A 130000-nucleotide genomic window follows, 5' to 3' on the forward strand; every position below is an offset into this window, starting at 1 on the left:
AACTCACACATACATGCAGACACACATGTGCGTGCACACACAAACTCAAACAGACACACATGTGCGTGCACACACAAACTCACACATACATGCAGACACACATGTGCGTGCACACACAAACTCATACATGCAGGCACACAAGCGCACAACCCCAAACATACTTCCCCCACAACACACACACACAAACACATATACTGTATGTGCAGGCACACACATATTCTATATTATTACATTATATTTTCCTCTCTTATTCATGTTCTGCTGTTCTCATGAGTGCTTTGGCAAAGCAATATGTAATTTGTTCTTCCAATAATGCACACTTGTCCCCTGAAATTGAAAAAGATAGAGAGGAAGTGGAGGGTAGTGAGCGAGGGAGGTATAGGAAAGGGAGAGGGAGAGGAAGAGGGGGATGAAGGGGGGAGGCAGAGAGTCCTCTAATCTTAGCCCTGGTGTTCCTCTGAGCTCCAACAAAGAGTAGGACAACAAAACATGGCTGACGATTAAAGCTCCTGACACGCTCTAATATTAGCCGTGTTCCTGTAGCCGTGGGTCTCTCCCCTCCACTGTCTCTCCCCCGACTCCCTCTCTCTCCCTCTCCCCCCACTTTTTGCTATTCTCTCTCTCTCTCCCATCTCTCTCCAATCTCTCTTACTGTCTCCAACCTCCCCCAATTCTCTATTACTCTCTCTCATTCCCTCTCCTTTCCTTGTTCCGCTCTCAGGGCTGTTGTGAGTGTGTGTGTGTGTGTGTGTGTGTGCCTTGTTGTCTTCTGGCGGCTCCTGTGTCTGTCCCCTCTGACTCTGGTCATTAATCAACCTCCCTGCGGTCACAGAAAGAGAGGGACAGAGATGGAGTGAGAGAGAAAGGGAGAGAGAGGGAGAGGGAGAGAAAAGAGAGAGAAAGAAAAAGAGAGATGGAGAGGGGGAAAGATGAAGACAGACAGAGAAAGAGAGGAAGCAGAGAGAGAGAGAAAGAGAGAGAGAGAGAGAGAGAGAGAGAGAGAGCAGATCTCACAAACCAGACCTGACTGCAGCCTTGGCCAACACAATGCCACCGCTGCCTACAACCACCACTCCCGCCTGCGGCCTGGCACAGAACGGGCAGATGAGGAGGACGAGGAGGAGGAAGAGCTGACAAGGTGCACATTTAAATTCACTCTCATTAGAGGTTAGACCCAATTATATGACTCATTTGTGCAAGCCATCGCAGTTTCTAGGTCGGGGTGGGGGTTGACGGGGGTGGATATGGGTTCAGAAAAGTGTCACGGACCATTGAGGGCACATGGATCCAGGAAGCACAGTCATAAGGTGCCTTGTGACTCACATGCTCTTACAGCCCTGCTGCTTTGGTTTGGGGCTATTTAGCTCCTGCAGAGCCACTTATTGTCTTTTCTTTAAGGGGATTTAAACCCTGAAAAGACCATTAAATGGGACAAGGATAATAGTTGTGCTAATTGCAGATAATTTGACATGAATATCATAATTCTACGCTTAATGTAATCAACCTTCCTGTTGTACCTTCTGATTGAACATGCTGCTAAGGTCAGTTATCTCTATCAAATGATATTTCTTTAATGAGGCATACATCTTAACCAGATACCAATTTTGCCAACAGTAAAGTCTTGAAGCCATAGGGTCTTCTGTTTCAGTTTAGACCACAAGGAAGTTATTCTCAATGTAACTTACGCTCATTAAACTTCATTCACTGCCTAATAAAAGCAAGCTAAAGAGCATAAAATATATATTTAATACCTAACCCTTACACAAGAGCAAAACTGCATTTGAGGATATGAGACATCTCATGAATGCCCCCAAAACTTTACAGAATTTTTTCACGACAAGTGGGAACCCTTGGGGCGTGTGGTCATCGGCATACGTGGAATCCCCTGCCTTGAAACTCCACCTCAGGGAGGAATGGGGCGATGATGGCATGGGGCATTGGAATGGGACACTGCCCCCTGTTGAAAAGACTGGTGTAGGAGGGGGCAGGAAGGGTGGGAAAACCCATCCTTGTGTGGATGCGGGGCCGGCGACTGCATGCCTCTGAGGGTAGGTAATCGCCACACCACATCACACACGTCACATCACTCGGCGTCACGTCACACCGTACCACACAGCCATTTGATCTTATCAAAACCTCAGAGGGCCCATTTAAGATGTGCGGCCCGATAGTCCACAACAGCTGAAAAACAACCTTTTAAAGGCCACAAGAGGCCAACACTGAATGTGTGTGTGTGTTTATGAGAGAAAGAAGTTAGAGAAAATTCCATTTAGCTGATCTTATCCCAAAGAAAAAAGAAACAAAAGATGAACTTGCATGCGTGCATGTATGTGTGTGTGTGTGTGTGTATGTGAAAGGTAAGGGTGAAAATGCTCTTTTATTTATTGTATCACTCAGAGAAAAAATAACAATGTACTTTGTCCATGTGTGTGTTCTTGTGCGTGTGCTTATAGTTGTGTGTATGTTTGTGCACGTGTGTGTGTGTGTGTGTGTGTGTGTGTGTGTGTGTATATGTGTGTTCTAGGAGCTGTACATGCTGGCTGCTGGCAGTGGCACATCAGCAGTGGTGGCGAGTGAATGAATGGTACCAGGCTTACAGTGGTCACCTCTACCCATCTCAACGCAGCTCTATACGCAGCCCCCACTGAGACGTCACCACTCAGCACGACTGAGGAGAGACGGGAGGCGCGGTCGTCTCCTTTGTGAGGGCCGCGTCCTTGTGTCCAGACTGAATAGGGCCTTGACAAGGGCCGGCTCAGAGAGGCGAGAATGCAGAGATAGTGCAGTAGGTCAGAGCCAGCAACTGGCTCACTTTCTGTAATCATTTAGTTGGGTTTGGTTTTGTACATTACATTTATTTGTATTAAAATGATTGATTTTCTGTTGAATGCCACAGTCATGCTGTAATCCTACATACACACACACACACGCACACACATCTGCATGCAAATACGTGCATGCATATTTCTTCAAACACACATTTTTGGTCAAAACCATCATGCACATGGACACACACACACTCACACACACATGTATAATATACTTAACTACACGCGCACACACGCACACACACACACACACACGCACACAGAGCCCCAGTGGAGAAAGCTTGTGTGCTGTGGCCCCTGGCAGTGATAGGCAGAGCGTTTTGAAGCCTGTGGGACAGTGCAGGCTGTCAGGCTCGTCTGGCTCTCTCTGTCTAATCCCATCACAGGACAAATCCCCTTTAGCCGAATATGCACACAAACACCCAAAAGACCATTAGCACAGATACAACACACACAGCAAACAGGAGAAACCCAAAGTTGCCCCAACTGCCCCAGACAGACATGCTTTAAATCCCCTGCTACATAAACAACAGAGGCACCAATGGACTACATGTATTTTTAATGGTCTAGTGTTTATAAACACTGGAGTATATAGTTATTACAACTCTCTCATACTGTACACAAACACACACGCACACAAACTCTAACTAACTAACTTTTTCTATACACACTTATACTCTCTCTCACACACACACACAGACACACAACACACACACATTTCTTCCCATTTTCTGACCAATGACAGCAGTTCTGTTTGTCTTTCTGTCTCTTTAAAGCAGCACTGTGAGGCCCAGGGGCCCAACAGGAGGCCCTGTCACCTTTCCATCCACCCCCCCCTTCCTCCTCCTCCTCATTAATCCCCTCCTCCTCTCTTTCACTAATCTCCACTCCTCTTTCCTCCTCCTCCTTCAACCCCTCCTCCTGCTCTCCAGTCTCCACCTCTATTCCTCCTGTTTCTCGTCCTCCACAACTCTCCCTACACACTCCTCCTATTCCATTCCCTCTGTCCTCTCCTCCCTCACTTCTCTTCCCCTCTCTCCCATCCCATCCCCTCTCCTCCTCCTCCTCCTCCTCCTCTCCTTCTTCGGACTCCTTCTCTCCCCCATGGCGCCACCCCAGCAAGGGTCACCCAGGGTTCTGCCTGGAGAGGAATGTGCAGTGAAAACAATCGTACATTTTTCCACAGGAGAGCATGAATGAAAGCACACACACACACATATACACACACACCCGTCCCATCACCACTAAGTGAATCTCTCACAAACATATAGCCTTATACAACATGCAGTACATGTCTCTTTAACCTTTTGCCAACAAGGCCCCATGTCTCTTAACTTAATTTATTTATTCCACCCCCCCCCCACACACACACACACACACACACACACACCCTCCCCCCACTCTCTGCCTGGGAAAAAATGCTGATGCTGGTTGGCCATGTTGTGAGGGGTCTCTCTTGTTGTTAGGCTGGAAAGGTAACACTGTAGTCAGTCTGTGGGAAGTCAAAGGCAGTCTCCAGTCGTTTATGTTTGTGTGTGTGAGAGAGAGAGAGAGAGATAGAGAGAGAGTGAGAGAGAAAGAGGGAAATGGTAGTCTTGCTGGAACGCCACACTCATGCTGCTGGGAACAGAGTGAAGCACGTTGCCTCTCAGCTGTGCTCGCCTCCTCTACTGACAGTGGTGAAGGGAGGGAGGGATGAAGGGAGGGATGGATGGATGGAGGGAGGGAGGGGGGGCATGAGTACATTCTGTGCACTCTGGCCGGAAACCTGATATTCCTGTTTGGAACAGAGGAGGACACTGAGGCTGAGGAGATGAGGTGGGGTGGTAGTGTGTGTGTTGGGGGGGGGGGGGGGGGGGGGGGGTGTGATCGACTTGTCCGGCACCAAAACCAAAACAACACTGAACACCAAGTTCCAGTTTTTGAGACTTGGGATCTGACCACAGTGACCTAGTTGTGCACCCTGCACACATAAACACAACTCTATCACACACACACACAAACACACACACACACACACTTTCCTTTCACCTTTCACACACATACACATACACACACTATACACTCTCCTTTCACATGCTTACACAAATTCAGAAACACATTCACTCACTCACACACGTCATTCACAGTCTTGAAACGGACCCAGTGGAAGGCGTTATGAACTGACTAGCGCCATGCTTGCTCGTGCTGAAAGTGCAGAAAGCAGGACGTTGTAAACGCTCGCTTATCTCACTCCACTGCCTACCGCAGAGGCTTGCTCACTGGCCATAAAGTCCAGAACTAACATAAAATGTCCTGCCATTTTCCTCAATGCTCAGCAAGCAGGAGGTGATGTACTCACAAACCATAACATCCCACACCACATTCTGCCAGGAAGACAGGGCACCATAATGTATGTTTTTATTTAAATGAAGTGGACGACTGCTGTATAAGTTACACGTTTGCATAGCAATCACACAGGATGTTGCACTTGGTCAGATTACATGGTGTACACATGCAGTGGGGAAGGAAGGATTATTTCCTCTTTAATGTTTTGCATTTGCCTCACAAATAAGATAGTTTGCTTAATCTGCATTATTCAATTTTCTTTTACAGCCCAAACAACTAATCTTTACATAGAGGCATTCCTATTTACAGTGGCTAGGTCACTGACACGTTACTAAAAGGCCTGCTATGGTATCTGAGCTTGATGGACACGTTGTTGTGGTTGGAGTGTGAAGCTGTCATGTAAAACCATGTGAACTGCACCTCTCTATTGTGGAGCCAGACAACAAACGCCTCCAAGTATCCAGGAAACGGCCGGCTTGCCTAAGCCAGTGAAAAGCAGCTTACAGCCAGGCTGGGTCCAAGGCAGCCACACGTGTTAAACGTGCAGTCTCTCTCCCACCCCACCCCCCTCTCTCTCTTTCTCTCCATGTTGCTCTCTTTATCGCTCTCTCACACTGCCTCCGTCTCTGCTTCAATGTCTTTCTCTCTGTCTCCCCCTCTCTCTCTCTTGCTCACTTACTCTCTCTGTCTTTTTCTCTCTCTCACACACACACACACACACATAAACTATCTATGTCACTGCCTCAAACTCTCTCTCTCTCTCCCCCTTGTGCTCTGCTTCAGTCTTTCTCTCTCTCAGACACACACACACACACACTGCCTCCTTCTGCTCACACACCCCCACCACGACACACACACACACGCACGGGTCCAGCTCAGGCGCACACAGCGCGGCATGCAGAGCCACAGCGAGAGAGGGCGGAGCGAGGGGCCGGCTTCGCCCCGCGCACACACACTGAGAGGGTGTGTGTGCACTCACGAGTCCTCCCTCTCAGCTGTACCGGAGCACGTGGCTGCAACACTGCACCTGAGACGGCCGAGCGCAATGAGAGGAAAAAAAAACAACCACACACACGCACAGAAACACATGGACACACGGTGTTCCTGTGCCACTGACAGATGACACATTGTACCCATTGTAAACTAAACAGACTGCTGCAAAAACTCCTGGAAAGGCATGTTGGCTCTGTAACCCTGTTGGCTTAAAATCCCTCAAATATGCAACTTCTAGTTAAATGAGAAAAACAGTACTGCGGGTTGTTTAAACAACTAAAAAACGTGCAAGTAGTGTACTTTTAACATCCTCGTTAGAGCGAGGCGTCTACCACTGCCTATGGCACGTGACTTTGACACACTTTGAGCTGATTTTTCATATGAAGGAGGGGTGTGTGTGTGTGTGTGTGTGTGTGTGCGTGTGTATATGTGTGGAGCAGGGGTGGGGTGGGGGTCGGGCCGGTCATATGTGCCCAGCACCACTGCCGCAGGGCGACTCTTCCTCTGGCGAGTGAGCGAGCGAACTAATGACATCGCTGCTGACACATCTGCTCCAGATTAGGTTACACAAGATGCCTTTCATCCTGGCCAACGGGCTTGCATTCCTGTGCCAGCGTTCCCCTGACGCTCACCTACAACACACACACACACACACATGCACACACACAACATGGCCATTGGGCCACACTCACTTTCAAATTCCGCCTCTGCCTCAGGTTCCACATATGGGTGCTGCTTAAGCTTATGCTCATCTTTATGTATATCTCAGGGTTGATTTGAGGTTAAGTGTGTGTCGTTTTATTGCTGTCAGTGTTTATGTTTACCTATGGTTTGGGGTTGATTTGAGTTTGTTTGTGTGTCGTTCGGGTGCTATCGCTGTTTATGTTTACACATAGTTTGGGGTTGATTTGAGTTTGCTTGCGTGTGCATGTACGGTACTGTATGTGTTTATGTTTATGTGTATTTTTGGATTGGTTTATTTATTTAACCATTATAGTTGCTGAGTGGGTAAGTACTGGGTTATGGTTATATGGTGAGATTAAGAGTGAACTAGATTTGAGAATTTACCCAGTTGTCACCTTTGTCTTTACAAGAGAAATCTTCTACCTGGGTCTTTTACCTTGCATCATCTAATGTTATATGATGTCAATGATCATCAGGGCTGTACTTCTGATATAGGCTCTTTTTTTGGGAAAAAATGCATTTTTTGAATGCATGCAACATAACCCCTTCCATATATTGAAGAATAGAGGCCAAACCATAATAACATGATTAATCATCAGGTATAACTAAACCAGGACCGCCTATCGCTCGTTTCAATTTGGGATGACATGATACAGGTATGTGCCCTGATTCAGTGCTGTCAACATCTCTGCTTACCCTCTGTCTCTGGTCCTGCACTGTGCTGTGTGAGAGGGGGAGCAGCTACAGTAGAGCGGAGAAAGCCAATGTGTGCTTCCTTTTACCTATATATTTAACAATATATTTTGCATAACTTATCCAAACAACGTCAAACTTTTCACTGCACGTACTCATGCCCCTTACAAGACACTAGCCTGGCTCCACCCGTCTATGTACTTCCGCTCAATTTCATTTTCCTTCAGTGCTGCAGTCAGAGAGTCTGGAATTACCAGGCTAACAAGACAACTGGCAAGTTTGAAATAAATCGGACAAGAGAAATAACAGACAGACAGACAGACAGACGTTCGTGTCACTTATAGATAAATATAAATATGTAATGTGTGTTATATGAATACCTATTATCAGCTGTTTATGCATTTGAAATAATATTTTTGTTCTGACTGGTTGTGACCCTGATAGACATTCTGTACTTGAAACCTGGTTGAGGGGATGAGGACACAACTCAGTCTGCCAGCCTTCCTCTCTGCTTCACACACACACACACACACACACACACACACACACACACAGTACCAGCCCTGATCTCTGCTTACACAGACTCTCTCTCTCTCTCACACACTGACTTGACACATAGTACCGACCCTGGCCAAAACCCAGAAGTTGGTTCTGGCTGGGTTCTGGCTGGGTTCCGGCCCAGCCTCGTTTCTCCCCAGGGTCAGGTGGTGCGCGGGTCCCGTCTGTTCTGTTCAATCAGCCCAGACCGCATCAGAGCCAGGGGCGGCGTGAATCACCGGTGACTCACCCGACCCAAGCGCTGAATCCCAGTCACGACGCCCCAAATCTCAGAGCTACAGCAGCATCTCACTCACTCGCGGGTGTCACTGACCTCCCCATGGTGTGACAGCAGCCGTGTCCACCGACACTATCACTGTACTGACGCCATCGCTGGCACCTGCTAGCATGCTGCTAGCTCACAGCAGGACGTGCATGTGAGAGACACTTATGGAACGGGTGGTGGTGGTGGGAAGCTGGAGGAGTTAATGTGGAGGGTACACTAGAATTTTTTTTTTGGGGGGGGGGGCTAGTATGGAGAGCTGTGTTTTGTGAGTGTGTGTGGGGGCGGGGGGGGGGGGGGTGGTGTTACAGGGAAAAGACACATTAGGAGAAGACATTCCACAAATACCACATGAAAAACATTTGGGTTGAAAGACTACAATGGGAAGCCTAACAGACGGAGGGAGACAGAGAGGAGCAGGAGACAGCCTGTGATGACAGCCTCAGTGCTGGACTATGGCCGGACCTCGTCCACATTCTGCTTCTGCTATCTGGTCTGACATTAAAACACACTGTTGGGATTGGTTGTCTGGGATGGGCTTAATTTTAGACTGCGTTTGGTAAAAGACTATAAACTATGGTAGTAGGCTGTAATTTGGACTGTAATTTGACCTGAGCTGAAGACACAGAAACACACAGTGGTAAAAAAAGAAGAAATTCAATTAAAATGATGACAATAGATCTGTTTAAATAGGGTGAGTCATATCAAGACTGCACACCACTCCGACGCCATTCTGTCGTCCTCTAAGCTTGTGTGTAGGTGTGTGTGAGTATATGCATGTGTGTGTGTACCATTGTGTGTGTGTTTGTGTATCAGTCTGCATTGCGTATGTTTCATGGGTGCATGTGTGTTTGTGTGGTGAGTGTGCATGCATGTCTATATATGGTGTGTGTGTGTATATGTGTGTGTTTATTTGTGACTTTCTCTCTCTATCTGTGTGTGTGTGTGTGTGTGTGGGGTTTGTGAGAGTCACACAGATCGATCCACTGTGGCAAGGGCATTACTCATTCCAGTCCTGGACAGACACAGCTGGGAGTGCTCTGAGAATACAGCCTGTGTTGTCGCGGCAACCTAATGCAACGTGCAGGCAGGCACTCTTGGGAGTCTTGCCAGACGTGTATGCCGTGTGTATGTGTGTGTGGATTGGTGGTGGCTATTGGTTGGCACAGTCTGACGGTCCTCCCAGCTGGCACTGTAAGAGCCCTATGTGGCAAAGCCAGCTCTACCCATTCAGGTGCCAGTACACACTTATCTTCTCATATTAACATCAGGGGAAACACTGCACTCCGATACTTATCCTGCCATTAACAGCATTAGATAGTGCTAATAGTAATAACAAATGCATTTTAATAACATTTACAACCATATTATTTAATTAATTTGAAGTCTAACTCCTGTAGTCCAATTTTATAATTACTTGATAGGCTTATATGCTTGATATTTACTTTTGTGCATTAATTTACTGAATGTCATTTTATTTGGTGTTAAACATTAACAGCTGGTTATTTTGATGTGCAACTGGCTCAGATCTGATCCTGTGATGGTTATATGGTGGACACGGACTTGGAAATGTGTTTACTCAGTTCTTGTAGTCTGTTTGATTTTAGCCAACACTGTGTTTCTAAAGTCATTCACTTCACTGCCAGTTGATATGATTGTGAAGTGGGGGAAAATGGACTTGGAACAGAAATGTTTTGGTCCTTAACATGTAAGTACAAACACATGTTTTGTTTTGCAGCCAGACTTGCAGAACAGTAAGTCAGTAAGAACAGACAGTCCTTATCTGACTCTTCTCTCGCTGCAAGTAGAACATTTCTTTGTCCTTGTGCTGGTACAGGAGAACTATGCTCTGTCAATATTGCAGCAAGTACACAAGCACATGGATATGGTTTGCTTCCTCCCCCTAGTGGTCAATCTCTACTATTACATTTGACTCAGTGAGTTCAGACAAAGCCATAACATGGCCTAATTTTGATAACATACATCACATGGTCGCTTTTATAACAAAGAAGCACAGAATACTGCCATGTGGAGAATCTAGGCTGTGACTGACTGCCCAAGCATTCCGTGCTCAAGGGTTTATTACGATTAAGAGTAAAAAAAGGAATCATAATATTTCTTTAAATAGCAAAAATATATTATTATGATTTATGAGAGCTAAGGTGTGAGATAAAAGAAAAACTAAGATGATAGCACTTCACAGCAAACCGCTAATCTCACCAATCAAGAGATAATCATAAACAATTCAAATCAGTGAAATAACTTTCCTACCATGAACAGTGAAACATTGATGTTTATTACAATCCTGGATAACTAGGCTATTGTATTGAGTTGGTGATAAAAATGTGGAAGTCCTCACTCCTATCCCTGGCTTAAAACCATAAGACCTTACACAAAGCTATTGCTAAATTGAATATGAAAATCAGTAGTGGAGCACCGTGAAAAAAACAACAACAATGTGTATCTATCTATGAAGAGGAAGTCAACGTGCCCTACCAAAACAGATAATAAAAAGTTCCAGATGGAAAAAAACAAAGGAAAGCTTGTATAATTAATTAATAGGAGGACCAACAAGCAAAACAAAAATATTTTTACACAGTATTTTTAAGTCTTAGGCAAATACAGTTGGCTTCATAACTGCACAGTGAGCAGTGAGTTACCACAGTGACAACTGCTACTAGTTTCTGTTTACAGGAGAGAGTCTGACAACATCCTGTCTCCCAGGTTTTTATTTTTGTCCTTACTTTCTTCCATGCCACACATTAGCAGCTCTGCTCTTCACGTTTTTTTTTTAAATTGGTGTGGTGTACCCTTACTGGTGCATCTTCAAGGATATGACCAGATATGGCACACTGAACATAAAGCTTATGTGCTTGAGAGAGAGAGAGAGAGAGAGAGAGAGAGAGAGAGAGAGAGAGAGAGAAAGAGAGAGAGAGAGAGAGAGAGCGAGAGAGAGCGAGAGAGAGAAAGCATTTATATTTGAAAAGCTGTCAGCACATGCTTTTCTGAGAGGCAGGGGAGACCGGGGCTGGTTGGTACACTTTTCACTCTCGGCTATATTTCTCCGTCTTACAATGCGTTGAAATTGTCAAATTGTGATTAACTGAAAGCTTGGGATCTCAGCTACAAAATGTATACATTCAATGTCAACAAATTATCCCTTGTTTTGAGTTATATATTATTAAAGTGGTGTTGTGCACGTGTGCCAACCTGCCCCATGCATGGGGTTGGTTGGCACATGTAGTCGGGGTTGGTTGGAACACCTATGTTATAGTCCTTTGCAGTACCCCTTTTGCTTTTGTTTGAAGTGCTCATCTATATCACTGCCTGTAGGGCTTTGCTGATGTCTTTCCTGTGTGTTTTTCTTCAGTAGGGCCCACCGTCAAGACCAATTTGGTCCCTACCGATTTGTTTTTACTTCAAATGTTTAAAAATGTCTGAAATGCTTCCAAATGTAAAACTATGTTCAGTAATTACAATAACAATGCTAAAATAAAGATTGATGATGTTTTTATGTGTAAAATACAAAGTTTATAGATTTGTCAATAAATAGCCATGAATGTGCCAACCAACCCCAAAATCAGAGTTCCAACCTGCCCCGGCCACATTAGGTCAAACTTTTTTGCACAAATGCTGTTAGCCTGCTAATATCAGTCACCTCAGGTTTTCAAACTTCATTTTAAAATATAGATGAGTCCCCTATCAATTATAATGAATATTTTTTTTATATCCCTAACTATTACCCTTCTAGGATGTATTTAGGTGCATATTCTAAGTTTTGACACTACAAAATTAAAATGTTGTTCTCACCTAAAGGGTTAATGACCTGGAGACCAGTTACATACGTGAGTTTACTCTACTCAATAAGGCCGTCAGTTTAGTGTTGGAATTTTGTTGCAGCTCCCTCTAGTAGCCTGGATATTAAGAGTGTTCCAACCTGCCCCTGTTCCAACCAGCCCCGGTCTCCCCTACCGCCTGCCATACCACCTGCCACAAATAAGTTTGCATTTAAGTCTCTACAAATGCACAAATGTTATCTAATGTGTGCGTCAGGTTCACTGTATCCTATGTTGGTCCAAATCTAACATGAAGATAGGCTTATACTCAGAAGGGCGCATACAAAAGTCAAGCTACTCGTTATGTCGAGCATACACTTTGAAAGCGACATAGACTGGAAGATTTGTGTTACTCAAAGTAGCTCATTCGCAGGCGAGTTGAAAATATCAAACAGCTGCAAGCGACCGCCACTGCCTGTACTTCCTTTCCTGACACAACGAACCCTTCTACATTTCCTTTGATCTTCCCTGACATTAGCAGGCCTTCCTTTAAACCACGCAGAATGGTCTTCACAGAGAGAAAAAAAGAGGCTTCGCATGACTTCCCCTGACACACAGCCATGGCGCTCGCACACCGAGAGGCAAATTATCGTTTATTCTCTTTAATCTAGGAGCAGTCTTGGAAACACATTGCGAGGGTGGTTTCAAAGGGGACTGACTGGGAGACACTCAAACAACACATTTTACCCCGCGTCTCTTTCCCTCTTTAAAATTCAGCGGCGGAGTTGCTCACCAGTAAAACGGCAAGTTCAAAGGCAGCAAAGGCGGGAGGCACTTCTCTAGGCCTCCTTTTTACAGCACCGGTAGACTCTTGGTTGGTATACCACATGTTATAATTAAATTATAAATAAGTCAGTCACGCATGCATGCTGTATAATACTACTAGTGGCTATCACTCGCGCTGACTCTTACCTCAAAATGTCTGTGACTCCTCTACAGAGGTGAGTAGGTCACACATGTTCAAGTGGAGATCCACAAGAGGGTGACATTGTCAAGTTTCTGGATTCCTCTTTGATTCCTGAGAGAGTAGCTGCATGGATTGATTTTAGGAACTCTTTTTTTTAAAGAAACAAAAACTCTTGGACTTGACAAAGAATGGTTAAGTGCACTCCTTAGTGTCAAAATAGCATCTCCATACTGTACCAATACAATATTCCATTTAAACACCAGAAAAAATATCTAAAAACCCTTAGGACTGTATTATTAACAAAATAAGTGGCTCTGTAAATCAACTTTATCTGTGTTCTTATCACACACGAAATCATTACAATAGAAGAGTTTTTGTGAAATTACGTAAAAACATATGGCATTGAGTATGTGATGTGGCATTTGGCCAAGGAAAACGAAAGTGGGGGTGGGAGTGGTAGCACGTACGTACACCCCCTCTAGCCTCTGTGTTCCTGGGGGGAGGTAAGGAATTCCTGAGTGGAGACACACTTCCGGAGCTGGTCCTGAGTTGGCTGCTGCCAAGGGCTGAATGACACAAACATAAAATTAACAGTCTTTACAATCTATACCTCTGAGCAGCTGTGAGCATGTAATGTCAAGTTAATTTGGTGGAGCAGTTTTCTATATGCTTTTTGCATACCACCCTGTATTCTTTTTACATTTGTAAAATTGGGGACTTTGATGAGATCTATTTTAGTTTGTTTCAGTGTTTTGCTATTGCATTCATTTAAATTACAATAAGCTATAAAATGTGACACTGTAGCCTTAGGTCATATAAAAGTACCAAATAATTTATAGCAATAATATATTGACATTGGCACAATTGAGTTTATTGCTATTTTTTAATTAATTTGAAAGGTTGCTTGTTATGTTTTTGGCTTGTGACCTTATCTGCCAGAGGCACTTGACTGTGGCCTGTGAGGAAGCACTAGGCACATACAGATCGTAAAACAGGAGCAAAGGGTGTTTACAATAAGATTCATGTAGTCATTATATGCTGAATATCCTTTTTTTAACTCAATCTGTGAAGCATTATAACTATGAAGTAAAGTCATCGTTGGGCGCAAGCACTGTGCCAGTTGTTGGTGTATTTTTCCAAAGGTGCATAAAAAAATGGGTAAAATAGGGGAATGATGTAGACGGTTTTGGTAAGTCCATATCTCGCTGTTAATCATTGATGAAAGGAAGTTGAAAAACGCAAGACCTCACAAATGGGCCTTGCCCTCTCTTGTTTTTTCTGCTGCCTTAAGTGCTGTGTGTCCACGTACCACAGTCATGTGTGTGACATGCTGGGGTTGCTGACGCTATACAAATGCCAAAGAATGCTGGGTAAGCAAGTTCAGCACAAGTAGAGTAATTTAATCAGTTTAATCTAACTAAAAGTTAAAAGAAAAACCACACTCACTATTTTCACATGAGTTACAGTATGATCAGTCACAGGAGCAGGGATCCAGATCAAGCATATTAACAATTATATTCCCTCTGTTCTGACATGCACAATCATGTAATTACATAGCAGCACTTGAAGCATTCAAACATAAACCTGTGTATATAACATTTTGTGTTCTCCTATTTAATACAATGTTATATACGTACATGTTGAAAATGTATAGATATTGTATCACTATGGCACCTAACTGCATCCTATCCTATGCTATCCTATATTACTCCAATTTACAATGACAGGGGTAGCATTCTGAAAAGCAGTGTTGTTCATGTCTGTTGCAGACGCAACAGACCCCTCCCCCACCACCTGTCTGCGGATGTGTCATGTCGGACACTTCACACTGCTTCTGAGTTCACGTGACGTTCAGCTCCAACCCTAGTAACCCCGACACCCCAGCTGTGGTCCCGTCACCCCCCGTGAGGTTAAATGTGTCCAGGGAGTCCACACTGACAAGGGGGGGCCAAAGTGACATGAACCCCGGACCCTACTAAAACACTAAAACACTGGGGCCAACCATCAGAGAATGAGGGGGAGAAATCCACTTAGGCTTAACCTCAAGTTAAAAAAGAATGTGTACATACAGTAGCATGCTGAATGCACTAAAATGACAGGGGTCATAGAAAAATCAAAGACAAAGACAGTTTTGAAAATGTATCATTCATTCAGTTTCATTCTCAAAAGTAGACATAGCCTACCCTACATTGCAGTCGTTTTTGGCTGTTGGTTCAGTATAGATGATGAAATAACTGTGTGCTATACTGAAAATTGTATTGCAAAGTTTTCTGAAGAACCAGTACAAATTGGCATCGTAATGATGTCTACTTAAGGCAATATTAAAGATGACCATCTTATCATGTTTCTTTATGACATTGAGATGCTTAATTGCTTAATAATGCAGATTGTATCTAATCAATGTCTTAATATTGGTAACTGTAGCTCAATTTCAATCATTTATATGTAGAAAATCAATGTATACAAATTGGTTTTGTAAGTCATACCATTCTGAAGTAGAATACATACAGTACTAAAGTAAAATTATTAAATTGTGATAAAGGGCATGAATGTCTTTTGCAGTTTCTGTAGAGACCAATAAAGCTAAAGGACTTTGCACATGGAAGTTTCACAGTGTGTGAGTGTCTTGTGATGCAGCTAGAAAAAGCACACGGAAGCATACTTACGGAGGACAGCTTGAATGTAAAGGTAATACTCTCATTCATTTTCAATATGTATTGGTAATTGACTTAAGATAAATGAAAATACAGAACTTTTACATGTATTAATATCAGCTTTCCACTACATTGATATAATTTTGTCAGATAAAGATCATCTGACAAATGACCATATTCTGTGTTTTTACTGTTGCAGCGTAATGCATATAACAATTCTTGCTGACTGTTGGAGCTTTATATTTATATATCTATACAGCTTTATATCTATAAAGCTATACATCTAAACTTTAACTAGTAAATGTGGTTGTATTTGCTCTCAAGTTCTCACGCACTGTCTGTTCCACTACCCTGGATCTTATACAGTATGTGTGTTTTGTCTTCTAATGTGTGTGTGTGTGTGTGTGTGTGTGTGTGTGTGTGTGTGTGTGTGTGTGACTGAGGGATGGAAGTGAAGAGTATTCTGAGGAGGACACAGTCCCTGAGGAGTGTTCACACCGAGAGGACACTGTCAGTGACTGAGGTGGGACTCCGGGACAGAAAGAAGTCTGTCTCTGAGCTGGTGGCAGAGTGAGTCAATCCCTCTTCTCACATACTGTACATACTGTACACACAGATGCAGATATAAAACACACACACACACACACACACACACACACACACACACACACACACTTTATTGGATATTGGACTCAGTGCTCCATGCATGCACCTGTACTATTATCAAATACAACTATTGGTACTGTCTGATCTCTGTGCTTAATTTATGATTGGATTGGATAGATATCGGTTCACTTCTAAAGGAAAGACACCTATATCAGAACATGAAAAACAAGAGGTGAGTTTTTTTAATCAGCAATAAGATGCTACATTTTTGCAAAAAAAATATATACTGTATAATATATTTTAAATATATTATTTAAAGCACATTATTTTAAAATATATTTATATTTAATTAACTGAAATGATCAATATTTTGTTTGTATAAAGAACACTCCAGCATTTGTGCCTCCTGTGCTTGCCCCTGCTCCTGTCCTTGAGCCAACGGTGGACCCCGAACTGGAGACCCCTGTTGCCAAGGTGCGGAACAGCATTGTGAGGGAGCGCTCCAGGTCCCTGAGTGAGAGGCAGCCACAGCCTCTCTCCCGTGCCAAGTCCATGGACAGCCTGCCTCGTGGCACGGGGGCACCGGGGGGCACCAATGCGCTCAAGGCCCTCTTTGAATCTAAGGTCATGACCCCGAGAGAGCTGAAGCGCGGGGGCAAGTCCCCCCTCAACAGCCCGCGGGTGAGCAGGGACGCACAGGTTAAGGCTGAGGCTGAGGAAGTGGTTGAGCAAGTAAATGAAGTGAAGAAGAACAATTCCCATGATCCCCCTTCACTCATGAGTCAGGCAGAGGAGGCAACCCCAAAGGTGAGGTTCAGGTGTCAGACTGTTTGTAGGTGAATCGATTAGTTTTCATGACACTTGAATGATTCCTGTATTGTATATTATTGTGTGCCTTTGCGTTCCTTTGGTATGCCATGAAAAGCATACCAATAATCAGAAAGAGTGTGCAATCAGACTACAGCACATGTGCTCATTAATAATGTATTACAGTGCTATTTAAGTATATTTACTTTGACACAAAACATTGGGATATCATTCTTCAATTAACTGTCTTAGGTATAATTCTATGTAGATTTTTATAAAGACATTTTTTTCCTTAAAGGTTGTGAGAAGGAGCCGTCCAGAAAGACGCCAGACTGTGTCTGGTGTATACCTTGACAGGACTTCACAAACATCAGATGATAGTAAGTACTGGCCCTCAACCAGAGAGAAATGAGATGCTAGTGTATCTTTTCCTTCAGTTAGAGTGAAGGGGCCTTGCTTTATCCCAATAGCACAGTCCTTAAACGGTCTTCCAAAAGGCCTAAGATGACGACTTCTTACAGCACTTTTGGTTGACTGTTCTGTTGACTGTAAAACTTTATTTACCAGGAAACCATCTCTCTAGAGCTCTCATGTTGTTTACAGAACCTTTGGGTATTTACACACAGAGAACTTTCTGGGAACAAAACAGGGTTCATTTGCTCAACATTTAAAGTTCCTAAAATAGAGGATTGCTAAATTAAACCTTTTTCTAAGGGTAAAATGTTCTGTCAAAATGAAAGCATACATTCACAACTAGTAAGTTCATAATACTGTATCATACTCTAAACCTACCACAGTTAAGCATAGCACTAAATCACATTGACCCACAGTAGACGGGGGGAGGGGGGTGGGAGATATAATATCGGGGCCACCACGACTAGGCTACACAATAACCTCCACCACCACTAGTGATTGACTCAGCCTAGTGCCAGAATAGAAAAAGCCACAGGCCTCGTCTGAAAATAGCCGTTTGGTATAGCCGTCCCTTGAAGGTGGCTGGGATGACAGGGTCAGCTGTTGCCTGAAAGGGGGCAATCGGAGGCCTAGTGACACAGAGAGAGAGAGAGAGAGAGAGAGAGAGAGAGAGAGAGAGAGAGAGAGAAAGAGAGAGAGAGACAGTGAAAGAGTGAGGGAGACAGAGAGAGAAAGAGAGAGAAGACACATTTAGCCTCCCCACACTGCTGTGCGGGAACAGGACAGGGGATTGCCAATGATAGCAACAGTATCCAGTTGAGTTCAACCATGTGCAGGAACGGTTAGCAGGCGTCTCTTTGCTCTGGTGAGTGACTGTTTGGTTTTTACAATTGAGCAAACATTAATGATTATTAGGGTCACAGTCATACAGTGTGGGAGCACATCTGAACTCTGAAAGTGATAGCATGGCGGATGCTGTTCCATGGTTTAATTAGCATGCATAAGAGGTCCCTACAGAGATCTGGACCTGAGATGGTCCTATGTACTGGGTGATCACTTGGCTCGGTGAGATTGTTTTTGTTTTTTAGCAATCATAGTACTTTACTATAAGAATGACAACAAGCTAATCACTTTATATGAAAAAATAATCAGTATTTTGTCACAGATATACTGTTATGGTGACACACAACTCATAAACACTTATTCTGATGATTCAGAGTCACTCAGCACAAGAGAGACATACAGTGACACCCAGAAGTGCCCTTGCCTACTGCAGTCAACAGAGGCAAGACATGGACTATCCAGCAAATCCTAGAGTCTGTTGTGTGTCGACTGAGATCACTTTACCTCCATGCTCCAGAGGGAGTTGTCTGGGCCACAGCATTTCCAGACAGTGTGTGCATAAAAAGACTGAGACTTACTTTAGCCTCTCTTATGTATTATATATGTGAGGACCTAGGAATCAACAGGACTTTAGTAAGTTAACTAATGCTCTAATATTTAAGTAGCTGAAGTTCTGTATGAAGTTGAATTTAGGTTTGGCTATAGTCCCTACCTGGAAGTCCATGCTAGCAGTAATATGGTGCATCTGGCCTACATATCATAGTCATCAGAATAATGACCTACTTCTGGCTGATAATCCTCTATTTCTAGTATCTGATCGTATTTGCTTGCACTCATAATAGATTATAATTTATTGTTCGTGTTTGTAGGCCTACAATATGCATAACAGTTTTGTATACAGTAATATAACATAATAATACAATATAATACAAACATAGTCAGTTGTACATAATGTCAAAATATGATTTACTTCCGAACATACCATAAGTTTATAATCAGTAAATCCTCCATGGAATTTGAGTCACAAGGGTATAAATATGAGCCCAACCCAATACTCTATCATGGGACTGCTCTGTTCATAACTTGCATCTACTGTACGTGTAAACACGATTAAAAGGAAGTCCTCCATGTAAATCTACATAACAATTACAGAGTTGCTTAGTCATTGTTGCACAGTCACAAAACATGAGTTACACTGCCTGGCATCTCTGTGTGTTCTGCTTGTTAGTATTGAATGCCATCAAGAGTTTGGCAACATTGTGCTGTATTTATATTACCTTGCACCTTTAAGTGGACAGAAATAGCATTATTGAGACACTTCTAATGTGTCCTTTGAATATTCTAGCTGGTAGTGAAGGATGCAGCTGTTGTAGCGTCTGATATAATACACACAACACTTGCAGAGAGATAGATAGTTAAGGATACCCTGTCGCTGAGTAGGTTAAAGGTTAAGATAGCAAAACCCTATAAGCAACATTGACCTAATGCTTACCATGCACTATGTCATCTTCCACTGACATTTGGATCACTATACACTACTTTATTCAGAGCAATAACATGAAGCATGAATTTGGATCAGCCTGTAATGTCTCTGTCGACAGGCACATTTGTGGTTTGAACAAGTAATGTATTGCTACTTGTAGGTACAGTATGTCTGTATCCATGAGTGTATGTGTGTTCTACTCTCATATAATTGGTGAGATTTACCAGGTAGGGGGTCACCAATGCTCCAATCCTCCATTCAGCTGGATATGGATGCTGGTTTCAATTTGTTTTCACTTTCTTTAACATTGTAAGATAGAGGGGTGACGGTCTGTAGTTTTCTGTCTGCTCTTGTTCATCCCTGTGTTTTATGCCTGATTGCAGAAGAGAAGAGGAGATCTCTTGCCGACTTTGGATGGGAGAAATCATCCATTTCTGTCAAAGCCATATCTGCACTCTTTCAGTCAAAAGCGGCAGCTGTGGAAACCTCAGGAAATCAAGTTGGTTGACAAACAATTGTGCACAGATATGATAACATAGCCATATGCTAGACAGTGTATAGTGGGTAAAGCAAGGTCCCTGACAGACTTAACATTTTGAATGTAAAGCGTATTCATTGGCCTTGAAGATAAGCATATACAGTACCAACCAACCATATACCCTCATTTTGTAGAGAAGCATGCAAATGTCTGGGCACCCCTGGTCAAAATTTCAGTTGCTGTGAAAAGCAGGCAACAATTTTGAATTTTGAAAGCAGCCCTGTCGACAGTACAATTAATAAAGATTTGCAGAAAATAAGGACAAGATTGGGATTCAGATGCTAACAGGAAATGTGCAACACATCTCTCTCTAGCTGATTGCACGGTTTATCAGATTTGGCAGGCATAATGATGTTGGCAGTATGTGCAGCACACAACAGCATAACACCTCAATTATTTTTCCAGGGAATGGATTCATTCAGCCCGTCTGGAAAGAGACCTAAAGGAATTAAGGTAAGACAAATTATGAGCGGGACACTGTATAATGAACTAAACAAATGAACTAAACTGCAGGTTTTTGTGAGTTTTTATTAAAATGTAATACATAGGTCTTTCTCAAGAAAGCATGGAAGTACTAAGCATGCAAAAAAGCCTTTCTTTGTGGATACCAATAATATAATGTCATTACTGCATGTGTATATGTGTAATGAGAAGGACAATTCACTTTTTTTCTCAAACTATCAACCAGCCAGGTTAATTGCATAGGTACTATATACCTACCTGTCAATAGGACATGTTGTTAGGCAACAAAGATGGAGGTTTGCGCACTGCATAGCTCTGAACCAGCTGGCTTCCATTACACATGGCTTACTACCGAAGAGGAATTCTGTTATGTTATTAGTTTAACGCTTTAATCCAGAGACACTACGGCAGGATCCATATCATGGCTTGAGGTTAAACAGAGAAAGAAGAATAGACATGGCTCCAAGTCAAATTCATGCCTACAGTTTTTTCTATAATTAATGTTAAATATCATGGTAACACTTTATTTTAAGGGGTCCTTGTTCCAGTGTATCTACATAATAAGTATAGTATTATATATACTCTTTTGATCCTGTCATCTGAAATTTGGTCTCTGCATTTATCCCAATCCGTGAATTAGTGAAACACACAGTGAACACACAGTGAGGTGAAGCACACACTAATCCCGGCGCAGTGAGCTGCCTGCTACAACAGCGGCGCTCGGGGAGCAGTGAGGGGTTAGGTGCCTTGCTCAAGGGCACTTCAGCCGTTTCTACTGGTCGGGGTTCGAACCGGCAACCCTCCGGTTACAAGTCCGGAGCCCTAGTAGGCCACGACTGACCCCCAAATGAATGTACTTTAATGAAGTACAGTGTGTAACAACCTATGCAACAATATGATATCACATACTTATGTTGTCCATACATAATGTATTTGTGTGTACACAGATCATTAGTACACATGTAATAAGAAGTGCTTGTTACAATGCTTTGCCAAAGTGGCCTCTCTCTTTGGGGAAGGAAAGCAAATGACTATGGGGTAAAGTTTGGGACTCTTGACACCCTAACATTACAGCGTAACATAAGTATGTGATATTACATATTGTTACATAGGTTGTTACACTGTACTTTATTACACTGGAACCCTTAAAATAAAGTGTTACCAAAATCATTTCCATGTGCATCTCCAAATAATTTGAAAACACGTTATTTTTGTCATGACAATGACAAAAGGTGGAAAATGAGAAATAGCCATTATTTTTTTGCACACTTGGTAAACCTTTATGATTATATCCATGACCTATTGTCTCTGGGTGACACACAAGTGGATATTTGGCTGAAGCTGAGTGACAGATTTGATGCGTCAAATCAAAAACTCTCCTTGGACAGATTTGGACAACTTTGCTTTAAGCCAGACACAGAGAGACATTCAAGCACCATACAATTACTAATGGGCTGGTTTGGCTTGGTTTGGCTAACCTACTACTTACAGCATGAAGCATGTGGTTTCTCAGGTATGAAGCATTGCACGTCCACCAAGAATTTCACAGATGTCACTGACAAAAAACAAACATAACAAGTGTTTACTTTGAAATTTTCCCTTCAAGATGACAGAAGATTCCCAAGCTTCTAAAAGTGACCTTTCAGAGACACACCTGACAGACGATCCTTTACAGTTTGCTGCCAAAAGACCTCAGGCTCACAGTGCAAACATGACCCAAAACCCTATGCGCCCATGCCTCTCACCCACCCCTCCTTCCAAAGAGGCATTCTCCGCATTATACCAGCAGCGTCAGAAATGCGAGCTCAAACGTCTCCTCAAGCACACTTGCCCTGAGCTGAAGAGCTTGGATGGGGTGGTGGACGAGGAGCTTGCTGATGTCTTGAGGTCTGAGAGCACAGCTGAGGACACTGGATACCAGGGAGAGGTTCTGTCAAGGCGCTGGATATTTGAGAACTGTGCTTTCGAGAATGTAGGGGACCCCAATGACTCAAAAACACACTTAGAGGGAGAGGGGCGGGTCGCCTGGGAAGAGCAGAAAAGGGTGCCACCTAGAGTTGTGCAATCTATGGCAAGACCTATGAGTTCTGGAACAACCTTGTCCCCAGTGGAATGTCCTCTGAACCAATCACAGTCACATCCTCTGTTGGCCTCAGAAATAATTTCAAGAGATCAAACAGATAGCAATGTTGAGGAAGAAAAAATGGCTGATGTTCGCTCCACACGAATGATGTTTGAGTCTCAGAAAATCCCCAAACACATGGATAGCCTTGAGAATGCCTCAACAATGAAAGTAGTTGTCTCACAAGACGAAAAAGGAGCAGTTAAAAAACAAGTGAAAGTTTTTACCTCAAACAATCAAAAGGATTGTAATAAGACAAAAACAGTAATGGAAAAACAAATTACTGACCACGTTGCTGACAGTTCTGCAGATGCACAGCAAGATGGTACTGATGTGTACATGGGCATCTCAAAAGTTAAAGATGTCTTTGAGAGAAAATCATCTGGTCAAACAGTCTCCTGTGTTATGGGCAAAGAAAACACTGGATTTGTTTTTGGAAAATACTTAGAAAACACATATCTCAAAGAGGGAGGGAAAAGACAAAGTGGAGACATCTCTTTGCAGAATAGCTTGGCCACTCTGGAGAATATCAGTGCTCAAGAGGAAATACAAAAGGCAAATGTAAAGGACAGGGCCCACCTATTTGAATCCACACCATTTCACAAAATTAACTGTCGAGATGGAGTAGATATAACAGATGTGAGTATGAATGAAAGGCTAAAATCTCTTTACAACTTTAGTGTCATTCATTCGAATGGCACCATAGTTGAATCTTTTGAGGCTGGCACTGCTAAAAAAGCCACATACAACTTTACCACTGGGCACTGTCCACAAATTCAGACAGAGGAGATCATTACTGGTAACATAAAGAATATTCTACTTCAGATTTTACCCAGGGCAAACCTCACGGCATGTGTAAACTTTATCAAGGAAGACGAACAGGGAAATGTGGAGATTAAGAATATAGATGTGCCCATCAACCAGCTCCCATTTACAGCGCACCAAGACAGAGAATACAGAACAGTCAATTTGGTTCAAGTTATTGAGGATCTTCTCAACATAGATAACTCATTGAAAAAGGGCGTTATTATCCAAGAGGCTTCCCACGAAGGCACTCAAGTCTCTGTTTACTCACTCTTCAGTCATGAGGAACTAGAAATTAAGGGATTTTTTCCACTGCAGGAAACCACAGAGGAACAAATGGAGATAAGCAGCCTTGAGGAGGCTGATGAAGAAGTTAAAGGAGATGTTAAAGGAACCATTAAAAGCCTCCTGGCAAATGCCCAGGATAAAATGGGACCTGGCCCACGCAAAGTTGAGGCAAGTGAGCGTGGGAATGTGAAACTGTTCAGAAAGTGCATTGAGAAAGGAGATTTGGAATACCTTAAGAGCCTCCAGAAAACACCATCTGAAGAGGAACTGAACTCCACTGAGGAAGCAAAGAGTCCCATAATGGAGGACAATGCCACAGAGAGCATTTCAGGCAATGTGAAGAACATCAAAAATATTTTCTCCTGTCAAGGTGATGTGCCCAACCCAAAGACCAAGACATTCCACAAAGGAAACATTTCAGTATCAAACACTACAATAACATCTCCACCAGATGAAACCACAAACAAGAAAACTACAGATGAAGACAGTTACTCAATGCAAAGTGGGAAGATACCTGATGTTTCTTTGCAGGACTCATCAGTTATCAAAGCAAGTAGACCTACTACACAAGATGAAATCCAGGATGAAGGTAAAATACTGCAAGCAGAGTTGATGGTGGAGGCAGTAGAGGATGACCTTAGCCATCTTCAGGCAGCCATTTTAAGTCTTCAACAAGCCACAATGGAGGCAAAAGCACTTCAGCATAGCATTCAAGAGAAACAAGAGGCAAGAGTAAAACAAGAAAAGACTCACATCACAGACAGGGACAGTTTCATTGACCAGGAAGGTTTCTTGCCTTCTGAGTCACAGCAGTTAGACAACAGCATTCCAGTTAGCCAAACTAGCATCCCAGTTCAAGACAAACATACATCTTCATCAGATTCTGAAATGGTGGGTATCACTGTAGAGAAGAAAGGAATGCCACAGGAATTGAAGTCTTTGGAACACCAAACTGAAGGTCAATGGGAGACGTGTGAGACTACAGAGGACAGTAATGTGATGGTGATTAAGAAAGGCCATCTTCAGGAAACTATCAGTTCCTTACAGAGCAGTGCAAGTGAGCTCCCCCATGAGGAGGAAAAGGAGGAAATCGTAAAAGGCAACATCAAGGCAGCACTCAAGTCCTTGGGCCAGTCTAGTTTAAATGTTACCCAAGGTGATTTCAGAGCTGCAATGATTTACAAGAAAGCTGGAAAGTCATATGAGCAAAGAAAAAAGACAGTGAACACAGAGAGTGCAGTTAAAAAAAGTGATGAGTTAGTGACCTCATCTGATGACAGCAACACAATTCCCACTGCATCAGCCCCAGTCGATGAACAGGTGGCTATCTTCGCATCTAATGAAGCTTCTGCAGCAGTCGCCCATTCAACTCAGTGTAAAATGGAACCACCTGAGTGCATAAACGCCAAAGGACAAAATACTGCTACTTCAAAAAAGTCCAAGCGAAAGGGTAAGAAGAATCCAGGCCCAAAGCCGGCAATTCCTCCTAAGCCGGATCACCTGAAAGCAAAATCCGCTGCTGATAAAGAAAGCATGTTATTGTCGTCACAAAGTATTGGACAGCATGAGGAAAGAAAAGAAGTGCCAGAAACTCTTAAAGAACTTGAAATTGAGAAAAAGCTCCTACCTCAGTCAGGACCACCTCAGTCACCTCAGTCAGGACCACCTCAGTCAGGACCAATGTCTTACAAAGACGCCCTTTGCAAGGGTATGATGAAATGCCCAGATGGCAGGGATACTGCACACCATGAAAGCACAGGAACACCACAGACCCTTCCATGTGACACTACTGAAATAAAGACATCTGACAGTTTGGAGAGGGATGAAGTTGTAAAACAGGCAGACCTTGAGAAAAGAAAAGAAGTTAATGTCATCAGCAATAACCCAGAGGAAGAGACTGTTTCCCAACAAGAAACACAGACAGCCAATAGTTCTCATAAGGGATTACAGGGTTCTTCTGCTGCTTCACAAGTCATCAATGAGTTTGTGTCAGGATTTCAAGCAGAGCTGCACACATTTGGTCCATCTGATCAAAATGTGAACAAAACCAAACCTGTCAAGCCAAAACGGATGAAAATGGCCAAAGACAACATTTTTGATCCGAAACAGTTGTCTACACCACAGCAATGCAACAGCACTATTTCAGCATGCTGTGTTGAATCCTATCCAGCTACAACTGATGGACAGAAATCTGAAGAATGTAAAGTAGTAATGAGGGAAAAGAAAGTGAAGAAAGAGAGTGAGGAAGAAAGAATGCAGAGGCTGTCAGTTCACAGGGATGAGATCATGCGAGGGAATGTGACGACAGCAATGGAGATTTTCGATAACCTGCGCAAACAAGAGGAGCTGAAAATCCTCCTATCGAAGGTTGAAGAGATTGAGGAAGACACTAGTCAAGTTGATGTGAAGGCAATGAGGAGAATCTTTGAGAATGTTCCGGACTGGGTTAGAATAACACCGAAGAAACTAAAACCAAAACAGGCAAAGACTGCGGCAAAATGTAAATCTCCAACTAAAGGACCAGAGATTTCTTCCATGGAGCTGGCATTTGGTGACCTTGAGAAAGCAGGCGCTGAGATTTTGAATTTGAAAGAGCAAACCCTGGCGAAACTTATGGATATAGAAGAAGCTATAAGAAAAGCTCTCCTCTCAGTATCCACATTGAAGTCAGAGTCAGACATTGCTGGGCTGTCCGGCTTGTTCAAGGAATCTATGGTGTCGGCCCCGGTCTCTCAGTCCTGCAGCAACATCCGTACAATCAGCATTGGCTCCAGTAAATCCCAAAAGGCCCTCAGGCAAAAGAAGCAAGCAGCTCACGTGAACCAAATCTCCAGCTCTCCTGGCACGACTGAGGTGAGACAGATACCAAAACTTGAGATCCCAGCCGCCAAACACAGAGCTGGTTCGCCATCCTCTCCCTCTTTCATCTCAATACAGTCAGGTGTGAGGAGGGAGTCAGACCCTTCTAGTCCCACTCAGTCGCCAACAAATTGTCCGCAACAGCATAGTGCAAAATCAGAGAGATTCCAGTCTACAAAGGATCTCGTCATCAATAGTGGCAGAGCAGAAGAGAGCATCATGGGTAAAAATAATGAATGCCCATACATTACTAAGTCTCTTAGTCTCATGGACAACCCTTTTAATCTACATCAAGTCAATGTGCTCGAGGTACAAACATTGCCCAAGGGAGAAAGAGTCACTGGGAAGAAAACAATCAAAGAAGATTACGAGAAAACAGACTGCTTCGGAAACAAATATTGCTCCTCAAAGACCTCTACAGTGGTGACCACTAAGCCAGAGAGTAACACGACATCCAGCTGCCAGACAGTTACCAGCTTGGCAAGATCAGAGGTTGTGAAATACCCCAAAGTAAACTTGCCAACCTTCAGAGAGGATAGGCCTCCATTGTAAAAAGCTCCATTGTAAAGCTGTTAGGGAGAGAGGAAATGGAAGCCCAAGGGAAGAACACTCACAAGACAGTGGAGTTTTGTTACAGTACGTTGTCTCCAGACTTATACTCTAGTGTAATGATTGCATTTGTTCAGTATCTCTTTTTTTACATTTATACCATTTCATATTTCATCGTTTCGTTTTTCATCTCTCCTTCAGATTTTGGCTTGTGTATTTTTTCTCAAATAATAAAAAATGATTGTGAAAAACATGATGTTATTTGTATCTGTTGACTCTTCATACAAATTATTTATTATAGGAATGGGCAATAGACTTTCAAAAAAGCTGGTGTTGAATATTAGATTAATTATACTGGTAATGTTTGCTTTGAGAAGGAAATTACAGGACACATTTAAGTTAATAAAGCCTCTATTGTGGCAGCCTGTTATAAGTATACGGTAGAAACACTGTACTAAAGAAAGACTCATATTTGCATATAGGGATGTAACGATTACCGGTATAATGGTAAACCGCGATAAAAATGTTGACGATAACAATTATCGTTTTCATTTCAAATATCATGATTATCACTGATGATTACCACGGTGTGGAAACCGTGTGTTTAATCCTTCCCAGCTTCATCCAAGCCTGCTTTTGACATACAGTAGGCCTGGTGCAATGAAACAAAACTGGTACCCTACTGATTCTGTTATCTACTTGATAGATTTAATTGTGGCACAAAGCCAATTATACATGACCAAGGAAAAAGTGAACGGGAACACACAATGTCACTGTAACGTTATGCTATGAATTAAGAATGCTCAGCTCAGCCAGGTTTGTTTGTGAAGTCAGGATGTAGGCCTATGAATGTGAATGAAAATATGCCCTTCTCCAGTAGCAATAGGCCACCTTAAAATGTTTTACGCACCCACAGCACCCCCTCTATGAGCACCCCCAGATGAAAATGAGTTCCAGCGTCCCTGGTTAAATGTTGCACTTTTGATAAGGTTTTGCCTATATTTTGTAATAGTAGGCCTAAATGCTGTCACACTTTTTGAAACTATTTCAGCCTATTAGTCCTTTCTGAACATATTGAACACATGTTTAAAAATATCGCGATAATACCGAAAACCGTGATAATTTTGGTCACTATAACCATGAGGTTAAATTTTCATATTGTTACATCCCTATTTGCATACATGGTGCAATCAGCTTCTTTGTCACCACAACACTAACACTTAACAAAGAAACACTGTCACTACAGTTTCAACCCGCCGCACAGGACTTGTGCACTGTGTGTCTTAAGCCTGTCTACCCCATGGAGAGGACAGTGACAGACAAGTTCATATTTCACAAGAACTGTTTCTGTTGCAAACACTGCAAAAAGAAGCTGAGGTGAGCAAATGTCATGGTCTGAAAGCTACAGGATATGCATGTGTGTCGAATCACCCATACAAGCACCATAAACTGCAATGATGTTTCACTGAAAATGAGCCACATGTTTTTGCACAACAAATTCCCATCAAATGACCCTGAGATTCAGAAAAGAAGGAGAGATTTTTGTGTAATCGGTTTGTCTGAAAATTGTTTAAATATTTACACCACGGAATGTTGCCAAAGCTCTGAGATCCTCAATTTACCAGCACTGTTTTGATTACATGTGCTAATTTTTGTGTTAATGACAGTTAATGATTGAAGATGATAACGCAGTCAGCACTGGTGTAATGGTGCAAATCACAAAAATTCACATGGCTGTGTATCAAGTGCTTCAAACAATTTGTTGGCAGTATTACAACTTCAATGTAATAACATTTTTATAAACTGCACATTTGTTTATCTTTTATCTTAGCATTGGCAACTATGCACCCCTTTCTGGAGAGTTTTACTGCGTATTTCACTACCAGCAGTTATTCAGGAGGAAAGGCAACTATGACGAGGGTTTTGGCCGTCCACAACATAAGGACCGCTGGCTACAACACACTGTGAATGGTACTGATGATATATAGGCCCACACAGGTTTTGGTTTAACTGTGATTTTTATGTTTTGAATGTACATGTACTTTTGAAAGATTGATCAACACAAATTGCAGTATCACAGCATTAGTTCAGCTACATTTCAATTGAAATGAATAAAGAGGGACTGTCTATTTTATGTATTTGTGTCACTCTGTGAGAATTAAATCATAATTCAAACATTAAAATGTAAATGTTTTGAACAATAATTAGATGCATAGATATACTGTATCTATTCCATCCAAAAGATGAGATGATGCAGACAACCAAAACCAACACTGCTGTGACATCACACAGACAAAGAGTGAAAATCCTCATTTATAAAATAAACAAATTAATGTTTATTATAAAGTTTATTAAAATATGTTAAATATGTTAGATATTTTAAAATCATAGTGAATATTAAAACATCAAATAAGTCTTGAATAACATTAATATCAATTTCATATTTAAGTGACATTTTAAATCAATAATATACATTTTAAGTACATTATTACTTAATTGTCCATTAAAACAAGATCTGATGTCTTCACATTTTGGTAGTTTGAAGTGTTTTCTCCTCTTCACCACTGCAAGGTAGGCCTACACTTTCATGTTTTCTACAAAAACAGAACAGAGTGTGTTAACCTTAAACCTCTAAACACTATGCCAGTCAACTGTGCAAAATAGTACTGTGGTACCCACAGTACACACCTTGCAGTCTTAATAGTAGCCTACACCTGCAGGCTCAAATACTCTATCATTACAAATAGTAGAGTATTACCATACACATTATTATACATATACAGATGGGGAGGTAAAAGTGGGCACTGGGTCAACTCACTGCTGGTCATGTTCTGGGTCGGCGTGGTCTGCCAGCTCTGTGTTGAGGGTCTCAGGGAGCATGAAACAGAGCGCCCCTCCCAAGAACGGGAGGGAGCCATAGATGATCATGGGGATGGCTTTGTGGTACACCCCCAGCAGCCCGATCAGGGGCGCAAGGATGCCGGCCACGCGCGCACACATGGAGTTCAGCCCCACACCACTCTGCCTGTGTGGGAGGCGAGTCAAGTCAAAGTCACTTTTCTAGTCATGCAGAAAATAAAACAACTCCTGTTTAAAAACACTGAAATGAATATGAGTGAAAAGGCAAAACACACTAGACCAAAATAATTAAAAAGATAAGATAAGATAAGCAGACAAAATAATAATAATAAAAAAAATGGACAGATTTTCTAAAATTGTTTCACCTGGTTAGGTCAACTGAGGACAAACTTTGTTGTAGCTGTGATAATTTGAAGACAAAAGAGGGGCAGATAAAAGGGCTTCTACTCTGTCGTTTTGGGTCAAATGTCATTGCTACGAGGGCCCATGAGAGGCAGTTTTCTTGTACAGGCTTTTACCAGGGATACAGTATAGTGGAGGCTAAACGCAAGAAAACAAAGTTTATCCACCTCATCACCTTATTAGAGTTTATCCACTTTATCAAAAGACTCTGGTTGACTCTGAGGAAGATACAATAATGTCAAAACGTTAGTAAGTCAAGTGTTTGCACTGAAATAAAAGACTCAAGCGATCAGTGTGCTCCAGCTCCCACTCTGTTTCTTAAAGTCTGCTGTCCTACTGAGAAGCACCTGACTGCACAGTTTCCTAAGGATGATGTGTGGAATGCCCTACTTACATTAAATTCCTTTTTTTTGCACTTTCTGGGCTGAAGCACCTATCATAGCATCACCCACAGAAATGAATGGTAGTTTTAACCTGTCACCATCTCCAAGTCTATACAATACCTCCTTGGACAACACGTCAGAAATCAGTTAATACACACTCACCTCATCACCGTAGGGTAGAGTTCAGCTGTGTACACATACACAATGGTGAAGGAGGCAGCCAGGCAAAACTTTCCCAACACAGCAATCACCGTCACCACGATGGGAAGGTCTAGGAGACACAGCATTTATCTTTAGTAGACATTGTAGAGATATGAAAATGTGCCTTCTAAATACGTTATTCTATAACTATAACTCTGAGTGGCAATTTGTTTAGCATATTACTGCGCTATATGAGTGACTTGCTATCAAGTCAAGTCAAGTCAAGTCAAGTTTATTTATATAGCGCATTTCATACACAGAGGTCATTCAATGTGCTTTACATAAACAAAAGCAAACAGTAATAGCAAATAAAAGCATAGAAGGGCAATTGTCAAAGAATAGTTTAAAAGGGTAAGATTATAATAAAAAAGAAAGAATAAGAATGCCAAGGTAAAATGATTTAAAAATAAAGAATAATTAAAAAGAAAATAAAAGACATAAGGTACAATAATTTTCAAAGCAGAGTCAGAATTTGCAACTCAGTGCAGTTAGGAGAAAGCAGGTTTTACTAACAGGTTTTTCTCCTGAGACCTGAGAGGACGAGAAAATGTGTACTGCTAAAGCATGTCTGATAGGTATTTAGGTCCTGCTCCATTTACTGATTTATAAACAAGCAGTATAAGTAAGTATATAAGTATAATGTATACTCTATTGATCCACGTGAGGGAAATTTGGTCTCTGTATTTAATCCAATTCTTGAATTAGTGAAACACACTCAGCACACAGTGAGGTGAAGCACACACTAATCCCGACGCAGTGAGCTGCCTGCTACAGCGGCGCAGTGAGGGGTTAGGTGCCTTGCCCCTCACTGCCTTATCATTTATCATTGTCTGTATGTGTGTGTGTGTGTTGGTGTGCGTGTGTGTGCTTGGAGAGAAATGGGGTAAAGGGTAATATTGTCACAGGGGAATGCTGTTCTAATAACACTGACGACAGTCCTGAACTAAAAGTGCTACAAAAGGACTTTTTCTGACCTCAAAGATGTTTGACATTTTGTGGACTGCAGTAGATTGGGAAGGCATTTTTGATGTACAAAATGACTAAAAAGTAAATGCTGGCACTTACACATTTGTAATGGCCACAGAATAACATTCCTACATAATTTCCCCACTATGTTATCCAAAATATTTATTGAGCATCTCCAAATGCTCTTAATTCACATGGAGCTACAGTTGCCAGATGCCAGTTAGCTGTGGGCAAATACCTTCTGGGATGGCAGGAATCATCAGGCATGCCGTCCCTCCAATAAAGAGAGCTATGCTCTGGCAGATCCTTCTCCCAAAGCGCTCGATGAGGGGGAAGCAGCCCAGGCGGGCCGGAAGTTCTGCGATGCCAAATATGAGCTGCGTGAGGTATATATCCATGCCAAAGTTGCCCACATTTAGGCTCACCCCATAGTAGACCAGGCTGGTTACAAACCTGCAAAGCAAGGACAAGAGAAGAGATTAAGGAAGTCTACACAGGCAAGCACAAAATCCCCTAACAGGGGTTGGAATTAGTGCCTTTTCTAGTCTTTGAATGATTTTGAATTGCGTCCATTGGTTTGGGCAGCCAAGTCAGCGCTAAGTACTAACCAGATGTAGCTCATGATGAGAGCTCTTTTTCTCAAGTAGGCTATTCTGAAGAGATCCAACATGTTGCCAGTTTTGGCCGTGTTCTCAGCCTCCAGCTAATGAGAGAGAGAAATCGTACATCAACTTGTGTGTACTATAGCTGAGCATAAACACACCAACACAAAATACATGCACCATCCATAACTAAGAGCTATGGAACTATAGAACATACCTTATCTAGCAGAGATTCTGGGACATTTCTTCCATTCACCCGAGCAACGTTCTGAATTTCTTTCCGTGCTTGCTCTTGTCTGCCTTGTGTAAGGAGCCAACGAGCTGATTCTGGAAGGATCCTTCACAGTAGCAAAGATGCATGATTGGTTAAGTGGGCAAGATGAGACAACTGTACAGTTACTGTGGGATTATAACCATAATGCTTTTACCACTGTTCATATTTAAACTGCAGATATACATTGAACTCATACAGTACAACATTTAAAGGGATCACTCCACAAATCTGTTAATCTCATCCTAGTAGTTGCCACAAGTTTACTCATCAGTCTGATGTCAGTACACCTCTGTATGTTGCACTGCGTATAGTCAGTGACCATACAGATCTGACTGCAATCTACCTTTACAGAGCAGAAAAAGCCCAACGATGCATTGCTTACATTTCCCTCTGCTTCCATGTACTGTATGTATCATCAATACCCTTCTGTGAAGCTCTACTGGCATATGAGGATGAGTAACAGGTAACAAATAACAACAGTTTTCATTTCAGGATAAACTAGGGTGGCCAGATGTCCGGCTTTAGGGAGGACAGTCCTGATTTATTCATTATTATCCATTATTTATAATGTCCTCCTTTTTGGTGTTATGGAAATGGTCACCCTAGGATAAACTCCATTCCATCGCTAAAATACCGGAAAGGTAGCTGAACACTCCTCTCTGGTCTGGTACGGGCCAAAAACTATTCCCCATGCGGCCAGGTCTTACCAATAATACACACCCAGTAGAACGACAGGGGCGGAAAGCACCAGCTGCAGGAGCCTCCAGTTTCTGACGCCGTAGGAGATGCCGGACATCAGCATGAGGCCGAGTGCGTAGCAGCAGTGCGACAGGATGGTGAAGAGGGCACGCTTGGAGTTGCCACACCACTCAGCCCCTACAAGAGACCAAAGAGGGATGTGTTTGAGCTTGTTTTGTGTATTTGTATGACTTTGTTGACTTTTAGTTGCCAGGCTTAGCCAGACTGAAATGATTATGGGCGGGGTAAATTCGGGCGGGCTTCCAGGCTGATGTTTTGCACGTTTTCTGTATCTTTTGCTTGGTGAGGTTTGCGGAACCTCTGGTTGCCTATTAAACAAAGATGCACTGTGCACACATAAGTTACCACTTAAAAACCCCAATGGCACATTATTTAAAATGCTTAGTCAGATCAGCAGATCAGCAGTTGTTTTTTTTTAAATGATAATAGCTGCCTTACAAATGACAACATAGAGATCACAGCAGCATCAAAGGACACATTTCCCTTACATTTAAAAACTTCAATACAAATTATACTACAGTGAGAGTGAAAACAAATAGTGGATATAGCAGATGTAAGATTTCAGGGGAATGAGCCTACCTAGGACAAATGCATTAATGGCAATCCCTGATATTGTGACACCCACAACAAATCGCAGGCCGATATAGACGTATATGTTTGGAGAGAAGGCTGCACCAACACCAAAGAAGAACTGCAGGAGCAGGGACAACAAAACGACAAACCGCCGGCCATATCTGCAAGACAAGACTCATACCTTAACAGTGCAATAGTTCTGTGGTAACTGTGCAAAACGTAATATACTTCGTACGTATCTCTACATGCTGTGATTGTTTTTTTTTCTTCCTTTATTTAAATGCAAATTGACCAATCAACGGCCAATTGAGACATACTTGTCTGCCATCGGCCCCAGCACCAGGGCTCCGACCAGGAGTCCAGCCATGTAAATGGATTGTGAGGCCTCGTTCAGTCCACCATTTTCACACACCAAACTGAACTGAGGATGTTTAGTTTGGGAGGGAGTGAGAAAAAGGAGATGTGTGTGTGAGAAAGAGAGAAAAAAGTCACTCTGCAGTAGTGCTTGCCAGCCATTAACCTATGCTGCTCTAATATCTATACAAGACACAAAGACGTGAATCTGCCCAATTGCACCAAACAGAACACAGAGAGCCTATACTTTACCTAAAACAGAGCTGCATTGTCCCTAATCTGACTATGGCACCCTGACCTGTAGGCTACACTATAATTCTGCATCTTGCTGCAACTTTGCCCATGCATTCTATGGTGTCAGTCTGACTGCATGCATAGTCTGAATTAGAGTCTAACCCCCTTGTGTAGGCCACAGTAAGGGACATCTGAATTCAAAACTAGCTGGGATTCATTTATCATTGAGTTGGAGACACAGAGAGAAGGCTATAAATCAGTGTTTTTCAACCTTTTTTGTGCCACGGCACACTTTTAACACTTACAATGTCCCACGGCACACTAACATCCTGTGTGAAGAAAAAATAAACATACCATAGCCTAAAATTTCATGCATTGGACCACGAATATGCCACCCAAAAAAACAAACACCTAAATAGCATAACTTAACTCCACGTGGGTATCGAACCACAAATAAAATGATCTGTCTACATGGTAATAACGTCTATCCACTTGCGCCACGAACCAGCTGACGGTTTACATAGAAATTGACTTTAGTTGTATGATTAAAAGAAGTCAGCTAACGTTATTATAATTGTAATACGTTAACATAGCTGTTCATGTTATCTGGCTACCATGTTATCATGCTACCGTTGCCCAAGCCATTTAGTAGGCCTTCGAAGTATCATGGTTAAGTTTTACAAACGTTTCACTGAGGTTAGGCTGTGGCTGCCCCTACCTGAAGTGTCTGTAGAGCCACATGAACGTCAGCAAATAAATCAAATAAAAATGTGTTGCCTAATTGTGTATCCTTTTGACCAGCCTATTCTTTTAAGAATTCAGTTCATGATACACAGGCATTGAAACGCACACTGCACTGCAATGGGCAGGAGAAGTCTATGACGTGTCCATATTTTACACAAACTTTGCGCACAGGGAGAGTCAAAACTCTTAGGCTTATAGGCTATTAACGTTAATGTTGCTGACATGTAAACATGGGTTTGATGTTTTTTTCTTACTTTATTTCCCAGTTCACAAGTTAGTGCTTCTCCTGTGGCGCAACAGGTTAATGCCTATTCGTTGCTTTCTCACGCAGTCGACATGGGTTCAATCCTTCTCATCACACGTGTTTTTTTATTATTATTTATTTATTTTTAGACCAGCAACGCTTCCTCAATTTAGGCTACAGATACTAGGTGGCAACAGAGAGCCTGACCAGCAGTCAGAGTGAAATGTTTGAAAACTTAACCATGATACTTTGAAGACCTACTGGCTTGGGCAACTGCTGTAGCAAGACAACACCATCAGCCGTGTTAACTTGCTACAATCATCAGCTGACTTCTTCTAATTGTATAGACTAAGTCAAGTAAATTTCATTATGACTTATCAACTGATTCGTGGCGCAAGTACGTAGATGAATGGTTATCATGTAGGATGTTTCATGCAGGAAGCAGGTTCGATACCCAAGTGGAGATATTATTTGAGTATTTATTTTGTTGGTGGCATATTCATGGTCCAGTGTATGTAGCGTACTACAGACAATTTTGACATTGTTCGTCTCCAGTTTCAATCAGAAAGTGACAAATCTGCAAGCGGCCACATCTGTCAATGAAACGTCATCACTCGTGAAACGTCATCAACGCAGCCAGTTAACATGGGTGCCAGTCCCAGTTGCCATGTAACACCTGGCACAGTGGTTAAAAAACACTGCTATAAATGATGACCTAAAATAAACTGTTAACATGAATCCACTGTAACTTTGAAATGTGGAATGAATCTTGTAAGCATGCCAGTATGCTGGTCAATGCTCTGTTCTTTATCGATATCTCATGAGGTATTAAGAATAGGTGAGCATGGAGGCCCACCTGTAGCCAAAGTGTCCCCTTTAACATCTATATATTAATTCTATAAAGATATGATATACCTCAGTTAATATAGAGGTGGTTCCTTCAGGTGCGTTAAATCTCCATCTGTAGATACAATTGGTCGTGCTGTTGAGCCCGTACTTTTCAATAGTGTCCAAGTCTTGGTCCACAGGTGTAAACATTTTGCAGCTGTCATATTCTCCATCATCGTCCAAAGGGACAGTCAGGTTTAATACTTTTTCATAAGTCAGATTAGGGCCAACGTTCAAGATCCAGTCCGTGTTGCAGTGATGGGAGAAAGAAAGACCGGTGAAAACCTGACAGAACATGTGAAAAGCAGAGAAGATGTTGGGTATGCATATCGCCACAAGCAACCGCTTCTGAAAAGTCCCGAACTCTCCGATTTCCGTCAATATCTGCCCGAAGCCAATCATCTTCCTCCAGGGAGTATATTCCTTTCTTTAACAATCCAAGAGTCCTCGTGTCAGTTAAATCACTAAATTGCAAAGACACGTTTAAATTCGAGTTTTATTTTACTGGCGTGCAATTGTGTCTTTCATGGCATAAATAGCCAGAGGTAACCGATTAATACAACTATTGAAAATATAAAAATCACAGCTCCGCACGCAGTTAGGATAGGCTAATAAGCGGAGCCGTATTGGATCCAGTCAATTTGTCGCACGGCGCATTCTTGCTGAGATCTAGGGAACTTTGAAAGGCAAAGACGCACGTGCCTATCAGACTTTGTAACTCTGCAGCCAAATCAGCCAATCTCACAGCAGGGGCGTTTGACTTTTTGTAACTGCTATTCTCGATGGAAAACGTCTTTATGTAAAATTCTTAGAAAAGCACATAGGTATTTCCCTTCCCAGTCTGATGTAGGCTATTGGTAAAATATCAAAGATCAACTTTTCGCAGTAGTTTATTCTTTGTCCTGTAAAGAAACGAAAAAATAGCAAAACAAACAAACAAAACCCCGGAAGATGTAGGCTATTAGGCCTACTCTATGTAGAGGTATTTGGTCTCAGCTGATGTTTCCCCAATCACGGACATTCCCGTCACAAGCCACCCCGTTAAAGTTCAGAACCAGCAGTGACGACCTTTTCTCATTTTGTTTTGGGAAAGCCAAGAGAAAGCGGGAGGTAAAGTCAATTTAAGACAAGGTGCTCATGTAACAGCTGATATGTTCATTCTTTATTGATTAAAAATAATCAGAAACATGCTTGGAAGTTCAAAACCAACAAAAAGGAGCAGATTTAAGAATGAATGAAAATAAAAATAAATGAAATTTCAATATTTTACAGTTCTGAGTTATTGCCTACAACAAATGAATGTGTGAAGGGAGTCTGTCCCCAATACTACAGTACAGATAGTACTGGTTATGCACTTAAGATACAATTCAGCACAAGTGACAAGCTGACAGATATGTGAAGACACAGCAAAACAAACATAAAAAAACTTAATTGTTGAATACAATGTTCAATGCACTTTTGTCAACCTGTGGCAACACAGAAAAAAAATCAATGGCACTGAAGTGATGACATACTTTGTATCGCTGTCCTAAATTTGGAGTTTGGTCAAACTGGCTTCCAGTTCCAGTCAAAATTAAACAAAACCCTATACATGTTTGGCTCTGTTGAAGTGCTCACTCCTACGCAAATATGTCAAGCAAAGCACATTCTCTGAAGATAATCTTGTTCTGGAAGCTGATGATGTTACATCAGGGTAGTAAGTTGGTATATGATTTCCCAACAGGCCGAGCTGGCATCACTGGATACTCATGTGACACAAAGAAACAGGTTTGAGCGTGGGGATAGGTGAGGTTTGGTGTGTTGTTACCAGAACAGGACCTTTCTTCAGGGAGGGCCAAGGAGGCATAGCAAGCACTCGTATTGGAGCGTATTTGAGAATCATTTTGGGTGTGTGTGTTGTGACTGGCACCTTTGGGGAACCTGTGTAGCAAAGAAATCAAAACTGACAAAAACCCAGCCCCTCCTACTCTAAGAGGATGGGTGGGCAGAACAAAATGTACTGTGCATAATATGGGGCATTTTAACAGAGAGCCCCTCACACACACATACATGTTGCTTGACTCAGTACATTAAGAGAGAGAGAAGCCCTTCTTCAATCCAGCAAGTTCTACAACTGAAAATGCTGTTATTGGCTGAAAAAGGCAGACAGACTCCTAAATGCTGATCATTTTGATTTAGATTAGACCTGCTTATGATGACAAATCTTATCAAAGGCAAAATTGAAGAAAAAAAAAAGACAGAACCTCAAACTTGCATGGTGTCCTTTTAAAGGCACCTTCAAACAAACACTACCATCCTCTTCCTCTCTAAAGGACACGAAGGCCAAGAGTGAAACACGCAGTATAAAAACAAATCAAAACAGAAGTCTCATTATGTACATACTAAAGAGGTTAAATCAAATCTGCTTCACCCATTTGAGCAAATGCACTCACAATTTTTTTTCTTCCTAACGCATATGAAAGAAAAAAAATGATTCCAAAAGACACAGCTGACACCAACATACAAACACACAATTGTTTTCATCATACAACAACACCTGTGGCTTCAGTTACTTAGCTGAAAAACTTTTTTTTGTTTGATTTACATAGCTTTAAATAGATCACTAGGGAGAGAACTAAGGAAATCCACTGACGGCGTCGCAAGAGCACTAAAAAAACGAACCCCAAAAAGCTACTTACGGAGATCAAGCTGCGAGTATAGTTACGACTACGGAAATGTTTTTTGAGAAAGTGTGTGGAAAAGTATCTGATCCGGCTGTGTGTATCTGTGTGTGTGTGAGTCCATTTAGCTAAACTACGTGCAGGCTACGCTATGACACTTGACATGAAGCTATAACTCAATCTGCTGTAAATCATCACCCACTGAACTATTTGTAGTTGATAAAAAAAAAAAAAAAAAAAAAAAAAAAAAAAAAAAAAAAAAAAAAAAAAAAAATCACCCAGTTGAGATATTCTGCTTTTGTAAATCACTAAACTTCTGGATTCATTAGTTTACCATCCAGTCAAGTTACTGAGTCCTTCAAGATATAAACTAATGTTACCGCTAACAATCGGTTCCTAATATTGCAAAAAACAAAACAAAAAAAAGCATAGCCTACTGTAATCTACACACTAAGTCCAGCTAACAGCTAACCGTTCACCGAGCTCAGGCAGCGCAAGGGCTAAGACCATGTCCATACTGTGCTACATTAGCAGTTGAGTGAGCTACAGCAGTGATAACCCACAAGACAGCCGACTCCTAAACAGATCTGGCCCAGATCTGACCCTCGTCTGATGCCATAACTGCCATGTCGGTGCCAGATCATAGCCAGATCCATCCTAGAGTCAACTGGATGAGTGTGTGTGTGTGTGTGTGTGTGTTTGTGTGGGGTATCCACAACCAAGCCAACAGAACTGACTAGGCATTCACCATGTGACTTTTACTGACCGACTAAACTGCAACACTGAAGTTCCCTTGCACTGGTTGGTTATGGGACCGTTCGTATTTGTGGTTGTGTCGACTTGATTGGCGACTCTATGCACTGAAGATTTGATAAAACTGATAGGATGCTCTGTTGGTTTTGTGTGGTTGACTCCCTCTGGTTTGCACACAAAGAGGGTACTAAGAGTTAAAAGTTTGACTTTCAGTAATTGAAACCACATTCGCTCATGTCAAGAAATTCGTAAGCTCCACAATTCATCAGGGCGAAACAGGAACATCCCTATACATGCATTCAGTAGTTTTGTTGAAGAATAAGGCATTATTACATTTCTTTTTACCAGGACTTTAGGGCTTTAGTTTAGATTGTGCAAAATGTACCACTTTACAGAAAAAAAAGGATGATAGAGAAAAAAGGAAAAAAGACAACATAACATAATAGAATATATCTGGTTGGTATTGAGAATTGCATCCTTCTACACATATGCTGTAAACTTTTGTGTGATTCCTATGGGTTTTGGATTCTGATATACGCCATCACCTTCTTCCACCACTCGATGAAGCAGAGTGAAATGGTTATGTCCTATGGGACTGACTGACGAAATGGGTCTTTTCTCTTTGGCAGCAGTGGTTTCTTTAGGGCCATCCACAAAAATGCATCAATTTGTCATTCTATAGTTTGTTTGGTTGTTTTTTGTCTTTTTTCACATTTTTTAGGCAAGTCACGGTCCCACTTTATTTGTTTTTTTCTTTAAGTTTAGCTGATGCTGAGCTGAGCAAATCCCATGAGCTTGACATCATCAGGGATCTCGGAAACCTCCACACCAGAAGCCTTGAGGGTACAAATAGAGCAAATAAATGTTAAAATCACAGGATTTTATAGTGAGGACACATTTGGATGTGTATATTTGATCTATTTTTTTCTCTACCTACCAGCTTGAAAGTGACATTTTTATTGGTTTGAGGCTCGTCGACAATTTTCTGCAAATTAGCAGCGACTGAAATAGCAGAGGACAAGCGTGAGTACAGATCCAGAGAACTATGCAAGCATTTCATAAAACAAATTAATTCCAATGTGGATATGCAGGCTAAAACCTAATTATGAATTATTTCATGACTTTTAACGTAAGTTAACTATATAATCATTACTTCCTGCATTTAAGTAAAACAATCCTATATTGATCTACAAATTCATGCATTTACGGGCAGTGAAGTATAAGTATAAGTATAAGTATATATACTTTTTTGATCCCATGAGGGAAATTTGGTCTCTGCATTTAACCCAATCGGTGAATTAGTGAAACACAAACAGCACACAGTGAACACACAGTGAGGTGAAGCACACACTAATCCCGGCGCAGTGAGCTGCCTGCTACAACGGCGGCACTCGGGGAGCAGTGAGGGGTTAGGTCAAGGCCTTGCTCAAGGGCACTTCAGCCACGGCCCACTGGTCGGGGCTCGAACCGGCAACCCTCCGGTTACAAGTCCAGAGTGCTAACCAGTGGGCCACGGCTGCCCCCCAGGTACCACAGGACGACTTATGCTGGGCAGACACTGTGTGATTTTTTTTAGTTGCATATGATATGGTAACTCACACTACATGTTTCAGTTAGACGCATAAAAAAATGTGAAGGTGCTAGAAATCCAATCAGATCTTACAAGAGCTTTTCATGGTATAATTATTATAATTGTTATGTCCTGCTGAAACTACATGACAAATTGAATAGTCTGGTTCAAAAGTTTGTCAGACCGCATTGATTCAGGGCCAAAATCACACAGCCCACTTGTTGGACTCCCTAAGCAGATGTCTATTCTACAAAGAACCAGCAAACAAACTGGTCTGGTCCCAGAATACTGACCAATGACTAAGTCTCTCCCATCAACCAGTCCAGCCGTCACCAGCTCCTGAGACACTCCATCTGCCGTGTCTGAAAACGAGAGAAAAGGGTGCGTAAGACAATAATGTGGAGACAGAGATAGAGAGAGAGACAGAGGAGGGAGAAGGAGAGATTATACAATACCAAAAAGATCCATTATCTCTCTGTCTTATTTCAATCAGCTAGATGCTCTAAACCCCTTGAGGGTCTAACCAGGAATAACAAATCTGCATTATCAATCATCCTTTCCCATTTCTCATACACACCACAGCCCATCAGCAAATCAAATGGACTGCTTTTAGCCAGGGGACTTCTGCTATGTCCGTCGCTACATGTTCTCGAACATGCTCTCTTTATTTGCAGATCCACCAACAGTTAGCATGCTTCCCAGTTGGCTAAGACATTAGATCGGCCTCAAACCATGGTGAATTAGAGCAATTAGGCCAAATAGCGATATGTGTGCTTTTGGCTGTTGTTGTTGGGTGACAGCCAGAGTGTCTTCCTTTTGGATACTGCTTTGAGTGTCATCCTCAGTAAAGATATGAGCAGGTGGGTCTTTACTATTTGAGTCTTTTGCTTTCTGACGATATCTTACTTACCTCTGCCAGGCACAAACTCAAATCGAATGTCATTCAATTCCTTCTTCGAGTTTCTAAGAAGAGAGAAGAGGAGGAGGAGGAGGAGAAAAGGCAGGTTAGGACTTCATCCTGTTATTGACCAATGATCATGTTTGAGTTTAAGATCAGTGCTTCAAATTGTATTCCAGTGTTGAGAAATAATGGTTTGATAAACAGGGGCACACTCTGACTCAAACTCAGGCTGGGAGTTGGGACTTGGAACAGCATTTGCATCCAAACAAGTTCTCACATGTGCTTAAGATAAATGTCCAACAGATACTTTGAGGCACATGATAACTGTTTTTCTAAGACAGGCCTTGTGAAGCAGGCTTTGGACCATATCAGTGATGAACTCTTAAGGTTTTCTGTTATTACAGTCAGTAATATTCTAATTCAAGAACTTCTAATTCAAGAAAGGTCTGTGATGTTAAACTTGCAATGTTAAATGTCTGTGATGTTAAACTAGTAATGTTCAAAAGGTTATAAAAACAGCGACAGATAACATTGTATTATTTTCCTTGTATCATAACACTGATGTGCGTATACCTACAGTATAAGACCAACACAAGCACTCAGACACGCACCTCAACCTTAATACCAAGCTGATGGGTCTAGTGGCATCCGTAGGAGCAGCAGGGGCCTGAAGACAAAGCACAGGGGGACTCAGTGAGGGCTTTGGGCAGCACATGACTGCTACCTCTCCCTTTGAAGGCAAACATGGAACTGAGAAAGGAGTGTAGGGGAGAGGGTAGGATGAACCACCACCTGCATCTTGGAAAGTGACCCTTTTATTTTGCTATGGAAGGAAAAACTATGTGGATGGAGTAGTAAGCATTTTAAAAAAAAAAAAACTTTCAAGAAGACTTTTTTTTTTGCATATTAGGTATAATCTCCCACATCAAAAATTATTTATCATTTAGAAATCAGGGTATCTGCATATTTTCCAAGTACAAATTTAAAGACTTTTAAGACCTTTTCAAGACATCTAAATGGAAAATTAAGACTATACCACGGCAATTTGAATGTCTATACAGAAGTTACCAAATATATTTTGGCGAAAGAAAAATATTTGTGTGTGAATTATTTTCACAGCTATGTATGCCCAATTTAGGGTCTGGGCTGCTTGCTTTTGAAGCTGGCTGTATATATTTGGTTGTGCTTACTGGCTGAGGCTGACTGTTCTTCACCTGTGTCTGTAGTAGCCTAGGCTAGTTGCCAAAGACATGTGCACTGGACTGGATTCCCTTCAATATTTAGACTAAGCTATTATTATTATAAGCTAAGCTAATATTTCAATAGTTAGACTAAGCTATTTAAATATTTTAATAGGCCTACTTTATATAATTTACTATGTGCATCTATTGTCCCATATGCAGTACATCAAATTAAAGTTAATCCACTGCTTTACATTTTGCATACCAGTTGTATCTAAACCAACCAAAGCTTGACTGAAACATTGTAAAACCATATACTTGTTTTAAATTAATTAAGAGACAGATCCTCCTGCATGATCCTGCTGAAAACTGCTGGTTTCATCTCAAGCACGCACGTATTATGAACGCACGTTTTTTTTTTTTTTTATGTAGCCAATCGCCGACATTCAAAAAATATGCGGTTATATTTCACAACTTTTGCGGAGTAGGCCTACTGGGAAACGCTGCCATCAAGCTGCTGACAGATATTACAGGTATTATAACTTAGACAGATATTTTCTTCCCTAGGCTAGGCCAGCAACACACACTGGAAAGATGCAAACAGATCAACTTAACATGTACAGTATTTCCACCTAATTGCGAAAACGTTTTTTTTTCTCTGTCAGTCCGTGGTTCCTTCATAAATTGCGCAGCAAATAGACGAGTGACAGAAGCACTGAGCATAATTTGACCAGCAGTCTTCACGTCCATAGTTTGTGAAACGATGCTGCGTCCGAGCAAAGATTCTAGATGCCCAGCGCAACTCCAAAAAGGATGACAAATGAGCGTCCGGCTTGAGGCTGCGCCGGACGCCGGACAGGACTTTTAAAATCCATATGTCCGGCCTAAATTCGAATGTATGGCCACCCTATCGCTAACTGGCTTACCAACTCTTTCTCCCGCTCATTCTACCGCTCACGTAGGCTACCTGCGTATGTATCAGGCCTCGAATCACCACGAAAACGTCAGGCATATTTGTACATACTGTATCATTACCGTTTTCACACCTTTAACCACACCCGTGAAAAACATCTTCACTCTGCAACCACTACACTTCCTCCCGTAGCCTTATAGTCACATGTACAATTGCGTTTTAAATACACGAAACCGATGGAAACGTTTCACTCGCTCTCTTGCACTCGCTCACTCGCTGGCGGTCCCATACGCAAATTTAATACCTCCCTTTCGAAAATTCAAGACATCCCAGACAATTTAAGACTTTTTTAGGCCTTAAAAACCGAAAGTTGTATTTAAGACTTTTTAAGACTTTTTAAGGATCCGCGGGAACCCTGAGAAATGTATATTTATATTTCAGATATGTTGATGAACTGAAGTGTGCAAGAACAGCAAAAGTGGATTCAACAAAATGTGGATTTGTTGGAAATATTATTAATTGCTAATTATTGATAATTATTATACGGCTCTTCACAATGCAAGTAGAATGGTCCATTGACTTGAATGGGATTTATATATCTTTTATATATGTTATATATGGGATATATCATGGAGTTTATTTTTTCGTTTTGGCAAGTAGCCATATAATGAGCGGGATAATGTATAGAACGCCGGTCATTATGGGAAAATAAGTCCCTTCAGGGTGAAACGAGACCCCTCCGCTGGCGTGTCGGGGTCCGGTTCGTCCTGTCGGGACTTATTTTCCCCATAATGACCGGCGTTCTATACATTATCCCTTACTTAAATCATGGACTTTACATTGCATATAATATATTTACAATTTATCCCTAATGTGGAACAAGAGGAGCCACAAGAGCCCTACATTTTGTTGTGTATTTGAGCCAGACATACTGTAAAGGTTACAACTGATGATGACACACACCCTCAACTTGTTGTTTGCGTTGTATGCATTAGTTATCCTGTTTCATTTTCCCTTGGCTTATGACTTAGGAAAAAAGGGACTCAACTTACCCCACTCCCCCCTACCATGACTATGATTCAATATTATAACTCTCAGTGATAGAGGTGGTCTGTGATTTTTTAATACATTTGCCATCCTCTTCAAGCACAACTTTGATCTAAGAACAACCTAGGGTCTAATTCTGCATGAGAACTTTTATTGGAGACCAAAACTACCTTATTGGAGACCAAAACAACCAGAATAGCCTTGGGGGCAAGCTTGCTATGTCAAAGTAAAACATTACTTTAAGCCACTGATGAGGCTCAAAATATCATTACACTTCTGTGATACTGTGGGGAGCATCCCTACAAGACCACAGGTGCCACACTATAGATGGTCTCAAATTATGTTGTCTATGTGGATTGGTGGATGAACTGGCAATTTCCTGCCAGAAAGATCACAGACAACAAACTTTTGTGTCCATCAGTAATGTGGCATGGAATTGGCTTGTTTGTGAAATTGTGGCCAGTGGTGAGCACATGTCACACACAATGTTTTACTTTGACATTTTTAAAGATGGTGGTGGCTTCCTGCGATGCTAATCCTCTACACCCTGAGCCCCTGGTTACCATGAGAACTGGCTGGTGTACCTGGCCGGGCGCAACAGCAGCGGGAGCGGCAGCAGCAGGAGGAGGGGGGCCTTGCGAGGGCGCTGCTGGAGCAGGAGCCTGGGCAGCGGGTTGGGCGTTAGCTGGGCCGGTCTGCGCCGGGGCAGCCTGAGGTAGTTCTGCTTGGCCTGGGGCCGCAAGGCGAGCGCTCGAGGTGTCTGACGTTGCGAAAATCTATTCGAGATCCACCAGAAGGTAGGAGAAGGGTAAATTCAGGTTAGGCGGAGGCACACTGCACACTGTGCAAGGTTAGGGGCAAATCAAAAGCACAGTGTTTATGTGAGGTTTTCATCTTTTTCAATTGTAGTTCAAGTGGAAGTGCTTGTCAAGCTGCCAGTTGATGCAGTTTAGGGTTAAAGTCCCTCAGTGAACAAAAGCAGATCAGATAAGAGATCAAACACTTCACTTTACAGGGCAATTGGAGACCTGCCAAATGATTCAATGGTATGGAAGGTATTCTACAGTCATATTTCTATTCATTCAAATAAGATGAAATAATACAAAATAAATTAAAATTACATTATTTCTAGTAAATTAACGTTAGTAAGTAAATACTAGTGTACATACAACATACAAATATGAAACACAAACTCACCTCTGAATTCTGAGATCCTTCCTTTACTCTGGGTGACTGTAAAAGAGACAAAGGCAGAAGTCAGGTGACACGCTGTTGTTTTTGCTCATCAGGTCGTTATGGCTAGTTAGAGGCTCTCGTTAGCACAGGGAGAACGTCTGGGAGAATCACAAGACACAGACAGACACGGATAAAGCAGACAAGCCCGGGATGGCGGCTGTGTGTGTATGTTGACATCACACACTTTCGTTTAGATTAGTAGGAGACAAACTATTACTTATTCATTATTTAGCAAGGGAGGGGGTACAGAATGTTATACAGTCTCACCTTGAGCATCTGATATGTGTAATCTTGTGTTATGGGTAAATTGATGCAAAAATATGTCCTGTATTTTTTTAAAGCAACGAATGCACGCTGCAAAAGCTGAGCCTTTAAGCTCAGTATGATTTCCCCCATTCACAGGGTAGAGACTTATAAGTTAAGATAAGTTAAGGAGAACGTTCTCCCAGCAGGATGTAGTAAGCACACCTTGACGACCCCCCTAGCGACAATGGTGTAGCGAGAGGCGAGAGACGGGACCTGCATTATTGATCAGGGGGCTCCAGGCTCGTTGACAGCAGGACTGATAGGACTGCGGATCTTTGAGGTCACCATGTACGTTCGCTCTGCTCATCGCTCTCTGTGCTCCCTAGCCATGGGATGTCTGTGCTCACATGAGAAATTAGAAATTAGATCTGGGGGTCTGATCTGCCTGTCTCACTGCTCAGCTCTCTGCATACCTGACTCATGTTTGGTTGGCTAAACCAGGTCTGCTCTCAACTAATAAATATTACAATGATCCTGAATCCAATCAGATGTACAGTATAAAGAAAGGATGATCAGCCCAATGGATGATGGGGGATGGACTGATCCCTTTCCATGCCACACAAGGCCTTTATGGGAAGACCCCAGTCCTGTATGTTGTGAGTATCCACTAACTCATCTCCTAATGACGTCAAACAGTGGAGGCGTGGTGCAAACATCTGACGCAGGCTGAAATAAAATCAGCACAGCTGGTCCACTGCTGCTGGGCAAAGGTGTGCGTGTGAAAGAGTCATAGCAAAGTCCTTTTCTCGGGTTGATATTACATTTCCTGGGGAGTGGGGATCCATTCCTAACATGTTTTTAAACCTCTGCTTAGCTAGTTATCCCCCTCCCATTCCTCCTTAAATTTAATCTTTTGCACTTGCCAGGGTGTCACTGGAAATAAACAATTCTTGCCTGGTTAAATATTGTTTTAAATTAAATTAAAATAAATAAAAGTTATGATTGAAGATAGGATTTCTCTATCTACAAGTACGGTACAGTATATAACCCTCTCCGACATGTTGCTGACAAGGAGTGAATAGTCAGCTGGCATGACCAGCTTGTGATAGCAAAAGTGTGTTATTTATTTCTATTCTTTTTAGTTTTTCTGCGTTTACTTCGCTGAGTTAAATGAAGCATTCCCTGTTACTGAGAGCGCATGTTAGTGCTCTATTCATGTTTTTGATTACATCTAGTGGACAGATAAGTAATCTTGCTGTTTTTGTTTTATTGGTTATAAAGATGGATTGATTTGATCAGTAGACAGATAGCTGCAATAAATAGACGTAGTGAAAAAATTATTAAAAAATAAATAATACAGATGGCTTCCAGGAAAGATGTCTCCTCAAAAAGTTCTAGATCTCATCTTTTATTCTACCCAGATGGACCCCCAGTTCAGACTTCCATCCTCCTTTTCTGTCGTGGGCTTCTCTGGTTAAATCTTCAAAGGCTAAAAGCTGTGTGTAAACACATTAGCTTATTACGTCTCTCTGGGGGTTCTGTGTTTTGTCACCCATTGCAAACAGGAATTACCTGAGAGGGGAATTGGAGATTATTACATTTCCATAGAGACTGTAGAGTCGTTATATAACTGCTGTTATATGCCGTGTGGGAGTGAAGGACGAATGTGCTTATCCTTTAATCAGCAGTATCACGCAGGGAGATCAGATAAAGTGGCAGAATGATTTGGTCCATTCAGAGATAAAGAGAAGGGTAACCTACAATGGTCAAAGGCCACACTGCAAACTGTTCCATTTTGAAAAGGAAACTGCTACAAACCATAATACCATTAATATGGTAATATGAAAATCATCAGTCAGTAAGTGTGTGTGTGTGTGTGTGGGGGTTTGAAATTCAAAAAATGAAAGAAAGAAAAAACAAAGGAAATTGGATGAATGTGGTTAACTGGGATGGAAAATTTGGTTTGCAGTTAAGCAATAACTGTGGTGATTATGGGGGGAACCCAGGGCCAATATTGCTACCAGAAGCCAGCAGACAGAAGAAGAACATGGTTCCGTCTATAATCCATCCTCAAAGTCACGCACTGGGTATTTTCACAAGTCATCTGCTTTATCCAGCCATTGAAGTCATTTAAGACATTTCCTTATGACATTGGCACAATACTATCCCTCAATGTGTCCTCACCTGTCAGATATCAGCTGACACCTATCAGGAACTTTGCACTAGCTTGTGTTAATTTATGCTAGTCCATGCAAGTCCTTTTTAACTCAAACTACCACGGCTAACCTGTGTCCAGTCACCGCTACAGCAATCATTTAGCCTGTTCTAGCATGTGCTAATCTATGCTAATATATAACAATTCCCCACTGAATTTCCCTTCGCTAGTGCGAGTCTGTGCTAGCTGTCACTGGCGGGAGGCCTTCCTTGTTAGCGGAGCCATCTGTATCTGAGGGAGAGAGAACAACCCTGGGTGGGGGCAGCTCGAGGGGCTGGGCGAAGCGCACTTGTCGCCTGGGTGTGCTATTGGCCTTGGGCTGCTGCTCCTTCAACCGTCAAACACAAAACACACACAGAGCCACAGGATCAGCACTGCACAAACACACACACACACACACACACACACACACACACACACACACACACACACACACACACACACACACACACACACACACACACACACACACACACACACACACACACACGCAGAGAGGTACAAATGTGCACAAGCAAACAGATACAAATATACATAGCACATACACAAACAGGAAAATGCAAGCAAACATGCGCAAACCTACTGTGAAATGAACTGTACATAGACAGATGTACGAAAAGATGCAAATACAGAACAGAAATAGCTGACATAGACCTATATATTATATACACCTAAAAATACAAGAGATGATGTATCAATTGTTGTTCTGTATGACTTGGGTTGGACATTAAACAGACTAGCAAGAGAAGTGTATCTGCTATTAATAACTGATTGAAATACTTAAAAGCACTCTATAGTGCAGTGGTTCTCAACCTTTTTTCAGTGATGTAACCCCTGTGAAATATTTTTTCAGCCAAGTACCCCCTAAGCGCACAAGAATTACCGCTACGCTTCAACCACGACTCCATCGTTTGAGTTTTGACAGTGATTGACAGGCGGGTGGCATGTGACGAATGTGGCATGTGGGTCGAACCATCTTGGTATGGGGGGGACTCTAGGTTTTTAGGATAATGAAATTGAATAGCCTACTGAAATATAAAATTCATTTTATGAACTTATATTTTCCTGAAATATTTATTAAATAATTGTTTTTAAAGTATTTTTGCATGGATTCTACTTTTTAAATATATGTATATTTTTAAAAAATCTCACATACTCCCTGGAGTGCCTTCACGCGTATCCCCATTTGAGAACCACTGCTATAGTGTATGTATAGAAATTAGTCTATTGTGAGGTTGTGAGCATCTATCTTTGTGTGCATACCTACATGGGTGTTTGTGGTGTCTGTGTGTGTGTGTGTGTGTGTGTGTGTGTGTGTGTGTGTGTGTGTGTGTGTGTCTCACCCGTAGAGCGGCGACAGCGGCTTTGCCCTCTTCACTCTCCTCATCCAGCTCGTCGTCACTCCACTCCCACTCCCCGTCCTCTGTCTTATGGAGTCGGCCACTTGAGCCAGGCACTCGCCTCACCTGCGCGCGTACACACACACACACACACACACACACACACACACACAAACAAACACAAAACACACACACACACACACACACACACACACACACACACACACACACACACACACACAGTCAAGACAGATATGCACCATCTGCCAAAGATACATGCACTGGTGGCACAAACAATTGCACAGTCCACTGATCTCTGACCTTTTTCGATCTCTCTGTTATTGTTGGCGCTCTCTGTAGTAGTCTCTCCTGTAAATATTCACTGTTCTGTAGAGTGAGGAACACAAAAAAGCATTAGTTAATCACTGAGCATAATAGTAGACCATGAAGATAAACATCATGCCACAAGAGTGACAAAACAAAAGCCTGCGTCATCGTTTCTGTGAATATTGCAGAGCATGTGCGCTAATGGTGGTGTTCTGTGCCCTCTAGTGGACATGTACGGTATTGCTGCTGTATCACTGTCGGTTCAGGCAGCCCAACCAAAGACCGGAGCTTGTCCAGAGTGCTGAGTCAGCGCTCCAGTTGTTAGCATGGTCAGTGTCAGGGCACAGGATGTGACTGATGGACTGCTAATCCCTGGTTTTGTCTAGTGTCATCACCAGCCAAGTAATAGGAGGCATGCCTGACTGACTGACTGACCTAAGACCAGTGTGCACGTACAGTGGATACAAACACACAGACAACACGGTTATAATAGTCTGTGCTATATCGATACTAATAATGAAGGCGTGCATGTACCAACAAATGGCTAAATCCCACGTACGCCACTTTGTGAATTCTACAGAAAAGGATAGAACAGGGGAGAACGAAATGACATCAAACGTACCTTTGCTTTCGTGAAGAATTTATGCTTTAAGAGTTCTGATGAGGTTGGCCTGAGACATGAGAGAACAAGGTGTCAGTTCAACAACTTTATTAACCAACCTACCTCCCTGCTTTACCATCACAGCAAGAGAGTCAACATGACATGTTAAGAAAAACTAGGGGAGGCACAAAACATTATTTTAGTACAATTCTCAAAAAGTTAAGTGCAAGTTTTCACACACAGGTTTTATATTTTAGATTAGCCCATTTCTCAAGATGTCGCCACTGTGTAAACCAACTTCCTGTGGAACAGCACAGTCAGGAACATGAACAGGAAGATGTTTTACCCTGCCAATTAACATCAATGAGGCCGGACACCTGGACACTGTGACATGAGCTTATTGTCTGTATCTTGCTATAGAGTTACTTCTCACTGTGTATAGTCTATCTCTCTAGAGTATTTTAGTTTTGTTAATGAAAATAAAACAAATGTCTCACACACTCAATGATTATGCAGGTTGTGTCATTCTACCAGTTACACACCTTTTCTCTGGGTCCTTCTGCAGACAGAGAGAGATCATCTTCCTGAAGGACTTGCCATACTTCTTGACCATCTCTTTATCTGTGATGCCCGTCTCCAGGCCAGGAGGGTCATTCTGCAGGGTCAGCATCAGCACCTACAGTACCACCAAGGACAAGAGGTCAGCAGGAAATGACATTAGCAACTAGTGTATTGTCATGATGGTTTCACATGGCTTTTAATGGTAACCAACTAATCTTGAGCATCACAATGTTCATAAAATGCAGTTGAGAAAAAGGCAAAGCATTAAATGCTTTTGAAACATTCTACAATATAGACACACTTGAAACAGAGAAATGTGGCTCTGTATATTCTTTTAAATTTGGCTGCCAATAACTGTATGAACTCAGCAGTAGTTTTGGTTTAATTCATATCAGTATCTATGACTACTGTATATCATGGCAAAAAATGTATAATAAAACAATATTAGAGATTAAAACAAACAAATAGAATTACATAGACAAAACAAATCATTTAAATAAGATACTATAAATCTACATTTGCTAAAAAAAAATCCAGAACTTTATATGGTGGCACTATATTAAATGTGTTTTCCAGAGTACTTTCAGAATACATTTGATGTCTCATGATACTCAAAGGAAAACCTTAAATGCTTCAATGGCAACAACATGCCACAAGATTGACATGATGGGGTTTTTTCATATGAACTTCAGAATGTGTAAGATGCTCTGAAGGGTTTCACATGAAAGACATGGACGTCCACACCCAGGCATCTATGGGATAACCATAACCACAAGAGAGCAGAGCCTCCATCCAGCTGTTTACCTGGCCAGCATCTCAACGTTATACCTTACAGGTGCTCATAACTTACAGAGTACTAGGAGTGTGATCCTAGCCAGCGTTCACAACATCCACTCATTTACTAAATAGAGCACTGGTCATTGAAAACCTATACAGTGGTTATTCACAATAGTGCACTGTGTACTGAATGAGTGGACGTTCTGAATGCAGGCCAAGTCTCCATAACTGACCTGCACTCTTCTCCTTTGAGGCACCAACTCACCTTCATAGGGGGGTACTTGTGGTAGGGGGCGGCTCCTGTGGCCAACTCTATGGCCGTAATTCCAAAACTCCAGATGTCAGCCTTGAAGTCGTAGCCCTTCACCTATGTCCAGACACGCGCACGCGCACGCGCACACACACACACACACACACACACACACACACACACACACACACACACACACACACACACACACACACACACACACACACACACACACACAGAGTATCAACCAAAAACAGCAGTATTCCATCTAACAACTGGCTGATGCAACTCCAGTCAAATCAAATGACACAAAAGCTGCAGTTCAAACAATGACAACTCAATAAAACAATAATAAAGCTACCATGCTAAAAGAGATGTTCTGCCAATAATGTGCTCTTGACTGGTTTCATCTAATTGCCATCATCATGCCTACCACAACTGTTGACATCTTTCACAGACTCTTGTCCAAATAGATTTTACCCCAGAAGCTGACATTTTTCGAAGAGAACAGAGAGAGCAGGCTGCTCAATCATTCAGCTGAAATGGCACTTCCATACGGATTTAACACAGGCTAAGGAAATGTGGCCTAGTCAAATACCTTTAATCTCCTTCAGAGACTTTACACGTCTCGCCAGTAGGAAATTGTATCCTTTGTGAAATGGCAATTATAATGCATGAGCCCATTCAAGAGCCATTGTCACTTCGCAAATGTTCTCTTTTTACGACCGTAGTGGGAACGTCGGCCCTGAGCAAAACCAAGTCAAACTGCTGACGGAGGGCAGTAAGCTCTGAAGATTCTCGTTATCCTACGCATGGGTGCACACGGCCCCGGCCAACAAGCAATGTATTTCGCCATCATCTCCTCATGCCTGCTTTCATTTGTAGGCACTTGGTGGTTGCTGAGTGTTGTCTGTCTGTGCGCAGAGCAGCTTACTGGTGCCAATTATCGCTCAAATGTACAAACCACAGATGGACACGCCAAACAACACTGCTGGCTCCTACCACCGCTCCTTTCTCACAGGAAATAAGCATATCCCTGAACCAAAACAAACCACCGCTCCTTTCTCACAGGAAATAAGCATATCACTGAACCAAAACAAACCTCAGTGCCAGGAGAGTGTCTGTGGCTATGAAGCATTGAGTTGCACAGTTAAATGCAACTAGGACTCACTACACTGTTTAAGTGTATGCATGATGTTTTCATTCATGTCTGAATGGTATGTGCACAATTGTTCTAATGTGTGTGTATATAAGTCTATTCACCTTTGTGTATGTATGCATGCATGGATGTGTGTGAGTGTGTGTATGGACGTGCTTGAGTGTGTGGATGAGTAAGTGTTGGCACCTACCTGTTCCATCACCTCTGGGGCCATCCAACATGGCGTCCCCACAAATGTCTTCCGCACTTTGTTCCTGGTGATGTCACCACCTGTGGCTAGGAAGGCACTAACACCGAAGTCTAACAGACAAAAACAAACAAACAAACAGTTTGTTTAAATAAACAACAAATAACTTCAGTGGACCATACAGTGATGTGTGGATACTTTTTACAAGCCCAGTTCACAAACCATGGACTAGTTTATAATGGAAATCAACATATCGAGGTAGACTGGGAAAAACAGCAGATTCCTGGAAGCCTGATGTGTGCCTTTCACTGAATGAGTCAAGTTTCCTTCCCATGTGTGTGTGTGAGGTGTGAAACAGTGGAAAATAGGTCACTCAGCTCTGCTTTAATCAAACCCTCTGTGTGTGTGTGTGTGTGTGTGTGTGTGTGTGTGTGTGTGTGTGTGTGTGTATGTGTGTGTGTGTCTTCATTCGGGGACCCAGTCGCCACACTGCTCAGACTCCCCAGGGGTACAAAACTGACAGACTTTACGGGGGCGGAGGAGGCTGAGGCATTGTGTCTGTGTGTGTGTGTGTGTGTGTGTGTGTGTGTGCTGAAATATTTTGCTGCATGCTGATTATGATGCCTGTGTATCTCCCTGTTCTCCAAATATCTCACACACACACACACTTTCGTATAATCTTGCAGTTGGACCTTCAAAGACTCCTTTTTTCCCCTGAGAATCCCACTCTTTCCTCTGTTGTTTCTAAATATTCTCACTCACTCCTCTTCACTAGAGAGTAAGGAGGGCTTGACTATGAACCAAAGGGGCTGGGCAAGGCTGCACCCTCCTCTACTCACCATCCCACCACACACAGCTTCACCCACTCCTCTCCACACACACACACACACACACACACACACACGCACACACGCACACACGCACACACGCACACACGCACACACGCACACACGCACACACACACACGCGCGCAGACACACACACACACACACACACACACACACACACACACACACACACACACACACACACACACACACACACACACACACACACACACACACACACACACACACACACACACACACACACACACACACACACACACACACACACACACACACACACACCACTAGGACTACTACAGTGCAAAGTCCTGAAGCACTAGGCAGATGTGGTGGGGCGCCAGGTGCCTGTGGTGGTTCGACCCCGGTCTGCCTGTTCTCACGGTGAGAGACGTGTGTGCATGCGCACACTGGACCAGGGGCGGCGGCAGCAGCAGCAGCACTGTTTATCTGCAGGGGTCACCAGAGGGTCACGCTCAGCCAAACTGTCCTTGAGAGATTACACAGTCACCTCTCTCTCTTTCACTCTCTCCCACTCATTTTTCTACTCTCTGTCTCTCTCTCTCTCTCTCTCTTTCCCACTCTCACTAAGTGTCTGTGTAGCACTAAAGGTTAGGGCTTCCCCACTCTAAGGATTCAGTAGGAATGCACCACTGCAATGCAGCACAGACCAACCCCCCAAAAAACTAGAGCTACTGGTGGTGCCACTGAGGGGTGGAGGTCAGAGCACAGCAATGTTACACAGGACACTGGGATTAACACCAAACTAGAGATTAACACTATACTGGGATTACAACTATACTGGAGATTAACACTATCCTGGAGTATATAGTACAGATAACTAGGTGTGAGGCTATGACCATCATTTTCAATTTTTTTTTTTTTATACTTTTGTTGGCAATGTCTGTCCCCTGCTGAATGTATAGTGTGTTTTACTAAGTGTACTGTCTATTTGTACTGTCCCTGTATATGTTGCTTTTATGTCTATGTTCTCTTGTATACTGTCTCTGTTTGATGTTTTTATGCTACTCTTATGTCTATATCCTTTTCTCTTATTGTACAGTGTCCTTGGGTGACTTGAAAGGCGCTTTAAATAAAATGTATTATTATTATAATTATTATTCCATTAGGACGTCACGGTCATTCATTTGGGGAATGTATTTAACCATGGAAACAATGTCAAAACATTCAGGGCTGTGACTGGACTATTTGAGTCATCGAACTAGCATGGAGTGTGCCCGGGATAAAGACCTTTGGATAATAAAAGGAAATAAGAAATCACTCATTTAAAATTCAGACAAATGTTTAGTCTGCCTGACATGCCATCCATTCTGAATGAAAAGCATTGGGCTACAGTGGCAATTATGCTCAAAACATGCAATAAATTAGGTTTACTTTCCGACTTTATAACTGTGGCACACACACACACACACGCACACACACACACACACACACACACACACACACACACAAATGGAAAGTGTTTTTGTCAGTATGCATGCTGTGTCTGGGCTGTGCTGAAATGTGTGCCCCAGGCTTCGAGGCTGTGACAGGGTGTAAATGAGCAGTCACTTCCTCTTTCCCTCGGACTTGGCAGGAAGTGAGCTGACAGGAAGCAGAAGCGCAGCCCGTGTGTGTCAAACACGGGGAAAGTACCCACCTGCGATCTGCACTGAGCCATCTTCCCCGAGCAGGATGTTTCCAGCCTTCAGGTCCCTGCACACACACACACACACACACACAGACACAGAGACACACACACACACACACACACACACACACACACACACACACACACACACAGACACAGGAGATTAACATGGATATCTGTCATGGCTGCGACTCCGTGTTTGTGTGTGTGTCTGAGTGTGACTGACTGAGTGTCTTTAAATAAGTACTGTAAGTCTGTGGGTACAAGGATAGTGTCTATGTGCAACAACTGTGTGTGTGCATGTAAGAGAGTGTGTGTGTGTGTATGTGTGTGTATATATGTGTATGTGTGTGTGTGTATGTGTGTGTGTGCGTGTGTGTGTGTGATGGGGCAGTTCTGTCCCCCCAGCAGCTGCCACACTGCCCTTTACTCAGCAGGGACCGGCCATGAGGTGACAGAGCATAAAACGAGATGAGACGTGACATCGTGACATGATGTGGCGCTTCTGCCATCTCCCAGACCAGACGCCCGTCTAGACGTCTAGACGCCTTCGCGCTGACCCTCCATCGCAGCCTAGACTGCCGGCTGATTCTCATTCCGCGCTGCGCCGGCTCGTCTCCATGAGACGGATAGAGTTGTATGACCCTGGCTGCAGCAGTCGCAGATGCTCAGTGATAAAAGAGCAGACAGGGAGGAATTGGGCGAGAGCCGCTGATAAGGACACAAAATTAGTTCTTCTCCTTCCCGCTGAATAAAAACTGGGACGAGAGTGGACGGGGATATGGGGGACAGTGGCCAGAGATGACAGATCAGGAGGGTCTGAGGGAGTAGCGTTTGGATTGACGATTAGGGGAGTTCATGCGATCAAATCGCTTCCACCTCAATAAAATAAATTGCATCGTCGGATGGCGGCTGAACGCCTGCTGGCTTTAACAGACAGATGAAGGTCAGTACTAGATATAAGTGTATTCATGAATACATTACCCTTTGGCAGGGCTCAGTCAATAATGTCTACAATACAACATGCAACCAGCAGGTGGCACCAGAGAGACAGTACCTGTAGAATGTGTCCACAGCCACTGACTAAACAAGCAGCACTACACTAAGTGAGGAGGCACATTGGGTGACCTCTACTACAAGAGTCTGTTTCACTTCACAACACCAGTCCTCTGGTTTCCTGTTTCATCTATCTTAAAGTGGTTGTCATACCAAGTCTCACAAACATACCAACACGCACCCACACACCAACACCCCCACACACAAAGCAATGTGACAAGACACAGCAAAGAGGTATCAGTTGTCCCACCTCACCATCTCACCAAAGGTGGCATCATCCCTCCATTTCCAACCAGCTCTCATGACATCTTTATTCCCCACACAAGGCCACTCACTACTCACAGAGGTATTGGGAATGGCCAGTGTCTCTTACCCACTATGTGGTTTCTGACACCCAGAGCATTGCGTTGAGATCAGGAAAAGTGTCAGGGATGAGGGATTCATTCCATTCTGCAAAGACCAGTGCAGCTCTGGTGTTTGCTCTTGTGGAAAAACTGAAAGTGTTTAGCTTTATTTATAAAAACATTTTTAAAAAAAAGACTTGTGAAAGGGGAAGTGTGCCTTCGAAGGACAAACTTTTAGTTAATACATTCAGTTGTGCTCTGTGGTCATGCAACACGGAAGTCAATCTCGGAAAGATGTTTAGATTCTCTATTCAACAATGAAGGGATTGAACTTTTTTTGTTCTCTGTTTACATTTTACACAGAAGTAGGATAATAATAGAGGGTGATATTATTACCATGAGCTAAAAGCTAACTCAGGCCTGACCTCAAGAGCACACAACGACAATGGCAACACAGCTGACCTGTTGGACCTAAATTCACCCAGTATCAGCCTGGTTGCTTACTCTTAAGCAAGCACTTGACCTATGACTGTATTGACATTTGGTTCTGCCTGAAACGGAAACTATAGGGGTGACCAAGGTCACCAACTCATGCTATATACCATAACCATTCATACCAATAGAGACTCTCCTATTGTTATGTAAACATAGGCTAAGACTTCAGAACGTTATGTAAAATTGTGAAGCTTCCACATTAGCTTTAGCCGCGTGGCTAAGCAGTACACATAACACTGAGGTTGGGTTGCCAACTCACCATCCAACTGTGGCTGGTAAGTTTAAAGGGGCCTCTCTCAATGCTTTTCTATATTATCACTGTAATTACAGCCAAGAGGAAGTGCAGGAGTGGACACACATGTGTGATGTGGGAGATGATTGCTGCCGCGGTTGGAAAACATTCCTATACTCAGTGAGAGCGTATGATAATTGTTTGCATATTACTGTGCCTGGGAGTCCAGACAAGTGCAGACATTGAAGTGAAGAGGAGGAGTGAAGGAGAGGAAGAGGAGGAAGAGAGGAAAGAAATGAGAGACAGGGGAGGAGGAGAGGAGACAGAGACAGAAGAGAGAAGAGATGGGAGGAAGAGGAGGAGGAGAGGAAGAGGTATTTGTCGTGGAGTTTGTCCTCCAGGAGACCAGACAACAGTCAACTGTACAAAGGCCCCCATATCAAGAGAAACATGCTTACTCATACAGTATAAACATGTGTACACACAAACACAGATGGGCCCGCACGCACACACACACGCACACACACACAGCCATTGTCTTTTCATTTTGTTAAGGGAGCGCATTACTTCTCCAACAGTCATGGGGGGACAAAAGGCGTCCGAAAGGTAAGATGACAGCCTAGCTCAGCAAAGTTATATCAGAACATAAAATCTGACGATTGAGCAGCACTTCGAAGAGATGTGGGGGAAATTTAAAGCAGTACATTTTTGCAGACACACCTCACACACACATTCTTGTGTTATGAAGTTATATAAGTTGTGTACTGGGTGCCATGCTGAGATCGGGGCGATGTGACAGATCTTGATGATCCCACAGGAGAAATTCACACAGTGGGTTGCCATGAGGGAGACATCAGTCTCCAGGAAAACTAGGCGTACACAACCCATAATTTATGTCTCTCTCTCTCTCTCACACACACACACACAGCTCGGACGATTTACATGATTCCATATGTCTCGTCACATATGCCGGCATTACTGCCAAGTATCAATCCCTCCCTCTCTCTTTATCACACACTTACTCCCTCCTTTCCTCAGGAGGAAACACAAACTATGTTCTCTTCCTGAATAGTCTGTTTATCCTTATTGCACAACATTCTGCTTCCCAAAACATGTAAGGCTTTTTACTTACACTAAAATGTCACCATACCTTTACAAAGCATACACAGTATGTGTGTGGGTAAGTGTAATACAAGGGCACACAAATAGATGTGTGTCATATGAGAAATTGGCTCTGTTATATGAATGTCTAATGACTCTGAATGGCACTCCATTCTGATGTTGATTTAGTGCAAGTCTAGTAGTGGGTCTTCAGTAAGCACCAGGCACAGTGGGAGGTGGCTGCGCTGTGTTGATATGAGCTAGACTGAACTGAGATGGGCCTGTCCAGTCCAGTCCAGTCACAAAGCAGTGAGCAGGTATCTCCTGTGCTTGGGATTGGTCAACTGTCAGAAAAGCTCTAGACGTAGGGCGTATTTTTTGTTTGTTTGTTTTTTTTGTTAGAGAAGCTGAACTTTTTCAATTTTAAAATGACACTGAGCTGCAGAAAAAAGTACTCAGGCACACGGTTTACTCCATAGGATAATAATGTCAAACTGATCCTGACAGCTTCCAAAAAGACACTAAGTGTGAACGCAGGTTTACTCAGCACTTCCACAGGGGTGACAGACTGACAGACACAGGGACACGGGACTGAGTGAATCATTGATAGGAGGCCTGTCAGATGGACAGACAGATGTACAGACTGACTGACATAATGCAACGCAATGGTGGCATTTCCACCGAGTCATCTAGCTGCCACCGCACCGATCCCTCCCCTCCTTCCACACTGACTCAGGAAGATCGCCATCGATACAATCAGCAAGACTAGGAGCACCTACTGTACCTAGACGTCGGAGAAAAGCCATTTCCAGTCACCGTAAACACCCATTCATTTACAATGACTATGCCAGTGCTGATTTCTGAGCTGCTTTCTTTTGACCGTGGCGTCCTGCTTCCTCTGAGTCAGGAGTGAGGGAAGAGGGTGTGTGGTCAGTCATGCTGTCTCATGATTGACAGCTGCTGCCTGTGGGAGGTGGGAGGCCAGTAGTGCTGGTGTGCAGAAGAGCCTGCAGGTGGTCAGTGCTGTACTGCAGCTTCAGCAGGAGGGTAGTGGGTTCACCGTGGTCACCCAAGGAAGGAAAAAGGAGGTAGCCGCCAAAAGCTCTAGATCAGGAAAGAATCAGAGGAAAGAATCTTCCCTTCATGATGGATGGTCTCTCTCAACTTGTCTTACAGTTTACAATAAATAATGGTTGTTTGTATACACAAATGTATTCTTTGAGGATGTAGTCATAGACCTTCAAGCACACCTAGGCAGACATACACATTGCCACACTTGGAGGACACAGTACCTACTTCTGATATACAAATGCCCGTAGCACACACACACACACACACACTCACGGTACCACCCACCCACCCACCCACACACACAGACACGCTACCACCCACACCCACCCACACACACACACAATGTGGTAAACAGTGTCTGCCCTTACCCTTTCGAGATGACCCACAGAGCCCAGTATTTTGGGAAGCTGAGGGCAGCTCTACCACTCCGACTGACGCTCTCTAGTTCCTAATTTCTTCTGGACGGACTCGTCTCTTTCTGTTTCCCTCCTCTGAAAGTCGAGCTTAGTTCAGCTCGACGTATTGTCCAATAATTGCATCGCTCCTATTATTCCACTCAGGTATCAGCCATTATTGAACTTCCCTTTCATTTTTTCCCCTTTCTCCCTTATCTGGTGCTCGCCCCATGGCCCCTTCAGCTTTTTCATTGTTTTGGCCGTGAAGACCAGGGATCGAGATGGCAAGTGTTTTGACAGGAGCGGTCTGCGAGACACGTGGTGTTACATAAAGTCCCTAACCCTGGAGCCAGGACACAATAAAGGCCCCTTTCTCCACCCACGGGCTCCCGCCCTAAAAAGACCACTTTAATGGGAGGCGTGTGTCGCTGTCAAATCACTGTTTTGCACTTGTGAAATGAAAAGGGCCTTTGAATAGGAAATAAAAAATAAAAACGAGTAATAAAACCACCAACCATGACTCAGCGCCTGATGGCCAGAAAATCACTCCGCGCTGAACCGATAAAGCCATCGCGCTTTTAACGACACAATCGACCATACATGCTCCGAGTGTCTCAGAATAAAAAATAAAACACCAGAGAATGGTGTCTCAGCATTATCACGTCGGCATGGAGATTTATGCCCCGAGCATGCCTCTGTGCAAGTGGCGAGGTTCCTCTGACATCATGTCCATTAGCAATTAGAGCAGCTTTGTGGTTGAACCCTCAAGGCAGGGATACTAAATGTTACATATTACATACCCTTGTCTGTCTATCTTAATAGCCAGCAAAGCAAGACAGTCTTTCATCATCAGTAGTAGTACAAATAACACTCGTGTACTATTTTCCATCATTGAGAAGTTAACAAATCCCCCCTCTCAATTAGCACCTGAACTTCTCAAGTTCTCGCAAGTAATATACAGTATGCAATGAGTTTGCATCTTTTTATGGTACAGAATCTCAGCTCTCAGCTGAGATTTTTATTTTTAAAGGCCAGTTATTTCATGGATCCAGGGTACTATACATCCTGATAAAGTTCCCTTGGCCTTTGAAATGACTTGACTTAATGTATAGAGCTATATATTAAGGTCATCATCATCAGGGGAAGGCTGGGGGTCATGTTGGTAAAGTGCCTTGTGGAGAAGATAAGGTATGACAAGTATAATAAAGAAGAGGCCATGGAGAGGAGGAGGAGGAGGACTATGAGATCACTGACTGTGAGATAAGCTCACAGCCATACAAGCATGACACCATTGCCATTCCTGACCAATGTCTCAGGAGACACTGCCTTCAGCATAGGCACATTCACACAAACACGATCACACACACACACACACACACACACACACACACACACACACACACACACACACACACACACACACACACACACACAGCTGGCCTGAGAGATAAACATCCAGGATAAGGCTTCTCAAGAACAAAGAAGGCCTCGATGAGACACATGGGAGTGATTACAGCATGAACCAAAGGATGCAGAAAGACAGAGTGGGGAAAAGAGAGAGAGAGAGAGAATAAAAAGAGGGGGGTGGAGAGAAAGAGAGAGATGGAGATGGCAAAGGGGAGGGAGAGAGAGAGAGGGGGATAACAACACAGAGCAATAGAGAGAGGGAGAGACAACTGGAGGGCTGGAAAGGAGGTGGAGAAGAGTGGGTGATGAAGGATGACCCCAGAGAGAGAGAGAGAGAGAAAAAGGGCATCAGTGGATCATTTCCTCAGAAGGGAGAACACGTCACAGATGGACAGATGAAGGAGGAGGATGGAGGGGGTAAAGATGATGCCACTTTTGGTGAGGTAGTGAGGTGGGAGAACTGATACCCCTGTGCTGGGTCTCCTCACACTGCTATTTGTGTGTGTGTGTGTGTGTGTGTGTGTGTGTGTGTGTGTGTGTGTGTGTGTGTGTGTGTGTGTGTGAGTGTGAGAGAGAGAGAGAGAGAGAGAGAGAGAGAGGTGCCAAAGTTAACCGGCTCCTGGTGAACGACTCAGGGTGAGCCTTAGGCCCGAGCCTCTAATTACATTCTACTGAGAGAGAGCAGGAATCAGGTGACCCCCCCCCCCCCCCCCCCCCTAGCTACTTTAGCTCTGCTGCTACTCATATGATCCAGCTTACATCATACACACATGCACGCACCCGCACACACTGGGGCTGATCAACTGATCATGTTTTTGACTAGAGTAGGGTGTGTGCCAGAGGTCTTGTCAGTGGTGCATTCACTTGAGTAGCGCACGCACACACGCACACACACACACACACACACACACACACACACACACATACACACACACACACACACACACACATACACACACACACACACACACACACACAGATCAACTGATCATGTGTTGGCCAGAATTGCTGTCAGTAGTTTGTTGGTTTTGGCAGTGCCAAGCCCATACAGTAAACACATTCCTGCCCAAAATCATTCCTGCGATCTACCAGATGTCCTCGTAGACACGGGGGCTTTAGCCTCTCCACCTAGACTAGGGGCAGAGAGATTGCGCAAACATTGTGGTTGTAGTTCAATTCCATGTCACCACTGATCACACTAGTGTTTCTACAGTATGTTATGCTTTAAACCACTTAAATAAATTTAAACCACTGAGAAAAATGCTTGATTGAGCTTTATAAATCACTACACACTAAATGGTTGTGAGAAAGGAAAGCAATGCGCAATGAGAAAAGGTTGGGGGGGGGGGGGGGGGGGCACACAGTCAACAGACAGCACAGTAGCTTTTGGGGAATCACAGGAGAACCTCCCTGTGCTGCTCTCATGTTTGATGTGGAGTGCATTGCATCACTTTATTTCGCTCACAAGTATGACGAGCCAGAACCATGTCTCAAGACATGTCTAAGATGTCAACAGTGAACAGGATAGAACCAAACCACAGTAGCCATTATATCAAAGGACATGTCTGAGGAGATTGGAAGATATGACATTAAGCATCCCAGCTCCACTGGACAGGGAAACACATCAAACATGAGCAGCATTTCTTTACTTCTTTTTTGTCAATTCTTTCTCTCCCTCTTCTCCCATAATTTTTCTACCTCCCTCCACATGTGTCTCTTTTATTAATCTCTCTCTCTCTTTTCCCTCCCTCCCTCTCTTTCTCCACATGTATTCTCATCACCTCCTGTAAGAGAGATTTACACCTCTGGCTCAGAAGGCAGCAAGGGGGGGGGGGGTCTCTCGCTCTCTTCAGATCCTTCCCTTTCACCCTTCCCTTCCTCTCTCTCCCCCTTCGGTCATACTCCTTACCACTCCCTCCCTCACTCCCCCCCCCCTTTCCCCATCTCTCTCGCTCCCTCTGTTTGTCTCTTACTTCCTACCTCATCCTTCCCATTCCCTCTATCCCTTTCTCCTCTATCCACCCCCATCCCTCTCCTTTCATTGAGCTTCTAAGTCCAGGCGAGTGCTCAGAGGGCTAAGAGCCTGTGCATTATTTACACGTGCGCGGCTTACGCCATACAAGGGACTTCCGGCAGGAAAATATGCCACGGCAGGGGAAAAAAAGCACGCCATTAATATTAAACAGAGACACCGCCATGATCGAAGGTGCCAGCTTTTAATCTAAGTTTCAATTAGGCTCTGGAGGATCGCCAGGAGACAGTTTGTCTAGCGAAAAAGCCTGGCCACCTCACCTGACCTTAGAGCGATACCGCTTGCTTAGCATGCCGAGTGCAAGGCTGCAAGCTCAACACTGCATAAACCGCAGCCACAAACAAACTGGTCTTGCCACCAGAATATGCCAATATTCATGAGAGTAGGTGTGCATCTTCTCAAGAAATAACAGCCCCCAAAATAAATCACACCTCCCAGGCGTTTCATTATGAGTTCCAGACGTGCGGGAGTGTCGGCACCAGTGAGGGTGTCCAGGTCTCGGGCCGCCGAACAAGACTGGATTCCAGTTCTAAACCAGCACAGATAAGATTCTGACGGATGGGGCCACCACATTTTAATGGAGGCTTTCTCTGAAACGCCTCAGTTCCTGATTGGGCTCTCCTGACATAACTCACCTCGACAGGATGACCTCTGGGGGCAAAGAAGGGTAATTATGTATCCTGCCGTAATCATTCCCACCAGAGCACCACACGGAGCCTCGGGATTAAATCTACTTTGTCCTCTGTGTGTACAACCTATGCATTCGAATCACCAACACGTCAGGCCTTGTGTATGGGGCTGGTGTATCATAGAGCAACGCTGAAGATGTGATGATGTGGGAATGAAGCAATGCTAAGATAGTGTGTGTGTGGCACTGGCCAACAATCCTCTTAAGCAACTGTGTATGTTAACATGTAATGGTTGTAATCAACTTTATATTACACATCGGTATTACTCAAAGTCAAAGCACAAGATGGCCTAGCTGGGTTAAGTTGAGTGCATTGGTCTTTGTAACGGTGTATGGTAGTGGTCTTGAGGTGGCCTTACCGGTGGATCTGTCCGTTTCGGTGCAGATACTCCAGGCCCTGCAGCACCTCCTTGAGCATGGTGGCGATGCTGGCTTCATCCAGCACCCCAGTTTTATGCTCCCCCCGAGAGATGATGTGCTTAATCACGTCCAGCATTGAGCCTAGGAGACAAAAACACAATTCATCACGCTCAGCCCCATATTACTGCCCAGTAGAAACGGGACGTCCAGCATAGCCAGACTAACTACACTGCACTGGTGTGTGTAAATGCTACGCTATCCTTTCTCTCTCATTGAGGCAGAGGTGAGAGTTGACACACAGAATAAAGATGATGAATACAGTTTAATATGGAAATAGATCATTAGATATGTGCAAGAACTGATAATGTGAACATTTGTAACAAATAATCTAATACTATAATCTACTCTGTAAACACACAAACAAACAAATATCTAATATTGTGTGCTACATCTAAAACTGTATGCTAATCTAATCTAATACGGGAGCCTAAAGGCCATTGCACACCAAGCCCATATTTGTTTCATCAGAAATTACTGCAAGTTTAAAAATAAATTCAATCTCACCTTGTGTCAATCACAATTACAAACCGCCTCAGAAACCGAAATGTGGGACAGGTTTCATTTTCTGCCCGTTTTTTAAGTTTGCTACTGCAAATCTTTATGTGACATAGGAAACTCATGTTCTGATCTACACTTGTGGAGTAGGTAGAAACTAGCCTGGATGCCAGCCGAACTTGGTTCGGCCCACAACATTTGAGGTCGGGAAGTTCGGTCTGGCATTGCTCCACTGTGGAGCAACTATGCTCGCCCGAAATCTGGCGGACCAATCAAATCGGGCTTTACGATGATGGGCAGGTGAGCAACAGCGTGTCGTCTATCACGTCATCTGAGCATGCTTAGGTTGATTATGTTTGCAACAAAAACTCTGTGGCTAGAAGGAGACAGATGGCTTCTAAGATCCCATATGGAAAATGCATATTATTTCAATGAGGTTTTATCACTGAAAAACGATTATTTCTGAAAACTTTGGCCAAAGTTGGGATGTGGGAAAACTTTTCCCACATCCCAAAAACTGGATTTGCGACAGCCTTTCCCAGCTGTTTATAACATGTTTGTACCATATCAGTGTTCAATAGAATTATTTTTAAAACGGAGGGGATATAGGCTATCAGTTTTTTCCTAATAGCCTACCCTACTACGTATCTCTTAGATTTTGCTAATGAGTGTTGTAGGAGATATTGATGGCACAATAACTTAGACCAGAAAACAATGTTAAGGCATTTGTGGAGAAGAAGGATGGTTTGAGTGTTCTTCCTACATCTCACGGTAAGTTATTTAGTTGCTCTGATTGGTTAGGTCTATCCAATTGAGTGCAGAGGCATTCCCCGGTATCGGTTGAAACACGCCCCATAATTATGACCCAATGGATCATATTCTGACTAGAATTGAGTATGGCTACGTCAGGCTAGGTAGAAACTGTTGTATGACTAGTTCTTATTGTGTACTCTTGGTTTCAACTACCGATTCCCCTTCATATAGTGTTACCGAAAACATATACAACTTCTCAGTAATGAAAATCAAAAGAGCAAGTGATGAGAACACACTATTAAAAGCACACTGTGCTGTCACAAAATGATGTGCTATTAAAATTGTGCTTCTGCAAAATGGCTTAAAAAGAGCTTCTGCACAAAGGTAGCTGGTGGTAAATTGAGGCCCTGAGTTATAATATTAAACATCCTCGTCAGACGCAGCAGGCTGCTGCCTGTCTGTCTGGCCCCTTCTGAAGAGCGGAGCGACTAACCGGCCGTGCGGAGAGATGAATGAATGGAGAGAATAGCTCGGCTGGGCAGAGGCTTGGGGGGGAGGGGGGGGGGCATATCGCTCTGGCCTTACACATTGGGTTACTTTAATCTCATTGTCTTTTTCTTCCTTCTTTCTTTTTCCCTTCACTGTGACAGAGGCGTGCTATTGAATGGACTCCTGCTGAGCTTTCATAGAAAAACATTTGGACTGGAGAGGGCTTTGGCCAGCTCATCTTTCAAAAAGCCCATGCATAGAGGCTATAGAGTCATGATATTATATCAGCTATGGTGTGTGTGTGTGTGTGTCTGAGAGAGGGAAAGAGAGAGAGAGGGAAAGAGAGTGAGAGACAGCCTGTGTGTGTGTGTGTGTTTGTGTGTGTGAGTGAGAAATATAGCGAGAGAGCGAGCGCGATTGAGACAGTATGTGTGTGTGAGAGTGAGAGTGAGAAAGATAGTGAGAGCGAGCAAGAGAGAAAGACAGAGAGAGAGAGAGAGACAGTATGTGTGCGCGTGTGTGTGTGTGCACACACTCTGAGTTTGAAGGGACCCAACCCGACTCTGCAGGCATCCTCCTGACCCGGAGTTCTATTTATTAAAGGTCGTTTAGACAGACAGAGACAGAGATCTTAAAATTGCCCAGGGAGAGAGAGAGAGAGAGAGAGAGAGAGAGAAACTGTTGATCCTGCTTTCTTCCCATGACATTTCAATTTTGGCATGTCAAAACAGCGTAATGAGAAAGTGGGAATGAGTGGGAATGAGCATCTTTATGAGGCCGCATCCTTCAAGAGTGACCTGGAGCGGTTCCAAGGCAGATAGAGCGACAGACACAGCAGAAGGAGAAACGAGAGTGAAAAAGAGAAAGAGGGAGAGGGGGGTGAAAGAGTGAGGGTGAGAGACGACGAGAGGACAGAGAGGTGGGAGGGACAGAGAGAAGGGAGTGAAAGAGAGCAAGAAAGATGTAGGGATGAAGAGAGGGAATGAGAGAGGAGGACAAGAAAAAGAGGGTCCGAAGAAGAATAAAAGAGAGATAAAGAGAGAGAGAGGGAGGGAAAAGAAGATCTGAAGACTGAGGCGAGAGACTCAGCAGGGGTCTATTGAGGTCTTGTTGAGGTCTGGCTGAGTTGTGGCTGAGCATGTTTCTCATAGAGGGACCCATAAAATCTCCCTTATTTCACACAGCTCTGGTGAAACAATAGAGGCCTGTGTTCCTACAAGGAGACTAGGCGGCTACAGATGCTATTTCCATCACTGTGACAATGCAGAGAGGCAGCACTTTTCTCTCACTATCTAACTCCCTTCCTCCCTCTCTCTTCTCTCTCTCTCGGTCTCTCTCGGTCTCTCTCTCTCTCTCTCTCTCACTCTCTCACTCTCTCACTCTCTCACTCTCTCACTCTCTCACTCTCCAGGGGGTAATCTGCCCAACCGCAAAGACGGGAACACAGAAGAAAAAAGAAAAATCTCCTCTCCCAGCAGTCAAAAGAATCACATCGCTATACTGTACTCTGCACTCCATTTCTGAGAAAAGAGGCTCTGGGTGAAAACTTTAAAAAAAAAATAATAATATAAATATTATTTATTTATAAATAAATGTAATAATGTGATCCAGATGTACGGAGGATGACGCCCATAGAAATCAGTGTATACACTCTCATTAGAGGAGCTGTTTTTAGAAGGAGACTTGGACAGCAAACAAACAAACAAACAAACACACACACACACACACACACACACACACACACACACACACACACATGCACGGTCGGGCACACACACGCACGCACACACTCACACACACACAGTCCTATACAACCAACACCAAAACCAACAACAACAGTTTTATCAGGAATGGAAGTACTCTAAAACAGTCTGAATAAGAGTTCTCTACCTTTGCACTACAGAAGAACCCTCTAAAAGCTTCATGTGAAAAACGTTTGCTCAATGATGAAGGATTCAGGATTAGAAGCACTGCACTGGTTACAAGCAGTGTCAGCACTCTTCAGTTATTGATTCATTAAAGGAGAATTCCGGTGTGATTTTGACCTAAAGTGTTTTAAAACATGATACCGAGTGTGAACGTATGTCTCATAGCCCATCTCGGCTTGTCCCCTGCACTCCGAAATCTGGCGCTAGTTAGCCGATGCTACCAACAAGGCGGTCAATGGTGGTGCCTCGGCATCGGCATAGCCATGCAAATAAATTACTGTTTTACACCATTTACAAGGCTCAATGTATCTCCACACTTCATTGGTAGACTTCCGAGGGCCCTGACATTTAAAACGAGACATTGAGAACTTTGAAAAAGCACTGGTAGTTTACTTACAAGACGATTTATACAGACAGTATCTTCTCGAAGTTTAGCGTTTGCAGCCATCTTGAATTTAGTCACGATAAGTCGAGCGACGAGTAAGAATGAACAGGTATGATAAGGGATCAGATTCCAAAAATAATTCCATGGAAATGCATGGATTCCAGTTGCTGCTACTGGAAGAAACTGTAATCCATGCATTTCCACAGAATTATTTTTGGAATTTGATTCCTTATCATACCTGTTCATTCTTACTCGTCGCTCGACTTATCGTGACTAAATTCAAGATGGCTGCAAACGCTAAACTTCGTGAAGATACTGTCTGTATAAATCGTCTTGTAAGTAAATTACTGCTTTTTCAAAGTTCTCAATGTCTCGTTTTAAATGTCAGGGCCCTCGGAAGTCTACCAATGAAGTGTGGAGATACATTGAGCCTCGTAAATGGTGTAAAACAGTGATTTATTTGCATGGCTATGCCGATGCCGAGGCACCACCATTGACCGCCTTGTTGGTAGCATCGGCTAACTAGCGCAGTGCAGGGGACAAGCCGAGATGGGCTATGAGACATACGTTCACACTCGGTATCATGTTTCAAAACACTTTAGGTCAAAATCACACCGGAATTCTCCTTTAAAGAAAGAGGTGAAGGACCTCTTTTCAAAGGCACTATGGCAAAACATTAGCCTAGCTTTAGAAGTAAGTAGTCACACATAAATGATGTGTGATATTTCTAAATACACTATATGATCTATTATTCTAGACCATAGTCTATAGCATGGTTATATTGCATTATTAGATATGTATTAACAAGAAACTAACTAAATGCTGAGGAAGAGAAAGTCATCTATGAGATTGTGTGTGTGTGTGTGTGTGTGTGTGTGTGTGTGTGCCTGCACTGCCCCCTCTCCTCTGGGCCAAGTGTGGCCGTGGCAGGGTGCCAGGCCCGGGGCCACGGAGGATATTTATTGGTGCAATCACTTTAGGATGCGCTCGGCCCTCGGATGCTCCATAGCGCATCCAATCCCAGCCACAGAAGAGTCGGAGGGAACACACACACACACACACTGCCTTTCATCCAGATAGCCAGCAATGTGAGATGAAGTACATGAGGCAGAGAAAAAGAGAGAGAGAGAGAAATATAATACCCCCCCCCCGGTTTATGATTATTTGTGTGTGTGTGTTTGTGTGAGTCTATTTTCATTTTATCATTCTCAGACCTATCCTACTCCTTGTCAATTATGTTTCTTTTCTTGATAGTTTTTTGTTTTGTGTACAACATTGTAACTTTACAGTCATGCCAATGAAGCTCTTTGAATTTGAAATAGAGAGAGAGAGAGAGAGAGAGAAAAAAAGAGAGAGAGAGAGAGAGAGAGAGAGAGCGTGTGAGGGATAGTGATAGAGCGAGATAGGAAAGGGTAAGGTAGAGATGGAGTGAGAGGGAAGGAGAAAGTAGAGAGAGGGAGTGAAAAAAAGAGATGGATGGAAGAGAAAGGAAAGGATAGAGGGGGGAAAGGGAGAGATGGAGATAAAAAGCAAGCGATAGGAAATAAAAGAAGGAGGTAGAGTGGCAAGTGGAAAGTGTGGAGGAGAGAGTATGAAGAGAATAAAGTAAAGAAAAGGAGGGCGGGTGTGAGATAAAACTGGTCGCTTGTCTAAGCGCAGGTTCATTGGGTTCTCCTTGCACTCCATATGCTCTCACTTCTACATCTCCCTAGAACACACCTCTCTGCATCACTTTCTCACACCATCTCTCTATTTCACACACACACACACATACACACACAAAGCCGACTCAGCAGACCCCTGACAGAGCTCTATAGGTTTTTATGCCTTCCCAACACCTCTTTTCACAGGCAGAGTGTGTTTGTGAGAGTGTATATGGGAGTGTGTGTATGTGTAGGTGTGTCAGTGTGTGTGCGTGTGTGCAAGCATGTCTCCATGTGAAAGAGAAAGAAACAGAGAATCCATGAGGGGGGTGGCCCACTAAGCCTTTAAGCACAATTTAGTTTACCATTCCCTGAAACCAAGTGTAAACAAAGGTCCTTTAAAACCTCCCATTAGGTCTTGATTGCTCACCACTCACTACCCTTGTTATGCCTTACACATCTAAAGAGGTTCTCCAAAACTCCTCATAGGGAGATGGGATCCATAACAAAGAGCAGTGGAGAGAGAAAGAGAGAGAGAGAGGGAAAGAAAGAGAGAGGGAGAGGGAGAAGAGGATTTAAAAGGATCCTCTTCACTCCTGCCTAATGATGCCAGCAGTACTGTGAGGCTCCAACAGGAGCCAGGGCTGAGCCGACAGGCTTGCGCTCAAATGTCTGACTCATGCTTTTACACACTGGCTCCATTTGATCAGTTCCAAGAAGCACTGGCTGGCCTTGCATGCTCCTTACATGTTCAGTATTCCCCCATAGAGAAGAGGGGAGAGAGAGAAGTGTGTGGGGGGGGGGGGTGGATACACTTCCACGTATGGGCGTTCTCATAGCACATTAATTTCCTGCTGTGATAAAAATCTCTCTCTCTCTCTCTCTCTCTCCTTGACCTTTGCAACTGTTCTGCTTCAAGAAACTACGGCCAAGGGATCTTATGGTCCTTATAAAACCAAAACAGATCACCAGAGACCGACCTGATTTCAGTACAATCCATCCATACAAACATACACACACACACACACACACACACCCGGTAGCCCCTCATTACCGTGTGTGGGGCTCACTGAGTTTAGCCATCAGAAAAGAAATGGCTCTTTGTGTGAGTGTTTGACAGAAGCTCCTGGGAGTTTCCTCAGGGCCCTGCTCTGGAGTGGCAGGGAGAGATGGAGAGAGTGAAGGAGAGAGGAAGAGAGAGATGAGTGGATGAGAGAGGAAGAGAGGGGCAAAGAGGAGTGAAACAGGGAGGAAAAGAGAAAGAGCGAGGGTGAAGAGTACATGAAAGAAGAAGAGAAAGGGAGAGAGGGGGAGAGGGGAGTGAACAAGAGAGGAAGAGGGAGAGGGAGAGGAGTGGAGGAGAGAGGAAGAGAGAGGGGGAGAGGAGTGGAGGAGAGAAGAGGGGGGGGAGTGAATGAGAGAAAGACGGACAGGGAGAGAGGAGTGAAAGAGAAAGAGGAGGCATGGGGGAGAGGGAGGAGGAGAGAGAGAGAAGTGGAGGAGTAAGAAGAGGGGTGAGGCAGAGAGCAGTGGAGGGGAGAGAAGGGAGAGAGTGAAAAAGAGGAGTACAGAGAAGAAGGGAAAGAGAGGGAGAGCGGAGAGAATGCCCACTGTGTTGAACGGCCACGCCACAGAGGAAGAAGACAACAGCAGGGAGGGGGAAAACCGACAGGAGAGAAAAGGAAGGAAGAGAAGAGAGACAAGGCCAGCGGGCAGTGGCAGGCATGGGAGGCTGGATGAGAGAAGAGAGGGAGGAGGGCGACAAGGGGAAGAGGAGGAGCAGAAAAAAGGAGACCGACAAATAACATGGACGGAGGTGTGAGGGACAATGAGCATCTGACACTAACACCGACAGAAGGGTCTCGGCCTCGGGTCACTCTGTGTGTGTGTGTGTGTGTGTGTGTGTGTGTGTGTGTGTGTGTGTGTGTGTGTGTGTGTGTGTGTGTGTGTGTGTGTGTGCACGCACGTGTCTGTGAGTTGATGATTGGCTTGACCAGGAATAAGTCTCTCTATGAATGGAACACTTTTGAGATTAACCACGCAGCTTTTTAAATTCTACGTTCTGTGTCGAGACAAGAGAAGACAAGAAGAAGAAAAACGCAACACACACACACACACACACACACACGGAGCTACAGCCACTGCAACAAGGCGTCAGAATGATAAAGATCCTCTATGATCAACAGCTCTCCGAACATCAGATCCAGTATAAGTATATACTGTATACTCTTTTGATCCCGTGAGGGAAATTTGGTCTCTGCATTTATCGCAACACCCCCCATTATCACCGGAAATTCTAAAACAACGATGTTTTTTAACACTTCAAAATAACATCTGCTAAATGAACCTTACATTTTTCAGTAGCCATAGGTGTGTAGATTTGAACAAAATCTGGTTTGGTTCTTAACGGGAGCATTTACTGCCTGAAATATCCAATTTTGTTTACCATGCTCGGAGTTATAATGTTGGCCTGATGGGTCGCCTGTTTACGCCGTTTCAACGGCACATGAACGGTTAGACCAAGAATTCTCGTCATGAAATTAAAATTCCACTGGAGCTCCAAGCGGATGTGTACACGCAGCCTTACAACACTGTTTACAGCTCTTCGAGTCACGGTAAAATGTCATTTTAGGTACATAGCTAATTTAGATACACCTATGGTGTGGGTGCTTGCGTTTCTTTAGGAATCCGCCGTCTTGGTTTGTATAGAAATGGATATTAAGTGACACATACACGAAAGACGGCGGACATACGGGACCGACGGTAATAGGGGGAGTTCCGATACAGTTCCCCGGGCCAATCCATGAGTATGCTCTCCTGTGCAGGTTCAGAGGCCCAGGGCTAAAATTCCTCAGGTGTGACAGCATTCTAGTGGCCCATGAGCTGCTGCTGCTGGTGGTGGTGGTGGGGTTGGGATGAGAAGGTTTGAAAGGGCATAGCGAGGCAGCCAGATTAATCTACAGAAGCGCATTCCATGGCTTGCTTAAGCATGACTCACTTTGCAGCCTTCCCCTCCCGCTCCACTCCGCCCATGCTCTGCTTCACCTCGAGGTGTTTGAGGGCTGCTCCTCTTTGTAATCTCTGGCATGGTTAGCCTGGCCATGCTTCAGCTAGACAGGGCCGTGTGTGTGTGTGTGTGTGTGCGTGTGTGTTCGTTCGTGTGTTCATGTCTGTGCAGAACAGGCACATCTTGTGTCCGTTTGTGTATATGTGCTTGAAAGCGAGAGAGCAAGACGGAGAGAGAGAGTGTGAATTTCTGTGTGAACGCACATCTGTGTCTATGAGCGAAAGAATGTGTGAGAAAAGGAACACGTTTGTTAGTGTGTAAGTGATTATGCAAGATGTGAGTATCTGTGTATGCATGTGTGTGTGTATATATATATATATATATATATATAAAACTGTGTATGCATGTGTGTGTGTGTAGATATATATATATATATATAAAACTGTGTATCTTGTGTGTGGTTGATGTGGGTTATGTAAGGGGTTTGAATGCATGCATGAACAAACTGTTTGACAGATGCAGAACAAGGGTTTGATGCATATGTGTGTGAGAGTAAAGAAATGTGCATGTGTGTGTGTCTATGTATGTGTGTGTTGGTGTGTCCCTTTTTGGTTCAGCACAACACCCCCCCCCCCCCCCCCCCCCCCCCCGGCAGGCCTTCTCGCTCTGGCTGAGCTCGTCAGAGTCAGATGACTATGTCCTGGACGCCTGCCAACGAAAACTTACAGAACCACCGATGTAAGGTGTGTATGTGGGGGGGGGGGGGGGGGGGGTGAAGCTTGGTGTGTGAAGAGTGTATCCCTCCGAATGAACCCAAGATTGGAGAGGACCTTTGGTGCTATACGCTAATTAGCCTATTGATCTGTGTGCTTTTCTCAGGGATATAGGATACACCTTTGCACTGGGGTTAGGATGGCTGGGTTGAGGTGAAGGGTGAGGATACCTGGGTGTGTATATGGACCCCTGCACGTGCAAGGACATATAGCAGAAGCATATAGATTTCTAAGTGTGCACACACATATTTGTACTGGGTTTGAAAATGTGTGGGCGTGTGTGCTTTTGACAATGCATAGGTGAATGGATAACTAGGTCATCCCTGGTTTCTCTGAATTTCTGTGCATATGTGCACACAAGTGGGTAGCTTTTGGGAGTGTGAGTTTGTGCTGATGCACTGAGAAGTGAATGGGTAATCAGGCTATACCCAGCTTTGGAATGTTTAACCTGTCCTGGACCATGGGACGTCTGGCAGGTAATAGCTTTTGAGCAAGCTGAACGTGGACTGTATTTCCTTTTAGAGATCAGGTGTTAAAGCATGACTGACTCATCTAATGCATCCATTTGCTGTGTGTTCTTTTTCATTCCATACTCCTCATGCTCTTACCACTCTGGCCCTTCATGAAGAGCTAGTCACTACATCCTACATTCTAACTGTAAGTGGTCTATCTGCCCGCTGTCAGAGTAACTGACTTATTATCCAATTTGCTGTCAAAAAAGATCATGGGAATGAATGGTCATACATCAAGTGGGAGTGCCTGCAAAGCCTACAGATTGCTTTAATCAGCACCATACCTAAACGGCTCACCTCTGACACTCAACCACATTTTTTCCTTTTATTCTCCATTTTTTCATGTGGCTTTGAGAAAAAGAAAGGGGGAAAAAGCGCCCAAACACCCTTATCACTAGTGCCCACGGTGCCCAGTGAGGTGGCATCCTGGGATCGTAATGCCCGGCCGCAAAGGCTGCCAGCGGGTTCGCCCGAGTGCTGTGAGCATGCTGGCTAATGGGCAATAAAACCACAAACTCGTTCTGTCTCCATCTCGCTGAGGCTCATGGTTAAATGATCATCATTTTATTTCCACGCGCTATAACAGCGGAGGAACGGCACCCCCCCACCCCCCCACCCTCGCTAATGGTACGAGACGAGGAAGGAGGGAGGGATGGGAGAGACGCCGCCATGGAGACCGATGCCTACCGCCGTTTCTATGGCTGTTCTGCGGTGGGCACGATGCCAGGATCCAGCTGGGTGGGTGGTTCCACGATGTCGCCAGTTACAGTGTAGCTGGGAGAGCCCGTCGAGCCAGCTGGGCTCCCCGTCACAGCAAGAGATACAGAGAAAGAGAAAGAGAAAGAGAAAGAGAAAGAGAGAGGTAGAGTGAGAAATAGAGAAAGAGAGAGATATAGAGGAATAGAGAAAGAAAGAGAAAGAGAGAGAGAGAGAGAGAGAGAGAGAGAGAGAAACCCGTCATTGCAGAAGGCAACAACGACACAAGGGGGGCCTGTTAAATGAGTAGCTATTACCGCGACAGGCTGGCTTTATCCTGTCAACATGACAAATGAAGCAGGCACTGGTACTGGGCAGCAGTGGGTAATCACAGAACACACTGGCATCGCGTTGCTCGCATCAGCTGAAGACAGAAGAGGCTCTGAGCGAGGCCCATCATCAAGGGCTCTGAAACTCCTGCAGCTCTCTCTCATTAGAAATTGCCAGTTTCTGGTGGCAACACAAAAAACAGTGGTCCTCTCTCCCTGCCATGCTCTCCACACACCTGTCCTTCCTCCCGCTTCCTCCTGGGCTCTCTAGGCAACTGTGTGAGCGCCGTGCTTGTTTGAGCATCTGGGGGCTGTTATTACTTCCACTCTGTGATTAGGGCCCATGGGGGAGTCCAGGACACAGTACTCACTCTTACATGCTGGGTCGAGCACATGCACGCACACACACACAAACTCTCTCTCTCACACACACACACACACACACACACACACACACACACACACACACACACACACACACACACACACACACACACACACACACACACACACACACACACACACACACACACACACACACACACACACACACACACACACACACACACAAATGTTGCAATACTGTGCTTTCAGGAACATGGTTTGAATAGATGCATAGTTAGGTATTGTCTGAAAGTAGATTATTCAGGCAACTTTTGGACACATCATCACTGACATAAAAAAATCTGAACAATGAAATCCTCCATATGAGCTTGGGTAAAGCAAAAAAAAGTATTAGATACTTGAAATGTAGAAATAACAAGTGTTACACTGCTACTTTCTGAAGGTATGATGTGATATATGAGATCTAAATGTTAATTGAGACCCTCGTAAAAAGTAACAAATTTGTGTCCTTTACACAAATGTGTTTATGTGCGAGGACAGATGTAATTTGCAGGTGCTTGAGAGGATGGGGAGGGGTTAAGGAGCGGTCAGAATATTTGCTAGAGTAGGTGGGTGCAGCAGCTAGAAAACAGCCTCATCCACTCCTCCTCCTTGGTGCACCTGACATGAAGTACAGCTTACTGTGTACTTTGTTCTTTGTTTTTCTGCATGTTTCTTTGTCTTTGTGCAAATGTCTTACTCAAGCGACCTCCTGCTGAAGTAGGAAAAATGTCGCGCTCTGACGAAGAGAATGAAAACATACAGGTTTTTTTTTTTTTTTTATCTCGCCGACTAGCCACCAATCCATCAAGCGCCAGCAATGGGCCTTTCAACCAAAGCTATTTATTTTCTCTATTCCTTCCATTCCTGTACACCACTGCAACAGTCCCACACAAAGTGGGGCAGGGAAAAAATAGGCTCCCTCAGCCGTGCAGACTGATTTCATATGCAAGGCTTAACTATTTTAGAAAATGCTTCCCTCAGATAAGGACCGGGGAGGGTCCAAGCAGTCCATTTAAGATGGATGGCCGCTGCTCAGATGCTAGACGAAAACAGATGACAAGGTAGGTCTGATTTTGAGGGAGGGAGGGAAAGAAAGAAAGAAAGAAAGAAAGAAAGAAAGAAAGAAAATATTACCAAATGAAACAGTGAGAATGACAGTGGGAATGAGAAGATAGAGAGAGAGGGAGGGGGGGAGGAGCAAGAGGGTAGCAGAGAGAAAAGCGCTACTTACCACCGCTGAGGAGTTCCATCACCAGCCAGAGCTCATCCTTCACCACAAACGAGGTGTAGTAGGAGACAATGTTGGGGTGGTGGCACTGGCTCATGGCCTGAATCTCTTTCTGTGGACAGATAGGAGAGAGACACACCCATCAACATCTCAAACCCCACATGGCCGACCACAGGAGACGCCAAGGAGTCTGGATGGACTATCTCCTGCTCCTACATCTGTTTATTTTTTCAGAACATTTTGCTGACTCTGCAATCAACATGCAAAAAAAAAAAAATGAAAAAAAACATATAGCCTGCATAATAAGTTAACTAATTGAATTTCCTTGCGCTGGAGAAAACAACACTGGGATAATGATCCCGTCCCATATGTCCTATAGCCAACGTCTAACCTAATTGTGACCCAATTTCCACCTATATCCTTCACTGATTGGAGATAAACCAGACCTCTGGTTGAGTAATCGCACAAAGCCATCAAAACACACTGTGCAGTCACCAAATGTATGGCCAGATGAGCAGAAATGGATTTGTTAACCAATCATAACATACAAATGCACGAGCCTGCCTTTCTCTCTCTAGGACAGTTCTCGCTCTAATGATAAGAACTGAGGTAGAAAATTGTCACCCTCGGAGGCAAACAGGACTGCTGCCTTTCATTAGGTCATATAGCGGAACTGATTAACTCAAGCAGTCCTCTCTGCATGTGCGGCCTGCTACTCCCTGCAGATCGGAATTAGCGACTAAATGAGTTTGCTCTCAGAGCCGCGGAAACAACAGCGTGCCACGGCCTTGGTCAGCCACCACCGAGATAACGCGCCAAAGATATTTGCACTCCACAGGTGGCTGCCGAGCACTTCTTCACCCTCTCCCTCTCTCTCTCTTCCCCCCGTGACAAGTGAGAAGTTGCTGTCTCCCAGTAGGAGGTAGGCAACGCCGAAAAAACAAACGAAAGCCAGAGCTTGCCGTGCCCCCCCCCCCCCCCACAGACACACACACACCCCCACACTTCAATTCCACCACAATTCCAGTTAAACTGAACAGGACTGCAGGATGGGAGGCGTCATGGTTTACCAAGAGGGAGGAAGGGGGAAAAAAAGATCTCTTAACATTGATTTTTCGCCATGACAACGATTAAAAAAAAAACAGCAGGCATGCTATGACATGCTATGACCCCCCCCACACACACACACACTCTTTAGCAGCTTCGTGGTGGTGTGTCAGACTCCAGCGGCTTGCAAGAACAGAGCAAAGCGCTGCTGCTGTCAATGCTGAGGTAATTTCACTGGAGCGGGCCAATCTATCACTCCAGCTCCCTCCACAAGCTCGTTTAACAGATGGAGTCCTCTAATGTCTTCAGCCCAGTGCCCCCCCCCCCCACACACTATATACACACACACACCAATTCACTATTAGATCCACCACCTCTGCCTATTTAGCTTCGTTTTGCAGATAAGTTGTATTTACAACTCATGTGATTCTGTTTAAGGTGAAGACAGCGCTTACATAACACTTCAAACAGCAGCATGAGAAAGCAGAGGTCCTATTCTGAGCCAGTCATCCTGGGATGGCTCCAAACATCTCCCCCAAAACGATCAATCTATCGACCGACCCGTAGAGTGAGTGAGTGAGTGAGTGAGTGAGTGAGTGAGTGAGTGAGTGAGTGAGTGAGTGAGGCTAATTTAATCCTGTCCTCCTATTATCGCGACATGCACACTTTGCATAGTGAGCATCGCGGTCTCTACTGACTCATCACTACTGAGCCAGCAGCAACGGACCGTGCCGTCATGGGATCAGTCAGTCAGTCAGTCAGTCAGACAGACAGACAGACAGACAGACAGAGCTGCCCGGGCCCTTAGCAAGAGTTAGGTCATGTGAACCAAATTCTAACTCTCCAGATGCATAAACAATGACAACAACAGCAGCAGCAACAACAAACAACAACACACACACTTTAGGCCCTGCTAATCAGACGGCGCCTACATAATCCAGGAAGGTCTGAAAAGAAAGCCATGTTAAGTAAGAAGTCAAAAGCCTCTAAATGAATGATAAAATGAAAAGTTTCACTATCCTAATTCCAGTGAATTAAAAAAACAAAGTGCCTCACTCTGAATCATCCGTCTATTGTGAATGAATACGGTTAACCCACTTTTCTTTCTCACCCCACCCAGTGATGAGCTCAAGTGTGGACTTGAGCTGATAGTTTCCAGGAAGCGATGACAATTTTGCCCCCACAACTACACCCCCCCCCCCCACTCCCTCCCCCACGTGGATTCCACACAATGTTATATTTTACGCTGGTGTGAGGAGGGAGCCGCTGGATGAAGATGGACTCCTTTGCGTTATGGGAACTGAGTCAATATCCCAGAATTGTATTCTTTTCCCACTAGGCCTCATCTCTAAGGGGTGTGTGTGTGTGTGTGTGTGTGTGTGTGTGTGTGTGTGTGTGTGTCTTCCTGTTCAGCTCTGTGACCACAATCCTCAATTCAGAAACACACACTTTTTGTCTATGAAACTGATATTTCCCTAAGTGCCTTTGTTGCTGTGCATGGAAAGACACGACACACACATATATTGTGCTTGCGGCGTCTTCTCTCTCTCACACAGTTGTCACTTTGCACAAAGGCGAGCAAACGGCCGGCTGGGCTGTTTCTGGGCAGCTGTGGCACTAATTTAAAACACGGTATCCCTGGCAATCGTCCATCCAACGGCCTGACCAATCCATCCAGAGGAGAGTCCTTGTATAAACTCCTAAGCTGATTGAGCAGGGGATTTTTGGGGGAGAAGAAGAAAAAAACTTTTATGTGAAACAAAAATGAGTGTTTAAATTCAGTACTAGATGCAACCCCCAAATACACACACACACACACACACACTCCTCTCACCACCACAAATGCTGGATTTAATTATCAAACAATTCAATCACTTCCCGTCTGCCGGCTCGCTTGTCTCCACACAGCCCCCCCACACCAGCCCCCCACCCCCCCCCAAGCCACCGCCCCTCAACCCCACGGTTTCTCCCTGCATTTGGAGGCGAAGGGAGGGAACAATAACAATGACACCAGCCCTGCGGCTACAGGGCTCTGGGCTGGCGGTTCAAACGGTCAACAGGATCCGCGGCGGCAGCGCTCCTGTCTCCTCTCGAACACAAAAACTGGGGAGTCGGCGGGTGGGAGCCAGCTAGCGCAACTACCGCTCGTGTTGGTAGTGGACAGCCACAGGCCAGGACATGACAGGACAGGGGAGGTTTAGGGGAGGTGTGTGTGTATGTGTGTGTGTGTGTGTGTGTGTGTGTGTGTGGGGGGGGGGGGGGGGGTCACGGACCATTTACCACGCCACTCTCCCATTACCAGGCTACAATATGCATGGCACTGAGGGCCTTTGTTCTGTCATTGTGTGCCTGTAGAAGTGCTCTCTTCTGACATCCTCCCTCGGCCACTATGGCAGTGTGTGTGTGTGTGTGTGTGTGTGTGTGTGTGTGTGTGTGTTTGGACTGAATGTCACTGGCTCTTTTTCAATGCGATACTTCCCTGTGATTACTCATCAAGGTCCCCTGACACACAAACACACAATAGAGGTTTTCAAGTGCTTACGTTGTTCTTTTTTAGCCTCTAGAGTTTTGCAACAATAAGCATGAAACAGGGCTCAAGATATTCTAGATATTGACATTACAAATGTAGTGACCTATTCATTCTTCTGTAGTGAAATTACCAGAGGAAGCGAATCTAGATGCAACGACCTGGTTGCTGCCAATTACAGGGCATTTCCCATTAGTCGTCTGTACCAAGTGCTCCCGGATAGCATACTTCACAGAGATAAAATCAAGAACCAACCCATTCTTAAAAGCCCGTACAAATAAACCACAAAGCCAGATCTACACTAGTCACTGGGAAAGCCCCCTGCAAAAGCAAAATGCAACAGGACATATCTAGCAATGGTAGTGAAAGTGACACTACATTCATCAAGCCTCCCCAGGAGTCAGATCTGCTTCAAAATGTAATGGGTACTTCCTCAGCCTAGGTTACACCGCACTGGTATTTTATACAGGCTACTCCCAACCAGACAGACAAAGAGGGGGAAAAAATCAACACACACCAAAAACATAACCGATAATGAGAAAAGTCAGACAGAGAAAAACAGCGAGTAACAGTGTCTGAGTATGACTACTGACTCAAGATGGACGGGCTTGGCCTTTGATTACGTAAAAAAAACTTCCCGGTGGGTAAATGCAAAAAAAGCCAATAAGTGACAGAAAACAGATGGTTTGCTTGTTGCACTGAAACTGAAAATCAAAAGGAAAACCAACAGTCATAAATCAGAATATGGTTACTATCCATGACTGTACTCACAAGTACACCATTGCTCATTAAATGGCAAACTCCAATGGAAAGAAGTGCGAAGAAATAATGAGCTTCAGTTCCACCACTATACTTGACCTTGACATCTCAGTCACCATGACCTGGGACTATGGGCCATGGTGTTTGTTTATGTTACACTGTACTGTTGCCAGTTACACCATGACATTTAGCACGCCACAACCTCTCACGCATGTAAATTTCATTTACAAACACATCCAACTCAAAGCAAAGGTCAGAGGCTATTATTGCACAGCCAGTTTGCCTGCTCGCTTTAATTCTATTCCTTCTAATCTCTGACGACAGGACACTGTTATGCAAAAAAATGTGGCGCATTTCAACTATGCCTATTTTCCCCGGCAGTGATTACCAAGGTGGATGTGGGTTACGGAAATGAAATCTGGCAAGCCAGTCGATTACACAGCCGCATACCAGGGAGCGCTTCCATCCTCTTGTGTGATAAAACACAGACCAGGCTCAGCCAGCAGGCGCAGCAGTGACAGCCTGTCAGGCACTGGGGAATTCCCTCATCTGTCTCGGCCAGACTGGCTCTATCACCGGCACCAGGCGCTCAACAAACAAGCACGATGCCACTCACTGCCAGGCTGCAACAACACTTACGGGCCTACGGGTCTTAGTTTGGGTACATATTCCTCGCCCCTAACTCACTGGAACACGTTTGTTGGCTGTAAGACCCATGCGTACGACAAAGCGTGGGTAAGCGTGCATAAAAAAAAGGGGGTGGGAGGCTGGTTATGGCTGCGGACTCCTGCCAAGACCACACCTCGCAGCAGAGTGATTAGGTACGGGACGGTTGAGATCAGTGGCTTCAACATGTGAAGTCAGGCGTGCGTCAGAATGCTATGGCTACACCGGATGCTTTTTTCCCCCAACGAAGATGTCTCTTTCACATCATATAGCAGATGTGTGCTGAGAGTCAGGGTTTTACTTTCCAGAAGAGGTTATGCATCAAGTTGCATGTCTTAAAGATCACATGATGGAGCGTAATGGTAGAATAATAGAGCTCAATAGAGTAGAACAGAATACTCTATTAAAGTAGCATTATTCACAGACAGCATAGACAACATAGACTAACTCTGAACTTCATCAAGAATAAGCCATGAATAAATTCAGTTGTTCCTACATTAAGTAAAGAAATAGGTCTATACATTAAATGTAAGAGCTTAAAGGGACACCAGGCAAGCCTGATGCTTTTTCTCTACGAAACTCCCCCTCGCTCGGTCTGAAGCTCTTTTCTTTGCATCTTCCGTCAAGGGTTTTCGCTGCTTCTTTGCCGGCTCTGCCATTATACACACGTTTGCAACCATCGCTAGCGTTTCGTTAGCCTCCCTCTGTGCTGTGGATGCAGGATGGAAACTGAAACTGCTTCGGTCGCCGGGTACGATACACTGAACTTGCAAGCGGGATATTCTTCCTACAGGCAGTAGGGGCGGGCGAGAGAGTCTTCATTCGCCCTGTAATGAGTCATTTAACCATATACCGACTTACGAAGATGAGTAATTAACACAAAAACGTTGCCTGGTGTCCCTTTAATAAGCATTATCGTAGATAAAATGAAATCCTGAACTACAATATCAACAACTATCAAATGCTGTAGCGTCAACAAATGTGAACACCACCATCTATTGCAATTCATAGTTAATTGACATCAACAACTGCATGCAACAATTTCTAATTAAGGGGAGTGGTGATGTTAACTGCCACGGGATAACTGTACTGCGTGCTTTTCCCTTAAAATAGAGGCGTCCGGCCGGAGCAGGCAGACACGCTTGGGCTCTCATTGTGCCCGCTCAGTGGGCAGCTGGGCCTGCGGGGGATGATCTCATGCTGAAAGACAGGCATCCGCGGCAGCTGCCGACGCCCGGCCCACCTCTCATCTAACCACACACACACACACACACACACACGAACACACACACGAACACACACACACACACACACACACACACACACACACACACACACACCCCTCCCCCCTCCTGTCTGCCCATCCCTCAGCCCCTCGCCTCTTGGCTCACGGGTGGACGGAGGAGAGAAAACAAAGGCACGAGCTCTCGTTTCATTAGCCTGGCACTTGATCAGATCAAAGGCACGTCTCATCGTGAGGGATGCCACGAAAGAGAGGAAGAGAGAGAGAGAGAGAGAGAGAGAGAGAGTGGAAGAGGGCGGCAGTTTCACTGAGTCAGTCACGCAGACCCCCCCCCCCCCCCTAAATGGCACCTGTGGATAGATCAGAGCAAAGGCCTCCGGCGTAGCGCAGAGAGGAGGAGACTGAGTGACTAACTCATGGCAGGGTGATGAATGAGGATTTTAATCTTTATTATCATATGTGGGTAGGAAATGAATGGCAGGCAGATAAGTGAAAGAATTCACTGTGTCTTATAGAGACGGCCTTACACACATGCACCATGTATTCAGATCAGTCTCCTGATAACCCCGCTCAGACCTGACTGTCTAGTTCATTCACTTTGTCGGTTATTACTGTTGGCACAACTCCAACCAACAATTAAATACCTTAACACACTGACTTGCTTCCTGAGCAACACATAAAAAGAATGTTTATGAAACCTATAGGCTACGCCCAGTGATTAAATAATGTGCAATATTTATGATTGGTTGTAAATGTTTACCGCCCATCTACAACAACAAAGCTTGGTCCATGTAGGCACGATCTTCAGCTCAGCTCCCCATGTGATAAGGAGAGGCGAGGAACGCACGTCGCCTCCCGTCACAATACAGTCATGCCAGCCTCATGCTGGCACACACAGTGGGGCCTCTATGAAAGCCCCATTACATCAGTGAATGCCCGAGCCATACTGTGCACAAGGACGGCGAGATCACACACTCCCTCTCTTCTGCCGAGGGTCATCACACGACAGATGCACTCCGCACGATACTCCAGGTCCCTTCACATCAAATAACGGGCGGCGTAAATCTAGGAACTGCTTCCTTCAGAGAGCTGAAAGAGCATTGAAATGATCTAATCCTTTCTAGGAAAGGAGTGGGGGAGGTTGAGGTTAGCCACAGCAGTGGTCCAGAAAGTATAGCCTACCCCTAATCTAAATTATGTGGGGGTACAGACTACAGAGGGAATCTGGGATTCATTGAATGCTTCCTTGAGATGTAAGTGGGAGCCCAACAGGAGCGGTGGGTGGTGGGGGTGGTGGAAAGGGGTTCCAAAGTCAAGAGAGGAAACCTGACCTCTCTGTTTTTTCCACTCTTTCCAAGAATCTTAGCCCCCCAACATTCACCCAATTTATCTTAAGAGGGCTTTGATTTAGTCAAGAAGGGGGAGAGAGAGTACCAGAGAGAGACGAGCCAGAGAGACATACGAGAGAGAGAGAGAGAGAGAGAGAGAGAGAGAGAGAAGGGAGATAAAGACTCTATTCACTGGCCAGTGAAAAACACGCGGCCACTTGGTGTCCATAACTAAGCCAGCAGTGCTGCTGACTGCTGCTGCGGCTGGTGGTGGTGGCGCTAATATTAGCATGGAGGGTCCTTCTCCTTCTCCTCTGTGAACAACGAAGCCCACAGCGGGAGACGCCAACCTCTGGGTCCCCCAGCTGCCCCAGTCCGTGCTGCGCACCACTAAATCACAAATACGAGCTAATGGCCACTCGCTTCCCAGAGGCCCCACAGCGCAGCACGAAGCAGCCCACTCCTCCACTTCTGACGCCCAACCCGTCCTGCCCAAACCAAATCCCCCCCCCCACCCGATTCCTTCAAATCCACCGGTCACAAGGGATCAAAGAAGCAGCTGACATTAAAGCAAGCCACTGCTGACACCACAAGGCTACACTTTCAAAGGGCGGGTGACCTTTCAAAGTTTTCCTTTATAGGTTTACACAGCACAAATTAACTTAATGAACAAGATGGAATGCTTCTAGGATGTCATTTATCACTTTATATGCAGTCATATCCATCCATATGGGAGAATTCCTTAGGAAGTAAAGAGGGAAGTTTTACTGGCAACCACAAATGTTCACTTGGGCTGACTTGCTCAAATTAGGCATAAAAAAAAATAATAAAAAAAATAAAGAAATAAAGAAATAAAGAAATAAAGAAATAAAAAAGGGGGCAGCCGTGGCCTACTGGTTAGCGCTTCGGACTTGTAACCGGAGGGTTGCCGGTTCGAACCACAACCAGTAGGAACGGCTGAAGTGCCCTTGAGCAAGGCACCTAACCCCTCACTGCTCCCCGAGCGCCGCTGTTGTTGCAGTCAGCTCACTGCGCCGGGATTAGTGTGTGCTTCACCTCACTGTGTGTTCACTGTGTGCTGAGTGTGTTTCACTAATTCACGGATTGGGATAAATGCAGAGACCAAATTTCCCTCACGGGATCAAAAGAGTATATATACTTATACTTATACTAAAGGTAACTAAGCATCTTATAAACACAACTCTACCCTAATTGTTTATGCAGTTTGTTATTTAAGAAAACACTATTGTATTTATCAAGGAGACTACACAGGAAACTATGACATAGGCTGGACTACGGTAAGTGATTAACAACGGCATGCACCAAAGAACTCTTCAAGGGATTTAGTGAGAGTTTCCTGGCACGACCTCCTTGCTTGACATAAGAACCACTCCAGTGTTGAAGTGCTCCAACTGATTGGGCCAAAGCAAGACAAGAGATACACAAAAAGACTGTCCTCAAGGCAACCTCCGTCCATTTAATCCTGAAAATTTTTTGCGTCACATTTCAGCAGGATGAGTCATCCAAAAAGAGAGAAATCTATTAAATTCCTATGGAATGCTTGTGTTATGTGAGTTATTGTAAGGATATAACAACGGCCTAATAACATGTGATTCTTTACTGAATTCCTTTACAGTTCACCCAACAATGTTCCACACAAGAAAAACTATACAGAGTTTCTAATAGCAAGCTGACAGCCACAATACACAACAACACTTTAAATGCACCAGAATAGTTTCTGGGCATGCTGTTACAAGAGGTGTGAGTCAATTTCATAGAAATGATTCTGTACCAGGAGTTCATCCATGCTGGTCTGACATTTTTCCAGGTTGATGCGTTTGATGGCCACCTTCTCCTTCCTGGGCACACAGTAGGCGGCTTGGACCACGGCGGTGGCTCCGCTCCCTGAAACAGAAAAAAGAAAGGGCGGGGGGGGGGGGGAGGAGAGAGAACAGGATTAGATGAGTGGTGGGTGCCTCACTGCAGCACTGCCAGCAGCACAATGCCCTTTGACAGCTACAAACGTGAGCTAATGGGCAAAGCCCCCCCGCCGCTCGCAGTATTCTGTGCCGCTGCTGTCTGATCCGTCCTCGCTGCGGCATCCATCTGCCTGACCGGACCTGCCGGTGGTGGTGGTGGTGGTGGTGGTGGTGGTGGTGGTGGTCGTGGTGGTGGTGGTGGTCGATGGCTTGAGGGGTTATTGGAGGAGGTTTTGTGCTTGGCAGGGGTGGGCATCAGCGTTGGCTGCACACTTTCCGAGGGACTCAGACGGGCCCAGCACCCCCAGCTGTTCGTTTTTCTTTCAGGCGCTGTTTTATGCCAAAGCTTCATCACTTATTTATCAGGCCACGGGGAAATAAGCTGATGGGGGGGGGGGGGTGAACCTAATGCACCCGCTTCCTCTGCTCTCTCTAGCCCTCCTTTCCTTCCTCGTTTTCTCTGCTCATCTCTCTCACTACCTACTACCCTCTCTGCCACTCTCTCTCTCCATCTCCATCCCTCTCTCCCTTTCTCTTTGTGGTTCTCTCTTTCTTTCTACCTTGATTCCTCTCTTTATATATCCATAATATCTCTCTCTCTCCATATCAATTCCTGTCTTTCTATTTGTCTCTCTTTAAACCACTCCATTGCTCTTTTGAGCCAACACGAGAGGGTAATTACATCCTGGCACACATTCTATCACAGCGGCCGAGCACTCGCCTCCAGGTGCGCCTAGAACTCCCTGGTAGATTTCTCCTGACTAATGTCAGTGGCCAGTAGGGCTGCAGCTAACGATTATTTTCGTCCACACTTTCGTCCATATTTTAGTCCACACACTAAAGATATTCAGAGGAGTAAATTAAAGGAAAATTCCGGTATTTAGCACTTTGAGTCCCTTTTCTGGTTTGTTTTGACAAGAGCATGCCTGTAGGCAGCCACTCTGACTAGTCAAAGGCGATTCAAAATGAGTCAGAAAAGTCGAGACAGGACCAATCGTCCAAATTTCGGTGTCCACCACTCTAGTTCATCCAAAACAAACCAGAAAAGGGACTCAAAGTGCTAAATACCGGAATTGTCCTTTAAGTATTGAAAGAGGTGAACTCAAGAGAACTTTAAGGTAGCTTCCTTCCTAAGGTAGCTTAGGGGTGTAACGGTTCATGTATTCGTATTGAACCGAAATGGTACGGGCGTCACGGTTCAGTGCATGAATTTACACGGAGAATACACGGTATAAAAATACATAAAACTCGTGTGCGGATTAATTAATGTCATGCGCAATTACGGTTAAGTAGCGAGAGTTACGGGAATTCTTTAGTGACACCTAACGCTAATCTTTAGCCTCGCTTTCGCTCTGAAGCTCTGATTGGCGCCTATGTTTTTTTTGTCAGGTCGTTGGTCGAGACCGTCAGTCATTAGCAGCACTAAGGTTAGACCCACAAGAGTTAGAGGATCCGTTGGTCTCTTTAAGATCGCAAGTTTCAGAACTTCAGTTACAGTAACGTTAGTACAGGCGAAAGAGTGGTGGATAAGATGAAACTGTGTGTCGGCGTTGATCAGTAGTTGTTGGGTATGTGAGTGGAAAAAATGCTACACATATTCGAAGCCATCATCCAGATGATGTAGGCTACCAATCACTGAAACGAGGGGAAAAAACTTCCCCTGCGCTTCAGCAGCCTTTGGATACACATACAAATAGGGCCAAAACCTATGGCTTAAATTAAATGATTTCGTAATGACAGAAAGCTGTGTAAATCGTAGTGATGGGGACGAGACCGCCTATACCGAGTCCGAGTCAAGACCGAGTCTTTGAAGGGTCGAGACCGAGTCGAGACGAGTCTGTTGGTTTTCAAATACAGTCGAGTCCGAGTCAAGACCGAGTCTTTGAGGAAGCAAGTCCGAGTCGAGACCGAGTCAAGACCATAAAAAAATGTCAGTTTTCATATTCATAATTTAATATCACCCCAGTTAATCAACCATTAGGCCTACAGACTAAGCGAGATTGGGAATTGTTTAGAGGAGCAGTCGTAACGTCTTAATATGGACTATGCTGACCTACAGACACTCACCGGCAGCAGAGCCATAGAGATAAATAAATGGCTCTGATGGCAGTATCTTTGCATTGCACCATGGGATGTCATTTTCAAATAATGCCGGTCAACATTGCATTTAATTATTATTGTCATTATGTGTACATGAACATAAAAAATGCGTTGGTCTCGAGGACTCGGTCTGAAATTACGAGTCCTTCTCCTCCCACTGTGGTCCGAGACCGAGTCAAGGCTGAGTCTTTGAAGGAACGAGTCCGAGACGAGACCGAGACCGGACTCGAGTACTACATCACTAGTAAATCGTGTGTTAATTACCTTTATGTTGGGGTAACTTGTAACTTCTCACATGAGGAGCTGGTAGTGTTAAGTGCATAGACAGCAAAATAAAGTGACAACGGTAACCAGGCTAATAAACAAACCATGCTACGGTGAGTTAACGTCAAAGGGCAAAGTCACGTGACTTCTAGTTGTAGTCTGTTTATGAAATGAAAGGAGCAATTTAGTTTTTTTTAAAAAGGCAAAATATTGTGATATTTTCACAGTTAGCAGGCTAGATTATTACTTTACACACAATAAAAAAAAATATTGAGGCAAATTGTAGACCCTTCCATATACAACTAAACACAGATGTTGAAGGTCTTGCTTCAGTGGATTTTTAAAAATATTTTTTCTATGTAATTTGCACTTTCAGAAATAAGAGATGCTGTAGGCCTATTTTCAGTTTTATAGCTGATTGTCTTATTTTGTTTACAAGTTACAGATGGAGTCTGGGTACTTATTGTACTGTTTAGCCTACATCTTACACACTTCAGGCTGTTGCAGATAGCTCAGGGAAGAGACTGTATGACACTAGGTGGTACAGCCCGAGACAAAAAAAAAAATGCTTGTTGTTTTGCTTTTCCCTCCATTGTACCGAACTCGTACCGAACCGTGATGTCCGAACCGAGGTATGAACCGAACCGTGACTTCTGTGTACCGTTACACCCCTAGTAGATGACATAAACCAATTAACAATTACCAAAATAGTTGGCAATTAATTTGACAGTCAACAATTAATCAATTAATTATTGCAGCCCTAATGCCCAGTGAGCCCACACAGCACCAGACAGTGTTAAGGTCACTGGGCAACTGACACTAAACTCCCCATTTAGACTTGTGACAGAGAATTCCTCTGAAAGGTCTCAGCATGCTGGTGCCCCGGATGCCTCTGGTGCAGCCAGACAGATGCTAATCCCAGGTAGCTAGTAGGCTAGCTTCACTGTGTCTGTAATGTTTTTATTCTGTTGCTCTTTTTTACATAGTCTATTACTAATATTGGTATTTATTATTGTTGTAGTTATTATTATTAGTATTATTATTATTAGTAGTAGTAGTAGTAGTAGTAGTATTTAGGCTTATGACTGCTTAAAACGGTTACTTTTAATGTTAATGTAATGTTTACTAAAAAGCATCTGCTAAGAACTATAAATATAAACAGTAAGTAAGGTGCAGGGTCTTCTTTGGTCAACTAAAGCGAGAGCTCATCCTTAAAGACTGATTTGCCTAACTGTTTTGTTGGTGCAATCCAGATCAGACATAATTTATTCAACATCAACATCATATATTCAAGCCGACAGAGAATAAAACAAGGAAACATGTAACTTCCCTTTGCAGCACAAGGGAGTCCACATATCGTAACACAGTCAGAGCTTGTGACCGCCTTGGGCTAATGCCTAGTTTGTACCTGGTCATTATTACTCATAAGAACCTTCAATACACCATGATCATCTTCTTTGGTGAGATCAAAAAAGGTGAATGTAGCAACGCTGTGGCTCTGGAAGGCGATCATCACTAATTAACAAATGTGCTGATCTGCCTTTTCTCTTCACATCTCTTAGTTTCTTTTTAGTCCCCTTATACACACACAGAGAGACGTAAATTCAACTCAGCTTGGTGCAGGCCTATGCTCTGCATGTGACATTTTTACGAGCACATTCCATTATGGATGGGGGTTTCATCTCCTACAGTATATAGGAATTCTGTTCTCGAGGTTTGATCAGCTTTCATCACTCACCCAGGCCCACTGTATGCCAAGATATTAACAAAGTCTTCATTGTTTGCCATTTTAATTGACCCAGCAGGGGTACTATGGATTAAAAAAGGAAGGAAAAAGCAGGCAGTAGTTCTGATTTTAATTAAAAACTGAAATAGTTTTTGAGACATGACATGCCTTGGCCTGCCCAAAAATCACATGAGGACCTCAAATGGGCTTAGGCTAAATGTTTTTGTTTTTATTGCACAACTAAACCCCACGACATACCCTGAACCCTGTGACTAAACAAACATAACATGTAGGATTTATGGACTGAAATAAAGTATATTTCCTTAACATCTACTGAGACCTTTATACAACTCAGGTTATGTAGCCTGAACCAAATGCAAAACCACACTATCAATCAAGGACAGTCACAGTAAATCAAGCAATAAAGTTATAAAGTGTACTCCACAATTGACACATCAGTTGAGGCTGACGGAAGTGGTCACATATGACAGACATAAAGACTAGATAGACAGTTAGTGTGCTACGGGTGGTAACAATCGCGTTGGCCTGCCAGCATCCACACAGAGGTCAAGTGTAAATTCCCACACATAAACAAACAATCGGTCGTCATGGAAGAGTCGACTCGACACCCATCACTGGGGAGAGAAGGTCACGTCCCAACTGGATGAGCCTACTGTAAGTGATGCTCCAAACCAACTGTCTGGGTCAAGGGCGTGCAGGTCACAAAATAGACAAATAGAAAAATCGGAATGACGCAGTCCCAGCTGTTATTGTTATTTCTCAAAATATCAGTTCTCTCTCAAGTTAACCTACTTTTTGGCCTCCACATTTTCTACAAATCCATGTTCTAATAAAATGAAAAAATAGCAGCAGATTCATTTAGAAGAAATGTCCTGATTTGATCTGGCCCGCAAGCAAATGAAACTAACCTCTTACAGAGAAACCCTTTAATGAACCCTCCCGCAGCCTAACCGGTTGAGGCTCCATTGCGCTGGTCTTCCGACATTCTCTGAACTAAAAATCAAAGGCGTCATAACTGGAGGAAGCGCTGCGGTAGTTAAGCGGCTTTTGAATATATTCAAACAGGCACCTAATCAACTCAGCTCCCCGATAACGCACGTTCTGAATATCAAACAGGCCTCTGCAGAGCACTCTTGTTCTTAATTGTGTTTTAGCATTGCACAGCACTGACACAATCACAGGTTGGATATGATTCAATGTGTTTACTGATATTTTCTTCACTAAGAAAATGGACCTTTGACTTCTTGTTGTTTGGAGTGTATCTCTGCCATCACAGAGTGTTGAGTGCATCTCCTCCTGGGTGTGAAACTATATGCCTGTCATATTGCCAACTGAAAATTGAAGCAGTGTGAATGCACTGAAAATATTTATTTTGTTTTGAGAGCACACTATAGAAGTCATGGAACAAAACGCTCACCATAAGCCTGGCAAGCAACGTTGCAGGCTTGCCTTGCTAAAAGAAACAGAAAAGTAGAAAACTGTTGTGTGCTGTCGACTGGGACTGCATTTGCTGCTATTGAGTGCAGATTTCAATGAAGAGTGTCCAAATCAAATAATTCAATATTTGGTTACCAGGTCACCACATTAAATGAAATTAAGCAAAGAAGAACCAGCTGACATAACTTGGTTACAACCCAACTGAGAGGCTTACATTAGCAGATCAACGCATGCCACAATCAGTACAAAGCTATGCCACTAAAAAAGGGGAGTAGAGGAGCCGAATACAACGCTACAAGATAAACTACTGAGGCTCTATCCTTCACTGGAACAGCTAGCCTAATTCAGAAGCTGACAGTCAAGTGGTCACCTTTTTTGATATTATTACAACATAATAAAGGAATGATAGTGTCATGTTTTATCCTATGCCCTGTATTCCTAAACCTAAAGCACCTTCCACATGCATTGGCACCCATGATAATCAAAAGTTACAAACATCATACTAAAACATCAAAAGTCACAAGTTACATTTTGTTTGCAAGATTTTCTAGGGGTTCTAATATAATATGGCATGAATGTTTTGTTAAAAAATATTTTTTTATGTATTATTTTCTTTACACAAGACATTTGCTTCCCTTCAATGTTGGATTTTTCCTCATTAATCTCGTTGTAAAACAAATGCCAAAAGATCTTTTTCAACACCTCTTTTAACTTTTTCCAGGGGTGTCAATAAATATGCGCTGTAGCTGCAGATTTGAGATTACAAATGGTTTGAAATCAAATGCTGCCACAAGTGCCTAAACCTTAGAGAGGCTACTCTAAACGAACTGATGAATATTCTTATCTGACAACTAGACATGGCATCCATGGTTTATGGTAAATTTGGGAGACCAAAAGTGCAAAGTCACTCAATGAGCAAAGTGTCACATGCATGAACTAAAGCTATCGTGGCATATGGGAGCATTGAGCGGACCCACTGTTGTTTGGATCTTGCTCATAAAATTAGCTTTAGTTAGACTTTACAGCTTAGACTTCGCACATACCGTACTGTATGTTTTCAACTTTTGAAATTTAAGAGGGTCGCTCTTCACTTAAATGCACTGCACTTAATACATACACAACACAATATTGCCTTTCACTTTTGGTCACATGGTGGCACTGAACTTAACACAGGTGTGGACAGGGAGAAGACCTGACATGAAGAAGTGATGTTCTGCAACTTGGGTGCCACAGGAAGGGACCAGCATATGTCAGCTGTCCTTCAAGGTTGCATAAGGTCGCATGCACTGGAATAGCCTGTGTCAGTGACAAAAGGAAGTGAATTTGTGCATGTCTTGTAAGCGGCGTATCCGTGCAAATATGTCCACTGTCAAAATGTCAGGCTCCATATGTTCAAATGGCTCCATTCCCCTATTGGCTGCGGTCACCAGTCTGAATGTTTACTGTCAGGAAGAGGCAAATCCTTCCATTTGTCTTGTTCCTCTTTGAAGCACCCTCATTAGACAGGAGATGGAAGTCTCTGGGGGGGACAGCGAAGAGGAGGCCCTAGGCTATATTAGGTTACCACCCAGAAGCTGTCTCAAAGGCAGGAGCCCCTGAGTCACATTTAGTTCAGCTTGATATCATATTCCTGTGCAGGAAACTGGCACAGAGGACCACACACAGACACATACACACACACACACACACACACAATGGATTACAAAAACCTGATCTAATCTGAGGTAATGCTGCTAAACAATTAAAATGCTTCAGCGTGAGCATCTCGTGTTCAGCTGAAAGCAGATACTATTATTTGCCTTCTTCTGTCTAAAAAAAGTGAATTTGACACAGTAAACTTGAAAGTATATTCTTGATCTATACATCATCCCTTAACTAATGTAGATGATAGTCTTGCCCTCTTCTGTACTATGATGTCTACAAGCTAGGAGGAGAGCTGCATGTGATCTGGATTATTTAAGCTGCCATGGGCATTTCAAACTGAACTGATCTGGGCACCTCAGTTGTGGAATTTGCCTCCCCTGTGTAGTCTGACCTGAGAAGACCCCTCTGACACTCAACTGCAGGAGAGGGACTGTCCAGCTCCCCTTCAGGTCATAACACAACAACTGTGCGGTAGTTACACCAAATCAAGGAGGTAATGCAGACAATCGCTGCACTGAAGCTAGAGTCAGGATATTAAGCGTATGCCTATGGCCTCAAGCACAGACCTAGTTTTCAACAAACACATAAATTCTGTAGCAACTTTGAACGTTGGTTACAGAAGCAGAGAGGGAGGGGAAAAAAACCTGAATGATATTAATTAAGGCTCCCAATATAACTCCTCTGGGTTCAGACCAAAACATCAGGCTCTTTAGCAGGATAAGAAGTCAATGCTCTCCTTCATCAGAGTCTGTTCTCTCTGTTTGCATATCCTGCCCTCCTGGGGCCAAACCCCTTGGCTGACGTCAGCGGACCTTTATTACATTTCCTCGGCATACCCCACACACATTCCGCACATTATTCCAAGGTACAATGAGAAATGTCGCACTTGGCTCACAATCACCACCAGTTGCCACCTAACAGAGAGAGAGAGAGAGAGAAATAGAGAGAGAGAGAGAGAGAGAGAGACAAAGAACAGATAGACAGAGGCAGAGGAAGAGTCGTTTCAGAACAGTCCCGAAATCCTGACAGAACCCAGAGGTTAACGACAGTGAATGAACACAAAAGGTGCTGGGAAAAGCTGTGTTAAGAGAGAGGCAGACAGATGTGAGTCCACTCCAAGAGCTACGGCACTCTGCCTTTGCCTCTCTAATCATCGCCTGATCGGAGTCACAACCCTGCAACGGGACACCCTTGGAGTTTAGATGAGGCAATGACTAAAACATGGTTGCCAGGGGATACACAATAACACAGGACAGTCGTTTGGTTTCCAGTCCGGCCCAGGAAGGTGGCCGAGGGGCGGACGGAGCGAGGCTTTGGCTATATCCGATGAGATCCAATACTCGTCGAGGTGGAAAGAGCGGGCGGGAACCATGTAATAACAAGACCTTGTTCCCCCTGGGAAGAAACCAAAACAATAGCTCTGCTGAGCTGAGCATGCTCAAGAGAGAGGCCTCATTGCTTCTGAGCAGAACTTTTCCAGCCTTGACTTAAAAAGAAAAATGTAAAGGAAAGGAAACTTGCAAAGTGTGTTTGGGAATGTCTTGCAATGTAATTGCTTAATCCAGGGAAGGCAACATCAAACTCTCTCGATCATTAATCGATGACAACATCTGGGAATGGATGCAATTAACCTCTGGAGACAGGACTAAAGTCTTAAACGACTTCAACAGGTCATGCTGAGATGAAACAGCAGAAGCAAAAGGGAGCGAATTCCCACTGAGTGGAATCGACGTGTCTGCCAAAACGCTAAAAGCAATTTAATGAATTTGCAGACATCACATACAATTAAATATTTAGGTCAAGTATCCAGCTGGATGTACAAAAAAATACCTTTCTCTAACTCTTATCTTATCTCTTATTCCTCAGGTTAAAAAAAATGTTGTTTAAGTTCATAATAGCAACACCGGGGAAGAAAAGATGTTAGATCTGAGAGATGTTAGAAATATTGTCCAACGCACTTGGAGGAAACACATGTCAATATTTAACACAAGAGGCTTAGCTGTGTCAAAGTTCAAAGTTCTCAGTGGCTTCATCCGATGGACATGGTGTCATGGGCAAGGTAAGCCAGGGAGACCTCTCTAAGATATCCACCATCAGTTCAGAGGAAATGTCAAGCCAGTAACCTGAGCGATTGCTGCTTCAGACGAGTCACCTGATTGTCATCCAATCCGCACAGCAAATGGGGAACGGAAGAGAACAGCTCTTATCAGGGTTTAACAGCCAATTTCCCACAACCACACAAGATTGCAAACAAGAAGAAATGAAAACAGTTGTTCATGAACACACACAAAAATATAAACTATAGATTCCATTGCAGCAGAGTTAAAACGGGAGACTGATAATGTGTCTTTCAAAATGTGCTGAGCTGTCAGCTAGTTCTGCTTCTGGCAAAGGCTGGTCGCTCCTGCTTTGGGTTGGGGGTTGGCAGGTTGTACATAAGAAAATGGCCATCATAAGGGTGTGGGGGAGATCAGCTTGCTGCTGATTTTATTTTTTGACATTTAAAGTCTGAAATTAAAGACTATCCAGTTCCCTATTGCTACCATTTGAACTTCAAATGTAGCCTACATCATTCAAAAAAAAAAAAATTTAAAAAAAATATGGTGAACGGATGTGATTAAGAGGTAAGGCTAATCAGCAGAGGTAATGCTTAGAATAACAATGGTGTCAACAACAAGGCTGATAAAAGGGTGATCATAAAAAGTTGAATATGTTGAAATGGTGCCGTCACTACAGGGCCTCGAAAGCATCAAAGAAAAAAAAATGTAACACCTGGCTGGCTGCTACACACCTGGAATTGGAAGAACTTTAATTATTAATGAATATCCTGTGACCAGACAGTGAAAAGACCCAATACCCATGGCCACTTTGGGCATGGACTACTTCAAGGCCTGTGAATAATAAATCTTTTGGTTTCTCCTTTCATCAAAGGCTTGAATGTGGTCCAAACTACTTAATGCTGATATCAAGTCTCAGATAAGTTTACGTGAGGCAAAGCTGTTAGTATTATTCCGTGGGGTTATTTGAGAGTGACAGAATTGCAGAATACACAGGCTTCGGTGCGGAACTATAAATCAACGGTTTTAATGATTTTAGGTAGGTGGGTTACTGAGCCAAACTAATTAACTTCACCATGAGTGGGATAAGCTGCAACCTTGAGATTCCTCAAGCCTCAAACATCCTGGCCTCTGACTTATCAACAACCACACTCTCTGCTGGCTTGCTTGGCCTTCTTGCGCACTGACACGTCACACATGGTTGCTGCACAAAAAGACCTTTTATCAAAGTTTACACACTACAAAGCAGCATGTTATCTGGTGCGATCTCGGTGGACCAAGCTTTCTTGGAAAAGTCAGGGTTATGTGTAACACACTGAGGTAAAATGAAGGTCTTGAAGTAACACAGACTTCCTAAATATCATTCCTTGAAATTCTCCTGTTCCCTGGAGACATGCCCTTGCTGTCCAGGTGAAACCTGAGAATTCTAGAGACTTTTCATAAACCTCAACAGATTTAGTCAAAATTGGGTACTTCAGCTTCAAAACACAAGTCCAGCTTGATTTTCACCACAATCAATACTGTGTTCATAAATTGGAATGTAAAAAAAGTTTCCTTTTTTCAGTGATGAAAGAACACACTGATTATTCTGAGATTTCACCTTCTAATTCTGAGACCACATGCTGTAAGCTATGGTTGCTCTCTGCTTTTAAAAAGCTACACTACACACTACAGATTTTAGAAAAATGTAGGCCTCAAAATAAAACTGCCTGGCTGAGAGGCTACAGCATACATATTGCATAGCACATGCTGCGAGTGCACGTACGCGCTGTTCAGCAGGTGAGAAGTTTATGGGCCACAGCAGTAAGCCTACTGGGCGGCCATCAGACAGGTTATACAGGTTCTCATTGTCAGTTCACTAGTCCCGCATCCAGCCTCCACTCAACACGCTACATGTTGCTCTCAATGCTTTTTCAAACTCAACTTGAAAAAACAACTTTTCCTTGTCATGGATTTTCATTATATTTATCCATTTCATTTAGCACCTTTCATAAATCAGCCTCTATAAACTAATTTGAGTTTGAGCAAGGAATCTAAGCTGAATGGACCTTTGAGGTACACACTAGTTTAGGGCAATATGTATATCTGTATATATTAGTGATGGGCAAATGAAGCTTTGGTGAACCACTGAACCACAGCAGTGTGAACCTAGCGACACTAGTTGAAAAGCAAAAAGATGGCTGCCACACATACATTTTTCAACATAAAAGTCCTTAGCAAACCAATATTTTTGGTTACATATACTGGTTTGGGTAAGGACTTTTATGTTGAAAAATCTACATGTGGCAGCCATATTGGATTTTTTCATTAGTTTTGCTAGCTTCACACTGCTGTGGTTTAGTGGTTCACCAAAGCTTCATTTGCCCATCACTAGTATATATACTCTTTTGATCCTGTGAGGGAAATTTGTTCTCTGCATTTATCCCAATCCGTGAATTAGTGAAACACACAGCACACAGTGAACACACAGTGAGGTGAAGCACACACTAACCACTGCAACCAGTGCTTAACCAGTTCCCCACCCACATTTTTCCTACTGGTCGGGGATCGAACCAGCATACCAGCCCGATGCCCTAACCAGTAGGCCACGGCTGCCCCAATATGCTGTGTCTTAGCATACCTTCTGTCTAACATTCTGTCAACAGCATATACTCACCCTGCAACATTTTCACATTATCTTTACTTTGCAAGCATCTCTCAACCTGTGTAAGATCCCTTCTGACTTTCCCTGTTGACTTAGTGACACGACCAGTGTGATTCCACAATCTGCTGACATGCCTACGGAGAGCCAAACCTTTACCAGAAACTTCCGACAGGGCTATCTGCAGATGCAGTATCTGGCAATCTATCCATCCAATCCCGCCCACGCACAGATGACCAGATTGTCCTGCAATAGAGGTGCAGCCAGGCCAGGGTGGTATTGAGTAGCTTTCTCCCATGCTCTTTAGGTTGAACAGCAGCAGTAATCCCAGGCTAAGACCTCCCACGTAACTGGATCAACGTGAGCACAGCCCAAAACAATACGGCAGGCAGGAGAATGAACCGGCCCATGAAGAATTAGCTCAGATTGGCCAGATTTCAATGGGAGGACAGTGTTTGGGAAACACTGCACACTGCTGTACTGCACCCGCTACCATACAGGCCTGATGTGGGGCTTTGACCTCCAAACAAAACTACACTTTCCTATTGTGCCATGATGGTTTATTTAGCGGGGAGTAGGGTGGCTGGAGCAGGATCTTACACTACAGCAGTACTTTAAAACCTGACAAGAATGCAAGAATCTAACAAAAATACTAAGGATTAAAAAAGTAATCAGAACAATCCATGAAAAATAAAGGGTTGAACCTGTACAAATTAGAATGACCTATCTGATACGTCATAAAGCCTTGAGTATCTATTGATTTATTTATTTTTTACAGTAGTGTTAGACATAACTTTGGTGCACACACATGTAGGCAGTTTAATGGCTAAGAAACATCTGACTCAGCAGGTATTTTACTTTTACGCATATGATTACTCATTTTGTCTTCAACACCTCCATGAAACTATCAAAGATAAGTCAAATTTGTGTAGCTGTAGGATGCATAGAGTAACTTCTAAGTGTTTTTTTTTTTACAGAATCATTTCAGTCATATGATTAACATGTGAGATAAATCCAGAAAATATATTAGAGGTCACTTACAGAAAAGCACTGCAAGCTGTTGATATAGATTTTCAAACAGGCAGACAATTTAGTATGGACATATCACCCTGACAAACCAGAAAGCAACTTATAGCCTAGCACTGCCACATTCATTATGTGTGCCAATACATCAAGCATGTTATATTTTAGAACTGGGTTTTTATTATTATTTTAGCATTTTTATTTCTTCCCTGTATCATCACTAACATGCCTGCTAATTGCGCAGCAATGGCCACTACTTTAGTAGGCTGTCTGGAATTTGAGCTAGGAGTTTTTCTATGATACACAAACCAAAAGAAAACAATGAGACAACCATTTAGCACTTTGTAAAATGAGAATCCTTTTTGTAAATGAAATGTTATATAATGGTAAACTTAAGTCTAATAAGGTGCAGGCTGTTGTCTGTGTCACCTAACTGCTTTTTAAGTGTTCCAAACAACTCATGCAGAACAAAAGTTGTTGTGAGTGTGATTATATTCATCCCATTTTGTAAAGTATAATTAGGAATTAAACATAATATGATGCAATGTGGTCTACTAATTCAAATTAGACAACCATGTCTAATTTCTAATAACTCCGGATATGATTCAGCGTAGAAATAATACATGTTCCATCAACGCCCTTTTTTCACAAGTGCAGCTGCAAGTGATTCTGTGGACTTCACTTGGTCATGCTTATTTTGACCAAACCCAAATATTAATCTAATTTTAAAAACTGCAATATTAAATCAAAACATTTATGATCTAGTGTGTACCTGCTCCATGGTAACTGAGAGAAATAAAGCTAACCCACACATAACCAGATGCTTTTTTTTATCCAAAGTTTACAGTTATGGGCACATACATTTAACATGTATTTCAGGAATCAAACTTATGATCTTACGCTAGCATCAGCTGGGCTACAGAAACCTTTTGTGTTGACATTTGTGGTGCAGACCATGAAGAAATGTTAAATGACACACTGGAATGCCACCTGGATTTAATCACCCTTAATCAAGATGATCTACATAATTTGTAAATGCTGCTGGGCTGCGGAATGACATTGCATAACAAGCTTATACTGCTGAGCAACACTGAGTGAGAATCACCAAGGCCAACAAGTGACTGCATGAAAGTTGCTACCATTAACATCAGAAGTGACACTATGCAAGTGCAAGCCCTTAAATGGATCAGCCTGGAAAAATGTTATGTACATAACGTTGTAATCCTCCTGGCACAGCATAGTGCCACTGTACTTTAGGGCAAAAGTAACAAATAGATCATTATCTTTACCATGCACATAAAATAAATTCAAACGTGCTAAATAGGACAGACAGACACTGTGGTTCTATAAATCAAAATAAATGTATTTCTATTTCAACAGCACGCTGCTACAAGTAATGGTGCTGACATTTTGCTCCAGACTGGGTGCCTGATGTCTAGTTCATCGTAACTTAATTGGATGTTCATATGCATCGGTATATCTACAAAGATGCCTTCGTTAAGACAGAGTTCGAGGAATTATAGCAGCATGAGCACACACATCCAAATATTTCGCACGAATGGATTATTAAATCGCATCAATGGATTTATAAAGGAAACGGGCAATCCACATGGTATACCAGTTCTTTATCTGCAGCAACTCTGGGCGGTTCCAAGATAACCAAGGAAGCACACTTTACCTATGCGCTTGAGGAGCCTAGCTAGCTAGCAACAATGTTATTAATACCTGACACGCATGGATCTGAACTTATTGTACTTAACTAGCATCATATAAACTAGATAAAGACAGAACGGCATAAACAAGAAACAGTTGATATCAACAGCCTGGACGTCAAATGCGTCAGGGAGCTAACGTTACGAGCATTTCACGTAGTGTGGGCGTGACATATGCTCTCTATAACGTACTGTAACTACTGCAATATGCGCATTTCTCTTATCGTTTTCTGTCACTACCTTGTTATCAAAACTTTCGCCCACACAATACCACTCTTCTCTGCTTTTTGATACGCGAATAAACGGTTAACTAACCACCGAGGCCTGGCCGTACCGCTGGTAAATTATAAGAGATTGCAGTACCACCCACCCACTTCGACTATTTGCTTGCACACACAGCGGAGTTAACTAGCAAATGTGCTATGTGGCTGTCTTGACATCTCAAGTAACCCAGAATCACTCCATCGTACCAGCAGACCACTTTACCTTCATCTCGACTATGTCTGAATGCATGGAAAACGAGCCCGAGTTTTGTTCGTCAACTGTAGGCTACTTAATAACAGTGTTGTAATAGGCAAGTGTTTTACTGTTTTACAGTCACAGAACTAGTTAGGAAGCTAAGCTAAAAATAATTAGCCATCATTGTCGAGTTAAAAATCATTATTCTAATCTTTCTCTCTCAGAATGCAACGGGGGACAACCGTGACACCATAACAAGGAAACTGTCACAAATGGTCTCGCACGATAACAGTCTTTGGACAATTTCTCTTACGCACGTGCGAAAGGTATTACCAGCGTTCAAATGTATAGCCAAAAAGCATTGGGTTAGCAAGCTACTGTATACATACTCACCAATCACCTCCTGTAGCTCGTAATCATCCTTGTTGATGGACCAAGGTTGGGAGCTCAGGTCCTCTGACATGGCTTAAAATTAGCTGAGGCCGTGCTGTCGCGCAGACACTGTTGGACCCAAAGACTATGGCTTCTGTGGTTTTCTGGAAATAAAATGGAAATGTAATTCCAGGCCGTTCAGCAACGGTAGTTGCCTCAGTTGCGATCCAGTGCAGCCTCTACCATCATTCCCAAAGTTTGCCACTTGCGCCACAGCCCCCGCCTACCACATTCTTGCCGTGAGATGAGGTGGAGTCAGAATGTCTCCATTTTTTGTGTGGAGACAGATGGTGGTAGGTCACATTGCCCTTACTTTGAAAAGGGGTGTTTAAACTTGTGAAATGGGAATAGAAGGTTCACAAAAACTGCTGCCAATAATGTAAAACTGAACTGGTCAAAAAGAAAACAGCAAAGTATACTCTGTTGTAGACTAGCTGAAATAATATCAGAACAAATATTTAAACTATGGGTTTGTTCTGTTCTGTGCTTTATGACTAAATGGTAACACTATCGAATCTTACTTCTACAAAAAAAACCCCTCATACTTCCGATAGACAAGTTGCCTTAAACTAGCAGTTCCACATGCATGTCACAACCAACATGGCGGAGTCTGGAGTCCAATAAATGTAACTATCTTATTTTGATCCGTGTGCAGGATGTGTTATAATTGGTCTAGAAGAAATGCTTTTCTTCATATATGGTGGTGTTCGCTGTCAATCAAATTTAAAACGGGAACCAACCATAGTGGCCCTTTCTAGCCTAGCCAGGGATGGTTTGCTCGGAACTTCCGCCTTTACGGCGCGACACCAGACACGGCTCCTGATTGGTTGTTTCGCCTGCGCTGTCAAATGGCACATTCGCGTTTACGCAAATCACGTAGCCTAGGTCTAGGCATGTAGGGAGAAAACGTGTCCATGTTTTTTTTTACATATTATTTAATAAGAATACAGGGGAATTGGGAAATATTATTTTTACCCCATCATACGTTTCATTTCGAACCAATTATGTAAAACGTAGCTATGCAGTCGTAGGTTTGTCTTTCAGTACTTTTTGTAGGCCTACGAGTCAACTTCAGCCAAGCAGGGTCCTCAGGGACACAGGTTTTGTCTGCCATCTAGTGGTCTTATTTACATTGAAAATAAAATAATTCGATGCATACTAGGAGAAATACAACAGTCCTTTACAACCAATCAGTTCATACTTGACAAGGCTTTCTAAGAAACAAAAACGTTGAGCTATGATAGCACATAAAAATAGACAAAACTTGATATTGTACATGGGTCATCCTAAGGGGAAACATACATTCATAACACCAATGGTTTCCATTATAAATAATAAGCCAATTGATTATTGACAGTAATGATTGACAATGCATTCTGCTGCAAATTCCTGACAAATTTTAGCCTGGCGATCCAGACCCACATTAAAATGTAGGGTCTGGGCACTCACCGTTGGCAGTGCTCAGTCCGAGGGGCGGGATAATCAGTTGTCTTTCAAATTCCCTCTGCACGCAATAGGACGCAATAGGATATTTGTTTTCAAGTAGCAGGCAATTCAAGCCAAACCGTTGCAACTCTGCCATCAATCATTATGTTAAGCCCACCAAACGACTCTATACACGATTTCAATGCCTGATTAAGTTTAGATTTCTGGAGCTCACAAGCCCTGGCAGCAAATGTAATTTGCTGCCGCTAGGGGCACGTCTAGATTTCTAGGCTAGACAAATTTCTCACTAAAGTCTAATGGTGGCATCCCAAGCTATGGCAAGAAAACAATTATCTTGTCTTTTCATAGTCATAGTAATATTTAATAATAAGCAAACGCACTGTTCAATCCCTGCACTGTTCACTTTTGCTTAGGGCTGTCAATCGATTAAAACAATTAATCTAATTAATTACATACTCTGTGATTAATTAATCTAAATTAATCGCATATATAATTTTTGCTGTGAAGGTATATTAAATATTTAAATTCAAATGAATCATGGAATAATCTAACCTGACTTTCGCGAGGAACGAAATTCATCTGGCGAGAGTCAGGTTAGGAATAATCAGCATTAGTGACATTAAAGTTCAAAAACTCTTTTATTATTATTTTCACTGTTCAAATAATTGCCATAATAATCTATGATATGACCTAATATGCTGAGGAAATAAATTCAAAATGTGCTTCGGGAAGAAGTTTTTTTTTTTCACATACAAGGCATTTCAGGCCAAAGATATAACCTAGTAACCTGGCCCTAGCCAGATAAATGTCGTTCCGCTTAGCTCCGCCTAGCTTCACTCACATCCATCTGGAACCTCTTCCATTGAGAGTGATTTCTCCAACCAACTTTATGGTTTAGCCAATCAGGACGCAGGGCGGGAGTTTCATAGATGTGACATAGCGTAGAAGCGACTGTGAGACTGTTATCAGCGTCACGGGTTGGCTTCGATGAGAGTGGTTGAAGTAGCACGTCAATAGATGACGGACAAGTGGCTTATTCAATCATATGCAAGCATTTTTTGATTAGGTCCAGCCTTCTGAAGCAACACTTCAATGGATCGGTTCCAGATGGATGAGTGGAGCTAGGCGGAGCGAAATTCATCTGGCTAGGGCCAGGTTAATAACCTAGGGGACACAATGAAAATTAATTAACACTCCCCTCAATGTAAACACTTATTTCTTTGCATTGATGTGCGACTATAGAGTTGATGATAGAGTAAATTCCTTGCTGCAGACATTGCAGAGGACTTTATTTTCAACACTTTATTTTAGTATTATCAACACCATCAGGCCATTTTTTTAAAGTAAATGTTCCAATCAATGATCCAGGCAGCACGTTTTCTTCTCTCTCCTTCATTTTACAGTCTAATTTTTACTGACTAGAACGGCTCGGGGTCAAAGGTCATACGGAATCGATTAATCTGCACTAATTTTTTTAATCAGTTATTTTTTCTCAAATTAATTAATCGAAATTAATCAGTTATTTTGACAGCCCTACTTTTGCTCTACCACCATTGCACAAACTCCACCATAGCACCTTAACATGGTCAATAATCAATTTGCTCCTTAATATGTATACACTTTTGTGAGTGATTTTTATGTATGTGACATATGTGTGTATGTGTGTTTGTTGTGTTATGGTTGTATACACTACTGGATGCTTAAAATTACCCTCGGGATGAATAAAGTATCTATCTATCTATCTATCTATCTATCTATCTAATTGGGGGCCAAGCAGCGGAGCCCCATTGTGTTTCTACCTTTTCTTATGCATCATCTTTCTTCCGCCATGGGAGTCTATGGCAGCCCATAGAACCGTCTGGTAAAAAGTTGTGAAATTTGGCACACCGATTGGGGACTTTCTGGAGAATTTCTGTGTGAACCATCTATCATACGAGTTACAAGATTCAGTTCGATGGCTAACGTCACAAAGTTAAGTGTGAGTCTGCGCAGTACGATGGGAAGCCAACTGAAAAATCCTTCAATTTGCGTCAGTGCCCTCCCATTGAAAACGACGGAGTCTGTTCGTCCATTTCTTTTACTGTCTATGGGACCAAGCCGAGTTTAACGCACCCTATGACGTCAATTTCCGCTAACTAAATTTTAACAAGTCACAAATGTTGTCCAATCGACACCAAACTTGACACACATGATCTTCAGACCATGCCTCACACAGATTATGCTTTTTGTCTCTAAATCTAAAACCGTTCGCCCGTAACAATCGAAATTAGCGGTTAAGGCGCCAAACAGGAAGTGAGCTCATATCTCAGCAACCCAAACAGACCCTGCGTTCATGGGCTTCGGAAAAACCTTCTTCCCAGTGAAAACATCATCATTCCGCATCATTTACTTCACGTAATGTGTGAGTCAGAGGTCGGAAACTGGGGCTAGATTTTGCTAACAGAGTTGCCCAGTTAGGGGCTCGTCATCACTTTTGTCGTCACGTTCGTTCGTAGTCCATGTGGCCTTTCATGTCCAACAGTTTTAATGTGAACTTGGGAATTTGCCGTTTTTGTCACTTGAAAACTGCATATCTTTCTTTCACAAGCATCTTACACTATATTTTAAGCAAATACAGTTGTTTATTTAGGATTAGTGAGTGTATGTTTTAACCTTTGTTGTGGCATCCGTGTTTGTCACACATTCCGACGGCAAAGCACATGAACACTTGCTGTGTGAAAAACAAAGTAGCCGCGGGGGTGGTCCTTGTCATTCCGAAGTGCCATGAATGCACCATAAGTACAAAGACTCATGACTCCATGGGGAGGACACTCAAGAAATTTGGTGACCTTTGACCTCTAGGGGGCGCTGCAATTAGCAAAAACACATTTTGGCCTGTAGCTCTTGATGTGTTTAGAATTAAAATGTACTAGTGGTGTCTGGTAATACTGTGGGAGGTCCTTAGGCCGACAAACTTGTGATGTCATCGTAATCAATCCGGCTGTCATATTGAAATCCATCAAAAACACTAAAAAAATGTCACAGGTCACAAATTTCATCTGATCTTCACCAAATTTGACACGGAATTAAAACTTATTATCACCCGGAGAGAAGAAATACTCTTTTCTGATTGGCTGGTGGGGTGGCTGAATAACAGGACACCATTCCATATCAATGCTTATGAATGGTAACTATAACAACCATAGTAGGACTACGGTTGCAGGCTTCGCAACAATGGAATTAACTGTAAACAAACTGTCCATGCTATCGCTGGCCAATGGAAGGTGTACAACAAGCTGAACTTGAGCTTGTTTTTAAACGAAACCGCGTGTTTCCTTTGCTTCACAGTGGCAACCGGGTGATAAGCGGGATAACGGCCTTCGAGGTGTGTCCAGTTATACAGAGTTTTTTGCCACTCGCCCTCGTCCATTAATTCCGTATAACAGGACACCTCGGCGGCCATTATCCCCTTACATAGTAGTGTCTTTTAATGCTGTTCAGACTTAGCCTTAGATATGTCTTGATTTTTGAAGCCATATTCACAAGCGTTTGCCCAACACAGCCGATCGAAATCCACTGTAATGCCTGTGACTGTGATATAAAGTTACTTTATATCTCAGTCAATCATTGGTTGCTAGATATGAAAGTTACTCTGAGAGTTTACAGCCATATGTCTGATCTAACAGCATTGTTGCCATGGCAACTCCAGCCTATCTGCTTGGCCCCCTAATTGCTGCTTGCAGCTATATTTGGAAATTGTGTTTGCTTTACATACATTCTGTCAGTGTACAACAGATTATTAACAAAATACAAATCCTATGGCTCAGACCTTTCTGTTTGGTGTTGTTTTGGGGTGAACTTGCCAATTTCACTTCAGACTTATCAGCACTGCTAGATCTATCTCCCCATTAGGGCACTGCAGAAGTAGTGTGTGCTGCAGAGTGAAGGTCCTTGTTTGCGTTTCGGCCTGTACAAATGGCAGGGCCATGGGTCACACAGGAAGTAGGTCAGTGTGACTACGCAACACTCGTCTTCTTCTCACAGAGACTACCTGCAAAACAGCCACACTTCCATCTCCATGATGAAAGAGAGACATCACGAGTAGTCTCCTCCTCTCACTCCATTCCCCCATACACACACACATAGTCCATCGTAGTGGATCATTTTGTCTATCCACTTACCTCTACCATACATACTCGAGGTTACTGTGAATGTTGACATTTTACTAAGAGCTATACCATTATAAATGCTTACGTAACTGAGTTTTTCCATGTGTTTAATGTTAAATCCTACATAAATGGGCCAAGACCCACAGTCATTTTTAATGCATAAGTAATTGCATTCGGTCTTGCAAAAGATGCTGTGTTAGACGTCATATGATCATTATATTGTATAAACATATGAATCACGTTTTTGCCAGGTTTAGAACTGTTTTGTAACTTTTATTTGGTTTCGTATTTTTGTTTAACCTTGAAACCCCAAATCTGAATATGAAATGCAAATCTTAATATGAAATCAATCATTTGAATGCACGGACTGAACAGAAATACATTACATTTTGCTTTATGAAAATTGACCCATTGAAACACCTTCACAGAACCATCTCAGTTTTTTAAGCAATTTATTAAAAAAAATACATTCATGACATCCATTGACTTTCTATAGAAACAATCAAGTGAGTGACAAACAACATACTTAAATAAGCCATAAATAATAGCCAATTTTCTGCCAATGCATACTCATTGAGATACAAATGTCCAAAGTAAAACCTTGCTTATGTAAAAGCACTCACATGTAATGTAACAAATTCATCTTATCTCATATACATTTTGTTTGTGGTTCAACAGTAACACAGGTGAGAATGCAAAAAACAATGTTAAGCAAGGACCAAACCAAATATAAATCAAATCATTCAATTCAAAAACAGAATAGACAAAACATATCAAAATATGAAATTCTAAAAAATACCATCATATTTCTTCTTTTTGTTTTTTTAACTATACATTAATGCAGACCATTCGTGCAACTGTATAACAAAGAAACTCCAGAGTCTGCCAGGTAGGTGCCATTTACTGCTCGGAAACCTAACCAGAGACTTCCCCACCTGCCAGCAATGAAGGGGACTATTGTGGTGTACTCATGACCTTCACACAACCCATCCCACACCATCAGGGCAGAGACAAGGCCTTAGCCAGCCGACTCCAAAACCAAGCCTGCGTGCAGGGCCGGTTGTAGTCACAGATCGTCAGGAACCGTAGAATGCTTGGAAATGGCTTTTTCATTGGCTTGTAGACCACTGGAATGAGTCGTTTGGTGCGAGCACCTGTGGCAAAGTTAAAGAACCGTGGGAGAGATAGAGAGAAAGGGAGAGATGATGAGATAATCTAGGCCATGTGTAGAATGGTAAGAGACAAGAACACTATTCAGGATGTAGAGAAAATGTGACAGGAAATAACCTGACCACACTATGTTGTAACAATCTAGAGACCAATCCATTGCCTGCCACTTTTCAAAGGAGGATTAAAAAATGTATGAGATCTTATACCTGGAGAGAGGCTAAGAGCAAACTTGGTCTGGAAATCACAAGCCTCACTGTCCAGGTAGTCATCGGAAATAATGACCACCATCTTTCGGCACCTTTAGACATGATGAGAGATTATTTTCTTCAAGGTTTTGAAAAATGTTGTTTGCAAAAGGAAATGGGCGATTTTCGAGACCCATCCACAAATCACCCTTTAAAGCTGTAATTCTATCTCAAATGTTTAGCAAAAACCTCAACAGCATTGACAGCAAACAGCATGATATAAAGATCAAGGCCAGACCCCAGCCTGTGTGACAATGCATAACTTGCCTCATCTCAATGAGTTCGCTGGTGATGGTCCACACACACGTTCCAGGCAGGACATCTCTGTCAAACACGCACAGCTTCAGCTTGTGGGACGTCTGTTCCAGCTCCTTGATCATCTCGTAGACAAAGTCAAAATCGCTCTGGCAGTAGCAGATGAAGGCATCAAACATCTCAGGAGAGTGACCTAAAACATCAAGGGAAAGAACCGCACACTATTGTTCCTGTTGGTCATACGTGCAAGGTGTAAAAATCATAGTTTCATATCCAACAAGCGTACCCGCTGATGGAAAACACAATGTTAAACAATGTAAACACTACTCTTTAGGTCAAGGTGTCTGCTGAATGAATTAGTGTACATGTAAATGCTCTTTTATTTCTTGTCCACCTTTGCGTGAAATCAGGATGTGAGTAGTATTATGGGGCCTGCATTTCCTGTTAGCAATGCTCACTAACCATATTTGGCACATTATCTACTCTAATCTGCTGTGTTATTGTGCAACCCTGACATGATCAGTGCAGCAGTTGCAAAATAGGCATACGCCATATGTTATCAGATAATGTTTTATAACTGAATCTCATCATGCTTGTAGCCTACTGAACACAGCACCAGAAACTGAATTTGAATCATGAGTACTAGAACAGTAGGCCTACAGCAAAGATACTCACCCCTCGGATCGTCAAGCATGGTGATGCCATAAGGCTCTGGGGTTCTGATAGAGCTATGCACCTCTGGGACCTGGACTGGAGGATCCTTCTGCTTCTTCAGATACTTGATGCAGTCAGCCTCTATTAACACAGGACACACAGAACTTTGGTGCACATCCTCACTCTGCCATTTCCACTCTTGCAGCCCTCTTATAGCTTTGGCATTTTTAACTCCGTTTGAATTCATTAGTAGCCTACCACTACCAACTTGAATTTTATTAGTCAAGGGCTATGTATGCTTTAAATACGAACGTGTGCTCTATTATAGCATATTAGTTTATCACTTACCTATTAGTGGTTTGAGATCACAGATTATATCCATCCTTTCCGCAGCTTCGATTATCGACAGTAATTTTCCAACGCTTGTGTCCGGGCAGCGCGCTTGCCAATCTTCTAAAATCTTCAGAGTAGGATTTTGGCACGTTTCATAATTTTTAATTTCAAGGTACGAAAACTCCATCCTCTCTGCGATATTAGTCCAGTCCTCTGCCACAGTGCTGCACGGATTTAAGTAGAGTCCAAGTTTTTTCCTAACACTATGATTTAAAGCAACTAAGGGTATTTGGTAGAAGTCAACGCTGGTCTCACTACAACATGCCATGTTGAGCCTGTTCGACGATAAGTAATTAAACCGAAAACTAAATAAAATCTCCAGTTACTAAGAAAAAAAAGCAGTTCTATAACTGTAAAATGGTTATACTGTCCATAATCAACAACAAGTATATTCTAGAACCACAGTCAAAGAAGCTCAATGTACGAAAAGAAGAATGAGGAAATAGTCCCATACGTCACTATAGAGGTGTGACTACTTGGAATCCCCCCCCCCCCCACCCCCCACACACACACACACACACACACACACACACACACACACACAATATAATACCTTTTTAAATCTTTACACTCCCCCCCCCCCCCCATTTTGAGTTTTTGCTCGAAATTGAACACCGCTTACTAACAATGGCCCTGTTTCCACATACTTTGACTTATATTCAAGTGCTTAACCATTTTTGAAAGCAGAGGCCTAGTAGATTATTTTGGTACCAATAGATTTACTGTGTGATGAACTGTCAGAGAGTGGCAAAGGGTAGAATGATAGTTTTGTTTTAGGCGGTTTTGTACATCTCTGGAAATGACCACATTCTGCCCTTCTGGGTCATTTATTTTGTCTTGGAAACACAACTGAGGCCCACTACCAGGTCTTGTGAGTCTGTATCTCAAAGTAGATCAATATAGGCTGAAATATGAGTACTTTAGACCCTTATTTGCCAAGATATCATGCGTTTTGTAAAATGCCCTATGGAAACTTCCCATAGGATCTTTGGCTACCCAAAATACATACTGACAATAAAATGCTTACTGTGTCCTGGTCTCAAATGAAAGGTAACACTTTGAGGTTTCTTGTAGACTATTTGGAATGTATGTCAGGGGTTCTGATATAGAATGACTACACAAAATATGGAATGATTACACAAATGTCTCTATTTTTGCATTTTCTTTGTTGGTTCAATGGGTGTGTATAAGATGGACTATACATCTGCACAACTAATATTGGATAAAACAACATGAATGTTCAATTTCTAGGGATTCCTGTGAATATTTCAATACCCAATATGCTGTATCTACTTATTGCTAAGGGATATACACTGCAGCTAGAAAGTAGGGAGGCACAAAAGGCAGATCAAATTGAATTGAGACATAGTAAGATTAATCTGATAATGTAAAGCACTATACAGATTGTACATGAAACATTTTGTCATATATGGATTCCCAAGAGTTCAAGCTTTTAAATGGTGTATAATATTACTATGCTACATAGCAATATGGTGCATACAATTGATTTAGAATGTTGGGGGGAGGTGGGGGGCACTGCAATTGTCCCGCCTGCGGGACACCCGAAGTGTAAATTAATTACTACTTTTAATTTATTCTTTAAAGTTGAGCTGGCTCTTGAACACAATAATTTCATTACTTATACAGTAATTCCTTTTATGAGTATATAACAATAAACTACTTGAATTTGAACTTGAGAAAGTGCTGGGCAACGAGAGCACTTGTAGGCTACAAGATAGGCCTCCGTAGGGCCTGCCCTACACAGACCAATTTACGAATAAAATAGGCCCATAACAGTACCTGGAAAAAAATACATGTCAACGGCATGTCTTAAGCAGCTCCACTTGTATGCATGTTCTATTTTGTACAAAACAAGCCACAGTGAAATAAGTTATTTAATGAAAAAAGTTGTTTATTTGTGTGAATCTTCTGCCATTTCAAGTCATTCAAAACAGGTCAGTAGTTTCTCTTCCTCTTTCTTGTAAATGAATTTCCATTATAGCGTACAATAAAACTATGACCTCCAACTTCCTTATGCTGTAAGTGTCAGAATCACACAGACCTGAACCTTCAATATTACAAAGGTTTCTTTAAAAACATTTCAGGAGATGAGCATAACAGACTTGATATTAATCATCAATCAATCAATTACAAAACTTCATAAAACAATGTCATTAACTAAAACACTTTAGACATTAACAAAATATTGCACAGGTGAAGGAGTTCACTTTTCATTTTCACTTAATGCATCTCAGGCTTAAGGCTTTAACATTTCTGTAAACAGAAAATATGTGTTGTTATGTAACATACATATATAATCAGCCCTTTGAGCAAATATACCACATGCTCTATAGCCTGTTGGGCATGAGAGACAATCCCTGAAGTCAATCACAGTCCCTCATTGGAGGTCTTTAGACCCCTACTCTTAGAGAAGTAAAAGTCAATGCCTCTGTCCTTGTGTTGTTTGGGGGTATGCGAAGGACCCTGTTTTCCGCGTGCAGCAGGTCCAGATCCACCAGACTGACAAAAAAAGAGCAGATTGTACATTGGGAAAATCAATAAACTATATTCTTATAACGCGAGCACATCTTTGACTCTGTGCTTAACCTGAGGTGATTCATAAGTGTTTTCTACACTTAGTGTTGTTATTAAACAAGTGCAATGCATGAACTGTATAAATATTTAAGGTGGGGTCAGCTGTTCAAATTTGAACTGATTACCATTTTTCTTATAAGTATATATATACTCTTTTGATCCCGTGAAGGAAATTCGGTCTCTGCATTTATCCCAATCTGTGAATTAGTGAAACACACTCAGCACACAGTGAACACACAGTGAGGTGAAGCACACACTAATCCCGACGCAGTGAGCTGCCTGCTACAGCGGCGCTCGGGGAGCAGAGGTGTCTTGCTCAAGGGTCACCCTCCGGTTACAAGTCCAAAGCCCGGCTGCACTCACTGTGCATTCCAGGTGTTTTTGTGAGGGACATTTCTACATAATTGGCTATAGGTTTTCGATCATTACACCCAGACTGGCTGAAATCATGTGAAAGGGAATAACAATGACATTGTTGATTGAACTGGTATGTTCACAAATACTCCACTCATTTCTCACTTTCCTTTCAGGAACAGGAAGAGTCTGAAAACCTTAGAATTTCCATACAGAACTAATTTTGCAGTCATGTATGCTTTTATGGCAATGCTGGTCACTTACTTTTGAGAAAAATGCACAGACATATCTGAGGGATATGGTTAAATACATGGTGGCGGTGACTCATGTATATTTCTCTTGATGAAGCAGTGAGGAATTTGGTCTAAATCCAGTAAGCTACCCACAAAGAAGAAAATACCTGTACGCTTACCTCAAACTATCAACAGCATTGCTTGCACTGCTAAAGGTTTGCTGGAATTCCAACTGGCATTTTGACAAAATAGTTGACAAAGTCGTTCTATGATAACTTTTTTTTTTTACAGAACACAGGTCTACTGTACATAGTGCACAGAATCAGCACCTTCACACTGTTGTTTCAAATACTCAATTACATTTTCAAAAGAACTCACTGGTTTCTTGTTGACATGTCGACTCCATTCAGGTGCCATGACGACTGGGGATGGGTATGTCTCATTCAGAGACACTTTGGCATGTGACAAGGCACCACTGCTCAGAGCCCATGGTGTGTGAACGTCCCCTCCTTTAATGCCCTGCAGTTCAGGTACCCACTGCCTCACATAGTCTCCCTATACAGAAACAACTGATATCAGTGACCAACAACAGAACATAGTGGTAGGTTCCAGACACCTCGAGGAGTAGGCCTACAATATAGTAGGGGTATGTTTTCTAATACAAGTTATACCATTCAAAACCCTTGCAATATCATGAGAGAGTATGATCTATTTATGACCATACTTGCTATTGCACCCAAGCTATAATTGACAAATATTGTAGCTATGAAAGTCGTCATGTCAATTCATATCTTGGTTAATTTTAGTATGTGTAATATAAAAACTAAAGACAACCGAGGAACGGCATTGCGGTAATTCAAATGCAATAGAATGTAGAATGAATGTTGCGTTGAACTGAATTTGTTGAAGCAAATCAAAAACTTCCGGCTGGCTTCACTGCCTGCCTTCAGCTTTGCTTGGGTAGTGTGCTTACATTATTGTCGTAATCCAGTCCCTGTTTGATCATATTGAACTTCCTGTTCTCTCTAGGGTCATTGCCAATGCCAGCACTGTACAACCAGTTTCCATAGTTGCTGCACACATCATAGTCAACCTGTTGAAGCCAAACAGAAAAATCCATAAAACACACACATTATATGCATATTTATGACTCAATATCAATATAGCAATACAGTCAGCTTAATGATTCAGAATAAGGGAGTGATAAGCACCAGTAAGTACTCAAACCACTCTGCCCCCATCCTCCAATCCAGACCCAGGTCTTTGGTGAGGAAGCTGGCTACATTCTGTCGCCCTCTGTTGGACATGAAGCCAGTGAGGGCCAGCTCCCTCATATTGGCATCCACAAAAGGCACTCCTGTCCGTCCTTCTGGAAGGGCATATGTCAAAGACTCCTTAAGCATATGCTAATATATTAATTTAATTCATTCAATCAATCAATCAGTGAATCAATCAACCAATTCCATCTATTCTACCGGTAAGTCCCAATATTCCATGAACACTATTCAAATGTAAAATACTTAACATTACTATATTGCTATGCTGTACCTTTCCATGCATCCAAAAGTTTCATGTCTGTCTTCCATGGCACATGCTTGTCTTGTAGACCTTTACATGAAAAAACATTATTTTATTTATGCAGTCAATTATTTCACACATTGATGTTTATTGTAGTGACCAGAAATATTCTCTCACCATTCAAATGAAAAAGTCTGTTTCCATACTTCAAAGCCACAAACCTGAAGTAATCCCTCCAAAGGAGCTCAAATATTACCCTTGAAGAGATGAAAAGAAAGATAATGGAGCTATGAATATATAGTAGTTACATGACTACTAGACCAGACAGGTATATTACCAGCATGCTGAATAACAATACTACAATAGTTGAATGTGCTCGTACACACCAGTATGTGCTTTGGTTGGCCGTTCTCTCTTGTTCGTATTTCTTGATCTGTTCATAAATATATCGTGGAGATATGCAGCCCATGGCAAGCCTATGGAAGATCAGAGTCATCACTACTGCTTGTTGGCAGGTCATTTACAAAGCAGACATTATTTTAAATAGTTATGATTTGATTAAATTATCATTTGATTATTATATAAACTGGTCATTGTCTCACCATGGTGCAAATTTTGTAGAATAATTGACCCCAATCAAACCATTTCGGGTTTCTTTGTAAGTTGCCACAGCATCCTGCAATCAAACAATCAGCATTTATTTTGCACACACACACACACACACAAAATATCATCACATCATTGTCATACAACAGTATAGCTATAGGCAGGTTGATTAGTTAAAAACAAAAGCAAAAACAGGGATGATGCAACTCCTTTCTTTGTGATTAGGCTGACATGCATTATTATCCTCAATCCACAAGGGACGATAAGGCCATGTTTTTATCCAATTTCCATGGAGGCTATCCCCCAACATCCCTTAGTTTTAGGCACAGGAAGCAAACGTCACATTTAGTGTTCCTTACTGTGTCCCAGAAGTAGTGTTTTAGTCGGGCCAAAGCCTCGCTCTCTCCGCCGTGGCAAGGGAAGGCAGAGCGTGGATCAGTCACTGGCTCTATGGAGACATGGCACAAGAATTGGAGAGTAGATTTAAACTATTTTACAGAACAAGACCCATAAGAAATGACATTCATGGTATTCCCATTTGTCACCTGTTTACTGTAGTTCAGACATAGCACATTCATTTAATGCAAAATGAATCATAATGGGAAACCTTAAACCATAACAAATAAACGAATCACCTATGGGGTGTACTATGAATCTCGATTAGTGGGTTAGCGAGGTATGTTGCGCTCAAAGCCAGGCTATGTCAACCAAACCTGGTCGGGAGGAGGTTATGTGCTAAGTTATAGCTCAAATCGTGTAATCTACCGCACACTGACCAATCAACTGTCTTAAAAACGAAGTTATCTCACGTGTAGGATTCTGTCATATATCTTACAGGTGGAGCTCCGCCTCTACTAACATTTTGGATCTCGAATGTGCTTTAATAGTGCTGTGCGTGCAAATATCCCACTATGGACGTGCATACCATACAACAACTGATGACAATTGATTTATTTGATGTTAAAGGTTAGACTCAAAAAATGACCGCAGTGTAGATTAAGCTATCGCTCATGAATGCGGAAGTAATTGTTTTTAAATAGAGGCGGTCTTGTGCGTCTCCACGTTACACGATTGGCCAAAGTCATCCCAACACCGAGAACGTGCACAGATCTGAGCTGAAAGCCTAGTTTGACAAATATATCACATAACTGCAATCGTAGTATCACTTAACGTATACCCCTGAGTCAAGGCTTTGTCAAGCCTCGATATGTCTACATAGCCTAGATATGTCTAACGTGCTTCGTAGTATACCCCACTGATGGGTGATTGGTGACAACATACTGTAGGTAATTTCTTTTAGATTATGTTTTGTATACATTCATCAAATATGTTATTCTTGGTTGAGGGGCATTATAGTCAGTGATTAATGAAGTAAAAAAAAATCACACACCACACTACAACCACATAACCACTTTTAAAATAGGTCAAACAATCAGTAGCATGAATTATTAATAGTTTAATTTTAGAGGCAGACCTAGCTGCTCCAGGTCCTGGTACGTGGGGACTGGCCCTTCCTCCAAGCCCAGGGGCAAAGACCTCAGCTGGGCTGGGGTGGGGAGGACTGGCCTCACCCTGCTCTGGGACTCCACTGCCTTCCTGAACTGGGTGTACACATCAGGGAGTCTGGAAAAAGGTAAAGGAGGTTAATGGATGAGGTATTACATGTATTCACACAACACTAATAAGTAGGTCCTTTTCTTTTCTTTTCCAACTGTTTAGTCAACAAGTGGACCAGCCTGATAGTGATTCACATCTTTGGATGGGTGTTGATGAAAGGGACATAACACAATATTACAAGCTCATTTAAATTCAAAACCACAAATGACAGTCCACGGCAAACATGAGCTGTTTTGCTATGGAGTAATTTATTTTAAAACATTACCATATTGTTTATCATAACAATGCTGATGCCAGTTGCATTTTGTGATCCAAAAGAGCGTGGAATACAGACTTTTTGTTTGTGCAGGAAGTTTTGTGAAGACACTTCTTCACTTATTGTTGTACTTAATTTTCCAAATGATCAAGGTGTGGCTAGTGCTATGTAAAAATGTTTATCCTCAAATGGTTCCATTCTCTTACCTACTGATGTGATTGAAGGGCAGGTCATGTCTGTGATAAAGTGTGGATCCCCAAAAGCTTTGAACTTTTACCTGGTTTTTCAAGCAAACATCCTTTATTTGCTTCTCAACCTCCTTCTCCTCTTGTGTCACCTGTAACACAGGAGAAGGAAGTATGAATTGGAGGGGGTGTGATTAGACCTCTTTCAGTTAAAGAGAAGTATGGTAACTTCATACGAACCTCTTCGTGGAAGGCGACTACGGTGACCGAACCAAGCTGTTTGATAAGATCACCAACCACTTGGTCTGGTTTTCCACGACGCACCACAAGGTTGCTGTAATGATAGAGAAAGAATGCCTGATGTTGCCTGTCCAAAGATATTGGTCTGATATAAATAAAGAAGCTTGACTCTGCTCACAACAGGAGCTAACGGTGGGTGCAGGTCATTTTGGCCTGCTCTGGCCCCCTCTGTCTGTAGTCTAGATCAGTGTTTCCCGAACTTTTTTTCTGGCGACCCACTTTTTAAAAATGACAGACCATCGCGACCCATTACCCTGCAACTACCAATATTGTTTTAAGCCACAGGTTCTCCTACTTTTCTATGCCTCCCCCAACCATACATTGCTATAGGATCCCTGCTTTGAACACGGTTGTGTTGCATTTTGAGCACCATCAGCGTGAAAAGTTGGAAATGACTACTGAAAAGATACGTTTTAATGCGCATCTGAGAGTAGGGGAAATTCTCGCATGTTGCGCAGTCCTCATTCGTCAGCATAGTACAGCATAGCTGTTCCTGTATTTCTAAAAAAAAATGTTGTAGGCTACGTTGCGTTGCAGACAAATGGGTCCATAACACTGTGGACGTCAATTCCAATGTAAACAGCAAATAACTCAAGTCGTTATATTGTATTGTTGTATTATATTATATTGTAGGCCTATAGTCATATCAGAACAAGAGGCGTTTGCGCAATAGCCGGAAGAATGCGCCTTTACTTTGGAGTTAGCGAGGTAGAAAACGAGAGGAATAGTGTTTAAAATGCCCATTTAAATTGTAGACTAATATAATGCACTGTTGTGCATTTTAAATCAGAAATAAGAATGTGAGGAGGTTGCTATTAACTTTAAAAATTGCATCTGCAATCGAAACTGTATGCAAATTGAATGGCCTTATGTCCGGTCTATGGATGTCTCTTTAGTTGACAGCACGGTCACTAGATTTTAATCGGTAAAGTTGAGGAACTGGTATCTATTAATGTACGTGCAAATAGGCGGATTCATGTCCCTAGGTACATGGCAGGCGCCCCATAGAACGGTTTCATTTTAAGAGGTAGATATCCATGCTGGCACCCCCTCTGCGATGCGTTCGTCCCCCAGTTTCATGCGCCAGTTTCATGAGCTTTTATGACAAAACCGTGACTGTGGTAGTTAACAATCTACATCCTAATAGAAAACTGTTAGCTTTCCTAATGACAAATGGTATCAGTTAGGCCTATAACACAACATAAATTGTGCTGGCGACCCAAATAAAATCTCCTGCGACCCACCCGTGGGTCGCGACCCAGACTTTGGGAAACACTGGTCTAGATAAACATAATGTGTCTATCATAAACACTAGAGGTGGGAGAAGAAAAAGATTGACAAAATGTAGTATTGCAATATTTTTCGGGCCTAAACGTCCCGTATCTGCACAACCTTTGACGACACAAAAACTTGGGCTGCCATACAGTAACTACATTTCTAACCTCTGTTTTTAATACTAAAGCTCAATAGAAAATACCATCTACTGTCTCACCTTCCTCTCTTTTTGAGGGAGGCCCGCAGATCATTTACACTGTCAAGAAGGAAGCGCAAGCGGAAAGGCCCTGTCTTTGGGAAATTGAAGCAGCTTGTTCCCAAATAGTGAAGAGGATCAAAGCAGTAGAGTGGAACTATGTGCTCTGCATTCTTCTGGGCCCAATGGAACACCTGGAGAAAAAACGTTTTAATGTGGATTTCTTGGATTAATGTAGACACAATATTTACAATTCACTAGGTAAACAAAGTGTATACTGTATTTAATAACACTGAATGCATGTAAAATTTGCCTTCTGGTGACACTCATTCAATCTATTTGCCCATAAATGTAGCTTCCGGAAATTCTTGACTGCGAGGGTACCCGAAGTAACAAAGACAAGATTGAGCCACTAGCCTACTACAGTGTTACATTTGAACCACGTTACTGAAGTGACATGTAATGCAATGATACACTTACCAAAAAGATACATTTTTTCAATGGGAAAAAACAGCACTGTCGGCTACCCGACACATAACATGTATGATATGAAGTTACTTAACATACAGGTTTGGCGTAGGCTAACCAGAGGCTAGCCTATCTTTTGCTTGTCCTTTCTCTTTTTGAATATCCCCATTAAGTCTCCGACACAATGTAATTTACAGAAGAAACGAAAAGACATATCGACTACAAACGAACGTGCAAAAGAACTGCTGCTGGAAGTCTTCCTCCCCCCTTTCATGTAACAAGAGTAGGCTCATTTAAAACATCCAGGGAATAGGTCTATTATACAAGCGACTTACCTCGTTATCATGAAGACGCAAATCATTTCGCAGTAGACAGATTATCGTGCGCGAACTGGACATTTTGACAATTTTTCCAATAGCCTAAAGTGTTCTTCCACGATTCACCTAAACGAAAACCTAACCTTACCATTCAACACATCTGCGTTCACGCCTGCGCACCAGTTACTGCAACACAGTTGCACGTGTTGTAGCATGCGCACGCGGTCTGTTACCAAACATCAACATATGTAACGTAAACTAACAACCTCCAACCTCAAGCAACCTCAAGACAGACATCTACTTACCTAAAACTCATGACATATGAGTGACAACAAATGAGAATGTTGTCAACGTGTCTCAGTGTAAAACCCTAATTAGTTACAGCACAGAAGAATCAATTACTCATGTTTAGGGTATAGCCTATAATCTAATACCAGAGATTGACACAATCACATAAACACAAAAATGTTTTTAACATTTAATTTATTAAATCAAATGTACAAAAGATATAGACTATTGGATGTTCCAGGCTTCATCATCAAGGCCCAGACTGAATGTTCAGAGCCCCTGTCAAAAGCACCGTTATCATGATCTAGGCTACTGACTTCTCTGAATTATTAAGAATTTCCATTTCCAGAAAGTTTGGGTACTAATATAATTTGAATATAATGAAATGTAATTTCATACAAAAGTGCAGAATAACATATTTACAATACAATCGTTCCATGTAAAGAACACATTTCTATATTTCTTTTTTGGAATACGTACAGATGTCAATTCATATCTCTTACCATTTGTGTTCTTACATTATGGTTTAAGGCACTTTTATTGTTCAGTCATTTTTGTTTATGGTTTTCTGTGAATTAATGCATGGCAAATGTGGACATTATACTTGTCAACCTCTTCCATTGCTGTTAGCTCTTCACTTTTGTTATTGATCACTTGAGGACAGATGATCCAGACCAGACAAATTGTAATCAATTTAATAAAAGATGGGCTCAAAATAAAGTAATTTCAGTTTCATCCAATTTCTCCCTCATGATGAAAGGCACTCTAATGCAAAAGAAAACTGCCTTCATCTCAGGACAACAGTAGGCCTATGGTCCAGTTACACATCACTCACTGAGTCACTCAGGTTCCGTCAACTTGCATCTTAAAATTAGCATTTAAGGTGTATCACATTTGCCATCCATTTCCTCATAGATATAAGCCACTCTTTGGTCACTTGGGTGGAGGTGTGTGATGCATACTGTGATTTAAGAAAACATGGGCATGTGTGAGTATTTACAGCCGTACATGTCTGTATAGCAGTATTGCTAAAACAATTTAAGAACATTTCCATGTATATTTACTGTGTTTTTAAAAAAAATACAAAATGTTTGGTATTCTCATCCAAACTTGAAGAGTCCACATGGCTCTCTTAAAAAAAAAAATACAAAGTTTTTATTTGTAAAACGTAAAAAATCTTTTTTTTTCTGTTGTCCTGGTTAACACCCTATGAATGCATGATACAAAAGTGCAAAAGGGAACAAATGACTTCAGTACAGTGATTGACTCCTAAAATAGGGGGCCGAGTGCTTTATATAATCATATCATGTCATGTTACCTTCTCAAAATGAATTTTGCATTACAAAATGTGCTTCATTATTCATCTATCTAAAGAATTTTTGCACATTCAGAAGACTAACAACTTTGACATACACCTTCACCACTTCGGTGGTTGCACATGTATTGGTCTGTCATCTTCAAATGGTTAGATTCTAACCATTATAATCAACCATATAAAAAAGACTCCATTGAGTATTTGTTACAGTACTGACACTTTCTTATTGACATGCATGTTGTCTCTTTTAACATGCAATCCAATGGGATGAAACTTGGATTTGATTTGTTTTGGGGGGGAGGTGGTGGAACTGACATCGAAATGATCTGCCTTCCTAACAGCTGAATGTGAGACATACAGCAATGGGGAAAATGCTTTTGTCACATCCTACAGTGGATGACTCAGGTGCCATATCACCGTCATGCAATTGATCCCCCTTAATCCCAAAGCATATCAGCTGAACACCCCGCGAGTGGTGTGCCACCACTCCATCTCTCTGGCTGGGAAGCTGCTGGAGGTAGGAGCAGCAAGTTTGGCGTCACATATGCTGTGGACCAGCCCGCACAGGCCTTGCCCATGCCACGCCCCCTCACCCCCCCCTGCCCTGCGCCCATGAAGTCTGACCCACCCACCCCCCATGGAGGTTTTGGGCTGGACGAAGGGGCCAGCCAGAGACAACGCCACAACAACCTGGACTACCTGGACTTTGACAGTGACATATTGAATTTGTCACAAGTAAAATGAGTGGCATCTAAGCAGGACCAGGGGAGGTTAATTGTGTTGTGTGCTTGCCCCTCCTCTGTAAAGCACGGTGTTGCAGGGTTGGAGAGGGACCCGAGAGCATCTTCCCTGGGATGGCGCAGGGTGGTTGGAGTGCGGTGACTGTGAGACATTGGGCAGGCGAGGAGCTGGGCCGAAGGGCATCGAGGACCCCATTTAGGGGCACCAGGGGGCCCTAGAGGCTGGGGCAGGGTGGAAGGGGGGTCGGGGGCAATGCAGGAAGGTGTCAGAAGCCCCCCTGCACAAAGGGGTGGCTTAGCAGGAGCTCGGCAGTGGGGCGCCACTTCTCTTCCACAAACACCTGCCGCAAGAAGTCCCGGCAGTTTTCAGACACGCTATCAGGAAGGTTGGGCTTGGTCGGCTGAGTGGCTATCTTAAAGATGGCCGCCATGGCCTCATATTCAGCCCAAGGGGGCTTCTGAGTAAGCATTTCCACCACTGTACAGGCGACACTCCTGAGGGAAAACAAATTATGAATAACGATAAATTAATAAACTGTTCTCAAGTTCTTGTTCTCAAAATAAATGTATATGGCTTTGAATTAGTATTAATAAATCATTATAATGCTGAAATAACTAACAATAATATAGGATGTAGGGAAAATAGACAGAAGACAAGGAGAACTATTTGTCTTACCAGACATCAGCTTTTCTTCCATATCCTTCACCATTAATCACTTCTGGACTCATCCAGTAGGGGGTGCCAGTGACAGACTTAATGCCTGTGCCAGACATGCAGATGGTCTGGATCCGCTTACTGGCCCCAAAGTCGCCTAGCTTCACGTTTCCTGAGGAGTCTCTAAGTATATTAGCCCCTGTCAGACACACACACACACACACACACACACACACACACACACACACACACACACACACACACACACAGAGAAAGAAACATGTGTTAACACCTCTGTGACAGGTCAGACAATACAGAGAAAGACTCACTAAAACCACCATGTCTGGCTTCTATGATCAGCAACTAAATAATTCCCCACTGTATTTTTGGCGTTCGTAAGTAAGCGGTAGAATGGGGGCAGTTATGTCTCTCTCTCTTCCCACGTCTCCTAAACCCTGTGATTTTTCCGCCGGAACGGAGCTGAGGTGGCTTAGCTGCCTGGGAGCCTGGCTGCTTGTTTGAGCAGTGACTAATTCGCGCCAGCCACAAACCTTCCCCGCCCTGGAATCCCTGGGCCTAACTTCACAATGACAGAATTAAGAGAGAAATGTAGACGATAGACGTGGAGAAACAGAGAAGCCGAGAGGGAAGGAGGAAAGGAGAGGAAGTGAGAGAGAGAGAGAGAGAGAAAGAAAGAGAGAGTATCTCCTCTCGCTTGTCCCAGCTTTCCAATGGAGATCCATTTATTTGTTATGAGAATGTGAGATTCCCTTGTTCTTGGACATAAATTGATTAACAGCCTTTGGAGTTTGCTTTGGCGTGGCATGGCGGCTGCCTTCCTGCCATATCATCTATGCAGTGTTCTCTTGGCTTCATGCAATGGAATCAAGGAAGCGGAACATATGGATACAGTTCTGTTTTGCTCTCTCTGTGTGTCCAGTAGATATTGCATCGTAAAAAAAGAGTGGAAATTCTCAGAGCCGGTATGCTAGACGCTGAGTCTTACACGTTCTCTATCATCTCTGGGATTCCCCCCCCCTTTGAGAAACATTCTGGCTTGGAATGAGAGGCTCCAGTGTTGTCTGACACTGGATGACGCCAAAGCTCCCCTTTTTCACCATCTGTCTAGACAGCCTCAATAGTGAAGATAGGTATATTTCAGAGGCATATATTTAACATTTGGGCTTTTTTTCCCCGGGTGATTGCAACAGTATTTTAGTGGGAACAACATGACTTAATACGTGTCTGAAAATAACCTAAAGCGAATCTTCTCCAGCACCAGTTGCTCAGAAGACCAACATAAAAGCCCAAGAAGAAAGTCAGCGAGTTGAACCCAGAGCAGAGCAGCTGTTTGAGTTACCTTTGATGTCTCTGTGCACAATCATGTTGCCGTGAAGGTAGGAGACACCCTGCAGTATCTGACGAGTATATCGGCGTGTCACCTTCTCTGTCAAAGCACCGTAAGCCTTCAGCTGGTCCTTTATAGAGCCCTGATGTTAAGAAAACACATACATATGCACACACACAAAAGGAAAGAGAGAAAGGAGAAAAATAAACAAAAAAAGGTCAGGATAAATTGTTTTCAATTTATTAGATCGAATGATAACACCCACAAAGCTATCAAGTTAAAAACAAAACTCAAGCCAAGTACAGGTATCTCGGTGTAAAAAAAGTCCTGAAGTTACAGAATCATGTAAATGCAAAGTCACATACACACATACCCAGGCAGACACGTACATACACTCAAAAACTGATTTGCTGTATATTCCTCACTCTGAAGAGGAGGTTAAGTTTGACATAAATTGCGTGACTATCATGCTTACGAAACACATCACACTTCAGCCAGAAGTCTCCAGCTCTCGCTGGTGAGCGCAAGGCCACGCTCCCCGCCTCCCCTTTCCTGTTTTCCACTCATCACTATGGAGACGAGGCCTCGAGAAGGCCCCACTGATCCCCAGTGTATCCATGACGCAATCCACGGCCAGCGACGCACTTGTAGCACTGGCCAGGGGGAGACCCCTCTGTCCTTTTTGGACTAAACTCCTTTCCCGGGCCCCAGCGTCTTCTGATCTCATCTGTCTGAAGCAATCTACGATCTCGACACAGTTTTATCAAACAGCGGTACTCCCCCACTACAACTGGCTCAACTCCATGGACACTAAAAGAAAATAAACAAATAAATAACTTGATGGGGGGTCACCCGTGTGGCCGCTTAACACGTCCCTCAGAGCCTCATCGAGGACGTAGCCCGGTGACGCGGTCCAGCAACAGGCCCAATAACTCCTCCACTCATCTGGAGAAACGGAAATATCTTACCAAGGAAAACAGAACCCCCCTCTCCCTAATAGAAACCACCTTTCGAAACCACATCATAGCAGGTACCTCTTCAGATGTCACCATAGACCACCACTGAGAAGTATTAGCGCTAGAAAGATCAAAGAAAGCATAGCTGCCCCTTTGTGCCCTGCATGGCTTTTCTCTAGAGCACATCACAGAGTTGGCTCGGACATTATGAAATATTACTCTTGGACTCCAGGGCCAATGCTTGGTGCTTGCATAAGGTTTTCCTGCAGTTTGGCTTATCGGAGGATCACAGGCTGAGGCTTGGCCTGACCAACGGAGGATTTGTGAAAAAGGAAAGACCCACCAAAACACCCCCCCCCCCCCCACATACACACTTCCAGAACAACGTTAAACATAAACAATAATCCTCCACCGAACTGACCCCTGCTCCCACACACCAGCCTGTCTGACACATAGATACACAACCCCCCCCTCAAAAAAAAAAGCTGCCGCCCACCTCCACTGTTTCCCGACAATGACAACAGCCTACGACACTTCTCCAAACAGTCTCTGTGAAGAAAAAGCCAAGTGGTGGCTGGCTGTCTCAATATTACAAACAGGCCTTGGGAGAGAGACACAGTCTCATTAAAATTCATTGTAAGAGAAAACGACCTCATAAATTGGCCCAAAGTGCTGACGGAGACGACTGCGCGCACAACGTGTTTGCTGAGAGGCAGTGACATTTTGGCACAGAGGGCCGCAGCGCCGAGCGTACCGATTTATGACACCACAGTGCGGTGGGATGTCAGAACTCATGCCAGTCATGTTGATCGTATCACGTTCTCATTGCATTTCAACAAGAAAACATTCTTATCACATGCAAGACCATTGTGTAGTAAACAGATGTAGGCAATATATGTACAGCCCTGGAAAAAATTAAGAGACCACAGCACATTTTTCTGAAGTCATCATGTCATACGATTGCTGAGTGACATTCGATTGAGTTGACGGTCATGTTCAAATTTGCGGTGGTCTCCAAATTTTGAACATGACCATCAACTCATTCGAATGTCACTCAGCAATCCTAGGATGACATCAGAAATTAATGTGCTGTGGTCTCTTAATACACACACACACACACACACACACACACACACACACACACACACACACACACTTGATATACAGTAGATATGCATTACCCCTGGCATGAACTCTACAAAGATGGAGAGCTTTCTCTGGTCTGGGTCGCGCAGGCAACCATAGTACTGAACGATTCGCTCGTGCCGGAGGTTCTTAAGCAACTGGATCTCACACTCCAGGGCATTCACCTCCTGAGGAGAGGGAGAGAGAGGGGCAATGGGGTACATGAGAAAAAGCAGAGACAGGGCGCAGAAGTAAAATAAGGGACAGAATACTCTAGGACATTCAGAAAGAGGGACACGGGGAGTGAGAGTAAGAGAGAGAGAGAAAGAGAAATGAAAGAAAGAGAAAGCTTGTTTTCCATCAGTAAGATAAGCTTGTAAGAAAACAAACTTTTTGGTGGTAATTATGGGTGTACTACGTTGTGAGAAGCACATAGCACGCCTAGTAACACACACACACACACACACACACACACACACACACACACACACACACACACACACACACACACACACACACACACACACACGCCCTAAGTGCCACTCAAGAGGCTCACCTTGCTGGTGTCCTGGCAGTCTGGGTCAAAGGGCACCTGCTTGACGGCGAGCTCGCGGCCCGTGTCGGCGTCGTAGCAGAGGTAGACCTCACCGAACGCCCCGCGGCCCAGAAGCTTCCCCTGCCGCCAGTTTACCGGTGCCCGCGGCGCTGTCACAGAAACAGAAACCATGGCAACGTCAACAACATTACCAGAGCCATAGGACTGACAAAAAAGATCAGATCACTGTGTGTGTGTTTGTGTGTGTGTGTGTGTGTGTATGTGCACGTGTTTGTGCATGCATCACATTTTTGTAGACCTATGGCCACTAGCCACTAACACAAATACACATAATGTTCAGAGATGCATGCACCTAAACACACACACACACAAAACACACACACAGAGCAACTCAAACCCAGACACAAAGTCTCCACCAGAATCAAACCGCAATG

General features: G+C 43.1%; 7 protein-coding genes across 8 annotated transcripts in view; 2 read left to right on the forward strand and 5 right to left on the reverse strand.

The window, feature by feature from the left end:
* Nucleotides 1-16188: 16188 nt before the first annotated feature.
* LOC143131495 (uncharacterized) lies at nt 16189-29506 on the forward strand. Its single transcript, XM_076291147.1, has 8 exons — nt 16189-16305; nt 16785-17156; nt 18420-18435; nt 20280-20395; nt 20840-20887; nt 22503-23231; nt 28765-28895; nt 29350-29506. The coding sequence occupies exons 1-8, from the start codon at nt 16189-16191 to the stop codon at nt 29504-29506; spliced, it is 1686 nt and encodes a 561-aa protein (XP_076147262.1).
* Nucleotides 24079-27677, forward strand: LOC143131702 (xin actin-binding repeat-containing protein 1-like). Its single transcript, XM_076291316.1, has one exon. The coding sequence runs from the start codon at nt 24159-24161 to the stop codon at nt 27519-27521; it is 3363 nt and encodes a 1120-aa protein (XP_076147431.1). The 5' UTR covers nt 24079-24158; the 3' UTR covers nt 27522-27677.
* A 494-nt stretch (nt 29507-30000) lies between the features above and the next one.
* slc22a13b (solute carrier family 22 member 13b) lies at nt 30001-37553 on the reverse strand. The gene is made up of 10 exons (XM_076291317.1): nt 37029-37553; nt 34855-34958; nt 34544-34698; nt 33913-34081; nt 33149-33269; nt 32938-33032; nt 32568-32782; nt 31325-31433; nt 30337-30543; nt 30001-30112 (listed from the first exon to the last, which is right to left on the reverse strand). The coding sequence occupies exons 1-10, from the start codon at nt 37401-37403 to the stop codon at nt 30043-30045; spliced, it is 1620 nt and encodes a 539-aa protein (XP_076147432.1). The 5' UTR covers nt 37404-37553; the 3' UTR covers nt 30001-30042.
* A 588-nt stretch (nt 37554-38141) lies between these two features.
* Nucleotides 38142-104559, reverse strand: oxsr1b (oxidative stress responsive kinase 1b). 2 transcript variants are annotated; one of them, XM_076290590.1, is made up of 18 exons: nt 104314-104559; nt 88650-88762; nt 79291-79399; nt 66602-66743; nt 57431-57486; nt 54929-55038; nt 53595-53696; nt 52534-52667; nt 52013-52061; nt 51385-51450; nt 51067-51189; nt 47224-47259; nt 46611-46802; nt 43497-43552; nt 42895-42947; nt 42278-42346; nt 41352-41416; nt 38142-41250 (listed from the first exon to the last, which is right to left on the reverse strand). In XM_076290590.1, exons 1-18 carry the CDS (start codon nt 104381-104383, stop codon nt 41176-41178), a joined length of 1620 nt encoding a protein of 539 aa, XP_076146705.1. In that variant the 5' UTR covers nt 104384-104559; the 3' UTR covers nt 38142-41175. The 2 variants fall into 2 exon arrangements, with proteins under 2 accessions (XP_076146705.1, XP_076146704.1); XM_076290589.1 differs by lacking the exon at nt 104314-104559 and adding an exon at nt 100886-101158.
* Nucleotides 104560-110381: 5822 nt separating this feature from the next.
* Nucleotides 110382-113098, reverse strand: myd88 (MYD88 innate immune signal transduction adaptor). Its single transcript, XM_076290591.1, has 5 exons — nt 112619-113098; nt 112292-112411; nt 111629-111809; nt 111323-111414; nt 110382-111100 (listed from the first exon to the last, which is right to left on the reverse strand). The coding sequence occupies exons 1-5, from the start codon at nt 112929-112931 to the stop codon at nt 110946-110948; spliced, it is 861 nt and encodes a 286-aa protein (XP_076146706.1). The 5' UTR covers nt 112932-113098; the 3' UTR covers nt 110382-110945.
* Nucleotides 113099-114589: 1491 nt separating this feature from the next.
* cry-dash (cryptochrome DASH) lies at nt 114590-122740 on the reverse strand. The gene is made up of 14 exons (XM_076291318.1): nt 122602-122740; nt 121820-121992; nt 120268-120361; nt 120049-120179; nt 119444-119592; nt 118329-118417; nt 117966-118039; nt 117750-117839; nt 117541-117620; nt 117394-117453; nt 117057-117214; nt 116819-116938; nt 116224-116400; nt 114590-115183 (listed from the first exon to the last, which is right to left on the reverse strand). Exons 1-14 carry the CDS (start codon nt 122662-122664, stop codon nt 115052-115054), a joined length of 1590 nt encoding a protein of 529 aa, XP_076147433.1. The 5' UTR covers nt 122665-122740; the 3' UTR covers nt 114590-115051.
* A 309-nt stretch (nt 122741-123049) lies between these two features.
* Nucleotides 123050-130000, reverse strand: part of map3k22 (mitogen-activated protein kinase kinase kinase 22) — a 55222-nt gene continuing 48271 nt past the window's right edge. Inside the window, exons 14-18 of the mRNA XM_076290592.1 lie at nt 129567-129715; nt 129067-129198; nt 126942-127071; nt 125603-125780; nt 123050-125421 (exon numbers count right to left, since the gene is read on the reverse strand). Of these exons, the coding sequence (XP_076146707.1) occupies nt 125193-125421; nt 125603-125780; nt 126942-127071; nt 129067-129198; nt 129567-129715 (818 nt within the window). The 3' untranslated portion in view covers nt 123050-125192. The remainder of the gene's footprint in view (nt 125422-125602; nt 125781-126941; nt 127072-129066; nt 129199-129566; nt 129716-130000) is intronic.

Source organism: Alosa pseudoharengus, unplaced genomic scaffold, assembly GCF_046254945.1.
Source record: "Alosa pseudoharengus isolate Yale_2024_CS ecotype anadromous, Long Island Sound unplaced genomic scaffold, YU_APseudo_1.1 YU_APseudo_1.1_scf_18, whole genome shotgun sequence".
Lineage (NCBI taxonomy): Eukaryota > Metazoa > Chordata > Actinopteri > Clupeiformes > Clupeidae > Alosa > Alosa pseudoharengus.

Excerpts from the sequence above, each read along its gene's own strand:
- myd88 (XM_076290591.1), bottom strand. The coding sequence starts at position 112,931 with ATGGCATGTTGTAGTGAGACCAGCGTTGACTTCTACCAAATACCCTTA. Across the intron at positions 112,412-112,618 it reads TGATCTCAAACCACTAATAG|AGGCTGACTGCATCAAGTAT; the intron begins GTAAGTGATAAA and ends CTGTGTTAATAG. Across the intron at positions 111,415-111,628 it reads AGCGAACTCATTGAGATGAG|GTGCCGAAAGATGGTGGTCA; the intron begins GCAAGTTATGCA and ends TCATGTCTAAAG.
- cry-dash (XM_076291318.1), bottom strand. The coding sequence starts at position 122,664 with ATGTCCAGTTCGCGCACGATAATCTGTCTACTGCGAAATGATTTGCGT. Across the intron at positions 120,362-121,819 it reads TCCCTCAAAAAGAGAGGAAG|CAACCTTGTGGTGCGTCGTG; the intron begins GTGAGACAGTAG and ends CTATCATTACAG. Across the intron at positions 118,418-119,443 it reads CCAGGACCTGGAGCAGCTAG|AGCCAGTGACTGATCCACGC; the intron begins GTCTGCCTCTAA and ends ATGTCTCCATAG.
- LOC143131702 (XM_076291316.1), top strand. The coding sequence starts at position 24,159 with ATGGAGATAAGCAGCCTTGAGGAGGCTGATGAAGAAGTTAAAGGAGAT.
- oxsr1b (XM_076290589.1), bottom strand. The coding sequence starts at position 101,024 with ATGGGAGAAAGCTACTCAATACCACCCTGGCCTGGCTGCACCTCTATT. Across the intron at positions 66,744-79,290 it reads GATGGAACTCCTCAGCGGTG|GCTCAATGCTGGACGTGATT; the intron begins GTAAGTAGCGCT and ends TTTGTCTCCTAG. Across the intron at positions 41,251-41,351 it reads AAAATGTCACTTTCAAGCTG|GCTTCTGGTGTGGAGGTTTC; the intron begins GTAGGTAGAGAA and ends TGTACCCTCAAG.
- LOC143131495 (XM_076291147.1), top strand. The coding sequence starts at position 16,189 with ATGGAAGTGAAGAGTATTCTGAGGAGGACACAGTCCCTGAGGAGTGTT. Across the intron at positions 16,306-16,784 it reads AGAAGTCTGTCTCTGAGCTG|CCAACGGTGGACCCCGAACT; the intron begins GTGGCAGAGTGA and ends CCTGTCCTTGAG. Across the intron at positions 20,396-20,839 it reads TGGAAACCTCAGGAAATCAA|GGAATGGATTCATTCAGCCC; the intron begins GTTGGTTGACAA and ends TTATTTTTCCAG.
- slc22a13b (XM_076291317.1), bottom strand. The coding sequence starts at position 37,403 with ATGATTGGCTTCGGGCAGATATTGACGGAAATCGGAGAGTTCGGGACT. Across the intron at positions 33,033-33,148 it reads CAGAATCTCTGCTAGATAAG|CTGGAGGCTGAGAACACGGC; the intron begins GTATGTTCTATA and ends CTCTCTCATTAG. Across the intron at positions 30,113-30,336 it reads GACCCAGAACATGACCAGCA|AAAACATGAAAGTGTAGGCC; the intron begins GTGAGTTGACCC and ends CTGTTTTTGTAG.